Source organism: Neltuma alba, unplaced genomic scaffold (genome assembly GCF_004799145.2).
Source record: "Neltuma alba isolate B1F8T4 unplaced genomic scaffold, ASM479914v2 tig00010128_pilon, whole genome shotgun sequence".
Taxonomy (NCBI): domain Eukaryota; kingdom Viridiplantae; phylum Streptophyta; class Magnoliopsida; order Fabales; family Fabaceae; genus Neltuma; species Neltuma alba.
This window is the reverse complement of record NW_021635079.1, coordinates 126,548-270,726: the sequence shown is the minus strand read 5'-3', so window position 1 is coordinate 270,726 and position 144,179 is coordinate 126,548. Positions and strand designations below refer to the sequence as shown.

Sequence of the window (144,179 nt, the reverse complement as noted above, 5' to 3'; positions counted from 1 at the left end):
CAAATGGGACTTGATCTTTTGAAAATGCTCTCCTGTATGAGATCATATTATACATCAAATTATAAGTTAGGAAAATTTATTTGGAAAAATTGATTAAAAAAATGAGTGATAAAGTGGATTTAAATATTATATTTAAGATCCAATCTAATCTCCTAACTAGCTCTTATATTAGGGACCCAAAGTAGTATAATTTAATGTTATATAAAAGTATCTTAGAGATATCATGTAACATTTGTTATAACTAACTAATTTAATTATCTCATTTTCTTGATCTTTCCAAATTAATTAAATACCTCTTATATTAAAAATAAGAGAAAGTATTAAAAAAAAATTGCATGCCTTGTTGAAAACAAGCACCTTATATATAAGTTTTTCACTTTCTTAATTGCTTTGTTCAACAAGGCAATTAGGAAAGTGAAAAACATTGGATGGTTATTTGTAATATGTGCTGTTCTTTTCATTTGTATATATCTTACTTTTTTCCCCCGCAGAATTACTACGCTATATAGTAGGGAGAATAATATTTAATGCCAATTAGATCTCTAAGAAAGTTTTCTGACGAAAAATAAATTGTAAACATCAATTTAGATAATTATAAATAGGAATATCAATTGTAAACAAGTTAAGACTTTTGAATTTACTGTTTTTCACATAATTAAATTTGTCGTGGGCCTAATTATTTTTTAATTATTTCTTTTGTGGCCTTACTACTGCCTATATGGTAAGTAGGCAGATCATGGAGACACAAACATATATAGATACCCCCTCCCGTTAATTATAGGACAAATTTAACGACTCGGTTTTTAATTAAACGGCGGTAGTTTGATATATGTTTATATTTGTAGAAAATTATGTGAATTTTCTTTCTTTCTTTTTCCTTTATTGCCAACGTGTGAATTTTCAATTTTATCCTTCACTGAAATTAATGAACAAAGGAAAGTGCTGTTCAAAAATTAAAAGCATGCATGCCAATTTTTTGTTGCAATCAAATAGAAATAAGCCCCCCCCCCTAAAATGAAGGATTTCATCTTTATCGTCCTAAGTATAGGACTAAGTAGGGCTTTAAAATTTTGTGCTAAATAATATAAAAGTACCATCTATTAAGAGAATATGACTAAAATGAAAAAGAAATTTATGTGTAGAGAGGGTAGGAGAGAGGGAGACAGAGGGAGAAAGAGAGAAGAACACAGGGGAAAGAGAGAGGAAGAGAGAAACAGAGGGAAGCTTAATTTTAATTCTATTATTCTCAGAAAGCTTATTAAAATAACCCCTCCTATACCCTTTTAATAGAACATAATCCCTACAGATTTGGTGTCTGCTCCCTCCTATTGTGTCTTAAAATTTTCTGACTTCCTAAAATTTTTTTATGGTATTTTTATCATTAGATTCTACATAAAATGAGTGACACTTTCATATTTTTTTAGCAAAAAAAAGTATAGTTTTGAATTTTTTTAGATTCTTTTAAAGAAAAATACTCTAAATTAAAAAGAAACTGCACAATTTGAGTTTTTTCCTTCTAAAAAATCATTAAAAAAAATCAAAACTGCACCATTTTTTTCATAAGAAATCAAAATTTCAGTTATCTTATATAGAACCTAATAAAAAATAACAAGAAAAAGCATTTGGAAAGTTGGGAAAAATTAAGAGGCAGTAGGAGGAAGCAGACGAACCCAAATACACTTCCTACACCCAATTCTAACTAACTACATACCCAACAAATGCTTTAACTGAGTCACTCTCATTTCATTTACTACGTCCAGTACTAATTATAAAACCTTATTTATAGTCTACAAACAACGTTTTATAATTAGAACCGGAGGTAGTATTACGCAACAGAAACTTTAGTTATTGAAGCAGTGAGGACACCTATTAGAAAGAGTGGTGATCCCTCCCCTCCCCTCCTGTAAAATATATGCAATTTATTAACGATTGTGAACACTTGGGAGAACACCGTTTTATTCTACTTCAGATTGCACAAATGAGTTCACACTATCTCCAGAGATTGACTTGATTTTGAGACGTCAAAGTATCGTCTTATACCTGAGATTACCCGACGAAGATATTGCACGATCCTTGGGAACCACATGATTGCGGCTTTCACTATAAAGAAACCCCATATGGCTAATGCGATTTTGCCCAACATTAATGGAGATAAGATCATAAGAAGCAGCACAACGACCAGAAATCCGAACAGTGGACCAAAGGTTTTAATGACAGTGGGAACGTAAGACTCTTCACCTGGAAGGGCATATTCTGCAATGAAACTCAGAGCACAGAGGCAAAGGTTCACAAAAATGGCTGCCATAATGGTTGCATGCTCATCCAATGGAGATTTCCGTTTGGATTGGTATTCAACTTGAACGTAACCACCGAACGTACTAATCAGAAACATAATGACAGCGTGGAGTTTCTTCCTGCAGGAACTGCAATATTTGGAAGAACATAAAATTCGATTATACATATATAGCTGACATTCTAGAAAGTTTTGATTATAGCATACATAGCTTGTAATAATTTTGAACATTCGAATCCAAAAAACTAAACCATAAAAGTTGCAAGGGACAAGGGAGGGTTGGACCAAAAAAAAAAAAGTACTGAAGGAGAATAGTTTTAGGTTTTGGCAGGTCCGTTGGATTCGTATGGTCTAGTATGAATCTCTCAAGTATAGTAGAATCTTAAAGCAAGTGAGAAATGTCATCTAACCTTCCCTTTGAGCTTTGATGAGTTTCGAACATGTCACGAGGAACTGGTGAACTAGAACATATGATAAGAAAATTAAAGTTGTTTTGTGGATGGTAGGCACGGTGGAGCCTAAAGTAGGGTCCAACACCACGAGGAAGAGAGAGTTGCTCAACGTCAGTTTCCATGAAAGGGCAAAAGGAGACCTGTGTGTATCAAAGCTCGCATGGGGTTGTAGGAAAGACGGTATCTGGGAAGTTTTTGCATGAAAGGATCCAACTCTATTTATAGTAGGGCCGTCATTATCGTGCTTGGTTGCCATATGATCATGTGAGCCACAAATTAAAATCCAAAACGAACCCCTCAACACGTCGGTTGATCAGGTTTTGATGATATAATAATATAATTTCTTCTTCCACAAGGCTACATCCATATCCGTGAGATCAATGGAACGATGGAGAGGAATGAAACTTTATGGAAACTTCTTGGGCGCTTTTTCCCCAATTTTTTTTTCTTTTGCTTATCGTTAGATATGGATGTTGATATGTAATTTTTTGTTTATTATTTTGTATTAATCATGGTAAAAGTAGGCAAACTTTTGAGTCACTTGGCAGAATATATATGTAATATATAGTCATCATCAGATTAATTTCTTGATGCTTCTCTCTCTCTCTCTGTCCCATTATTTGGGTTGAATTCATTATATAATTATTATTGATGCTACAAATTCGTATAACCCTGATCAGCTTTTCACTTCTACCCATTACAGTTCCAACCATGGACAAGCAGTCTCTTTCACACCATGGACGTATCTACTTGTATAGTTGTAGGGAAATCTGGCTGCTTAGACACAATATATGTATGTGCCTTTATCTATTTGTACATAAAAAGTTACATATTTAGAGTTAGGTTTGATAACACTACTGGTCTCTTTTTCTTCCTATGAATATCTTTAAAAATGGGATGTGAAATTTTATGCAATTATTTGGCATCTAATATTTGAAGCGATCAAATATATTTTCAAATTTGCATGTTAATAAGCCTATGCTGCACTAAAGAGTTGTAATTAAAAGAGATCTATGACAACGTTAATAAGTGAAAAAGAGATCTATGACAAGTGGTAATAAGTGCATGCGCGTGGATAAAGAGATCTTTGACAACGTTGGAAATAAAACTACCCTCACATTGTTTTGACTAAAACCAACGTATTTTAGACGAAAATATGTAATCATCATCCTGTTACTGTTTTACATGTGAATTTCTTATTTTGTGAAAATCGTGTTTATTTTCCACACCGTTTTTTAAACTTTTTCTATAAATTATTGCCTAGAGACAAGAAACCTGACCCTCGCCTTATCACGCTTCCCCCAAAATACCGTCACTGTGCTTAGAAGGGTGGTTGATATTGTGTGTTGTTTTGATTGGCTATCTTATATATGAACATTATTTTTTTTCCAAATTTACATATTTAGTTATTTACTATTGAATAATTCTTAATACAAGCTACTAATTAATTTCCTTAATCTTCTTATGTAATACTACCTCCAGTTCTAAATATAAAACTAGTTGATTAATTTGAGTCAATTAAGAAAATAAGTTAAGTTAATTATTTGTAACAAATAGATGTTGTCTTTCCAAAAATATCCTTGTTAATCAAGTTTATTGGTTAGAGTTACTATTATTAAAAGGATTATCTTGAAAAAAATAGATAAATATAAGAAACAAAATAGATTGGCTTCTTATATTTAGGAGTAAAATAAAAGTCAAACGAGGTCTTATATGAAGGACCGTAGGAAGTAGTAGTTTTGGTCAGATAAAATAAGATAAATTATTTGTCAACAATAATTATGCATTCAAACTTCTTCATCGATTAGGCCACGGCATTGGATCTATATCCCTTTAGCTTTTTGGCGTCTCTCCTTAGCACGCCTCTCACTCCACCAAACGGGAATTGGATCTAATAGGAGTTAGTTTGTAGCAACGTGATGAATTAAAATTTAAACTTTTGTCAGGAAAAGTATTCTCATTTAGGACGCAATAGTATTTCAAATAAAATTATCTCCAATAAAAAAAAATACATTTGTCTCTTTCAAAAAAAAAAATCTTCGTCCTTCATTATTGCTTTTTGAACACTTCTTTGTGGCATCATCTTTTTAGAACAACTTTTTTTCAGATGAGAGTTCTTTTGGCTTCCCCATTTTTTTTTTTAAAATAATCAATCATCCCATACACACATCATAAACTCAACTCATTGGATTCTCAAGATATGATGGTAGTTTTAAAGAACAAAAAACGGTGGTATGCAAAAACATTCTCCAAAAATAATATTTATAGATTGTATTGCCATTAAAACTTTCTAAATGTGTGGCAATAAAATTAAAATGGATAAGACTCGCTAATAATGTCCTTAATATAGGGTATTAGATTTGGTCTCAAATGTAAAATCTCAATCTATTTTGTCTCAAATTTACAATTCATCCTCTAAGGTATCCCTATTGATTAATCAAGGGGGTCTCTATCTAAGAGTAGTTATGATTAAAAGGATACTTTAGAAAAATCAACTCATATGTGTTTCTAACAACTAACTTCTTTAATATATCCAAATTAGTTAAGTAGCTTTCATATCAAAGACTAGAGGTAATACTCCTCCGGTTATTAATATAAGACCCATTTAACTAATTTGATTATATTAAGGAAGTTAGATAAGTTAGTTCATTATAAGAAATGAGACATGTTTTTCCTAAAATACCATAATCATCTTTCTTAATACTCCCTCTTCCTCTTCTATTTAATTATGGTTGAGGGAGTATCCATAGGGGTAATTTAGAGAAAATTGGTAAATATGAGAAATGGGTCTTATATTTAAGACAAAACTAACTCAATAATTGGGTCCTATATCAAGGACCGGAGGAGTACCTTTTTTTATACTAGAGTAAAAAAATTATATACCTGAATTCAACAAAAAAGATTAAAAAGAAAATTAAAGTTAATTAATTTCTCATTATATATATATGAACTTCTGATCTTCATCATGGCTGTGTTGGTAATACAGTAGATTAACGCATTATTTACTGCTCTTAATTAACATACATGTTTAGAGGTAAGCAGTTGATTAAATTTAATGTTAGCCAAAACTTGACAGAAGTAGAAAATTATATATAGTAATGAACTCAATAGAATTAAAGAGAATTAGATAATAATTAAACAGATAGTGAAGGACAAAGCCAACATGCAAAACTGCACATTACAAAAAAAAGAATGCATACACATGTAAAACGAGTCTCTTTAATGTGTGTGTGTGTGTGTGTGTGTGTGAAGCTGAAGGGATAAAGATTGATCTACAAACATTCTTCGATCCTATAAAACACACGACATTAATTAATTAGAAAGCAATAGAGAGGAGAGAAGCATACTGAGACTGCAGGCTCATCCTCTTTCTCTTCCATTGCACACTTCAGTCGTTATTTCAGATTTGTACGGGTGAGCCATGATGCTATCAAATATTAAGATGATGCACACAAGTGTACAGATCATAAAAATAGATAGTTATAAATCAAGATCGATCCTACAAAAGGCTCAGTTAATAGTGATTAGGTAATAAAAAAATTTTTTTTGTTCAAGTTCAGAAAATCAAATTTTAATGAAATTGAATGAAAAGAAATTAAAACAAAACAAATCAAAACTTTTTTTTGTCAAATTAAAGCAAATACTAAAAAGACCAACCTAGAGTCACCATTCACTTGCTAGCTTTGTGAACCTTATTACATTGAATTAACTAGCTTTAATGTTAATTTTGTTAATCTAGAGTTCAATTAGCTATAAGTGCTTCTACCTGTCAGTTCACTTTTAACCTTTTTTTAAATTAATTATGTAATCTCTCACAAAATTACTCAAGAGGCTAAACAATTTAGTCTCAGTCATCAACAATTATAGGAGATAATTAGGTATATTTCTATCCTAATAACAAATTAGATTATCAATCCAATCCCATGTTACTCAATCTAAGAGCTTAATTAAAATTCCTTTTGTTAAGAAAAACTTTAATTCTCAAATTCATCACACTTAACGGTGGCCAGTCATCAAATGCACAAATAAAACAAGATTAAGTAACCATCCTCAATTCAGTAAAAACTAAGCTCAACAAACTAACAAGTTCATAGCTACTCTAGGTTGTAAAACAAAAATTAGCTACGCATAATTGTAATTACTGTCGTCGCAGCAGCGAATCAGATCAGATTCAACATGATAAATGGAAAGGAGGAATAATAAATCAATGGGAAGCAAACTGAGATTGAACGGTACTGCAGAGTTTCCTCCTCCTCCCAGTCGAATCTTAGTCTTCTTCTCCAGCACAATGATGTCCTCCCTTAGTCTTCCCTTAGTCCCCCCCTGGTTCAGTCGCGTCACTCCCCTTCCTGAAATCAAGCACCGTCGACCCCTCTCAATCAGTGAAGAAGATGACGATGAACAGTTAATTACAGCCTCCTTCTTTCGAACCAGAACCAGCTGCTGTCAGATGGAGAAGACGATCCACCAGCTCTCCCTTGCTTGTCTCCGTCAAGCTCCAGCAGAAGAACGGCGCACTCTCCTCTGTCCCCAACCAGTTCGGCGGCCTTCCTCCCTACCCAGCAGATGGTAATCGAAGGAGATCCTCTTCTGTTTACGCTGAGGTCTCAGATGGTTCAAAAATTGCTGCTCCAAGACGTTGTCGTCCCCGGCTCCACTGTCCAACACGTGTTCCTCATGCCTTCCCCTTTTTCCAAAACTCAATCTCTCTAATTTCCCAGTGAATTCGTGGCTTCAGCTTCAAATTTGGACTCCTCAAAGCGGTGCGCACCTGACTAAGGGAGTTGAAGAAAACATAATGAAAATAAAATAAAAGAAACCTGAAAAGGAAAAAGAAAGAATAATTAAAAAAAATAAACTCAAAACAAAATAAAAGAGGTGATAAGAGAAGATAACAGAATCTTAACTCCTAAAAATTATTTCAAATTACTTTAATTTCTTTTAAAACTAAGATACTAACAAGAACAATCTCCCAAATAACGCTCACAACTAATTTCTTTTCAAAACTCTTTAAAATGCCCCAGAATTCTAATGATAACTCTTTAAAAATCACTCAAACTATTCTTTCAAGATATTCAAAATAATCACTTATCAAGCTATTTCCATGGACATCCGGAGTGTGACTTGTTCTTGAGAATATCTGACAAGGACGCTGCACGCTGTTGCAGATTTGGGACCCTATATGTGTGTGTGTTGTGGAAAACAAACAGCAAAATATTAAATTTTGAACTTAGGTCAAAACACTCCCTTAATATAAACATTTTATTCCTTCTAAATACAACTTTCTGTCATACTAATTTGTGGATATTAATAAAATTAGTTAAGTTAGTCATTAGTGTGTTCGTTTTTCCAAACTATCTTTTTAATCATATGTATTAGAACTACCTCATAATAAAAACCCTTAATAGGTTTAATTAATGGGGATACTTTGAAGAGAAAATTATATATTTGGGGGAATAGGTGAATTGATATCTTGTATTTAGAACAAAAACAAACCCCATCTCTAGCTCTTACATTCAAGATTATAGGTAGTACTACCTCCAGTCCTTAATATAAGACTTTGTTTAATTTTTATTTTGGTCTTAAATACAAAACCTCAATCCATTTGTCTCTCATATTTATCCATTTCTTTCAAAGTAATCCTTGCAGTAGTTACACATGTTAAATATTCAATCCAATGGTGGTTCTAGTTAATACATATGATTAGCAAGGGTATTCTAAGGAAGACAACACTTAATTATTACAAATAACTAACTCAACAAACTTCCTTAATCTACTTATATTAGTCAACTAACTCTTATATTAAGGACCAAATGTAGTATATTATAAGGAGAATTGCTATGAAGTCTTAATCACAATAAAGCGACATGCAGTAATAAGTTCCAATGTAGAAAATAATAGCTACTCACTTGATTGAGACATTTTATAATTATTTTCAACAAGCTTAGTAGATATACTATCTCCGGTTCTTAATATAGGAACTATTTAACTAATTTGGATATTTTAAGGAAGTTAGCTAAGTTAGTTGTTTGTCACATATATGAGTTGATTTTCCTAAAAGCATCATTTTAATGATAACAACTCAAATTAATCTACTCAAATTAGTTAACTAACTCTTATATTAAAGACCGGAAGTAGTATATCATTATCAAGGGTATCCTTTTTAGAAATAAATCATTAATTACTCCTACAATTGATCATCAAAACGATTTACACTGTAAATCAAAAATAGAACCTAGGGAATGCATTTAATGTAGTCAAAATTAAAAAGTGAAATTTACATGCGATAGCATGTTGGTTCACTGCTGCTTGTTTAATCTCTGAGTATGACTTGATGAAAGCTCTAATTACAAACAGACCCAATATGATGGACGCAATGATGGCCAACCAAAACTCCAAGATTGAAAGCAGCAACACAATGGCAAGGGCTCCAATCAGTAGAACAAACCATTGAAGGAAGGAAAGGCAAGTCCTACATGGCTCCTCAATTGAATGCCACTTATTAGACTTGAACCGTTACCAACCCTTGGTTTGAAACAAATCATAATCTTGCATTAAAATTTTCTCACATCTCTTATTTATCGATGCATTCAATATTTGCATATTAGTTTTTTGTTTTACTCTGAGGTTATGCATATGCATGTGATAACACACTGAATGACTGAATAATACCCAGTGACTTTATTCATATTGGGCCAAAAAGCCAATGACATGGTACACTAAAACAAAAGGTCCTGACTTATATTTATACATGTCAAAGTCCATAACTGAATCTATACTAAGGGATACAAAGGACACTTTTACCCTTTAACACTCCCCCTCAAGTTTGGGGGCATAAATGTTCATGATCCCAAACTTGTTCAAAATCCCATCATGATCCTGCTTTCCTAGGCCCTTTGTTGGATATCTGCTTGTTGTTCCTCACTTTGAACATGCTTGAGAGATATGATTCCTTGTTGCAGCTTTTCTCTAACAAAGTGACAATCAATCTCTATATGTTTGGTTCTCTCATGGAAAACTAGGTTGTTAGCTATGTATATAGCAGATTGACTATCACATAAGACTTGTACTGGTTTCAAATTACTAACTCCAAGATCTTCTAACAGCCTTGTAATCCATACAAATTCTGAGACAACACTTCTTAATGCTCTATATTCTGACTCTGCCAAAGATTTAGAGACTGTATTCTGCTTCTTGGATTTCCAGCATATTAGGGATCCTACAAATTTAACCACGTAACCTATCACTGATCTTCTTGTATCCGGGCAGGTTCCCCAATCTGAATCAACATAACACTCCAAATGTGGTTTACCTACTGCTGTAAGTTTGACGCCAAGGCCTGGACAGCTCTTAAGATATCTGACCATCCTTATTGCTGCAGTGAAATGTGACCTTCTTGGAGAATTCATGAATTGTCCCAATGCCTGCACAACAAAGCTAATGTCAGGTCTAGTTACAATAAGGTAAGATAACCTACCGATTAGCTGCTTGTATCTTTTCGGATCTGTCAGCAAAGGATCATCTTTCTTATGCTTGGGTTTCCTACTCAGTCTCACATTTTGCTCTATGGGTATGCTGAGAGGTTTTGCTATAGTCAAACCCATGCCAGTTAAAATGTCCAGTGTATATTTTCTTTGATTTAGGATTATCCCTTGTTTGGATCGTGCTACTTATAGCCCCAAAAAATATTTGAGCTGGCCAAGATCCTTAATCTTAAATTTGTTATGTAGAAAATTCTTGACCTCATTAATCTTTTCTACTTGGTTTCCTGTAATCACACGATCATCCACATACACTAAAATCAAAGTAACTTTAGAATCAGATTTTCTTATAAAAAGAGAATAATCATACATGCTCTGTTTAAATCCAGCTTCTAACAAAGCTTTGGTAAGCTTAGCATTCCATTGCCTAGATGCTTGCTTGAGGCCATACAAAGACTTGGTTAATTTGTAGACTTTATTATCTCTAAATTCTCTAAATCCTTGAGGAATCCTCATGTAAACCTCTTCCTTGAAGTCACCTTGAAAGAAGGCATTATAGACATCGATTTGAAATAAGTTCCAGCCATCCATAATAGCAATATTAAGAATAATTCACACTGTAACCATTTACACTACTGGTGAAAAAGTTTTGAAATAGTATATGGCTTCCCTTTGGCTATACCCTTTGGCAACTAGTCTTGCCTTAAACTTGTCAATAATAGCATCTGTACTTAATTTTGTAGACCCATTTACATCCAATGGGTCTCTTACCCTTTAGTAGGTCTACAATTTTCTAGGTACCATTTTCTTCTAATGCTTTTTATTTCTGTTTTCATAGCCTTGACCCATTGGGGGTCTTGGGCTGCCTCTTCATAATAATATGGCTTAACAGTACAGTCAAGACTAGATAATATATGTTTATAACTTTATGATATTTGGGAATAAGATAAAAAAGATTGCATTGGATATTTTACCTCTCTTTTACCTATTGTAAGTGCTTCATGAACATCAACTGTGCATGCATATCCCACCAATGATTTAAAGGAGACATTAGAAGTACCCACGTAATCCTTCATCCATGTAGGAGGTCTTCTGTCATGAATTGGTCTTTTAACATTCTGAGGGCTTTATGTGCCTGCCTTGTCTCTAGTTGTTTCTGTCTCTAGGTGATTATTATCACTGTTGCCATGTCTAAGTGCTACTGGAGGTGTTGCCTGTAATCTGTAAACCTCAGAGTCTTATTAGAAGGGATCAATCATTTTAGGATGACTATCTCCCCCTTGATTGAACCTGAGACATCTTTAAAAGGGAAACGAGTTTCTTCAAAAATAACATGTCTAGTGATGAGAATGTTATGAGTTTGAAGATTATATAAGATGTATCCTTTCTTATTACTAGGATAACCTATGAAGACACAGGGATATGATCTACTCTGGAATTTATCTTGAGGTTGAAGATTGGTAGCAAAAGCTAAACACCCAAAGACTTTTAAATAAGAAAAATCAGGTTGATGACTATAGATCATTTCATATAGGGTTTTATGATTTAAGACAGTAGAAGGTGTTCTATTTATTAAGAATGTAGTAGTTTTGATAGCCTCCCCCCAAAATTTTAATGGAAGATTGGATTGGAAAATTAAGCTTCTTGGGACTTCTAAAAGGTGTCGATGTTTACATTCTACAACTCCATTTTACTGTGGGGTATAAGGGCAGGAAGTTTCATGTAAAATCCCTTTACTAGGTAGATAAGTTTTTAAGGTAGTATTAACAAAATCAAGACCATTATCAGTATGTAATTTCTTGACAGTAAGGGAAAACTGAGTATGTACATAAGCAAAGAAATTCTTCAAATGGTGAGAAACCTCAGTTTTATTAATCATAAGAAAAATCCTGGTACATCATGAAAAATCATCTACAAGAGTCAAAAAATAACGATGTCCTTTATAACTAGGGACCCTGTATGGTCCCCATACATCTACATATAGCAATTCAAAACAACAATTGGTCCTAGAGCTACTAGAAGGAAAAGGCAACCGAGTTTGCTTAGCATGGGAACGTACAACACATTTCTCAATATTAAAAACAAAAACTTCCTTTTGAATCAAATCCAAATACCGCAATTTATCCATGGGGGCATGTCCTAATCTACTATGCCATATAGATTGTAAGTGTTTAGCGGAAGCATTCATGATAGAATCTAACTTGTTAATTCACTAAATGATATACAACCCACCATGAAGGTTACTAATCTTCTTTATCGTTCCATGTATGATGTCCTATAAGGTGCAATGGTCAGAGTAGAAAGAAGCCACAAATTGCTTACTAGTGGTTAGTTTGGATACAAAAACTAGATTACAGCAGCAACCAACAACATAATAGATATCTTTTAAAATGACATTATCAAGTATTTGAATTGTACCTATGTAAGTAATTAACATTGTATCCCCATTTGGAACCTTAATTAATCTAAGCAGTCCAGAATATTTTTCTTTGTGTCAAACATGCTCAAATTATTCACCATATGACATGTAGCACCAGAGTCAAGAATCCAATGAGACTCACATAATGACTTAGGAATAGCGTTAACAGTACCTGAGATGGTCTCTTCCACATAGTCAGTGGCACTCACAGCTATATCCTCTTGCTCCTTCTTGAGAAGCTTTAGGATTTAGTCATATTGCTCCTAAGTAATGGGTGTCTGAGCTAAGGAAGGCATAGAGGAAGAAGAAGCATTGGTGAGATAGTTGGGCAAAGAAGCTTGGGATTGCCTTCCTTTGAAGTTTGGAGGAAATCCTACTAGGTGGTAGTAATTCTCTCTTTTATGACCCTTTCGATGAAAATGTGAACACTCATCCTGTGATCACCCTCTTCTTTTCCCCTTCCTTGTCTCCCCCCTCTAGTGGTCATAGTTGCTCCATCAAGAGGGGGTGAGGAGTATGGAAAGACATATGCTGCTGGGTTTTATCCTAACAAATCATCAGATACGCCTGATTAACAGTGTTTAAAGGAGATTGTAGCAAGATTTGAGTGCTGGCTTGAAGATAGTTATCATTCAAGCCAGTAAGAAAATTGAAGTAGGCGTTATATGGCATTCACAGGTTGGAAGAGGCATAAGTGCATCAAATTTGTCCCAAAGGTCTCTTAGCTTAGTAAAATATTCCGATACACACATTGTACCTTGAACAAGAGAAGTGATTGCCTTATGCAGAGCAAAAATTCGTAGACCATCTGCCTTGTGAAATCTCTCTTTTAGGTCGTTCCAAACATCTCTTGCGCTATTGGAGAAGACGATTCTGGTGGCTATCTATTTATCCACTGAGTTGACTAACCAAGATAAGATGATAGCATTACAACGATCCCATAGTTCTTGAAGCTTAGGATCTTCATCTTCACGAGTATACGTAACATCAATAAACCCAAGTTTATTCTTGGCAAACAAGGCGAGACGCATGGCCCAAACTTCATAGTTCTCCTGTCCTTGAAGCACCTGAGAAACTAGATTGATAGAGTGGGTATTAGATGGATGTAAGAACAGAGGGTTTGTGAAATCTATTGGGGACTTCAAATCTGCAGACGCTTGATTGACCTTTCCCATGGCAAAACTAATAAGGGGGGAAAATGACGGAGAGAACAGACTTGGAAGATTTAATCGCCGTTCTATCTAAAGAAACTGATTACTGGCTCTAAACCAAAGAATCGCAAGACAGAAATGCGAGGGCCTTTGAGATTTGGGATTCTTTCAAGAAGCATGAATCGGGGAGGCAATGTTGACTTAACGATGTTGTCTAGTTCACCTGCAATACCCGCAACAGAGACTGGATTATCAAGAATCAGGCTCTTGATTTAGCGGCCCAATGAAGCTACGCTCTGGATACCATGATAACACACTGAATGACTGAATAATACTCAGTAACTTTATTCATATTGGGCCAATAAGCCAATGACATGGTACACTGAAACAAAAGGTCCCGACTTATATTTATACATGTCAGAGTCCATAACTGAATCTATACTAAGGGATACAAAGGACATTTTTACGCTTTAACAGCCTGTTAAGTATCTCCTCCTCCAAAAGTGTAGCTATGCAGTTATGAATGTTTATGCTCTTACGTGATTTGCAACACCTTAAATTTCTTTGCTGCACTTTAAATTTGCAATAATTAACTGCATCGGACCTGAATTTAGTGTAGTTTTTATGAAGTTATTGTATTACAATTGATTGTTGACAAATAAAATATTTGTTTGACTTTTAGTTTTAATACTACTTCTGGTCCTTAATATAAGAGCTAATCGACTAATTTGAATAGATTAAGAAAAATAGTTAAGTTAGTTATTTGTAATAAATAGATGTTGTTTTTTCCTAAAATATATCAGCTAATCAAATATATTGGTTGTGACTACCATTATTATAAGAACTATCTTATAAAAAAAGAATAAATATGAGAGACAAAGTAGATTGAGATCTTATATTTAGAACCAAAATAAAAGTCAAATGAGCTCTTATATAAAGGATCCAAAATAGTATGTATCATTGGTACACTGCCGGCTCAACAAGTATAGGGAAGCTGAAGAAGTATTTGACAGCCTTCTGAACAATGAAAAGCCGCCTTTGAAACCAGATCAGAAAATATTTCATATGATGATTTACATAGATAAAAAGGCTGGAAATCATGAAAAAGTTCATAGGACGTTTGCTTTGATAGCTGAGCGAGGAATTGAGCGATCTACAATTACTTGTAACAGCTTGATGTCGTTTGAAACAAATTACAAAGAAGTTTCAAAAATATATGACCAGGTAAAATCTAGTATTGATCAGATAATTACAAGTTAAGCGGAAGCCTATAATATTAATTACTATTAGCGTTTTTTGTGGAAGTGTTAAACTCGATTTTTGATTGTTTTATAAATATAGTAGCTCCTAAGGGTACCAATCTACATTCTCTTAGCTCTGGCCCCTGCACTTCTGTAATGCATTAGAACATTCATTCAATAGAAGATTGTTTCCCTCTGCCTTTGCCTTACTGTCGTATGTATGCTAATATATGATAAAACACAAAATAGGATATAATTAAATATTTTGACAACATTGCCATTTACTTGGAAATGTTGCACTACTCTAGTCCATAATATAAGAGCTTGTTTAACTTTTAATTTGATCCTAAATATAAGACCCTAATACATTTTGTTTGTCATATTTATTTATGTTTTTCCCAAGATACTCCTTGTAGTAGTTGTCCGTATTAAAATACTCTTGTTAATATATCTGATTAGTGAAGGTATTTTAGAAAACAACATATATTTATTTCAAATAACTAACTTAACTAGTTTTTTAATCTACTCAAATTAGTTAACTAGATCTTATATTATAGACCGGAGGTAGTATATTATAATTAGTCCTTTTTTTGCCCCAAAAAAAAAAACCTAGATGCTAACCCAATTCATAGACATGCATATACTCCTAAAAGAATGTAATCAGGATCTGTCCACTTGCATCAAACTTTTTTTTATTAAGATAGCCCTTGAACCTAAAATTTTAAATTGCTCATCTAGAAAAGAAGTATATGATAATTCAATATACACAGACATGCCAAGAGAAGAATCGTGCAAGTAACCAAGAGGGAATGCTCAAGAAGATAATACTTTCATGCCAACCACAAGGATAAACAACGGCTTGATAGTAACATTGTCTCATAGTAAGGATAAGCTTCATATTTTACAGCTGAAAATAATAACAATAAAGTTTCCATGAGATTAACTTTCTTTTTTTATACAAAAGTCAGGTTAACTTTCATTGCTTTATAGATTAAAAATCCGGTTCTTTGATTTATATATTTTTTCCGTAAGGTAATTTTGCTTTATAGAAAGTAAGTCAATTTGTGTGAATGTGAATGCATTGTTTAGAACTGTAAAAGAATCCGTAGCAGCGGAGACATGACATGCTTAGCTTAGTACACCCTTTTGTTGAGCTCTTTTATTCGTCCCTCTTGGATAACATTCAAGGCTCCAACATTTTTCTTAAGCTCTAAGTTAGTGGTTGCTCAGGCTCACAATTGCTAAAATCTGGGCAATAAAATTCCAATTGGAAACTTTTTTAAATTATATTTTACTTCTTCCCTCAACTTTTTAAATTTATTTTTTATTTTGTTATCAATTAATCAAATCAAATTAAATTAATTATAATCAGTTCTATTGTAGTTGTTCCAGCCATTGAAAATCAAAGGCAAAAGTTCACTATTAACTCTTTAATTTTAGATGAGGTTTCAATCTTGTTGCTTAGTTTTATACAATTTTTTTTTTGTCTTTCTAACCCCAACATCATTATAGTTCGAATGGTAGTTTCTCTTGTCAATAATAATTATTTTAAGATGGATGCAGCTTTTAATATAACACTATGTTGCCATCTATAAGTCATTTGTACCCCAAATTCACAAATCAAGAAATGCATCAAATTAATAAATTTTTTTCATTTTTGTTCTCATTAAAGAAAAGGTATTAAAAAAAAATACTCCTCTGGTCCTAAATGTAAGACTTATTTTATAGTATAAATTACAATACAAATTGGGTCTTATATTTAGAACTGGATGAGTATGTTTTATATTTTCTCTTACCTGTTCAAGTCAATAAGGATAAAATTGAAAAAAAAAAAACCTCATTAATTACTCTATAAATGACTTATAAGTGAGAACAAAGAGATAAAGTGATCCTATTTATCTAATAGGTGATGGTGATTAAAATTTTAAACTTTTAGGGTCTGTTTGGTAGGAGGGAAATGTAAAGAAGGAGAAGGGAAAATTTTTTTAATGATCTTGTTTTAAAAAATTGAGGAAGTGGAGTTAAAATTTTTTAATTAATTTTTCTTACTCTTTTATGTTACTTCTTTAGCAAAATTTTATAACCCCACTTCTCCAATTTTTTAAAACAAGCTCATTAAAATTTTTCCTCCCTCCCTTTCTCTCCATTTCCCTCCCACCAAGCACATCCTTGACGCCTTAATACAAATTTGCACCAAAAAAATTCGGACAGCCAACCTTGCGAAACTCTGGAAAGTAAATTTTCACCCTATCCCCTTTTTTCTTTTCATAATTTCTGCCCTCATATCTTGGAGAAAAAAAAGGGAAAAATCCATCTTCATATGATTTTTCTTCGTTGATTTTGGCTCGTAATTGTTGGTTGTGGGCATCTAATATCATAATGTCTACTTGGAGACAAACTGCCCATAAAATTTTTAAAATGATGCAAAAAATGTTATATAAGACCGTCAATTTAAGCAGGCATTTGTCAACTTTTAGAGTACAAGTGGATGGATTTGAAGCCCATTATTAAAAAATAACAGATCTTTACTCAAATAAACGGCTATGACATTTTTGTGCTCTTTTGAAATTTTTATGATCAGTTTTGGGCAAGTAAATTTATATCTATCCTTTAAAAAAAATGTTATTTTACTCATATGCTGCTGTTAGTTTTGTAGCCAGTATAGAAAGTACTGAAAAAACAAAACAATATAATGATCATGGAAAGAAAATTTAGATCCTGAATTTTCCGCGGTCCGAAAAACAACCTAGTTTTTTTCCTTTTTTTTTTTTTTCCTCCTTACTTTTTGTAATTGATAAGAGAAACTATATAAGAATTCTCACCACGTGGATGAGAATGAAACTCAAGGTGTGACAACCAGTCTTCTTTATTGGTTGAATAAACTTGGTGTAGTCATTTCCATGAAAGGATATGCCGGAGAGTTACTATAATAAAAACATAAAATTTTTGTATGTTTTCTTTTGTTTTCCCCCTTAAAATTTACTATATTGTACATTATTTCATTTCGTACATATATTCCTGTTCAAAAACTTGACCCCCATATTTTTTCTGTCTTTTTGTGTAAAATGGCCCCCATATTTTCAGTGCTGAGTTCTTAACAACTCTCAGGAACCTGTAGCAGCGTAGACTAAAGACTTTGTTCGTCAAGGTCGTCGCTGGAGCTCCTTAAATCTGAACCAAAGCTCAAAGCTCTTCAATAATCCATTTCCTGCCCCTTCCATTACTCTCTCATTTGGTCCTTTTGGCCAAATTTGATGGAAGAATCTCAGCATTTACCAGTTCGATCGCTTTAGGACATATATGCCCAAATTTGAAGGTATGATTATGCTTCACAATTTCCTACTTCCCTTCTCTGCTTCTCTTTTCAGTGTTTCTATCACTTGCTCTTGCCGTTAAGGTTTAACGAATCTTGCTTTCTTATTCTTAGGTTCATTCAGCACCGCAAAATATTTTTACACGTTGTTTGTCTAGCACTTTGAAATAGTATTTTGCCTTGATGCTTGACATACTAAAAATATTTTATGGTGCTAGATGCTCCTAAAAAATTATTTTAGGGTGCTGTATATACTAAAAAATAATTGCTGTTGGAATCACTTAAAAAAAAACTTTATGATGCTAGATGTACCATAAAATACTTTAAGGTATTAGATACACTCGAAAAAATATTTTGAGGTGTTAGATGCACATTTACACCCTTTTTTATGCTTTCAATTGGGTTTTGATCTATTTTCCTAGTCAAGAAGGCTTACTTATTTAGCTTTATATATTTGATATGTTTATATTTAATAGTGTTAATTATATTAATAACAAGAGTTTATTATAGAATAAACATTGGGTTGGCTTTAAATCCTAAATATAATACCTCTATCTTTATTTTTTTGTATTTATTATTTTTTCAAACTAATTTATCTAATTTATAAACTAATATATTATACCTCAATCCTTACTATATGAGCTACTTAACTAATTTGAATAGATTATGAAAGTTAAATACAATAGTTGATCATAACAAATGGGACTTGATCTTTCGAAAATGCTCTCCTGTATAAGATCATATTATACATCAAATTATAGGTTAGGTAAATTAATTTGGGGAAAAAAAAAAGAACAATAAACTGGTTTAAATCTTATATTTAGGATCCAATCTAACTCCCTAACTAGCTCTTATATTAGGGACCAATAGTAGTATAATTTAATGTTATATAAAAGTATCTTAAAGATATCATGTAACATTTGTTATAACTAACTACTTAATTATCTCATTTTCTTCATCTATTCAAATTAGTTAAATAGCTTTTCTATTAAAAATAATAGAAAGTATATAAAAAAAAAGTTGCATGCCTTATTGAAAACAAGCACCTTATATATAAGTTTTTCACTTTCCTAATTGGTTTGTTGACATTGGATGGTTATTTGTAATATATGCCATTCTTTTCATTTGTATTTTCCCGTAGAATCACTACATATACTATATAGTAGGGAGAATAATATTTAATGCCAATTAGATCTCTAAGAAAGTTTTCTGACGAAAAATAAATTGTAAACATCAATTTAGATAATTATAAATAGGAATATCAATTGTAAAGAAGTTAGGACTTCTGAATTTACTGTTTTTCACATAATTAAATTTGTCGTGGGCCTAATTATTTTTTAATTATTTCCTTAGTGACCTAACTACTGCCTATATGGTAAGTAGGCAGATCATGGAGACACTAACGCACATAGATGCTCCCTCCCGTTATTTATAGGACAAATTTAACTACTCGGTTTTTAATTAAAGGGCGGTAGTTTGATATATGTTTATATTTGTGGAAAATTATGTCAATTTTGTTTCATTCTTTTTTCTTTATTGCCAACGTGTGAATTTTCAATTTTATCCTTCACTGAAATTAATGAACAAAGGAAAGTGCTGTTCAAAAATTAAAAGCATGCATTCCAATTATTTGTTACAATCAAATGGGAATAAGTTTTTTTTTCTTTTTTTCTTTTGCTTAAAATGAAGGATTTCATCTTTATCGTCCTAAGTATAAGACAAAGTATGGTTTTAAAAATTTATGCTAAATAATATAAAAATACCATCTATAAAGAGAATATGACTAAAATGAAAAAGAAATTAATATGACTAAAATGAAAAAGAAATTTATGTGGAGAAAGGGTAGGAAAGAGGGAGACAGAGGGAGAAAGAGAGAAGAACGCAGGGGACAGAGAGAGGAAGAGAGAAACAGAGGGAATCTCAATTTTAATTCCGTTATTCTCAAAAAGCTTATTACAATAACCCCTCGTATACCCTTTTATAGAACATAATCCCTACAGATTTGGTGTCTGCTGCCTGCTCTAATGTCTTAAATTTTTCTAGCTTCCTAAAATTTTTTATGGTTTTTTTTTATCATTAGATTCTACACAAAATGAGTGACACTTTCATATCTTTTTAGCAAAATATGGTATAGTTTTGAATTGTTTTAGATATTTTTAAAGAAAAATACTCTAATTAAAAATGAAACTGCACAATTTGAGTTTTGTCCTTCTAAAAATCATAAAAAAATTCAAAACTGCACCATTTTTTTCCATAAGAAATCAAAATTTCACTTATCTTATGTAGAATCTAATAAAAAATAACAAGAAAAATCATTTGGAAAGTTGGGAAAAATTAAGAGGCAGTAGGAGGAAGCACACGCACCCAAATACGCTTCCTACACCCAATTCACTAACTAACTATATACCCAATAACTGCTTTAACTGAGTTACTCTCATTTCATTTACTACCTTCAGTATTAATTATAAGACTTTGTAGTCTACAAACAAAGTCTTATAATTAGAACTGGAGGTAGTATTATGCAACTGAAACTTTATTTATTGAAGCAGTGAAGACACATATTAGAAAGAGTGGTGATCCCTCCCCTCCCCTCCTGTAAAATATATGCAATTTATTAACGATCGTGAACACTTGGGAGAACACCGTTTTATTCTACTTCAGATTGCACAAATGAGTTCACACTATCTCCAGAGATTGACTTGATTTTGAGACGTCAAAGTATCGTCTTATACCTGAGATTACCCGAGGAAGATATTGCACGATCCTTGAGAACCACATGATTGCGGCTTTCACTATAAAGAAACCCCATATGGCTAATGCGATTTTGCCCAACAATGGAGATAAGATCATAAGAAGCAGCACAGCGACCAGAAATCCGAACAGTGGACCAAAGGTTTTAATGACGGTGGGAACGCAAGACTCTTCACCTGGAAGGGCATATTCTGCAATGAAACTCAGAGCATAGAGGCAAAGGTTCACAAAAATGGCTGCCATAATGGTTGCATGCTCATCCAATGGAGATTTCCGTTTGGATTGGTATTCAACTTGAACGTAACCACTGAACGTACTAATCAGAAACATAATGACAGCGTGGAGTTTCTTCCTGTAGGAACTGCAACAATGCAAGAACATCAAATCGGATTTTATATATATATATATATATATAGCTTCGCATTCTAGAAAGTTTTGATTAAATCATACATAACTTGTAATAATTTTGAACGTACGAATCCAAAAAACTAAACCATAAAAGTTGCAAGGGACAAGGGAGGGGTTGGACGAGGATGCTCGCAGATCAGAACCAGCTTTCCACAGCACCAGATAATATAGGCATCATTGTGTTTCGCTTCTCACTAGCTAAGAGCACAAAAAAAGGTATTAAAGGATAATTGTTTTAGGTTTAGGGCAAGTTCGTTGGATTCGTATAGTCTAGTATGAATCGGTCTAATATAGTAGAATCTTAAAGCAAGTGAGAAATGTTATCTAACCTTCCCTTTGAGCTTTGATGAGTCTCGAACACGTCATGAGGGACTGGTGAACTAGAACATATGATGATAAAGTTGTTCTGTGGGTGGTAGGCACGGCGGGGTCTAAAGTAGGGTCCACCACCACCAGGATGAGAAAGTTGCTCAGCGTGAGCTTCCATGAAAGGGCGATAGGAGATCTATGTGTATCAAACCCTGCATGGGGTTGCAGGGAAAGACGATATGTGGGAAGTTTTTGCATGAAGGGATCCAACTTTATTTATAGTAGAGCCGTCATTATCATGCTTGGGTGCCCTATGGTCAAGTGAGCAAAAAAATTCAAAATGAACCTCTCAACACGCCGATCAATCAGGTTTTGATGATATAATAATATAATTTCTTCTTATAGAAGGCTACATCCATATCCGTGAGATCAATGCAACGATGGAGTTGAAACTTGATGGAAACTACTTGAGCGCTTTTTCCCCAAATTTTCTTTTGCATATCATGTAGACATGGATGTTGATATGTAAGTTTTTTTCCATTATTTTTTATTAATCACCGTAAAAGTGGGCAAACTTTTGAGTCACTTGACAGATATATATGTAATATATAGTCATCTTCAGATTAATTTCTTGATGCTTCTCTCTCTCTGTGTCCCATTATTTGGGTTGAAGTCACTATATAATTATTATCGATGCTACAAATTCTTAGAACCCTGATTAGCTTTTCCCTTCCAGCCGTAACAGTTCCCACCATGGACAAGCAGTCTCTTTCACAGCCATGGACGTATCCACTTGTATAGTTGTACGGAAATTTTGGTTGCTTAAACACAATATATGTATATGCCAATATCTGTTTGTACATAAAAAGTTACATATTTAGAGTTAGGTTTGACGATACTAATGGTCTCTCTTTCTTCCTATGAACATCTTCAAAAATGGGATGTGAAATTTTATGCAATTATTTGGCATCTAATATTTGGAGCGATCAAATATAGCTTCAGGTTTGCATGTTAATAAAACCTCTGCTGCACTAAAGAGTTTTAACTAAAAAGATAGAAATGGTAATAAGTGCATGTACGGGGATACACGATGGAATAACAGAGATCTATGACAACGTTGGAACTAAAACTACTCTCATATTGTTTTGACTAGAACCAACGTATTTTAAACGAAAATATGTAATCATTATCCTGTTATATGTGAATTTCTTATATTGTGAATATCGTATTCATTTTCCACACTGTTTTTTGAACTTTTTCTATAAATTATTGCTTAGATGACAAGAAACCTGACCCTAGCCTTATCACCTATCACGTCTCACCCAAAATATCATCACTGTGCTTAGAAGGGTGCTTGATGTTGTGTGTTGTTTTGATTGGCTATCTTGTATATGAACATTTTTTTTTGTTGCCAAATTTATATATTTAGTTGTTTACTATTGAATAATTCTTAATACAAGCTACTAATTAATTTCCTTAATCTTCTTATATAATACTCCTCCGGTCCTAATTATAAGACCCAATTGACTTATTTGAGGAGATTAAGGAAGTAAGTTAAGTTGGTTATTTATAATAAATAAGTGTTGTCATTCCTAAAATATCCTTGCTAATTAAGTATATTGGCTAAAACTATAATTATTAGAAGGATTATCTTGGAAAAAAATGCATAAATATAAGAGACAAGATGGATTGGGGTCTTATAATTAGGACCAAATAAAAAGTCAAATGGGGTCTTATAATAAGGACCGGAGGAGTAGTAGTTTTGTCGGATAAAATAAAATAAAGTATTTGTCAACAATAATTATACATTCAAGGACGTTCGGCTGTGTGTCTCAAGGATGGTTGTCAATGTACGAGAGCATGTAGCTAAAGCTGAGATTATTTGCAAAAGTGGAAAAGACTTCAAAGATGTCAAAGGTAGGGAAAAAGATGGCAAGATCTATAGTTCTAAAGTGGTGATTTCGCAAAAATATTTTGCAAGAGTTGTTTATGAGCAAGAAACAAGGGATATGCGATTTTGGCTAATAATGGAGAAAGGAACTTTCTGATTTGCCTCACTCCTTTTCTTGGATGATCGACAGATATGAATCAAGATCACCATCCATTGTTGTGGCCATGGAGGTTAATGAAGGACCTAAGAGTTTTATGGTTCTCTATTCTTACAATTTGCATATATCAAGAGTTGGTGGAACTCAAGATTGATGGAGAATGAGGTAAATCTAAACAGGAAGTGAGGTCTGGATCCTTCTTACTCATCTTTTCTAACCCTGCATACAATAATTATTGTTTCATTAATAAGTACAGTACACAGTTCATCAACATCTATTGCATGCAACTCCATTTGTTAAATGACCTCCACATGTCTAAATACATTGACTATTATTGAAAATTTCTTTACTTGTTATAAGATGACACATGGTATTGTTCCAGTTAGGTTGTAAATGCAATTATTCATCATGTAAATTGCCTAGAATAAATTGTCAGTGCACTAAAGATGAAGTTGCCACAATCAACCTGTTAATGCACTACTTCTTCTGGCAAATTGCCTAACTTTAGTTGTTACACCACTGAATATCAATTAACCACTTTCAACTTGTAGATGCACTAGTTTTTCTGGCAAATTGCCTAACTTCAACTGTTATACCACTAACCACAAACAATCACAGACAAAAAGTTCTTCTCTCAAGTCCAAACCTTGTCCCAAACATAACGTTCCCCTTCACAATTTCGTTCAACCACCACTCATCAAAAAAATTCAAATGCAGACAAACGCACAACCCACCGTTATCAAATGCAAAAAACAGAGCACACACCACAATAATAGACCTAGAAAATCAATATTTTTTCCTCAATCTACTAGCAAAATAATAGATGATTCAATCGCATTCACAAAGCTTCATTCGCCTGTCTCACTTACAAATAAACCCAATCACACAAAAACAAAATTCAAGATACATAAGGAGGCTTACCTTCACTGAACTTCAATCTTTTATTTGCCTGAAGTCTCTTCTACTTTTTGTTCATCCTATCTCGATCGCCTTCCAATCAATATTTGCTTCTCCTTCTTCTTCTTGTTGTTCTACGAACTATCATGCACCAAAGAGCCGACTTTCCAAGTTTCCTCCTTTATCCACGGCAATGGCCATACTAGAACCATGGCCAGGGTGATGACAACAGTCTCCTTTAGTGGTTGAATTTGTTTGACAGTTTTCAGAGACACAGAACTGCAACTGTGACGAGAAGGAAGAGGGAAAGTGACTAATATGAGAGAGGAAAAGGTCGGATCGTGTTTTCATATTTTTTTAATCATCTCATTTCCAAATTTTAGGCAACAATTTTGCCGAGCATTTCAGTAAAATGACTTCAGCAATCAATTTCAGTTTGCTCCCTGGGTCCTTTAGTGAAATTTCAGAATCTTTAACTGAAATTTCAGAATTTTTTAGGAACTGTATGAAATTAATTCCCATCTGCAGTCCTAAATTGAAATTTTCCTTTTTTTGTTTCCTATCCTGATATCTTGGAGGAAAAAAGGGGAAAATCCATCTTCATATGATTTTTCTTCGTTGATTTTGGCTCGTAATTGTTGGCCGTGGGCGTCGGAATATATTTTAGGGACTATGATGAAGTGTTAAACATACTGTTCAGGCGCAAAAAAAAAAAAAAAAAGGTTAAACATGCTGGCATATTATTATTGTCAGCCTCACGCCTCCTAAACGGTGCCGTTTCTATGGCGAGATTTGCAGGACCCGTTCGTAGAGGTAGGAGGAACAACTTGTGATACGAGTGGGCGGCCGGTTTCATAGCTCCAGGATAGAGCTTCTTACTTGGACCCACTCAAGAAAAATCTCGCTCGGATTAAAAAAGTATACTACCTGCAAAATCAGAATGAGATAGCTCAGCTGTTCAGCTAGCTCAGTTTCATATCTTCTTGGTATTGCTCAGGCGGAAAGGAGAACGTGTAGTATACTTTTTTAAGCCAACGCTTAGTATGTGTAGCGTGGTTTCCAAATCGCACTGGGGGAAACTTCCTTTACTACCTACCAACAAAAGGTGAAATTCTAGTCCGTGCCTTCAATTCTTCATTCTTTTACACATAAACTTCTCCCCCCCCCCCCCGGGGTTTTGTTGAAATTTTCGATTTTTTTCCTCTGTCTGACTAGGAAAGTTCCACAATAATGTTTGTGTTGGTTTATCAACGGGTTTCGCATAAACACCTTTTGCGTTCATAAGAATGCATATCTTTGTTTATTGTATGTTGTAATTAAATTGTTCTCTATCTCATGCATATCTTCATAAGAATACCTTTTGGGTTCTATACTTCTATTATATCATACGCTAACCGTTGTACTGTACATATATTTTGCAGTAAATCAGACAATGGAATTGCCCGGGTTAAAATAAGTGGGAGAACGCTAGTAGTCTCTATGGGTATGTTAGCACCAAGAAAGTTCTTGCAGAAAAGAAAGAAAATGGAATTTTTCAAGGATGCGGCTGAGGAAGCAGATAAGAAGAACTGGTGGAGATTGATGAAAGAAATTGATGAGACTGGTTCTGCTGTTTCAGTGCTGAGGAGTGAAAGGACAAAAAGCCAGAATATTCCTAGGGACCTTGTCGTTGGTACTTTAATTAGATATAAGCAGTTGAAGAGATGGAACCATGTCTGCGAGGTAAGCGAGGGACATTTTGTCACTTGAATTTAAGAAAGCAATTACGTTCCGGTTAAGAATTTGATTACGTCTTTTATTTGTGATATGGCACTATTCTGCTTTCTGTCATCTGAATGCAGAGGCATTATGGTTTTGCGGTGGAGCACAAGTAGTAACTTGTTATATAATTTAGTTCTGATTGCTGAACTTAATGTGATTATATTCTGGCTTTATTACCATTTTTTATCAATATTTGCAGTGCATTCTGATTGGCTGGTACATGCATGTTTCTATTTGCTTTAGATTCTTGAATGGCTCCTAACTCAAACTTGGTGGGACTTTGGAGAGATGGATTTCCTAATGCTTATAACGGCTTATGGAAAGCTAGGGGACTTCAATGGTGCCGAGAGAATCTTGTGTTTGATGAATAAAAAGGGTTTTGCGCCAAATGTGATATCTCAAACTGCTCTTATGGAAGCATATGGCAGAGGAGGCCAGTACAATAATGCTGAAGCAATATTTCGTCGGATGCAGCATTCAGGCCCTGAACCTTCTGCTTTGTCTTATCAGATAATACTCAAAACATTTGTTGAGGTAAATATGCGTACGTATTCCCCCTGTAATAAATTTAAGTGGAAGCAAAGTGTCAAGATTGCTTGCTTTTATAACTTTTACCTTTTCCCTTGATAACGGATATGGAATATGACCTCATTCTTTTTCAAGGAATGTTTTGGCATATTTTCTTAAGCCATAAGGATGCGAGAGTGGAATTATAAGTCCTACATGGTACATGCCTTCTCACTTGAATGCATATTAGACTTGAGCTGTCACCATTGGTACTGTTTGACAACAACCTTGAGTTGAAACAAATTATAATCTTGTATTGAAATTTTCTTGCATCTCCTCTTATTTATTAATGTATTCAAGATCCACATATTGTTCTGTTTTTCGCTCTGAGGTTATGCATAGGCATGCCAAGTATCTCTTCCTCCAAAAGTGTAGTTGTACATTTATGATTGTTTATGCCACTACTTGATTTCCAACACGTTAAATTTCTTTGCTGAACTTTAGATTTGCAATAATTAACTGCATTAGACCCGGATTTAGCATAGTTTTTCTGAAGTTACTGTATTAGAATTGAGTGTTGAGAAATAAAATATTTGTTTGACTTTTAGTTTTAATGTGTATTATTGGTGCACTTCCAGGGAAGCAAGTATAGGGAAGCTGAAGAAGTATTTGATAGCCTTTTGAACAATGAAAACCCACCTTTGAAACCTGATCAGAAAATGTTTCATATGATGATTTACATGTATAAAAAGGCTGGAAATCATGAAAAAGCTCGTAGGACATTTGCTTTGATGGCTGAGCAAGGAATTGAACGATCTACAATTACTTATAACAGCTTGATGTCATTTGAAACAAATTACAAGGAAGTTTCAAAAATATATGACCAGGTAAATTCAGTATTGATCAGCTTTACCTTTCAATTGTTAGTGATAGGTCTAGGGTTCTTTTACTTTGTTTGGGGTTATTTCAACAGAAAAACTTAAGTTAAGCGGAAGCCTATTCTGGAAGTATTAAACTCTATTTTGGTTCTTTTATAAATATACTAGCTCCTAAGTATACTACCCTATATTCTCTAAGCTCAAGTTGCATATTTGTCTTTGCCTCATGCCATAAGTAGAAGCCTCTCCACATCTGTAATGCATTAGAACATTCATTCAAGAGAAGAATGTTTCCCTCTGCTTTTGCCTTGTGATCATTCGATGTGGTACCAGAGCACTAGGACCCATTTGGTATATGATATAACCGCTGGCATTAGGAGGACTTATAGGAGGAGAATGAGAAAACCAAGGGAAGAAGTTGAACCACTGGTCAAATCAACTACCTCAGAGCTCCAAAAATTGAGGACCAATTGAGGACCAACTCTGAGTGGCAGCTAGCCACTAGCCGTATGGGTCTTAAACCCTTTAGGGTGGGTAGGTTTTCTTTTGGGGGGAAGCCTTTATTTTGTAAGGGGACGGACAGAAGGGGTTTGGGGAAGGAAAAAGAGTGTTGAGGGAGAGACCTGGCCTCTCGAATGCCAAGGGAAGCTGTTGTATTTAAGTTTGCCTTGTTAGTCCCGGTATAATCTTTTGTTGCTGGTTGTGATTTATCTTGTAATCAGGGGAATAGGGCTTTGAGCTAGAATCAGGAGAAACTTATTGTATCTTGATTCAGTGTTGGAACTTTAATATCAAAGCCTCAGGATTTCTCTCATTTATGACTGATCTGCTCCATTATTGTCATTTTGTTTTGGCTCTGTTAAATATTAAAGCCGGGTCACAACATTTGGTATCAAAGCGTTCGATTCTGGGGCCACGTTAGTTGAAACAGTAATGGGGGAGGAAATACAATACACGAATCCGGAAGTACAGGAGTTAAGGGAGACGGTTGGGGGCTTGTCCAGAGATATGAATATATTAAAGGGGGCTGTTAACCGGATACAAGAGGCGATTGAACAGTTGGTCAGACCGAGAGATGGTGCCAAATCAACTAGCCAGAGGAGAGGGGGAAACCATGAGGAAACCAATGAGCACCGTGGGGACGTTGACAGAGAGACGGGGAAATATAGAAAACTGGAACTACCTATTTTCAACGGAGAGGACCCTCTGGGATGGTTCTTCAAAGTTGAATGGTACTTCAGAGTCAATGCTATACCAGAGGCCGAAAGGTTGGAGGCGGCGGTTGTCTGCTTGGAAGGAAAAGCTTTAAATTGGTACCAATGGGTGGAGTCTCGAACCACCATTCGGGGCTGGCAAGAATTCAAGAGAGAAGCTTTACGGCGATTCCATCCCTCGCAGCTTGGGGATAGTTATGAGATGCTATATGCAGCGAAATAGAATCGTTCGGTCTTGGAATTTGTGGAGGAATTTGAGCGCCTCGCCGCTCCCTTGCCCGACATACCAGAGGAGAGTTTGATAGGAACCTTTCGAGTAGCCTTGAGACCAGAAATACGAGCAGAGCTTCGATTGACCAGTGCCAGCTCCCTACGAGAAGTCATGGAGATGGCAATCCGAGTAGAAGAACGGAACCAGGTGCTCGACGCTGCCAAGGAGACACGAGCCACCCGTTTTCAAAGATACCCTAGTGGGCCAAAGATGGATTCAGTTCAGACCCAATACACCCGGATTACCAACTTACCCGAAACGCAGAAAGCTTCGTCGTTCTCCTCTCCACGGCCAGAAACAGCATTTGCGAAAAGAGACGAAGCGAAGGGAGTAGACTCGAAAGGGAGCAGCACCTCGATAGCTTCCAGTTCTTCGGTCCGAAGGGGAGTAATGGGTCGACGCCTCTCCGACGCGGAGCTCACTCGCCGACGAGAGCTGGGGCTCTGCTTCAAATGTGTCGAGAAGTTCGGCCCCAACCACGTCTGCAAGAACAAAAACTTGCAGGTGATGATTCTGGATTTGGAGGCCGAGAAGAGTGAGGACGGGAAAGTAGAAACTGACCAGGAGGAAGAGGCCATTGAGATGGAAGAGGGAGGGAACATGACGATGGAATTATCACTCAATTCCATCTCCGGCTTTGGCAGCAATCACACAATGAAGGTCTGGGGATGGCTAGCGGAAGAAGAGGTCATTATTTTGATAGATAGTGGAGCCACCCATAACTTTGTGTTCGAAGAATTAGTGAACAAGAAGGGGATTGAAGTTGATGAAATAGCTGAGTACACGGTAGCAGTAGGGGATAGTCACCAGCTGAGGAGAAGGCAGCGCTGCCTGAAAGTCAATCTTAAGGTACAGGGTATAGAGATTAATCAAACCTTTTATCCGTTTCCGTTAAGTGGAGTGGATATGGTACTGGGAGTTGAGTGGCTGAGGTCACTGGGGGATGTGAATGTCAATTGGAGTCGCCTAACCATGAAGATCAGGAAGTCGGGAAACAGGGTGTGTCTGCAGGGGGACCCATCACTGACAAAGAGCCAAGTGACCCTCAAATCCTTAATACGATTAATGAAGAAGAAGGAGGAGGTGTATCTAATAGAGTATAATGGACTGATGAATGAAGAGACAGAAACAAGGGAGATAGCACCTGAAATACAAGCTCTAATGGAACAGTTTCCCACGGTGTGTCAAGCTACGGAGGGCTTACCTCCCCCCGTTCAAAAGACCATGCAATTGTAATCAGATCAGGACAGCAGCCCCCAAACATTCGCCCTTATCGATACCCCCATTTACAAAAAAATGAGATGGAAAAAATGGTGAAGGACATGTTGCAGGCAGGGATTATACAGCCTAGTAATAGCCCCTATTCTAGCCCCGTTTTGCTGGTTAAGAAAAAAGATGGGAGTTGGCGGTTTTGTGTTGATTATAGAGCCTTAAACAAAATCACAGTGCCTGACAAATTCCCTATTCCAGCCATTGATGAGTTGCTGGACGAACTCAGGGAACCAACATCTTTTCAAAGCTGGATCTTAAATCCGGATATCACCAGATTCGAATTAAAAGGGGTGATGAGCACAAAACAGCTTTTAGAACACATGAGGGCCATTATGAATTCAAAGTAATGCCATTTGGGCTGACCAATGCCCCTTCCACCTTCCAATCATTGATGAACGAAGTGTTCCGAGAGTACTTACGTAAGTTTGTCCTAGTGTTTTTTGATGACATTCTTATTTATAGTACAGATTTTTCTACTCATTTGAAACATTTAGAGGCTGTACTAACCTGTTTGAAAAGAAACCAGCTAGTTATCAATTTAAAAAAATGCAGTTTCATGCAGTGCAAGATTGAGTACCTTGGCCACATCATCTCCTCGGAAGGGGTGCAAGCTGATCCCTCCAAAATTGAGAGCATGGTTAACTGGCCTAAGCCCAAGAATGTGAAGTCCTTAAGAGGATTCCTAGGGCTCACTGGTTATTACCGGCGATTTGTTAAAAATTATGGTAAAATAGCTAGTCCTCTTACTGACTTGTTGAGAAAGGATGCTTTTAAATGGACTCAGGAAGCTGAGACAGCATTTGAAGAGCTCAAAACAGCCATGACAACACTTCCAGTACTAGCAATGCCCGACTTCTCAATACCCTTCGAACTGGAAACTGATGCTTCGGGGACTGGTGTGGGAGCAGTGCTGGTGCAGAGGGGAAAACCAGTAGCCTATTACAGCCAGACATTGTCAAACCGGGCTCAGCAATGCTCAGTGTAAAAAAGAGAGCTCATGGCTATAGTGATGGCGGTCAAGAAATGGCGTCACTACCTCTGGGGACATAAGTTTGTGATCAGGACGGATCAGAAAGCTCTAAAATACCTGCTGGAACAGCGAATTGTGGAAGAGAACCAGCAGAAGTGGGTCTCCAAGTTAATGGGGTTTAAGTTTGAAATAGTCTACAAACTGGGCAAAGAAAACCGGGCTGCTGATGCCTTGTCAAGGCAGGGTGAATCTGCAGAGATGTTGGGGTTTTCCATGTGGCAATATGATGAAATCGAAGACTGGGAAAAGGAGGTGCAATCTGACCCAAAATTAGCATCAATTGTACAGCGACTAATCACTAATCCAGAAGAAGTTGAAGGTTGCAGCATTGAAAAGGGCTGTTTGCATTACAAAGGGAGGCTGGTATTACCAAAATAATCCACCAAAATTCCTTTGTTACTGAAAGAGTATCATGATTCTCCAGTGGGGGGCCATTCCGGCTACCTTAGAACTTACAAGAGGTTATCCAGCGTTGTGTATTGGAAAGGTATGAAGAAAGACATTCAGCTTTATGTAGCTCAATGTGATGTGTGCCAGAAAAATAAATATCAAGCTCTTTCTCCTGCCGGTTTGTTGCAGCCTTTGCCAATCCCACAAGGAATTTGGGAAGATATTAGCATGGATTTCATTACCAGGCTCCCTAAGTCTAAGAGGTATGATGTTATCTTGGTTGTGGTGGATCGACTTTCCAAATATGCCCATTTTCTACCCTTTTCACACCCCTTTACAGCAAAAGATGTTGCTGAGAAATTTGTGAATGAAATTATAAAATTGCATGGTTTCCCTAAATCCATTATATCGGATAGAGATAGGATTTTTGTGAGTCAATTCTGGAAGGAATTGTTTAAGCAGGCTGGAACTCGGTTGTGCCTTAGTTCATCTTACCACCCCGAAACCGATGGCCAAACCGAGGTGTTGAATAGGGGGCTGGAAACTTACTTACGCTGTTTTACCAGTGAGAAACCTAACCATTGGGTCCAGTGGCTCCCCTGAGCTGAATATTGGTACAACACATCACATCATACTGCAGCAAACATGACCCCTTTTAAAGCTGTTTATGGAAGAGACCCTCCCACATTCCTGAAATTGGTTGATGAACCTTCTGCACTGGAAGCTATAAATGAGCAGATTCAGCAGAGGAACCAAGTCATTGCCGCCCTGAAAGAGAATCTCAGCAGAGCACAGAACAAAATGAAAGGACAAGCTGATAGGCATCGAAGAGAAGTGCATTTTGAAGTAGGAGAACAAGTCTATGTCAAACTTAGACCTTATCGACTTCGCACCTTGGCAAGAAGACTCAATGAGAAACTAAGTCCTCGCTTCTATGGCCCTTTTAAAGTCCTAGAAAAAGTGGGGACAGTAGCATATAAACTTGAACTGCCTCCCACAGCTCGGATTCACCCGGTTCTCCATGTTTCAAATCTGAAAAAGTCAGTCCACTCAGCTATTGTGACACCTAATTTCCCTCCAATATTGTCCGAGGATTTAGAATTGCAAGTACAACCCCAAGACATTCAAAAGGTTCGGAAACTCATCAATGGGGAATTGGAAGTTCTGGTTCACTGGAAAGGTCTGCCGGAATTTGAAAATTCATAGGAAAACGCCACCACTATCAGTAGACAGTTCCCAGACTTTCCCCTTGAGGACAAGGTGAAACTTGTAGGGGTGGGAAATGATATAATCGCTGGCATTAGGAGGACTTATAGGAGGAGAATGAGAAAACCAAGGGAAGAAGTTGAACCACTGGTCAAATCAACTACCTCAGAGCTCCAGAAATTGAGGACCAACTCTGAGTGGCAGCTAGCCACTAGCCGTATGGGTCTTAAACCCTTTAGGGTGGGTAGGTTTTCTTTTGGGGGGAAGCCTTTATTTTGTAAGGGGACGGACAGAAGGGGTTTGGGGAAGGAAAAAGAGTGTTGAGGGAGAGACCTGGCCTCTCGAATGCCAAGGGAAGCTGTTGTATTTAAGTTTGCCTTGTTAGTCCCGGTATAATCTTTTGTTGCTGGTTGTGATTTATCTTGTAATCAGGGGAATAGGGCTTTGAGCTAGAATCAGGAGAAACTTATTGTATCTTGATTCAGTGTTGGAACTTTAATATCAAAGCCTCAGGATTTCTCTCATTTATGACTGATCTGCTCCATTATTGTCATTTTGTTTTGGCTCTGTTAAATATTAAAGCCGGGTCACAACAGTATATCATATAGAATAAAGTTTGACTGTATAAGATGTTCATACTACGCCGTGTAACTTGTGTTTAGTGCAGCATTATATAAGATGATAGGGTTGCATGTCTGCTAATATATGATAAAAATCAGAATAGGGTATAATTAACTATCTTGACAACATTGCCATTTGCTTGGAAATGTTGTATATTTTAATTAGTTCTTTCTTTTAAACCCCCCCCCCCCAAAAAAAAAAAAAAGATGCTAATCCAATATATAGACATGCATATACTCCTAAAAGAATATAACTGGGATCTGTGCACTTGCATCAAACTTTTATTAAAGTTCCCATTGAACCTAAAAATTTAAATTGCTCTTTTAGAAAAGAATTATATGATAATTCAATATAATCAGACATGCCCAAAGGAGAATCATACAAGTAACCCATTATTTTTTTTTTAAAAAAAAAAAGGAATCGTAAGTAACCAAGAGGGAAATTGGTACTATGCTCAAGAAGATAATACTTTCATGCCAATCACAAGGGTAAACGACGACTTGATAGAAATATTGAGAGCGCTGGCCTTTTGAATGCTAGGGACGGGGTGAGACCTGTGTGTGAGGTTTCATTTTGTTTCCTGCTCCTCATCTTTCTGTTTCAGAGTGGTAGGCAGCTAAGCTGTGAGGCCTTGGTTAAACTTTGTCAATCTCCCACTGAAGTTGTTGGTTTAATCAGAATTTTGTCCTTTAAGCTTGCTATTTCACAGCTGAAAATAATTTAACAGTAAAGTTTCCATCAGCTTCTTGATAACCTGCAACTCTTTTTAAGTGAAGGCTTCATTGTTAGCTATTTTGGCATCGCTTTGGAATCATGGATACCCACAGGAGGCTTGTCTGATTCCTACATGTTGATGACTGCCCACTTTATGTCATTTAAAAACAAACCTTTGAGGTGTTTCTGAAGGACTGGATTTCAATTACGATGTTTTTCCTTGTGTTCTGCCTTTAATATCTTGTTTATAATTAATTCATCAGATTTTGAAGTGAATGCCTAATTTTAGATGCAAAGAGCTGGTCTCCAGCCTGATGTTGTGAGCTATGCCTTACTTATCAATGCCTACGGGAAGGCTAGAAGGGAGGACGAAGCACTAGCTGTCTTTGAGGAAATGCTTGATGCTGGCGTCAGGTATGCAAGCCAAACTATTTTATTGCAAGACCTCAATGTTCCGGAAGCTGCACATTAAGCATATACTAGCATATACATTCAACGTCTCAAATCTCAAGTGTAAACCATACGGAATCTTACTAAAAGTTACTCAGTTGAATTTTAATTTTTAGGTTTTTATATAAAATTTAATCTCATAGTGATGATATAAAATCAATTGTCCCTTAAATTTAAAGCTAACCTTCTAAGCAGCTTATTGGTGCACATGTTATGTTCTATCATTTGTTAGTTCTTTCTATTTGATTTGAACATTTAAATTACATAATTAGAATATTTGTAATCTTCTCTCTTGGAGGGGATAAGTCAAAGAGTCAATGATAAAGATAGTCTTGTTGACTGTTCTAATAATAGTATCGTCCTTGTAATAAGGATTTGAGTCTCGTGTTATTATTCTAATAATCATGTAACCAAGTTCTTAATCTTTGTTAGGCATTTTACAAAGCAATTACCTATGAATGCAGCACAGTTTGCATGGTGCCATTATGAGTGACGTATTCAAAACATTTTTAAGCCAATATGAATAAAGTATTCAAATTGATCTACCCTTATCACCAAGAATCAATCAATGCAAAATATCAAGTCAGTAATTTGCAATGTTCATGAGCTATAAGTAATGTAGCTCATCTCAAATTCTGTGCAATGGATGGGTTAACGTCTTGTTTTCTCATTTCTACCATATCACACCAACTACGATGATATCTTGCATGCCTATTCAGTTAATATACCTTTAGTGACAAACTTTTTCTTTTATGTGCAGAGATTGTGACCAACTTTTCAAATGATTTCTGCATATATGTTATGACGACAAAATTCTCCTGTTATTTTCTGGTTTAGTTGCTAAACTCTCTAGCTCTCAGTAAAACAATTTTAACGTTAAATATCCTATCCTTTTTCACAGACCCACCCAAAAGGCTTATAATATTTTGCTTGATGCATTTTCAATATCGGGAATGGTAGAGCAAGCTCGGACTGTGTTCAAGAGCATGAGAAGGGATAGGTAAATTGTGTCTCTAATGTTGAAATCTTTAAGGGAAAATTGCAAAAAAAGACCTTGGAATTGCAAAAACGCAGATAGGGACCCTTGACAACTTCACTTTGGGTTTTGACAACTTCAGGGCATATTATTCTTGTCAAAACCCAAAGTGAAGTTGTCAAGGGTCCCTATCTGCGTTTTTACAATTCCAAGGTCTTTTTTTGCAATTTCCCCAATCTTTAATGCCCTTTTTATATTATAAATTCGTGTTTCTATATTTTAAACAAGTGAGATAGAAAGATAGTTTTGTTTAATTAAAAGCATAAATCCTCTAAAGTTATCTTTCCTAGAAATTTTTTGTCAGTAGAGAAGGAAAGCTAATGTGAGTTTCATACTCAAAGGCGTCCATTGTATTCGAGAAATTTTTCCTTGGGAGATGTCTGGTCAAAATTAATTTCTGCTTTGATCATAATGACAGGCTGATATTCATTGACAAATAACATCCTCTTATAAGCTGTCACCTGGTGCCAGCATATTTTTCTGGTGCAAATGGCTTGTTTTTCCAGAGCCATATGCTCTGGTTTCTGGTGCAAGTAGCATGGTGTTTTTCCAATTGTTACACTGAACAAGAAAAATGCATAGCCATTAGATTCCATTCTTGTTTTTGTTGAGAATGACATAGATCATGCTTCTCTTATGCCATCATTGTATGTTTTTTTCTCCTTTCCAATGCAGATATTCACCTGATCTTTGCTCATACACTACTATGTTGTCGGCTTATGTGAATGCATCGGATATGGAGGGAGCTGAGAAGTTTTTCAGGAGATTAAAACATGATGGTTTTAAGCCTAATGTTGTCACTTATGGAACCCTAATTAAAGGGTATGCTAAGATGAATGATCTTGGCAAGGTAGTGGAGAAATACGAGGAAATGCTTGGATGCGGTATCAAGGCCAATGAAACTATCTTAACTACAATCATGGATGCGTATGGAAGAAATGGGGACTTCGGTAGTGCTGTTCTCTGGTTTAAGGAAATGGAATCTAATGGAATTCATCCTGATCAAAAAGCAAACAATATTCTACTATCTCTGGCAAAAACAGAAGAAGAAAGACATGAAGCTGGTGAGCTTGTAGGACATTCCAAAGAAGGTAGCAGTTTAAACACAGTTAATGGCTTCGTTCCAGTTGTTGATAGTGATGATGAAGATGATGGTGATGATAATGAAGACGACGAGGAACAGGAAGAAGGTAATTATGAATATTTTGATACCCAGCTAGCCATGGCTTATGAGAAACAATCCAGATGATTGTTGATGATCAGCACATCTTAATTTTTCCCCTTTGTATTTGTGAACTGATCTCGTGTTAAAATCATATATAGAAGCAATTGGAAGCCATTAGTTTAGATAAAATGGATAAGCAATTGTCATTGAAGGCATAATTGGGACCCTATCTAATTAACTATCAATGATCAACTATCGATCAACTATCAACTATCAATCATATTCTTGAAAACTTGTAATACCTGATTCATTTCAAAACGGGTCGGATATAACATTATGAGATTTGAGTAGATTCAATTAATTATATTTGAATAATATTTTGATTGGGATTTGGATATATTAAATTAAATAGGGAGCATAATTATTAAATGAGACTTCAATTGGAAACTCAAATGAAGAAATTGATAATTAATTTTGAATTTGAATAATATCTTAATTGGAATTTGAATATATTGAATTAAAATAAAAGTACCATTATCAAATAGTATGTCAATTGGTGGTTTAAATAGAGAAATAATTAATTAATTTTGAATTTTCACATGTTTATTTTAAATTCCACTACTCTAATTCAAATCCCATTTGAATGAATAAAAAAAAATCATATTCCTATAAGAAATGATTTTGAGCTATCTTAGATGATGTCATTTATTAGAATTTGAAATCTAATTGAATATTTTAGTTTGTGTATCGCACGAGAGAGAAACTTTTAGTTTGGTATCTATTTGATAGGAATTTATGAGTAGGTATTCATGCATTACAAAGGATTTTTTTTTGGGGGGGGCATCTGACCTCATATTTTGAACTTCCAAGGAAAAATTAATGCTTTATTCCTGATAGGTACGCTTATTTTCAACTCACTTTTTACACTTTGGTTTCCTATTGCTAACATGAGGCAAATACTTAGGGGGAAGTTTGGATTCTTTCGGATGAATTTAGGGGGAGTTTGGAAGTACTTAGAAAAGTATATTTATGTAAGTTCAAGTTGAAATAAAATTTTTCTCACTACTTATTTCAAACTCTATAAAATAACTTCTAAATAGCTAATCCAAACACTTTAATATGTTTAGTATGAGAGAAATGGAGGAGGGGGGTAAACTTTTAATGGACTAGCTTTAAAAAATTGAGAAAATAGAGTTAATTTTTAATTAATTTTTCTAAATCTTTCATTTTACACATTTTCTTTAATAAAATTTTATAATCATTTTTTATTTTTTAAATTGAGCATACTCCTCTAGTCCTTAATATAAGACCTATTTAACTAATTTGATTAGACTAAAAAGGTTAGGTAAGTTAGTTGATTATAAGAAATATGATATTTTTTTAAAATATCATAATCATCTTTCCTAATATCCTTTCTCCCTTTTCTATTTGATTATAATTGAGAGAGTATCCATAGGAATAATTTAGAAAGACTTGATAAATATGAAAAATAGGCCTTATATTTAAAACTAAAATTAACTCAACAATTAGGTCAATCGGAGGAGTATTAAAATTTTCTCTCTCATCTTTTTTTCCCTCTATTTTTCTTATACTAGACATAAAATTAATGCCAGTTTTAAAAGTTGAACCAATTATTAAATGGAATGAGATATTAATTTAAGGGCTAATAACCGGATTGGGTTGGATTACAGCTCACTCAATCACCCCCGCTCTCCCAGTGAAGCCCGCCATCAGCCATGAAATGAGGTGGTGGGAGTCCTCTCCGAGTACAAGGAAATGTCGCCAATCAAATGAGGCTGAGCTGTACATCAACTAATTACAAATCTGGGCCCAAAACATTTTTAAAATTGTTCCCCCCCCCCTCTTTTTTGGTCTCTTTTTGGGGTCCAAATCAGAATCAGTCCAATAGGTATTTGACTGATTCTGACTTAGTTTGGGGGTATATATCAATTAGACCAGCGACCTGTTCCCGGTCCAACCAGTTGATTTTATTTTTAAAATACTATCTCTATCTCTTACTATAAGAACTAATTTGATTTTTATTTTGATTCTAAATATAATACTTCAATCTACTTTGTCTCTCATATTTATTTATTTTTTTAAAGTAGTCTTTGTAGTAATTGCACATGTTAAATATTTCATCGAATGTTAAAGCTAATACACATGATTAGGCAGGGTAAGAAAACGCAATACTTATTTATTACAAATAACTAACTTAACAAATTTTTTTAATCTACTTAAATTAGTCAGCTAGCTCTTATATTAAGTATTGAAGTAGTATTGCATAAGGTTTTTTTCTTAGTTGTAATCCATGATCGTTTCAAAATTTTTGGCTTCATGATTTAAGGTATTTGTGTTTTGATTTTCCTTTTCAACCTGAAATGTGCTCATCCATTTGTTATATTCTAGTAAGACCATCTTAAGTGCTACTCTCTTTTGTGCTTAAAATTAACATTGGAGCGATACCAGGCAAAAAGTTTATTCTGAATTACAAGCAGTGTATTAAAAGCCGGACCGGTCTGGCCGTCGACCGTTCATTTGAGCGGCTTGGTCTTTATATTTGGACCGTTTGAGAGTTTGAGCCGTTTTGAGCCGTCTTAAACCTGCATTTGAGCCGGAACCCGGAATGGAGCCAGAAACCGGAGCGGTTTCTGAAGAACCGAACGGTTTTTAAGGTTGCCGTTCCATTCTATCTTTTTCTGCGTTTTCCCTCACCAGTCGAAACAATAATGGCGAAGAAAAAAGAAAGGACACAGATAATAAAGAAGATGGAAAAAACGAACTATTAAAACCCACCTATCGATTAGTTTTCCCCCCCTTCTTTCATGGTATTTTGAAGGTTGCGATGAGAGAGATAGAAGTTGCAAACTTCAAACTTGACTTGAGAGTCGTCTGCGATGGAGGGAAGAAAGACAAAAGATGCAAGGAGACATGACTGAAGCCATTGACTACGCGTGAACAAATGACTCTTTTATCTAACACTTAAATGTGAAGGCTAGGTCTTTTCAACTTTTTTAAATTTTTATTTTTTTATCAGCATATATTTTATTGATATAATGTAAAGCATTTCACCGTTGTTTTTTTTTCTCGGCCAAAATTTGTGGTTTTTCACCTTTTTGTTGGCCGTGTACGCATATTTATTCATTATTTTATTATTATTATTTAAAATTTTAGATTATATAGATATTTACACTTCTAAAATAAATATATCATATTTTTTCTAGTATTAATGCACGATTGAACTTGGAGGATGAGATTAAAGAGCTAAATGAGAGAGAAGGCTTTGCTTCTTCTTTTTTTTCACCACTCATTTTTAATTTATTTAACATTTTAATCTTATATATTATATATAATATTATTTTTATTTAATTATTATGTCACCGGTTCGACCACCGGTTTAACCGATCTGACCGTATGAATCGTGACACGTTAGCTTTTCCGGTTCTATGTCCGGTCCGGCTTTTAAAACATTGATTACAAGTGATAATTTGAATTAATAGCAGAGAATTGATTTTATATTATACAAAATACATATGATCCAGATTTTGATGATGAGTACTGAAATTACCTGGCTAAGTAATACTTTGGGGATCTAGCGGGACCTTATGCTGCCAGACTGTTTGTTGATAGCTAAGTAACACTATTTTAACCTTAGTTAATACGATTTTAACTTTAGTAATGACAAGTTTTTATCTATTCATTAGTTGCCTTTTTTTCATTTATGGTGACGAAAGTTTAGGCCAGGAAATTAACTCTAAATTACTGCCTCCGGTTTCTTAATATAAGGCTTTGTTTGACTTTTATTTTGATTCTAAATATAAGATCTCAATCTACTTTATCTCTCATATTTATACATTTTCTTCTAAAGTAATCATTCTAACAATGATAACTCGAGCCAATACACTTGATTAACAAGAATATTTTAAAAAAGACAATACCTATTTATTACAAATAATTAACTTAACTTATTTCTTTAATCTTATTAAATTAGTCAACTAGCTCTTATAATTATGATCGAAAGTAATATATGATTTACCTAGTTGCAAATACGTCATTCCAAGCGCTGAGACATTCTAAGAAATTGAACTCTCTCGTTTGGGTCAAGTTGTAAATACGTCATTCCAAGAGCTGAGGCATTCTAAGAAATTGAACTGTCTTTTTTGGGTGAGCGTGCCCGATGATTTGATTGCGGAACTCATAATGCTATGGATTATTTGTTGCGTCTTCAGACCAACTTCTTCATGTAATTATGAGTTAAAAGGAACTCATAAGGTTAATTAATTCTCAACCTATTTGGGATCAGTTAACTACTTAAGTATTCTGATAATATGCGGACATTTATTCTTAAATGTGTATTTATTAGTATATTTCCTTACACATCGTGGATCGATACCATCGCATATTCCGCCACCAAATTATATTTTATTGTTTCTTTGGTCAACCGCCCGCTTCCATCATATATGGCCTGTTTCTTTCTCCTTCATAACCAAGAAAGGAATAGAAAAAACTTGAAGGACAGCTGCTACAATGAGCCTGTTTCATCTCCCTGCGTGGATTTGAAAATGGCTCCTAGCCACCAGGTTTGCTTCCCAAAAATTTATCTACACTTCCCCCTATCCATTTTTCACCCATTAGTTTCTCATAAAGTGATATTTTCTGTAGCTTTAAGTGGGGGGAAGATTGGGTTGGCAATTTGATTTTGGATTGTTTTCCTGAAGGGAAGAAAAGGAGTTGTTCGGTGCATTGTTTGAGAGGTAATTCCATCTTTCTGACATTCGAAATTTCGGTTTCCGTATTCGGGTCTGAATATTTGAACTGTTCTATTGGGACCAGTTGCGAAGCAAACTGGTAGTGCGTTGTCGTTAAATTTTCTGGTTCTAATGGAGCAAAGCATGCATATTCTTGTGATCATGTACTTGTTGGCTGATTTTGTTAGGTTTTAAAATGGCTGCAATATTTAAACAGCAACATGAATACCAAATTTTCATAGAAGCAGTGAAACAGGGCAGCTGGGAATCCAAATGGAGGGGTCAAGATGAAATTTGCCATGTTATTAGACCTCATATAGAGGTTCTTACTCACAAAAGTTGGCCAATTGACCATCCAAAGTTTAGCTTAGAATCTGAACATCAGAAAAGTTGTTGCCGCTGTCATTTTCACTTCAAGCTGATGGACTTGTGCTCAAACTCTTCACTTCTGCTAGTGTGATTTAGCCCTAAAATTTTTATGGCATAAAGATGTATGGAGCCTTAAAATAAGCCAAAATTGGGTCCCATTTTAATCTTTATAGCTAATGTTATGAATTTCGGAAGTTGAATTTATCAGAACTTTTACAACAGACATAGCTTAATAGCCAACTTTGATGATTTTTTTTTTGGGTACCAATGTAAAATTTGGCGAATTTTATAGTTCATTAGGTTAGGTAATACTCAGGATTTTCAGAGTATGCTCAAAATTGGCGATATGATCGATGCTGTTGGTGATGGGATTTGGTCCTGTTAGTGCCTTCATGTATGAGAATGCTGTTCAGAAATTAGGACGTCTATGAAGTTTTGGTTCTGAAATGACATTGAACTGATTTTATGAAAATTTGTTCATAGTATACCTTCATGCAGGAGTTCAGCTTATTCCTATTGCACTTGAGATGTTTCTCTTTGGATGTTTTTGCACTATGGCTGCCTTTTTCCCCTTTGGAGGAGGTGGTTTATATGACATCTCATATTTGGATTTTTTTTTGGGGGGGGGGGGGTTAGTGTTCACAGTTTCTCACATGCTTTGAATAAATTATGGTTGTTTGTAATTCTTACAAGTGCTATACGGTTATTGTCAAAGATAAAGCACTGGGAGATAGAAGGTTCTCTTTTTTCAGTCAATCTAAGCCTAACAACAAAGAGGGTCTAATTTGAAAATGATTTAGCAAACTAAATTTTTTCGTCAGCGGTTACCTATAAGACGCTTTATTACATGTTAATCAAAGAGATAGAAGCCACACCAGCATGTTCATTTCCAAAATGAAGGTGAGATGATATTTCTTTTATTATTTTCATGTCTTGTCGTTTAAATAATTTTATGGCTATGTTAGATAAAAGAATTTTCTTAATCGATTTAGCAATAATAAATAGAATTAATTGGTCTGCAGGATTACAGTAGAATTATTTTTTTTTACCTTGCTTACCTTTTCTGGGTTGGACGTTAAAGTAAATATATTCAATAATGCAGTGCTTTAGTTAATTGCAGAAGAGAAATAACAATGATGCCCTAGCCTCTGGTGTGGTGCAACTTATCCCTCGTCACTCATCATCCTCTTTTAAGTCTGAAGTCACCTTTCCTCATAGGTGGAACCTTCCAATTATGATATAGCAAAGTTAAGGGGAAATTGTTATAGCAAGATAAAAAGAATGAAAATGGGAATTGTGGAGGAAGCACACAACGTGAAGATTGTGGGATCAGGCATGCGTTTCATAGTTTTGGCTCATGGTTTTGGCACTGACCAATCAGTGTGGAAACACCTTGTACCTCACCTTCTTGAGGATTTTCGAGTTGTTCTCTATGATAACATGGGAGCCGGCACCACTAACCCGGACTACTTCGATTTCGAACGTTACTCAACTCTAGAAGGCTATGCACATGATTTACTTGCCATTTTGAAGGAGCTACAAATCAATTCCTGCATCTTTGTTGGTCACTCTGTTTCTGCCATGATTGGTGTTATTGCTTCTGTTTATCGCCCTGATGTCTTCTCTAAGATCGTCATGCTCTCTGCATCCCCTAGGTACTCGATCTAACCATACTATCTTATCTTGCTTATTGATGCTATAAAGGGTGTTTGTTTCAGCTTTTCATAAGCTCTTTTATATAAACTGAGACAAAACTTATCTTACATACTTCTCTGATCTTATTTATAAGCCACTTCCTACATGTTTCACACAGATCAAAGAAAATCTTAAACTTTATTAACTCTCATTTAAAATCTAACAAGTTTTCAACTTTATTTCTATTCAATGTACATTGTACCTCATGTAAACAAAGTCAATACAATAATAAATAAAGGGTAAAATTGCACACCTATACAAAAAATTTCTCTTGATGCCCTATAAATAGGAACAAAAAAATTGTCTTCTCTCTCTTCGATAAATAAAACCAAAAGAGCACTTTGTCTGTAAACAGTAAAATCACTTCCATAAAACTAAGCCAAACACCCTCTAACTCAACATTTGAGTGAAGTCACTAATTAAGAGTTGTGAATTTTCTGTCTAAGCAAGGTATTTGAATGATGCGGATTACTATGGAGGATTTGAGCAGGAGGATTTGGACCAATTATTCAATGCAATGAAGTCCAATTACAAAGCATGGTGCTTGGGGTGGGCCCCCCTATGTGTGGGTGGAGACATGGAATCTGTGGCAGTGCAAGAGTTTAGCCGAACCTTGTTCAATATGAGGCCAGACATAGCACTAAGCGTGTTGCATACAATTTATCAATGTGACATGAGGCAAATTCTGAGGTTTGTCACAGTACCTTGCCATATTGTACAGAGTATGAAGGATATGGCAGTTCCGGTGGTGGTTTCAGAGTATCTTCATCAACACCTCGGCGGTCAGTCCATTGTGGAGGTTATGTCATCAGACGGCCATTTGCCGCAGCTGAGCTCACCTGACATTGTTGTTCCGGTGCTTCTCAAACACATTCAGCATGATATTGCAGCTGGATTGTAACTGATGATTTTGGTGTAGTAAGATCATCATATTGCAGCTTCAGGAAAATCTCTCTCTTATTGATAGGAATCAGGGAGCATATGCCTTGATTTTTTCAATAGTAGCGTCTTTTAATGAATTAATCATTATGCCATGAGGTGTTTAATGGTTGAGGACTTTCTTTGTTTTGTCAAGCAATGGAATATTTTTATTTTTTAAAATTGTTATTGGGCCTTTAATCTCTGTGTTGTGCCACTGGGAAATTTTCTTGATCAGTTTTTAGCTTTGCTTATTCCTTCTTAATGCCCTCTGCCATTCTTGCATCTGTTTCCTGTCATGTCAATAATGTACTACTTTCTTTACTAGATAACTAATTTAGGAGCATTATAAAAATTAGTTAAATTAGTTATTTATGATAAATATGTATTGACTTTTCTAAATTAACCTATTTAATCATGTGCATTAAAAATAAGGATGTTGAAATGGATGTGTGGTCATACAAGAAAGATAAAATTCAAAATGAAAATATCAGAACAAGGGTCAGTGTGGCACCTATCCAAGAGAAAATAGTTGAACATCGCTTAAGATGGTTTGGACATGTGCAGAAAAGGCTATTGGAAGTCCTGATGAGAAGAGTAGATGAGACAGTATGGAGTCCTATAAAAAGGGGCAGAGAAAGACCGAAAAGAACACTCAATGAGGTTATTGAACAAGACCTCCTAATCAATAGCATATCTAAGGATTGAGTTGTTGACAGAGTACAATGGTATCATGATTCATGTAGCCGACCCCATTTAATGGGATAAGGCTTGTTGTTTGTTTGTTTGAATCATGTGCATTAAAACTACATCTTGGTGAGAATCCTTTACAATCAATATGGATATTTTTTGGGGGAGATTATAAATTTGGAAGACAAAGTAAATTAAGATTTTATATTTAGATTAAATCCAACTCTTAACTAGTTTTTATATTAAGAATAAGAGGTAACAATAAAAGATGATATCATATTTTCTACTAGATTTTATGAATTTATACGTGACCAAAAATGTCATATTTAGAAATGATAATCAAGTCTGAAATAATAAGGACTGAGGAAAAATTGGAAAGATCTAGAGGAAGAACGGTAATAGCTGTTTGCTGTAGATAAATTTAGAGAATAATCAAACTCGTGACATTATGCTTTGTGGTATTGAAGAACCATGTATGGTTCCTAGGGTGTTCGTGTTTGATGCAATCTTCCTAATGAAAAAAAAAAGATATGTACCCTTGTAGTGGAATTTTTTAAGCCACTCTCTTGCTTGATTGAAATATCAAAATGCCACAGGAAAGGAGATTTTGTTTTGCCAACCATCAGCCGAATTGAATCCAGGAAATAGTGAGGCTCACATTGTAATAGGCTTGGCACTCATATTCCACTGCCAACACTATGGGCTTTGGGTGCATGTGGAAAACAAAGAATTAAAGATGATGCGCATTCTCTTTTCCGCACAAATAATTTTGCATACTAAAGAACGCTGACTGCAATTAAGGAGATACTAGAGTTGAGAAAACAAGTGGGCTCTTGATGGGCTTAGGTCTAAATCAAGCAGGCCCAACAGTCCACCTTTCATGAGGCTGCCCTATTTGTGAAACCTGCCCATAAACCTGCTCGTTTAGGGTTGTCCTGTAGGCTTTGAGGCCGTTTAATCAAAGTTCATTATTTTTTGGTCCTTTTTGAAGAAATAAAAATAATATAATAAAATTCTTAATTTTAAGAAAACGAAATATTATCAAATTTAAGTCACAAATTAGCAATATCAACATCAAGACACAATGCTAAGAAAATTAGCTACCATTCTTTTAAAATAATTCTAAATCGAATGTTTATTATTCTTTCATCATTGCAAGGCATATATTTCTTTCCAATTATCAAGCTTTAAACATTAAAAAACTAAAATTTTTAATTCAAATAATAAATAATGGCAAGCTCAAGTGTCAAATTAATGTTTAAATGTCTAAAACTAAACCAAATCAAATTGTTGGTTCAAATTGAAATCCTTCAAAAATATAGTTATTTTGCATAAATTAGTCTTTAAAAACATAAATTTTATTTATTTTGCCAAAAACTCCTTCAAGTGGGGAAAAAAAGTTTATTTTTTTGCCAACATTTATTCAGCGATTAATGTACCTTCCAACCACGGAGAAGCAAACGTGGGAACTCTAGTCTAGGGTGCGCCCGCGTGGGGCAGTGGTTAGGACTCAGCAGTCGTCATAAAAAAGGAAGTGGGCCAACAAACGCAGGATTGATTTCAAGGATGAAGATCAACGTGGATAGAGCTTGGAGCGGGTACTCGGATCAGATAGCATATGGCGGAATCCTTTGTAACCATGTGGGACCAACAGAGAGCGGTTTCATGATAAATTTGGGTGTTGGGGGCAATAATACTACCGTGAGATCTTAATATAAGATTTAGTTAATTAATTTAGAAAGATTAAAAAATTTAATTAAATTAGTTATTTATTATAAATAGGTATTGTCTTTTTTAAAATATTCTCACTAATCATGTATATTAGCTACAATTATTATTTAATAAAACATTTAAAATATGAAACTACTACAATGGCTACTTAAAAAATAAATAAATATTAAAAAAATTAGAATCTTATATTTATAATCAAATTAAAAATTAAATAAACTTTTATAATAAGAAAAGGAGATAGTATCCTTTAGGCGCTAAAAGCTGGCCTGGGACAAAAGGTTACGAAAGGTTGAAGTGGAGAAGCTATGGCCGTTAAATGGATACACATGGATTTTCTAGTGAGTAATGAGAATGCCCCGCAGAGGAAATATGGGGCATGACAAACAGAGATTGGTGGGTCTCAATTCTGCTCCGTTCTAGGGATACAAACGAGGCAGATGACATTTTGGTGAAGAAAGCGTTGAGTTGCCATGCGAGACTGTCTTGCTTTTCATCCCGACCGGTGTTCATTTGTGAACCCCTTAAGCGTCATACTGATCTCCTTTTGGCTAATGGTTCGAGCCTGTTGTGTCGGTATAAGACGCAAGTTAGCTTTTCTTTATTTCCAAAAAAAAAAAAAAAGAGCTCGTCTATTAATTTTTTTCCTCCAAGGGAATTTTTTTTACTATTTACAGATAAAGTACAAATTAAAAAAAATGATAAAGATCTTTTAAGTTTATACGAAGTTCATTTTTAGTTTTTTTATGTTTAGAAAGGGTATTTGTAGTCCTATAAACTTAGTGGAACTAACGAAAAATGTTGAGTTTGCAAATTTAAAATGCTGACTCAACAATTTAATGCTGACATATTAATATGAAATTTAAAATGTCTAAATTGGAAAAACAATTAAAAACCTAATGAATTTTCAAGGTTATGTCAATATTCAAAACCTCCATCATTCTAAATTTACAAAGAATAAAAGAGAAATATCTCAGCAGCCCCTGTCTCCATTGTTCTGTGACTTAAATGACTCCAATTGCTCTAAAACTTTGATAACTCTCCTCTACAAATAGAAGTCTGGTACGTCACTTTTCTTTTATTTCATACGACAAGTATGGTCTGTTCTTTGATTTCATCCATGTCAATGGGATTTGCTCTTGTTCTGGCGACAATGGGGGATCCCTTCTTGTTTGCCTTTGGCCTCTTTTCAATTTACGTTTTGGTATCTTTTCTCCTAAATTTTTTTATTAATTACCCACTAAGTACAAAGATTATCAACTGAAGGTGATATTAGAACATACTAATAGAAGTCTTCTCCACTAAAGAAAAGTTCTATTTGGTATGTCCAAATTTCCTATATGACATATAGCAATACTGCCCATCTATGCGTGTATAATATGTGTATATAGTCTGTCGATAAGGTGTTTGCAAAAATATAGTGTGGTGGCGGCTACTGATTTAGGAATTATGTGGTGGCTTTAGATTGTTCTGTTCTTATTTATTTGTTTAAAGAAGTTAGTTATGCTTAGGCGCATATGTAATTAGTGCCTATATATTCAAATATCAATTTAGGATGGTTAAATGTTTGTTACAGTGTTTGATAAAATGTATATTACTGTTGCACAATCTAACTTCAAGAAGACCTTGTAAGAATCCTTCAAATGCACCGTGCCCACAACTTCTATTTACAAAGAATGAGTAGGAAAAATAATGTAAACATATATACACCAAGAATTTGGAAGTATCTGACTCAATATTGCCACTGACAAGTTCAATAAACCCTTGTACTATTTTAGCAATATTTTGAGTCTCAAAATCTATCATCACACCCTCTTATACTACCAACAAGTTCAATAAACCCTTATATTACTTTTAAAGTTAAAAGTTGATAGGTTCCCAACAACATAGTATAATTATTAACTTCACTTGTTTTATGAAAATTAAAAAATATTTCTTATCTATTTCGTTTTTTACTTTCAAAAATACATGTTCAACTCTTGGAAAGTTTTTCCCACAATATGCCTTCATTGTATCAGTGATAGTAGCCAAATGAGCAGCAAGTAAAATATGAAGGGACAAAACCATAAAGCAACAAAATATCGTGTCAGACAAGAATCTCCTACTCATCAATGAGCGAGAATTTGTCAGCATTTTCAGAAACCAAAGACTAACAATACATTAATGTACTATGAAACTTAGTTCACCAAACTAAAATCATCCATCAATTCATCTTGAGTGGACTACGGCAAAAAAGATTAACCAATCCAATACCTGAGAAATTCCCAAAAGAAAAACCTGCGAGAGAAGTTATTTACCTTAAGAATCCAGTTTTGGTTGCTTTGACAAGACAAATGTTTTGAATAGGAGAAGTTGAAGCCCAAACACTGGAATTATAGTGGTGGATTTCGTAGCCATCATTGACATTAATAGCATCATAGAAGGGGCACTTGATGAGCTAGCTTACGTGTTGGCGGAATTTTCGTAGAGCTTGAAACTAATTCTAGGATATCTTGCGACACTGTATGCTGCTTTTACCTTAAGCTTAGAAACATCAAATAGATGAATCGGGGTGTTTGGATAGAAACAAAATCATGGTTTCAGAAGTACTTTTACAGGTTACGAAGTAAATATGTGGAGGAGATTACTTCGTGAAAAAATGCTTTTGAAACCGCGGTTTGAAGTTGCAACTTTCCATGGTTGCGAAGAAGCAACGAATGGTGACCATTGATTTAAGAGAGCAGCTAATTTTGAGCTATCTGAGCCATTGCAACAAATGCCTTCTCACAACTTTGTGCGACGCCGAGGGTCAGCAGTGTCACTGATGGCTGCCGAGTCTTCCATCTCAGGGTCAGAATTCATAGAGAAAGCATCAAACCCATGATTGCTTTCAGATCTTGTGACTCGTTGAAGTAGCCGAAGCCATTGCCTCCTTTATCGATGGTGCAGGTTCAAATCTTGCGGCTCACGAGGTAATCAATGCTACAGCCTCAAGACCGAAGGTGAAGGACAAATGGAAGGATGAGGTGAGGAGAAGGAGAGAGAGGGTAGAGATATGTAGAGAGTGAAAGAGAAATAGACACATAGCATTTCTTAATTTGTCTTTGGTTGATTTTATTTTTAACATATAAAAACAATTATATTAAAAAAATTTAAATTTAAGCATGTCAAAATTGAATTATTGAGTCAGCATTTTAAATTTGCTAATTCAACATTTTTCTGTTTGTGGAATTAACAGTGTTAAATTTATAGGACTAAAGATACCTTTTTCAAACTTAAAGGGCTAAAAGTGAATTTTGTGCAAATTTAAAGGATTAGAAGTATATTTTAACTTTTAAAAAATTAAATTTGGAGATACCCGTCATAGGGAAAATTTAAAAATTAAACGGTGCGTTAATGCTAGAGGTAGAGATGGGCAAGTGCGAATTGTGGAAGGGGGGGTGCGCTGAATCGTTCGGGACCTCTCTTCTTCTCTTTCTATCTTTTTTTTTTTAACCATTAGATGATTTTAATTTTTTACAAACTATTTATAACAAAATTTTTAAAAATATTTAGCGTATTTACAAATCATTAGAATTAATTTTAATAGTTTGTAATTTGTTATTTATTTTTATAATTTAATATTTAAATAATAGTTTTAAAAAGACTTAAATCTTAACCATTGAAATATTAATCTAAGGGTTAGAAAAAGGAAAAAGTAGAGAAGAGAAAATGAGAGGTTTCGAACCGGTAACTGAATAGTGGGATGACAGCACAACAACAACCTCACACTAATTTACTAATTAGATCTTATAGTAAGTATTATACTCCCTCCGTTCCTTATTATAAGAGACGAATAACCGATTTACGTTGATCAAAAAATAGTTAAAATTAGTTAAGAACAATCACTGTGTAAAAAGTATAATTTTTTTTCCAAAACTGCCCTCATTAATAAGGAGAGAGAGCATGAGAGAGAAACATTAAATTATTAAAAGAAAGAGAAGTGGGAGGCAGAGAGAGTGTGAGTTGGAGACAATAAATATGGGTAAAATAGGAAATCAACACAAAAAAGTAGAGACAACTTTTAAGTGTCTCTTATATATAGGAACATGCTATAAGCATCAAATGTCTCTTATAATAAGGAACGAAGGGAGTATTAAGTATCAAAGATAATAACATGCAACTTATTAAACGACTATTGGCCTTGAGAGCGGGCTTTCTTGTTGGAATTTGAGCTAGATCTTATATTGTAAGTGGGAGGTAATATATTGAAGGTGGGAGATAAAAATACTTCCTCCCATCCATAATATAACAAGTTAATTTAAAAAGTTTTTAGTTCAAAATACAAAAAATTGACATAATAATTAATAATAATTTTTCACTTTTAATCCTTGCCGCAAAGAAAAGAGAGTTTTGATTGCAGGAGAAATAAAAGAGAATTTTTAATTACATTTTTAATAAAAAAATAAAATAGGTAACTTTTTTTTTTTGGCCATAGGTAACTTTTATCTATTTGAAACAAATTTAATGACTTACTTAACTTAACTAGCATTTATTATTAACTAACTGCATGCAAACTTAAAGGCCTCCGCTTTACAGCGCTGGCTTTCCTTTACGAGAACATTACAATTGGATCCCACCTAAGATAATTAAATACAAAATAATCTCTTGAAATCATGTAATTATTTCAAAGTCTTAAGAGACCTTATTGTAATAAATTTTATTTCTTTAATTACCAAATTATTCTTTTTTTTTTTTACGTTTGCATTGACAACTGAAAGAGTAATAGTTGGCAACTTACGGTATAAGGATTGACAACTGACACGGCAGATATTGACAACTGATACATTACATTTTGCCATGTGTTGAGAAATTGTCTTGTTAATATCTGCAGCAATAGTTGTCAATCCTTACACTTTAAGTTATCAACAGCTGCTCTTTCAGTTGTCAATGCATGTTTTTTTTTAAAAGGGCAATTTGATAATTAAACAAATAAAATTTATTGCAAAAAAATCCCCTAGGATTTCAAAATAATTTTATTATTTTAAAATATTTTTTTGTATCTAATTCTATTAGGTGGGATCTAATTGTAATTTTTCTTTTCTTTATTCAAACTTAACAATGCTCACGAGGAGCTGGCTTCACTTTGCTGCCATGTCCAGCCCACGGCCCTCGTGCACCCAAAATGCTGCAGTTTTTTGGTGCAAAAAGAAGGGATCTATCTTTTTTTTTTTTTTGGGTATTTTGAAGTATTTTTTTTATATGTCACGCAATATTTTAAAATAATTGTTGACACAATTAGCAAGCTAGAATATTTATTTTAGGAGCGCTTTGCATTTTAAAGTATTTTTTGTTATAATTAGTATCCTAAAATATTTTTTCAGTAATACCTAATATCTTCAAATATATTTCTTAGCAACAAGCACTAAATCTAGGACGTTAAGTGCTTACTTCAAAAATGCTTTTAAGGTAAAAACAACTATCATGTTGAATGTTACTAGAAAAATATTTGATGATGTTGAGTATATCAAACATTATTTTAGGATATTAGATACTTCTGAAAAAATATTCCAGTATGCTGAATACACTACTGAGTGTACTAAAAATTATCTTAAGATATTGGATACTACTTAAAAAAATATTTTAAGATGTTAAGTGTAAGAAAATGGGCCAGTCCACCCTTGGTGGATTGGACCCAAGCCCAATTATCATTTGGGGTCCTGATGAGAATAGCAAAAATTATGGGTATCTAACTGTAATTTTTGCCCTTCCATATATTTTTGCCCTTCCATATATTTTTGCCTAAGAGCGGGAATGTTTGGACGAGGAGGCAGTTTTCTTTTTTAAAAAGGGACATGTAGTTACAAAACCGGCGCACGATCAGTTGGAACAAAAGACTACGGTTTTTCTCCTCCTCTCCATACTACTCATTTCGGTACTCCATTCCTCACCTTTTCCCTCCTGGTGCATTTGCTGTGTCTCCCAGATCCGACTCCGTGACCGTGATCGGACCTCTGCGTGGCAACCTGACTTCACTGCAGACCCCAGGTATGCCCGAAATGCTACAGTGGTATCAGAGCCTAGTTCATATATTTTTTTTCTCTTTCTTTCCACTGCCCGAGTTCACGTTGTTTCATCCTGCATCTTCGTTTTTTTTAAGTTCTTGTGTGCCTCACGGTTTGGCATTACACACCACCTTAAATGATTTGCTCTCAGATATTAAGCAAATCCTCTCTTTATACTCAGTTTAGATAATTTAGTCTTGTTTTTTTTCTGAGTCACTCATTGCTTCTATGGCTTCGGTTATCATAAATTTGTGTCTCCAACTATTGTATGTTACTATTCTGTGTGGGAGATGACCGAAAACAATCAAAAACATCCGAAAAATGATAAAAACGTAGGTTTGGAAGCATGAAACTCATAATTTAAGAGACCCGTTTTCGCACTGTAAAACTTTTTCGTTTCTGGGTGTCTGAAAAATGAAGTTTTTAGGCTTCAAAAATTATCCCATTGCGTAGAGCTCGGAAAAACAAAGAAAATGACACCAAGAACGCGAAGAACAGACGTTGGACGGAGGAGATATGGGGGAGAGAAAATTCGGGTTCGACGGACCCGACCCGCGAACGAATCCGGGTCGGTCGGACCCGGCTGGAGGTTGAAGACAACCTCCAGCTCCCAAACGACGTCGTTTTGACGTCGCAAAAAAAAAAAAAGCAGGGCGGCTGAGTCGGTTGGGCTGGCTTGGTCCGGATCCGGATAGGACCGAACCAAGCCCAACCCGTAAAGTTTAAAAAAAAAAATAATAATAATAATAAAATAATAAAAAATAATAATTTAAAAAAAAACTTTTTTTTTGCCAGAATTGCCACGTGGCGCGTTTCGCCACGTGGCACACCTCTTCGACACTTGGACACCACCACCTGACAGGTGGTGGCGCGTGAAGGTCGCCGGCACGGCGCATGTCCTCGACGGCCGGCTTTGTGGTGGCGCGTGACGTACATGCGCCAACAGCGAGAGTGGGTGAAGTTTTTTTTTTTAATTTTTTTCGCTAATTCTTCCTTCTAGGGGCACGTGCAAGCGCGTGAATAGTCCAATTGGGGTGTGGTTTGTCTCTAAAAATCCCTAAAATTAGGATCTTCATTTTAATATATAATTTGATAGTTTTAGAGGCAATTTTGGATCCATTTATGAGTATTTTAGTGCATTTTCTGGTGTTTTTATGTGGATAAAAATTCCAGAATATTCAAAATAATTTATATATTATTTTGTTCTAGATGAAAATGGAGCAAGAGGCTTCTAGTAGCACTGAAAATACCGATCATGGTTTATTGGAATATTCATTCTTAGGTGATGGAATTCCAGAATATGAACCTGAGGATGAGGATCCTGAGGAGGACCCTGAAGAGGTTCCTCAAGAAGACCCAGAGGAGTTAGTGGATTCAGGACCTGAGTCGGAAACTATGTTCCCCACTGAACCCCTCCCTATCGCACCTCAATTAGTCAATAAAGATTCACGGGATCTCCCTAATGAAATTGAAGTTGAGGAAGGAGAAGAGGTGAACCAACCTTTGACCCCCGCGTTAGCTATGAGTATAACTGAGACAGATGCAGCAAAATTGACAAATATAAAAGGAATCAATGGCATGCTCGCAAATTACATCCATTACATGACCGATAAGAAGAATACCGAATTCTACCTTAGAGTCATAATGGAGTACATAAGAGCAATAAGAGTTAGAGGCGGACCTAAAGGCAAACCCATAAGAAAGTCTTACTGGATTTGGGCCGTAGAGCTAGTGTCCTCCTTTATGAACAAAACGCGAAAACTTAGAAGCCTAAGAAAAGCAATGCTTGATTACCTTTATGTTCATATCAAATGATGTAATATTTGTATTTGTCTTAAGTTTGTGGTTTCATACATTGTAAACAGACTAAGTATGTTATTTCATTTAATGAAATTACTTGAATCATTGTTGTATGATTATTTGTGAATATCAAGTGTATGCTTTTTTTAAGTGGGAGCTTTTAGAAGATAAGACTTTTAAAGGTTACATTTTTGAAGTGCTTATATAGTATTCTTGATAGAATATAATGATAATTACTAGTATCTGTGTGATGGGAGGTACAAACGTATTCTCCTGATCATAGATCTTGTAATTTCGTTATTTACTGATCGAGGATAATATAGGCACATTTCATTGTATACTTCATTGTGCTATATAACTGAAATGTTCTTTGGTTCCGTTCTCTTTAAAGAGAACATAGATTAATGTGGGATAGATTTGTCACAGAACTAAGAATGGCAACCAAGAACATAATTGCTGAATTGAACAAAGGGGAAAAGCTTAACGGGGACAACTGAGACATCTGGCACCGAAAGGTCCAGTATATCCTAGAAGAACAGGATGCAATAGAGCCTCTCACCACTGCTGCTATGGTTGAACCTGAAGCTGGCAACACGGTCCAGCACAGGAGGGACCATGAGGCATATCTAACCTGGAAAAAGAAGAATAGCATAGCAAGAATCACGCTTTTGAGCTTCATGGCTGATGACCTGATGTGTGAATTTGAGTCGCATAAAACTGCACAAGCCATGTGGATAGCATTGAAGGATAAGTTTGGTGGAGTCTCTACGACCAAGCTTAGAAGGTTAACGATTAAGTTCGATACCTATAAGCTCAAGCCAAACAATCCTATGAAGCAACATTTGAGAGAGATGGCCAATATGATCCGGGAACTGAAGGAAGCTGGACATAACCTGTCTGATGAGCAGCAAGTGTAGGCTGTCATCAGGTCACTCCCTGCAAGTTGGGAGCACATGAAAGTCAACCTAACCCACAATGAAAATATCATCACTTTTAATGATGTAGCTAAGCATCTGGAGCTAGAAGATAAACGTCTAGAGGCTTACAAGAGCTCTGGACAAACCTATTTAACTGAGGATGCTGGTACTTCCCAATCTAAGCCCAATTTTAAAAAGGGCAAGAAGCCCCAAAAGAAAGGGAAGAAAGGCGGTCCTCAATTTAAAAAGGGCAAGAAACAATTCAAGAAGAAGGGAAAGAAAGGCAGGAAGAAGAAGCTGGACCTAAAGAAGGTCAAGTGCTTCGCCAGCCAACAGATGGGCCATTTCGCACGTGACTGTTCCAAACAGGCTGAAAGCGAAAAGGTATTAGTGAATTATGTGAATTCACATGTTTCATATGTTTCTAGTACTGTTTTTCTAACAGAACCTGTTTCTTCTTCTTGGATTATAGACTCAGGCTCCACAGACCACGTAAGCAGGGATCGGGGATCCTTCGTGGAATACCGTCGGTTGTCGTATCAAAGCAAGTGGCTTTACATTGGGAACAATGCGAGAATCGAGGTTCGAGGCATTGGCACCTGCAAACTTGCTTTGTGTGGTGGAAAGACCTTGATACTCCATGACGTGCTTCATGCTCCCGACATTCGACGGAATTTAATTTCTGTTATTTGCTTAGTAGACTTTGGGTTTAATGTTAATTTTCATAGCAAAGTTGCAGATATTTTCTTCAACTCAGAACTTTATGGTTCAGCATTCAGATTCCAGAAATTTTTTGTTATGGATCTTGCTTTTGGTTTTAACGCTCATGATTGTTTTGCTATTTCTTCAAGCAATCCTAATATGAATATCTGGCATGCTAGACTAGGACATATTAATCAAAATAGAATGATTAAACTGGCAAAAGAAGGAATGTTGGGCGCAATCCCTAACATGGAAATGTCCTTATGTGAAAATTGTCTGGCTGGTAAGGCAACTAGAAAACCTTTCGGTAAGGGAACAAGAGCTGAAAATCCATTGCAATTAATCCATTCAGATATCTGTGGTCCGATGAGTGTGAGGGCGAGACACGGAGCTTGGTATTTTATTACTTTTATTGACGATTTTTCACGATATGGTCATGTCTATCTGATCTCGCATAAGTCTGAAGCTCTTGAGTGCTTTAGACGATACATAAATGAGGTAGAGAATCAAATAGATAGTAAAATTAAAGCATTACGTACTGATCGAGGTCGTGAATATTTGTCTGATCAATTCAAACAGCTCTGTGAGGAAAAAGGGATAATTAGACAACTGACTATCCCTGGCACTCCACAACAGAATGGAGTGGCTGAGAGGAGGAATAGAACTCTTCTAGACATGGTTAGGTCTATGATGGCTCAAGCAAACCTACCAATTTCATATTAGGGTGATGCTTTGTTAACGGCAACCTTCATACTTAACCGTGTGCCCTCAAAATCAGTCGCTTCCACACCCTATGAATTATGGACCAAACGCAAACCGGATCTAAGTGTCCTAAGACCCTGGGGGTCAACGGCATATGTTCATGATGATTCCCACAAGCATGGGAAATTGGGTCCTCGAGGAAAGAAGTGTATCTTTATAAGGTACTCTGAACAATCTAAAGGATACGTTTTCATAGGTGAAAACGAAGATGGAACAGTGACTGAAATGGAATCAAGAGATGTCACATTCATTGAGACTGAATTTCCTAATAGAGGAGATGTTGACCGTACTGTATCTCTTTATGAGACACAGGAACAAGTCAGTGCAGAACAAATTGACAGACCAGAATCGTCTAGGTGTGTCAATCTGAGTGGGAGCCAAGAAAGGTCAACACCAAGACTGAACAAAGAAAGAAAGATAAGGAAATAGCTCCCGTCAGAAGGAGTAACAGGAAAAGTGTTCCCAAAAGACGCTTTCAAATAGAAGGCGAATCTCTCTTAGTTACTCCAGAAGGGGATGATGAGCCCTGTTCTGTACGAGAAGCCTTGTCAGGTCCTACAAAAGATGAATGGATGAAAGCTATGGAAGAAGAAATGGACTCAATGAAAAAGAACCAAGTTTGGGTGTTAGTTGATCTTCCAAAAGGGTGTAAAGCCATTGGGAACAAGTGGATTCTCAAAATTAAAAGAAAAGTGGATGGATCAATTGACAAATACAAGGCTCGATTAGTGGCAAAGGGGTACACACAACAGGAAGGAATTGATTATGAAGATATATTCTCACCTGTTGTGCGTTTCAATTCTATTAGACTTATTCTGGCAATAGTAAACAGTTTAGATTTAGAATTACATCAGATGGATGTAAAAACCGCATTTCTGAATGGTGATCTGGATGAAGAAATCTATATGGAACAACCATTAGGTTTCATTGAAAAAGGAAAAGAAAATAAAGTTTGTAAACTCAAAAGGTCCATTTATGGATTGAAACAGTCATCCAGACAGTGGTATTTGAGGTTTCACAAAGCAATAACCTCATATGACTTCCAAATGATAGAGGAAGACCACTGCGTCTACATTAAGCGGTTTGAGGGTAATTTTGTCATATTATCCTTATATGTAGACGATATACTATTAGCCGAAAATAGTCTAGATTCGGTGGTGGCTATTAAAGAATGGCTCTCATCGAATTTTGAGATGAAAGATATGGGTGAAGCAGAATACATACTTGGAGTTAAAATCCAAAGAAATCGTTCAAAACGAATCCTCTCTCTTTCACAAGAGAATTATATCAACAAGATTCTTGAGCGATTCAACATGAAAGACTGCAATCCCATGAGTACACCTGTTGCTACTGGAGTGGCTTTGAGTTCTGACATGTGTCCCAAAACCGAATCTGACAAAAAGAAGATGGAAAGAGTTCCATACAATGAAAAAAAAACCGGACCGGACCGGCCGGTTCAACCGGTGAACCGGTGAACCGGTCCAAAGTCCGGTCTGGTTTAACAAGAAAACCGGTCACCAAGTGAACCGGTAATAAACCGGTTAAACCGGTAGTAAACCGGTCAACCGCCCGGTTTGGGGGGTTGACCGGTTATATATTTTTCCCCTCAAACCGCCCAAAACGACGTCGCTTCATACTAAAAAAAAAAAAAATTTCGAGCCTACACTCACTCACCCGATCGGTCGAATGCCCGGTTCCCTTCCCCCATTCCCTCCTTCGTCCTGGCGCACATCGCACATCGCACATCGCAGATCCCTTCCCCCATTCCCATCGTCCATCATTTCGCTGAGTATCTGAGTTTGATTGAGCGTCCGGCCATTCTCCCTTGCAGCGCCGTCGACTTGTGGTGGAGGTGGAGGCGCGGTGGTCGACTTGTGGTGGAGGTGGAGGCGCGGTGGTCTAGGGTCCGAATGGCGCCACCGACCGCGACACCTTCAAGAAGCTCCTCCCTGTCGTCTCCTACGAGGACATCGAACCCGACATTACCCGCATCGCCAATGGCGACACCTCCCCAATCCTCTGTTCGAAACCCGTCTCTGAGTTCCTCACTAGGTCCCCCCCCCTCTCGAATCGTCACAATGAATTTAATTAATAATTCCCCTGTTTTTACAGTTTTAAAATCTGGCTCCTCAACGTTTCCGCCTGTGTTTTTGCTTGATTTTCCATAGCGATGAAGATATGTAGTTTATTAATATTTGCTTGGTACAATGAAATATTTAAACTACTTTTGTAATTTTTTATCTTTTTTCAACTAATTATTATTTATAAATTTTGTTCTATTTTAATGTTATAAATTAAATTATATTATTTTAATATGACCGGTCCGACCCCGGTCCGACCCCGGTCCGACCAGTGACCCTTGACCCACTGTCTCGACCGGTTTAGTCTCCGGTCCGGTTTTTTGTTCCTTGGTTCCATATGCCAGTGCTGTTGGTAGTCTGATGTACGCAATGATGTGTACAAGACCAGACATCTGTTATGCAGTAGGACTGGTGAGCAGATTCCAGTCTAACCCCGGTGAGAAGCATTGGAAAGCAGTGAAGAGGATCTTGAGATACTTAAAGGGCACTTCCAATTATGCACTGTGCTACGAAGGAGGTGACCTGCGTCTTGTTGGGTACTCCGATGTTGATGTAGGCGGAGATGAAGAAGAACGAAGGTCAACTTCAGGTTATACCTTCTTGCTCAACAATGGCGCCATATGTTGGAGTAGCAAGAAGCAAACGTGCATTGCCTTACATTCAATGGAAGCTGAGTTTGTGGCATGCACTCCAGCAGTGCAAGAGGCTTTATGGCTGAAGAGATTTATAGAACACCTTGGATTTGGAAATGAGAGTACCAATCCGGTGATGGTATACTGTGACAATACTGCAGCCATAGCCTATACTAAAGATCCTAAGTATCACAGCAAAACCAAGCACATTGACATCAAGTATAATTTTGTTAGAGATTACATAGCACAAAAGATTGTTATTGTACAATACATTTCAACCAAATGTATGGTAGCAGATCCTCTAACAAAGCCAATAGGTGAAAAAGTTTTTAAAGAACATGTACAAGCCCTTGGCATACGTAAAGTGTAATATGAATGCTTCATTAATGAAATTGTATTTCGTTATCACTTTATGTGTCTGTCCGAAAGTATACAATGTCTAGTATGTCGTACAGGTTAAAAAGGTTGGCTCTCTCACACGGGCAACCGCCTTTGACACTCAGGTGGAGTGAACAAAGATGAGACATTTGTGTTCACCAGTAAAGCAGCAATGAATGCTGATATGGTAGGGAAGAAACACAAACCTTATGTCGCCTTGACTAAAGTGTAGCAAGTCAAGATGAGATCCACATTAATAAAGCTGGATTGAAGTTTGGAATCCCACTTCCATAATACCTGTAGCCAGATAACAAACTCTTCAACGTCGACGTTATAACAAAGAGTAGAGTTGAAGAATTTGGGTTTAGATACTGAGTGTGTTTGGACCTAAGTCTGTACGGTGTTAATAATAAATCCAAATCGACATACGCTCTTATAATAAAAGAGTAACACCGTAGCATGTGTTTCATACCACATGTGCTGGGAGAACCGCAAAAGGGAAGCAAGTGAAAGATCCCTGCTTCATTGCTGTGTGAGTCCCAAGAAGGAATTATCCTCCTATTGGTGTCCTTTGACTTTGACAATATCATGAAGATATGTTTCAGTGACTGCTACTTTGGCATATGTCCTATGGTCATGATTGATGCGATCTAAGGTAGTATGCTAAGAAAGCGACTGATTCATTTCAAAGTGATATTTGGGCGAAAGGAAGATTGACTGTGATATACACACCTATGCTAGTGTCTGTGACATGTCCCTTATGACATTTTGTGGTCGTAAGTGTGGATACTAGACATAAGAGAAAGGTAATCTGAGTCAACTTTTGACTCGAGAAGGATTAGATTTACTGTGAAGAAGTGTATATAAGTAAATCTGGGACACCTGAGGCATAATTTTAAAATTCAAGCTACACAAAGGAGAGGGTGACTTGTGTTGATCCTTTAAAAGGGATTTCTAGTACAGGGACCCAAGCGAAGACGTCATGCCCACGCGGTCACGGCAAAGCACTAAGTATGAAATTGAGGGAAGGTGAAGAGACTAGACCCGTGACATCTAATCCACCAAGTGTGAGTGGGAGATGTAAGAAAATGGGCCAGTCCACCCTTGGTGGATTGGACCCAAGCCTAATTATCATTTGGGGTCCTGATGAGAATAGCAAAAATTGTGGGTATCTAACTATAATTTTTGCCCTTCCATATATTTTTGCCTAAGAGCGGGAACGGTTGGACGAGGAGGCAGTTTTCTTTTTTAAAAAGGGACATGTAGTTACAAAACTGGCGCACGATCAGTTGGAACAAAAGACTACGGTTTTTCTCCTCCTCTCCATACTACTCATTTCGGTACTCCATTCCTCACCTTTTCTCTCCTGGTGCATTTGCTGTGTCTCCCAGATCCGACTCCATGACCGTGATCGGATCTCTGTGTGGCAACCTGACTTCACTGCAGACCCCAGGTATGCCCGAAATGCTACATTAAGAATACCAAAAATTATTGTAGCATACTACTAAAAAATATTTTAGGATGCTAAGTGTTTTAAAAATTTATTTACCATACGAGGTGCTCTTGAAAGAAATGCTCTATCTTACTGAGTGCGTCAAAATTCATTTTAAGATGATAGGTGCTGCATGAAAAAAAAAATTCAAAAAAAAAAGGCAATGAGAAGTTGAGGACCCCACTTTTTACACCCAAAACGGCAACGTTGTGGGTAAAGGAACTATGGAAGGCAGCGAGGTGTTGTCCACCCGCATGCCGCGACAAAGAACAAAATGACCGTCCCATATGAATTTTCCTACTCCCCACTTCTCCAGTTCTCCGTACACTCACTCACCCCTGCTGCTCACTTCCTTCGCTATATACAGACGACCACATGGCCCTCGTAAGTCAGCGCATCATTTGTGAGTTTTCTTTCTTCTGTCTTTGGGACCCTTGATCTTGCCACCATCGTCGATCCCCGACGCCGGCCAACATGCCTCTAGCTCCACCTAGTTTTAGCTCTCCACAAAGGTTTTACCACACCTATTTAACTTTACATCTATTATTCCCATTATTTTGGTTTAATCAGCACTACCCAATCATTGTATTCCGTTCTTCTTATTAATTTCAACTAAACAAATTTCATCTCCGATTTCCACTATTTGCGTGGTTTCTTCCTATTATTGTTATTGCTACTTTATTATGCTAATTTAGTTTATTTATTACTTATTTTTTGCGGCTGCAGTTTCAACCGGGGACAAGAGGAATCTTTTGCAGTGTTACATGCTGTCATAATTTCTCTGATTACTACCGTAGGTGGTTATTTGCAATTTCAATTTCAATCTGAGAATTTGTCCCTGTTTGATAAGCATGGAAACATCATGAGAGCCGTTTTTGTGATGCTATTCTTGTATGTTATGTGTTTGATGGCGGAATTAAAACTTCAAAATCAATCTAATTACCTTGCTATCGTGAAGCAATTTACTCCTCTGTTTGGACTTCTTGTTGTCGTTCTACTTCTCTTCATCTTGACGCTCTTCCTGGGTTTGGCTGCATCCATCATATGGGCTTTCTTGGCGGTTGGGCCAACAATCAGATTGTTTCAAGAAATTATTCAATGCCTTGGTGGCATGATTCTACAGATACATACACGTCAGACAGCAACAAGTAACTTTGACATGGGAGAAAGTGACTCTATTGGGATTCAGGAGAATGGGTTACCTGTCTGAAGCTTCTTTTGGCCATAACAAAAACCTATCTGTATGGAGGTTTTCCCCCCGGTTAAAATTGGCACGTTTGAATTATATTGGTTATCGAATCAATCAGTAACAGTAATAGGAAAATTGTCTGGTTTTTTCTTTTCCATATGTCTAGACTTTGTAAGTGGATGGCATAAATACCTAAAGTATAATATATCGTCTAGTGTTTAAGATAGTGGCAACATGCCTCTTGCTTTGTCAAGTTTCACAGCTTTGGAGGGATCAAATCTGCTATCAGTCTGTGTTTTAGTAAACCTGCGCTATGCTACAGAGTTAAGAAGATGGAAATCGGGAGATAAGTAAAGTTTAAGTTTCTTACGACCACGCAATCCATTAAAAGTGAAAAAAAAAAAAAAGGAAAAAAGAAGCAAAGCTGTTACAAGTCTCTTTACCGAATTTGTTGCCATTTCCTTATACAAATTACATTAGAGCTGAACATTCAACTGGCATAATGGATCCCTTTTCCCAGCTTGAGCGTGGCACAACATTCTTGATCTATTGTGCTCATTTCTAATTATAATCAGGTCAAACTAAATCTAGAATTTTTCATTTTGAAAGCTCACTGTCATGCATTACTTCTTCAGTGAGGGGTTGTTCGTTTCACCCAGTCTTGGGACTGTCTGTAGGCCGTCCTATGAGTATGATTGTCATTATAGCTTGAGGAAGGACCTTAATTTCCAATTCATCTAGTATGCACTCATTATATGGGCTCTGTTTATGGTGAAATCTGTCATCATGTTGTTTCAAGGAAACTTTCAATGACATTCTTGTAGCCTTGACCAAAGGAGCCGCAGGAAGTAACTTGGAAGTGGAAGAAAACACTCTCTTCGGAATCAAGAAAATTGACTTCCCAGTCTAAATTTGGGCTGGACACTAAATAAATCAGTAATATGAAATGAAAGAGTTTACTGTATCTGATGTTGTGCTGATGTGCTACTCCCGGTCTTCTTTCCATAGGAATCAGGCTAATTTTATTGCTTAATGGACAAAAATCCTGTGTTTTTCATTTAATATATATTCTTTAAGGTTTCCAAGATGGGGTGCGGTGGTGTCTGAATTCTACTTGATTCAATATTTGGTCTGAACAGTCAATAAACTTTCTGTAGGGAGTTTTTCTTTGTCAACTTTTAGCTTTCAGGTTCCCTCTTGCTCTTCCATTTCTAGTGAGAGCTATCTGAGGGCTTCTTGCCACTGTTTTGCAAGCTCTGCTACGATGATAATTATTAAGAAAGATATATATATTTGAGACTCCATTAATTCATATTGAGGAGAAATTCCATATCTGGATATGATAAAGTCTAAAATAATAATGAAAAGATGGGGGTAGGGGGAAGAGCAAGAAGGAAGAAAACAATAACTGCAACCAAATAGAGTGAATGATCAAACTTTATGCTGCATTATGTATAAGAACCTGTAAGATTCCCAAGGGTATTTATGCTCTGATAGAATCTGTCTTTGTAATTGAAATTTTTGAAGACATTCTCTTTGCTCTGTCTCCATTGACTTGGTAATTAAATTTGCACATACTTTTAGCACAATTGATATTTTTTCCCCCGTAGTTTTGAGGATCTATTTGTTTCATAGTTGAATTGCAAGCATTCTTCAAACATCTTGCATGTATATTGTGTAATGCTCTGTTTGTAATATCTTACAGGTAATGCGCTGAGAGGACGAAATACAACTTAACAGAAACATGCAGCTTCAGCTTCGGTAAACTCACTAACTCTTGCTAAGCAGAATGTTCAGATTGGAAAAAAGTCAAGGAGAAGACAGAAAATTATGTGCAAATGATAAGGGCGCAAAACTCTTAGAAAAAAAAGAAAACAACTCTAATAGGGAAGATAGAGCAAGGATTTCACTCTAGAATTCTTGCTTGCCAGATACATAAGGAGAGTCTCTAAAAGGAATAAAACTCAATTTGTTTCTCGATGCCTTAACTTCTCACATGACCAGCCTATTTATAAAGCTGGAATACATTTGAAAGAAGTACATAAAATGTTGATAATCCCTAAGATCATAGAAACTGACCCCAACAATGACAGACTAGATGTTGGGATCCTTGTAACAACCTCGTGAATCCGTATTTGACCATTAGTAACTCTCAACCATAATTGAATTTGAAACAACAGTAAAAAAACAAGAAATTAAATAAATAAAAATGCTGATTAACTTGTATGTCTCTTATTTCTCCTAAAATAAGTCAGGAAGGGTTTTCCTTGTAACAAACTAGATAATAATATTAAACAGAAAATATGTAAAATAACTTGAAATAATATCTATTCCTAAAATTTCTTTATCTCCCGAGTATTCTATCACCAAATAACACATTTGTACTATGAAAGTGGATGGAATAAATACCTAAAACATATACTATCGTCTACAATTTAGGATACCGTCAGCACAAACCTTGCTTTGTCATGTTACAAAAATTTGGAGGCAACAGATCTGGTACTAGCTTGCATTTTTGTCAACCTGTGCTGCATTGCACAGTTAAGCACATGGGAAGGTCATGGGTAAGTAGATTTAAGTTTCTTCAACCTATATTAAAATTGAAAAAACCAAAGTTGTTCCAAGTCTTCTTACTATATTTGGAGCCATTTCTTTTCCAAACTACACTATCTTAGAACACTCAACTGACATAGTAGATCCTTTTTATCTAGCTTGAGTGTGGTACGCCGTCATTTTCTTAATCTTCTCATTTCTAATTATTGTCAGTGTTAAAAATTGAATCCAGATCGTTTCTGTTATGAAACTTCATTTGTTATGTGTTGCTTGGTCTGTGAAGGGTGCTCATTTCACCTGGTGTTGGGACTGTTGGGACAGAAATTGTATGTAGGTCAAATTATCAGTAAACTTGTCTTTTGCGAGATGAAAAGTACACTTGTCTTTGAAGCCTAAGCTAATGAGTGATAACCATCAATTTCAATCCATCTATTTGGCCCACATAACTGTGACGCTAATTTAAGTTTGGGGTAGGTGGTCTGCATAATCTTATTACGATTGTTGAGAATTATTTCATTTGTCATATGGTCTTGTTATCTGGTTGTTGCAAGAAAATTTTCTCTGGCTTTGTCTTACAGCCTGTACCAAAGGACCTATTAGAAGTAACTTGGGCATTGAAAATAACAGTCTCTAGAGAATGAGGAAATTAGCTTCCCTGTCTGAAGTTGGTTGGATGCTAAATAAATCATTACTGCCCGTAAAAGTAAGTTTACTGCTTTTTGATATATTACTCCCCGTCCTTTTTCCTAAAAGATAGCAGTTACCCCTTTCCTGTCATTTACATATTTCCTTTAAGGATTCCAAGAACGTGATGCAGTAGAGTACACATTCTGTGAGATTCTTTATTTGGCTTAAGCAGTTAAGAGCATGCTGATGGAAATTTTCTTTATCAGTTTTTACCTTTGCTTATTCCTTCTATGCCCTCTCTCATGAGACCTATCTGAGGACTTCTTGCCTCTGTTTCCATAGTTCTGCCCTGTCAATAATATAATAAAAGATGATATTATATTTTCTACTAGATCTTATTTATGATTTCATACCTGATGAATCTGAAATAATAACACAAGGATTGGCGGAAAATTGGGAAGATCTCAAGGAAGAATAACAATAACTGCAGGTAAATTTAGAGAATACTCACACTCTCGATTTTGTGCTGTCATATTGAAGAACCATGTGTGGGGAAAAAATGAGATATCGACACTTGTAATTGAAAATTTTAAATTTTTAATCCATTCCCTCTTTCTTAGTTTATATTGTCTCTTGGTAATTAAATTTGCATGTATTCGTAGTACAACTTACATGTATATTGTATAATGTTCAGTCTGTCATGTCTTACAGGTAAATTTATGAAGAGGATGGAATGAAACTGGAAAGGAAAAGTGCAGCTTGCCGATGGTAGAACTGTTAATTCTTTTTAACCTCAACGTTCAGATGAGAAGAGTTATGGATGAGAGCAGCAGAAAGTTACCATTATCAGTTACATACACTTTGGCCCAATTGTTTCCTTTTTTTTTTTTTTAAATTAAGAAGAATTCTGAAACCATTTTTTATTCTTTAATTGTCGAGAACAAAGTCTTGGCTTGGTTGCAACAAATAAGTAAATCTTATTTGCGTGCAGGAATCCTGATTTTGATTTGAAGTGGCAAAGAATGCTTTCATGCTTGCTCATTGTACAATGTTCTTATATCTGGTTCGTTTGTCACTAGAATTGTTGTGGTGGAACTAGTGGCTCTAATTTATGGGCTATTTGTTTTGCTTTTTTCCTATCAGCATGCTGAATACCAAGAGAAATTTGCCCTTAACAAAGTTATTCTGGCCTTAGAAGCTTATTCATAGTAAAATTTTCAAAAACTCTTGTCAGTTGTTGTCCAAGATGAGTACATCCAGAACACATCAACAAAGAAAAACAAAGTGACAACGTGACATGGAACGCAAGAGATGGAAATTGAATCAAGTGCTATTCTGGTAAGAAACTTCTCAGTTGAAACTGTTTAAGCGTGGGCTTTTCCTTTTCCTTTCTGCTATTTTAAGTAAAGTACATAGTTCTATTGTTGTATGTGTGTTATTGACAACTTTTATTCCTACTTTCATGATGCTGATAGTCTTTCTGATCAAATCTGCTGTCATTATATAGCCAAGTTTGAATGCTGATACCCTTGTGCTAGGTCTTAATTACTATTATCCAGTTTGGAAGCTCAGTAGGAGAAGACACTAGCATGACTGTTGTGCTATATCAAGATAGAGAAGACACATTATTATTTTTAATAAAAAGACAAAACTCACAATCAAAATAGGAGCGAAAGGTTCTGCTTGTGTTGTTGTGGTTCTGATTTTCCCACAGCTTCCTCCTGCAATAAGTAGTAAAGCAGGGGAAAATGCATGTGATGTCTCTGAATAATGTCTCCATGTGCCATTCTTTGGGGAAGTTCAAGCCTATGCACCATGCTGGCTTTTCTTCTTTGAAGAGATCTGCATTTGCAGTTTCTTCCTCTGAGATTTTGTGTTTACAATGTCCCATGCTCGCTTTTATTCTGCAGCTTTCATGGACACAAAACTTACGCCATGTACATTATATGGTTTTGTTGTTTCCATGGTAACTGTCTTGTGTACATTTCCTAATTTTGTTGCGCTAACACAATATTTGTCTTCTATATTACCTCCGGTCCTTAATATAAGTGCTGATTTGATTTTTAATTTGGTTTTAAATATAAAATATCAATTCATTTTGTCTTTCATATTTATCCATTTTTTCAAAGTAGTGTTTGTAATGATTGCACATATTAAATGTTTTATCAAATGGTAGTTCTAGTTAATATACATGATTAACAAGAATATGTTGGGAAAGACACAACTTGTTTATTATAAACAACTAACTTAACAAATTTTCTTAATTTACTCAAAGCTAGCTTTTATATAAAGGACGAAGGCAGTACATTATTTAGTTTTGTTATACCAACAGTATTTGTCTAATGTATTTATCTGGTTTTACTGTTCTCTTAGTATTTGCCTCTTTCATTTCATTTTGTTATGTCAATAGTATGTTTGATTTGGTCTTGTTATGCCAACAGCATTTGTCTCCTATATATTATCTGATTTTTATTATGCTCATAATATTTATTTATTTTTGTTTTAAGTTACTTTTTTGTGTATCCACATTATTTTCCTTTTTTATTTGATTTGTTATATCCATACTATGTACATGTCGATTGTTTGTTTCTTATCCTCATTTTGTCATGCCCTTGCTATATGCATCTTTATCATCTTGTACTGAAAAGGGAATCTGATTTATGCAGAACCTGGTCTACATTTATATTATGTTTATATAAGTGGTTTCCAGCAGTTTGTTTACTGACTCCAAAAAAGAGAAAGTAGAAATGATTCCAAAAGTTGTAGAGGAATTCTCTATCTCACATAAGCTTCTTCATGTACGCATTCATATTTGCAATTTTAGAGAGTTTTGGGTTAACTTTTTAAAAGTGATTTTTGCATACGAAATATGTACAGGAGAAGAGTTTTGTTTCAATTTTTGTGATAGTATTTTTTTAAATGCTTTTTGGAGTTGTTAAACACTCTCTTAAACCATATCTGATACTTTGTTTTGGATATCACTTGTCATAAATACTACAACCTCCTGTCCTAAATTGGAGGTTGTACATTTTTCATCTATCTCTGTGTAAATGTCTATGAGAATAAGGTGTTTGTCAGATCCAATTAAGACAAGCTGAATAGCTGTGGTAAAGGGCGAAAGGAACAAGAAATGTTTTCAATACTGCATACTACAAATATATGAATTAGACACCAATTGTCCCAGGCTTTGAAAAGCTTCCATGGCTGTTACATAATGAATACTAAAGTTACCGCCCAGCAAATTGCAACAAACACTTACATGACCCTCATTTTGTAGCCACACATGAGAAAGGAGAGCATATAGGAAAAGGGGCTTACCAAGGGAAAATCACATCTAACAAAGTTGGTAATCTTGCCTTAATGATGCAGCTTAACTTGTAAATATGAAAACTTTATGCATAAATATTAAATTTCTTAAGAATTATTAGTATTAAATGACATTGAGAATCTATTTGTATTTATTTTTCTTACATGAAATTTAATGGAAAATTTTTTCATGATTCAAAGTTAGATCAACTTTGGTAAAAACTTAATGAAATACTTGAGGAGATAAGGTTTGATCAAAGCCAAAAGAAAGAGAAATCTGCATCTTCAATCATGCACCTTTAGGCTCCGCGTGCATCAGTTCACTACAGAGAGCCACCAGCAACACTCAACGGCACAGGATACTAGGTTTCCCTCTGATGTGCTTTTTTCCTTCTGTTCCAGTGGTATTTCTTATTGCAAAGTAAAATTTAAGTCGTTAAATAATGAATTAACAGCATTTAGACTTCCGAAAAGTTTTCTGAAAAATGTTATAAATATCTAATTACAAACAAGGACAAGAATCTAATTGCAAAGTAAAATTTACATTTAAAATTTGAATGCCTTATTAACAATTAAAACTTATAAATTTGCAACTGTCTAGACCAATATTTATAATTTACTACATCCGTTTTTTAATATAAGAGTTAATTGACTAATTTGAATAAATTCAGAAAACTAGTTAAGTTAATTATTTGTGATAAATAAGTGTTATCTTTCTTAAAATATCTTTACTAATCAAGTGTACTGGCTAGAACTACCATCATTATAAGGACTATCTTAAAAAATAATGATAAATATGAGAGATAAAGTGAATGGGGTTATTATATTTAGGACCAAAACAAAAGTCAAACCAATTTTTATATTAAAAACCGGAAGAAGTAGTATTTGTCAAAAATTTTGTCAAGAGCTTAACTGTCATTAATTTATTCATCCTGAGATCGGAACCAGTTTCCTTACTAAGCACTATGGTAAGCACCAACTGCTCATCAATCAACACGCACCGTTTCAATTAATAGCGGCAGGTAGGGGTTCCATTCACTCAACTGCTTCATTGCTGCTGATAACTCAAACGAAGTCGCTTTATATGCATCAGGATTATCAGCAAAGGCACGGGTTTTTCTTTTTTGGGGGGGGGTTTCAGACAAAAATGGCTATCCTTAATAGATTTCTTTTTTTTTCAGCCTGATATTCTTAATCAAAATTAATGGATATAAAAGTAAAACACAATGTGCATTGAAATCCAACCGGCATTCGCATATAAGTCAAATGGAAATCAGCAACGTACCAGTGCCAATGAGCAAGGCAAAAAAACAGTTTCACCACCAGCAAGTAGCTCACGTATAGCTGCACTCTTTGCACCTACAACTCTCAAAGCAAAGCTCGAAATCATTATATTAAGCCTCAGAAAGAAACATCCAATAAATCTAATTTATAACTAAAGGAAAACTTGTTCTTCTTAGGAAAACATAGCTTTGATTGCTCTTCTTCAAGAAGCCAACAGCATCATCAAGGTACTGCAAGTCTTCTGGCAAAAATTAGACAACATCGTCAAATATTGAGCTCGAAATCCCTTATAATCCTAAATGCCACATCAGAGTTACAAGTTTCAGATTTGACAAAAAACTGGAAAATTAATGCGCTGTCCAGTGACAGCCACCGCCAATGTGGCTCGCAGGTGATGAGGCCAATGGAAAATCCGCTCAGCCAAGAAGAGGAATTGAGTCATATGTAGCCTTTTCACTACGAAAAAGAAATTTCAGAATTGGATAGTTACGATTCTTCTGCAATCGATGGCCAACATTTCTCTCTTAATTATGAAAACGGAGCGTTTCGGTGATGAGGACGTGGTGCTCATCAACCAGTTAGCAGGGAAACTGGTTCCTCTTTAGATCTTACTGTCATTCCTTTTTTTTTCTCTTTTTTTTTGGCTAAAGTACAGGTATTCTCCTATTTGAGGCAATCCTATTTGAGGCACTGTTGAGAACTAAATGTGAGTACCTCTTCTCAACGGAAATTCAAACCTTGGTTCAACACGTTGTGAGAGATTAGCTCCTTCCGTTAGATCTAACTCCTGTTAATACCTTATTAGCATTCTATTTAATGTATATGTTGGTTTCTCTTCATCTTCAAAAGGCATTTTTTGGTTTTGTTTTTTGAATAAATCATCCTCAAAATGTTAGGCTGATTCATTTCATTTCCACCCATTCTTCCTCTTGGTCTCAACCCATCTCATTTAAAACTGGATCGGTATCACTAGAGTTTGCTATAAAAAATGTTGGCACGATGGTTGAGGTAAGTCAGCGAGGACAATAAAACTTGGACGGTGCTTATTATTCCCGAATAAACTGGTGATGCCGCAATTTGGACTCATGTATTTTGTTCCGACTATTTTTTAATACAAGAGTTATTTAATTAATTTGAGTAAATAAAAAAATTAAATAGATTTATTAAATAAATATCACATAAGATTAAATTATACTCCTCAAATTTTATTTATAGGGTAGAGAGAGTCACTTTATAAAATTTTAGTTTAAATGTATCATTCCGTCCTTCATTTATTATAATATAGATAATTATTATTTTTAAATACATAGATATTAAATAGGAATAAAATTAAAAAGTTGTTAATTTGTTACATTTTAATAAAGAGTTAATACATTTTAAAATTTTTTTTAGCCTATATAAAATATATTGAAAGTTTATTATAAATAGAACTAGAAGAATATGTCAGGTTAGAAGTTAGGTATATTAATTTAAAAAGATATGATAAATATAAGAGATAAAACATATTGAGATATGATAATTACAACAGAATTCAATCCCCGACAAATTCTTATATCAAGAATAGGAAGGGTGACTTGTTCATGCACCAGAACTATATCTAGAAAATACATATGGGAGACCAAGAATTTTCATTGGCTGCTTGGGAGGATTATTTATGCAGGCCGAAACACATGAGTGGTTATGGTTACATGCTATATAAATAATGCGCAACAATTATGCGAAAGTATTCTCTATTGAAAACAATTCAGTATTAGCAAATTTAAAAGAAAAGCGCACAATACGTAAAAGCCCAGCTCCGAAGAAAATAGTGAACCTAAATTCTCATGGGATGCCGCTCAGATTCTCCCTGCGTGCACTTCAATAAGTTCATCAAATAATAAAAACAGTAGCATATGTGTGTGTGTCTCTCTCTCTCTATATATATATGGATGTGGATTATAAAGAATTAAATAAGTGTTGGCCCCAAAAAAAAAATGATGCTCAATCTCTTTCCCACAAATATAATTTCGGACACTAAAGAAATTTGAGTATAATTTTTAGAAAATATTACGGACGTATTTCAGCAAAAACAATCTATTGAGTTTTTTTTTCTTTGGTTTGTCCATATCTTCTCAAATTTCCACTTGGTGTATTGAAATCACATAGTAGACTTCAATAATTGTACACGGAGGATTCACCAAGGAGGCAGAAGAAGAAATCCATTTTTCAAATTTTATGTTACATTTACTTCTAAGTAAGTATAAGAGTTAGATGAGCGGTTTATTTTCTGAATTTATGATTTTTTTTGAAGTGTTCCTATTGGTTGTACACAATGAAGGAGTTTTCATCAAAGAGTAATTACAATGAACCATGATTAACAAAGGTATTCCAAGAAAATCAACATATATTTGTTATAAATAACTAATATAATTATTTTTCTTACATTCACAAATTAGTTATCTATTTTTTATATTAAGGATCCTGGTGAGTGAAAAAAATAATTACTTCTTCTTGAGCCTGCAATATTAATAAATTAAAAGAATTAAATTAATTAATTTCTCATGACTAATTAATTTAATTTAGGAAAAACCACAAAAAAAAATCTAAAATTTCAAAGTCTTAGAAATGACTAAATGATGTTATTTGTTATTAAAACACAGCAGTCGATTTGAAAATTTGAAATTTAATGATATATTTTTTAAATTCTCCTTTTAATCATATGATGGCCGTGAACTTGGGTGGGCGACGTCAACGGATTCATATTTAAAGTCCAACAGATCCCAATGCGTATGAGTCAGGTGAGTTCGAGCACGTCTTCCCCCCCGCCCCCTTCCATATACCGTTCGTCCGCCAGTGTTCGTCTCTCCAATGCCAATTTATTTTTTCTGGTGCAAAAGAAAAAAAAATTTATCTAAGTTGGGTTCAAAAACTCATTAGGATCAGGACATTAGGACATGCTTTGAAATTTAAAGAATGCTGACAAAAATACTTATAGATTTTTTTTTTGGTAAAAAAAAATACTTATAGATTGACTACTAACAAAATCTTTGCTATTAATAGAGAGATTCATAATCTTATCAGTTAAACTAATAATTATTGGCATTGCCAATCTATCTACTTCAACTGAGGACTAATGTTTTGCGTGTGGACTCTCAACTCTGAAACTTTTTGGGTACACTTTCCAACTGAATCTGCATTTTTTGTTCACGACATCTATTACTAGCAAGGAATACTCATTCCCAAACACAGTATTTTTGTTTTTGTTTTTTTGGGGTAATATAATATTTTTCGTTTTTTTTTCATTAGTTTTCACCATTTTATTTATTTTCGTACAGCTTTAATAACATAAAATTATAAAATAACCACTACTTTTTTATACAGCTAAATTGAATTTAACGTTTGAAAGTATTTTTCAGTAACACTTAAGATCCTAAACTAATTTTTGATGCATCGAATTTTTATAAAGTATTTTTTTAGTAACATTCCAGTAGCATTTAATATCCTAAACTAATTTTTAATGCATCAAATACTTTGAAATATTTTTTCACTACTACTTGCTCTTTGGAATTTTTTTTTAGTAGCATTTAATATCCCAAATGTAGAGTACTTATTATTAGTGTGAAAAATTGTATACAACACCCTAAATTTAAATACTGAGTGGTTCTATCAAATATTTCAAAATGTTAGATATGCTTAAAATTAGTTTAGGATGCTATTGAAAACATATTCAAGGGTCCATTCGGTCCAAGAAAAATTTGGGCATGGAAATGAAAAAATTTCCCATTTCCCGTTGGCAGCACTAGTTTGGTTCACAGAATAGGTTGGAATGAAATGGAAAGCGCGAGGTGATTTTTATTTAAATAGCTGAAAATTGGATCCCACCCAAAGTGGTGGGAACAAATTTTTAGTCACTCACACCAAAGCACATTTCACTACCCCTAAAACATTGATTAACTGGAGTTTGCAAAATCTAAAGACTGTCTTTTTGTTAGTGATTATCTATGATGTAAATTTTTTCTTTCTAAAAATAAGTAGCTTATGTAGCTTCTTTCTTTTTCTTTTTTCTTTTTTTTTAATTTTTCAGGTCTCTTCTTTCACTCAAAATCTACATCTTACTTAGTAGAATCTTGTTTTTTTATACATTGTTTATGATTCTTGCAAATTGTATGCCAATGGATTTTCATTACGACGTCACTCTGAATCCATATCCTGCTATGCTTGAGCCTCTGGGCCTCGTATATTCATCCTTTTCCTGTAGCTTTAATTTTTATATACAGTTTCTTTTTTATATTCATTTTCTCGAATTCTGTTATTTATTTCTCTTCCTTGTAATAGTTCTCATTACTTTTATTTCCTTACTTTTAAGCAATTTTTAGTCATCATGTTCCAGTCCCATAACAATGGCTAACACGTTTAGGAAAGCAATGACATCTACAGTGCTTCAAAGATAACGAGCTATTAAATTGTCATCAAAAGTTCACTAGACATAACTTTAAAAATAAAAATATTTTTTTGAATGGGTAGGGTTGCATTAAAAACTAAGTTCATTAAGCTTTTCAGTGATGTGTTATTTACTTATTTATATTTAAATTAAGAAAGATATGCTCTTCCCTTATCATATTATATCTTACAATTTAAAAACAAAATGCATGGGATCACCTTAAAATATATTGTATAAATTGTCTCCAACAAAAAAGCTCAATTGATTAAAAATATAAACAAAAAATTGAAAAAAATTGTTTATATTTCTTTTTCATATCTGAATTGAGTTTTTTTAATATATTTTATTTATACTTTGTTATTTTATTTTTATTTAATATTTTAATCATCCAATATGTATAGTGATTTTTATATTTACATTAATTATTCATATTTATCTATTTAAATAATAATTTATTGAATTTTTTTACTAATGTTATTATTGTCTAAGTTTTAAAAAAATTTTATTTATATCATTTTGTCTTTTTTTCAAAAAAGTATTTTTTATTTAATAATATTATACCATTTTATTAAGGATAATATGGTAAAATAACTCAGTTTCCCTATCTCTTTTCGCTCAACTAACCATAAATTTTGTATTGAACCCATTTTAAATTTTAGTATAAACCAAACACTCGGCCAAAAAATTTTCATTGTCTTCCTTTCTATTATTTTTTATTTATTTTTATTCCAATCGATTCTTCGGGCTTGTGATTCTTTGAACTTTACAAGCCCCAAGGTTCCTAAATACATCCAATAAACAAACAGTGATTATACAATAATTTTATATTAATGTATTTGTGCAAAAGTAAATAAAAAAGAAAAAATTAATAAAAAACGCAAAAACACAATTACATGCCCCGAGCGATGTCTTTGAGGATTAAGCATTTCTTGCTCATATAGGGTGTGTTTAGATTGGTGGTAACAAAAATGATATTTATTTTATCTGATTTTTGCAAATATAATTAGTACAACGTGATTTATATTTGGATTGATTTTTATTAAAAAGATAGTTCGGCAAGTTGAAACTTGTTTAAATGATTAATATAAAACCGAATCTAGATATACATGAATTTTACTAAATAATACATATTTATATTATATATTTATAATGTGATAATTCCTGGATCATAATTAAGATTAAAACTATAAAAATAAAAAATTTTATTATTGGAAAAATTTTGAAAATATATTCTAGTTAATTAAATACGTTTAATATAAAAATATATTGAAAATCATATTTAAATGTAAAATGACTGAAAAAACAAGGGTATCATTAACTTATCCTTTAGTACTATTCCCCTACAAGTTGCATTGTAGAAACTGGTTCCATTAAAAAATTGTCAAATATTGATGTGGCTTGGTTTTAGCCGTCCTCATTTCTCAAGCTCTCTGGGAGACATATAACGCATTGATTAATCATATGGCTTTGTGCCAATTTTACCATAAAATTTTCCCCAAGACTCTCCTCAACTTTTTCGTCACCTAATGGGGGAAGACGATGATTTTATTAGAAGAATGGAGTGGAGGTTCATGAAGGCACTACAAAAATCTGGACTTTCAGCGACCACTTTCAGCGGCGACAAAGGGAGTCGCCGCTGAAAATATGACTTTCAGCGGCGACAATTATTGTCGCCGCTGAAAGTCGGCCTTTCTGCGGCGACAAGTATGTCGCCGCCAAAAGTATGAGTTATGGCGGCGACATATTATTGTCGCCGCTGTAACTTCAACTTTCAGCGGCGACAAATTTTGTCGCCGCCGAAAGTGTGCACTACGGCGGCGACAATTCAAGTCGCCGCTGAAAGTGTACACTTTCAGCGGCGACTCCCTTCGTCGCCGCTGAAAGAGGATTCAGCGGCGACTAACTGTCGCCGCTGAATCCTCTTTCAGCGGCGACATAAATTGTCGCCGCTGAATGTCTCTTTCAGCGGCGACATAAGGTCGCCGCTGAATCTTGTTTCAGCGGCGACAGAAAGAGTCGCCGCTGAATATATCTTTCAGCGGCGACCTTTTGTCGCCGCTAAATCTTATTTCAGCGGCGACACCAAGTGTCGCCGCTGAAGCTCACTTTCAGCGGCGACATTTGTCGCCGCTGAAAGTTTTTTCACATTTTTTTAATGTTTTTTTTTGTAAAAATTTTATATTATAATCTTTTATATGCGTAATTAAGTAACTTTGATAATTAATGTTTTTTTATGTATTTTTGTGTTAGAGAGAGACTAAAAGAAAGATAATATGGTGTTTGAGAGAGAAAGGAAGAGGAAGAAAGTTTGGAGTGTGTGTTTAACACACATATCCCATATCCAAATGTTTGAGAGATGAAATAGAAAAACATTATGCATGGGAGAGAAATGAGATCGAGGCATGCGTGAAAAAGTATGCAAGTTTGATGAGATAAGTAATGAAATATAGAGTGAGAGGTAGATGTAATTGGAAGAGAGATAGTCTGTATGTGTGAGAGAGAGAAGGATATTATAATTGAAAGAGATAACATAATTAAACATATGTGAGAGATTATTATAATTAAATTAGTGTGAGTATACTTAATTGACATAATAATATTTGATGATGAACATATGTATGAGAGGATTGAGAAATAAAATCATTAAAGGAGATAATATAATTAATTAAAAATGTGTGAGAGATATAGATAATAAAATCATGTATATAGTTAATTAAATATTATTACTATTTATATTTTTTAATTTAAAATGTGATTAATTAAATTTTGTAAAACATATAGAGTTGCATATTATATATATTTTCTATTGCTCAATGGTTTCAATTAAATTCATTAGCCTGGCTGACCACGCTTGTTCATTTTAGTGTAGAGGTCCTGCGTTCGAATCTGGAAAATGTCCAATTTTTACACATTAATTTTGGCTCAAAAAGGTTAAAAAAAAATTTAATGTTACCTGGTTCGAACAGGGGATCTGATAATTATAATAGTTAACACTCCCCTACCACTGAACCCACGTGTGTTATTGGCAAGGCTGGCGCATTGTTTTTGTATGTAAAGTTTCTTATTTTGAAACCCAAAACAATTCTAATCTTCTGAAAGTTAACTTTTCCCTCACTCTCACCAGATCAGACCAGCGCCGCGCACTTCTGAAAGTTCATCCCCAAATCCCCACTCTCACCAGATCAGACCAGCGCCGCGCACTTCTGAAAGTTCATCCCCAAATCCCCTCTCCCTCCAAACCTAGCGCTAGCGGCAGACGGCGAAGAGGGACCTCACCGATTAGCGAAGACGGCGAAGAGGGACCTCAGACCTGCTTCTCCCCCATCCCCTTTCGTGATTTGCGCAGCGCCGGCGACCCCATTCCGTAGCAGTTGCAACCAAGCTTGCCTCCTAGTCCTTCAATTTGTGCTTGCTGCCGCAGCTATTTGCTCGCCAGTTGCCGGATCGCCGCTACTCTCCAGCTTCGTCACCGTTAGTACAGATCCAGGTAAGGTCGAGCCTCTCACCGATTAGTACAACCCAGTTCGTGTTTATTATCTTGTTTGGTATAAGTTCATGGTTGTGTATAGCTGATGTAGCTGATACTTCTGTAGTTTCGTCTTTGAATATGCTGTCATGGTTGTTTCAAAACCCGTTCTTATTTATTGAATTTGTATGTGAATACTTGAGCAACACGATTTGTAACTCTGATCATAATAAATTCAAATAAAATAAGGTTGGAGTATTTGATTTTGGACGTTCTCGTCAAAGATGAGAAAATTCTTGGTGAAACTTGGTCTGTAAACATCAGTGTATTATCTATTGAGCCATCATGATGACAAGTTAGCATGTATTACAGGCTGATTCTGCCAAAAAACATATTGAATAGATAAGCCTACGTCCCTCTTATTAAGTAATTTGAGTGGGGGACTGGATTTTGTATGTTATTAGCAACTCAATAAATATGAGTTGATTTTTTTAAAATTTTGTTTTTATTTCTGACTATCTGTGAATGGAAATCTCTTGATGTGTTATTAATAGGGATATTTAAAAGAATGAATTATACATTCAGGATTAAATTTAATCTCTAACTAGTTTTTATATTAAGTATTAAAAATATTATTTAACAGATTTTTTTTTCCGAGATGAATTATATTCACATCATATTATTTAACAAATTAATGTTCATGACACCTATCATTTTGCATTCCAATGAATTATTGAAAGTTTCATAACAGCCATGTCAGAAACCGATAGCATGTTAGAAATTGGTAAGGACTTGTACTTTCCCTTTTGCATTCCAATGGAATTACAGTGCATCTTGAGAAGTTATAACTCAACCAACACAATGCTTGAGACTAAACGACTCTGAATTCTAACGTAATATTTTGAGGCTAGGCCATAACTGTTGGCTTTGTATGAATTTTTTTTTTTCCCACGGAATTATAGGTAGCTAGCCAGGAACTAATTCCTTTATTTTGTAAGATCCATTCCTTTGCGCCTTTTGTATATAGATGAAGGTTTCGTGTGTGATTCATCATCATTGAGCATCTAGCACAAAAACAAGTCAAAACAAGCGTTAGGCTTATTTAATTCGTTTATTAAGTTTCTGTTTAGAAGTTGTTGGTTGGATTACATGGTCCCACCTTCCAAGTTGTATAATTATGCTTGGAACTTCATGAAAATTGACAGGCATTCTGATAATCATGTTATTAAGTAACTGAAATTTCTCCCCCCATTTTACTCCTGTTTCTGTTCAGTAGGTTTGGGATTTCAATGCCCTGACATAACTCTACGACAATACAAAGGACAGGGGGCTGCGTAAAAGAATTAAAAAAACAGTGAAAGCAGTAAGCTCGTTGCAAGGGAGGCGCCTAAGTAGCTGTTTAATATTTATTGATAATGTTTCTAAATTTCTTTATTATATTTGAACTGGTGTTAATTTGGGTATTGTTTATTTATGGGATCTGGATATCAAAGACTGATTTCTTTCCGGAAGTGATAGGGTTAGGAGACAGAGAATTGTTGTCTTATAGTTCATTGTAGCGGCAATCTGTTGTACTGAACAGAAGTTTATCAATTGGTCCATCGAGAGTGGTCAATCGTTACTCTATGTTTATAGGTAATGGATTTCGTTTTCATGCAAAAGATCGGGCAATAGGAAAAAGAACTCAAAATGATGGAGTCATGGCCAAGGGTGATGACACTGATGCTAATAAAGAATATTATGGTGTGTTAGAGCATATTTATGAGTTATCTTACATAGAGAATAAAAAATTATACTTGTTTAAGTGTCACTGGTGGGATGTCGCTAACTATGGCGAAGGATATAAGGTGGATAAGTATGGGTTCACAAGTATCAACACTCAATGTTCATTACAAACTAATGAACCATTTATTTTAGCATCTCAAGCAGAGCAAGTTTTTTATGTGGATGATATAGTTGACCCGGGTTGGATTGTTGTTGTCAAAACGAATCCACATGACTTGTTCAATATGCCGATTGAGAATGTTAATGTTGGTAGTGATGTTAATATTGCAATGGTTGATGAAGAGCCTTATCAACAATTGGTGGTTGATTTAAATGCAAGTCTTATACAGCATGATATCTTTATTGACTTGTGTGGAGATGATGTACAACCCCAAACTTTCATTCAAGTAGGAGAACCATCACAAAGAAGTAATATGGAGATTGGATTTATTGATGATAGTGAATCTAATTCACTAGTTCATGACGATAGTGATGAAGAAGATGTGCTTGATGGTAATGATAGTGATACTGAAGAAGAAAGTGACATTGAAGGTGAAATAGAAGATGATGATACAAGTGATAGTACCACAGAGGACTCAACAGAATGAAACTACAATCCTCATAAATGGTAGTTTTTATTAATATATTCTTAACAAGTTAGATTTTGTAATTTTTTTAATATATACTATCTTCATAAAGAGTAGTTTTATTAACATAAAAACAATCTAAATTTTGTACATTATTGCAGGATATGTCAGGGCTAAAGAGAGGACGGGGTGGGAGAAGCTCTTCCTTCACACGACATGGCAGCACAAGTAGTGGAGGTATTAGCTCTACCCCTGCAATTGGACATACCATTTCACCTCGACCACTCCAAGTACAATTTGAGGAATTGCCTGCCGACTCTCCCCTACTCAAAACAGTAGTGCAGGTAAATTTTCTTTACTTTTATATAATACAAGTAACTAATTAGCATCACATACTTTTGACTATATTATTTGTTCACTTGAATGATAGGCTCTTCTAATATAATTAAGAAAGGTAGAGGAGTTTATAAGTCGCTCAATGTGGACTTAATGACTAAATTTGGAGGAAAGATTCAGCTTACTTTCACAGATGACATGACAAGAGCAGTAGGGCAAGGAGCAAGAGAGCTAGCTAATTATTGTGGTTATGTTATTAGAACCACAATATCTTTGAAGGATTGTGCTGAATGGAGGAATGTTTACACAAATTATATTGATGTTATGATTTTAAAAGTGAAGGTACAATTTATGTTTAGTAAATGTATATCCTACTTTATTTATGCTTTCAAAACAAGTACTTATGCTGATATTGATTTTTATTTTAGGAAAAATTTCAACCTGCTGTTACAACAGATGAAGAGAAGTTTCAAAAGATGATAGTGACCACATTGCAAAATGCTTTCAGAAATTGGAAGACCAACTTGCATACCCACTATAAGAAATTTGACACTGATGAAGAAAGGTTGGCAAATCCACCTCAAACTGTAAGTTTTGAAGATTGGGAGTGGTTATTGACATATTTTCAGTCAGATCCATTTAAGGTATCTTACTAAATACTAACTATTTAAATGAATAATATAATTATATCATTCAACATACTTAGTAGTTACTCAAATTTGATGTAGAACAAAAGTGCTAGAAACACACAAAACCGAGCAAAACAAGTAACAAAGCATACATGTGGTCCCCGATCATTTGCGGAGGTTGAGTTCTCTGTAGTAAGTTGCCTCTTCACTACACTTTATTTTTTATCCATTTTTTTATTTTTCAAGATTTGTTATTTTTGTATATTATGCTTTATAGAGAGACCCCACCACTGGACAGCCTGCCCCCCCAGATCAGGTTTGGGAGATAACACATACTAGGAAGACTGCAGATGGCCAGTTACAGTGGGTGGATTCGCGATCTGAAGAGATTCATGTATGTATAAATATCTGTCCTTTATATTTAATTAAATAATTATATTTTTTTCATTCATGTAATTTGTAATTTGTAACTATAGGATCGCATGCATGAGCTCGTTCAGCAGCAATCCTTAGAGAGTGATGCTCGAATGACCTCTGATGAGATATTGACAGCTGTTCTTGGTGAGAGGTCAGGATATGTTAGAGGAAAAGGTTATGGAGCAGAGCCTCGGAGGAAGAGACTTCACACTCAATCTAGTGATTCACTTGAGAATGTACGCACCCAATTGTATGAAGAGTTTGAAAGAAGATTTCAAGAGGAGCGAGAAAAGATGGAAGCAAATCTTGCTGCAGAGCGAGAGAGGATGGAAGCAGAACGTGCAGCAGAGCGAGAAAAGATAGAAGCAGAACGTGCTGCAGAGCGAGCAAAGATGGAAGCAGAGCGTACGCAACTTGAACAAAGGATGGAGCAGTTGATGGAACAGAGAATACAAGCTCAGTTCACTGCTTTCATGCAAAAGATGCAGTTAAATGCTCCTGCAGATACCCCTACTTCTAGCGTCCCTAATATTGATCCCTCTACGTAATTTTTCTTCTGTATTATGTAATGTATCTTTTAATTGAATAATTTTTTTTTTCAGTTAGAGACATAAAGAACACTTTCATGGTTATAAATCTTATTATTTAATATACCATATTTGTGTGTTAATTACTTTATTTTTATTAAACCTTTTAATAATATTTATCAGCAATATAAATAAAAGTTTTTGCAGAATTAATATATTATAAAAATAATTAAAATCACAATCAGCGGCGACATTTGTCGCCGCCGAAGCTTGATTCGGCGGCGACCACAATGTCGCCGCCGAATCAAGCTTCGGCGGCGACCAAAATGTCGCCGCCGAATCAAGCTTCGGCGGCGACCAAAATGTCGCGCGCCGAATCAAGCTTCTGCGGCGACCAAAATGTCGCCGCCGAATCAAGCTTCGGCGGCGACCACAATGTCGCCGCCGAAGCAAGCTTCCGCGGCGACCAAAATGTCGCCGCCGAATCAAGCTTCGGCGGCGACCACAATGTCGCCGCCGAATCAAGCTTCGGCGGCGACCACAATGTCGCCGCCGAAGCAAGCTTCCGCGGCGACATTAGTCGCCGCTGATTCTCATGTTTCAGTGGCGACAGTTCTGAGTGGCAAACTCATCAGCTTTCAGCGGCGACAGAATGTCGCCGCTGAAAGGTGTTTCAGCAGCGCGACAGAATGTCGCCGCTGAATGTCCAGTTTCAGCGGCGACTTTGTGTCGCCGCTGAATGTCCAGTTTCAGCGGCGACTTTTTTTGTCGCCGCTGATAAGTTTCAGCCACAGTCGCTACGGCAACGACTTGGTGGCGACAAAATGTCGCCGCTGAAGCTTTTCAGCGGCGACTTTTGGACTTTCAGCGGCGACATTTGTCGCCGCTGAAAGTCGAATTTTTTGTAGTGAGGTCAAGATCGTGAGGTTCTGCTCTCTAGTCTTGGCTGACTGGTTAAGCGAGAGAGAGAGAGAGAGAGAGAGAGAGAGAGAGAGAGAGAGAGAGATTTTCCTAAACCAAATGATAAGTTTCATGCTTCATCCCCCATATAAAGTTGCTATTTGTTTCTATTTCTTCCCAAAAATTTCTCTTTTCATTTATGTCTCTTGTTTTCATTGGTTTTCCTCTCCCATCATTAATTTATCCTTTATACTATTTCCCTACAAGTCTCATTGTAGTATGGCTCCACACAGGCTTCAGACTCATTTCCCTGTTCACAAGCAATAACCGGCTCCATTAAATTTTTTTTAAATATTGATGTGGCTTGGTTTTAGCTATCCTTATTTCTTGGGCTTTGTTGAAACCACGTATTGCATTAACTAATCACATAGCTTTGTGCCTACTTTGCCATAAAATCTCCATTACGTCTCTCCTCAACTTTTTTGTCACCCAAGGCACTCTACTGTAATATTACAAATTCAAATTTTAAATTACTTATTTATTACTCTTTTTTTTTATGTATGAAAAAAAAAATCGACTTCTCCAGTTTTCCCAATACCTCTCATGCTGATCCCTTCTTCTTTTCCCCTTCCCCAAGACTGGCATAATTCCCATTTGTCTGAATCATCCGCGTGTCAGATTCAAAATTCAAAATCTCTCTCTCAAGCATTAGAGGGTGATATAAATCCTCATTTCTCAGCTTTCCCATTAATCATTGGTGATAAGCGAAGAAGATGGAGTCAAGTTCGTGAGGCTTCTGTTGTGGTTTGGGTGATATGTGATGCTGGAGGTGAACGGTGGAGGTCATCAATGGTGGCTACGGTGAAGGAGATGAGTGAAAGGGATGGAGATGGTGATGAAGAACAGTGGAAGACAATGAGGTTCACGGAAGAATGGAGTCAGGGTCGCGAGGTTTTGTTCTCTAATTCTGGCCATTGGTCAAGCGAAGAGGAGAGAGAGATTTCTCTAAACCAAACAGTGGTTTCATGTTTTATCCCCCATGTAAAGTTGCTGTTTGTTTAACTTATCAATGGCCACTCGAATTTGATGATTTCTGTTCGTGAGTTTCTCTTGGATATTTCACTGTTAGTCAATTTTGAATATGCGGCCAACTTTGAACGGTTATGTCAGAGAGATGAGCTTGGTTACGATCAGGTAAATTCTCAGGCTTCTCCTACCTTCTAGGGTGATTTGCGATGCCCTTATATGAGCTGTCTTTAATCATAATCAATTTTTGTCCCTTGGTTACCATCTGTTACTTTATATATTGGCTTCTAGGCAGCAAAACAACTCGAATTCTTTAAAGGAAGGAGTAAATCAGGGTCAAATAGCCTTGGCAGGTGCTTTGGCAATTGCTCAGCATCATGATGCAATTAGTGGTACCGAAAGACAACATGTTGCTACCGATTATGCAAAGCGAATCTCAGAGGGCTATTTGGATTTTTTTTTTTGGCTTAACTTTTGACATCATAAATAATTTGAAATTTTAATTTGCATGCAGAGAAGTCGGTTTCATGTGCTCTTAATTTTTTGGTAAACTAAGGACATGTTTGCATGGAGAGAATCGAGTGACTGACTTGTAGGAGGCAATACAATATACTCAGTAGAATTTCTTTTCCGTTTGCCTTTTGTTATTATCCACTAAATTATCTATGGCGGCTTTGTCGGCACTGGCAGCGTCCTCTTCTTAATATAAGCTACTGTCCTCCCTCAGAAGTTAACTTGTCTGACGGGAAATCCTTGGTACGTTTGTGATTGTATCGTATTTTAGTAATAGCCAACAATTTAATTAAAAAAAAAATCCCTATGAGCTTTGATGACATATGACTTCGTCTATGTATATGTAGCTGTATTTATTTCTTTCAAGATAATATTCACCAAAGCTGTTCTTCCAAGATAACATTCACCAAAGCTGTTTACTCTCAAGGTTCCCCTAGCCTGTGAAAGAGTGCAAACCTCTACTTTCCTGTACGAATTGCTGTTATGCTCATGCATGCAAGGCCTTTCTGTTACGAAGTTCTATAATGGACTCAAGGTTCTGGTTGTCACCGAAGATGGAGAAGTTTGAGGTAATTTGATTGGTTCTGTTTGAAGAGCAATTCTATAGGATATTGTGAGGAAGAATGAAATGGTATGGGTTTGGCATTGTTCTTATACTACCTCCTGTTCCCGGTATAAAACATATTTTGATATTCAATTTGGTCCTAAATATAAAATTTCAATCCACTTTATCTTTCATATTTATTTATTTTTATCCAAAATAGTTCTAGTAGTAATTGCATATATTACATGTTTTATTAAATGACAGTTCTAACTAATATACTTGATTAGTAGGATATTTTAAGGAAGACAACATTTATTTGTTACAAATAATTAATTTAACTAATTTTTTTAATCTACTCAAATTATCTAACTACCTTTTATATTTAGTATCAGGGGTAATATATATTGTGACTCTTTACATATTTCCTGGGTATGGATTCTCCCAACAACCTGTAACCTGTAGGAAGGAGCCAAAACAAGAAGTTCGCCTTTGTTTGTCTCCATATATATATATATGATTTTTGAATGTAATGTTACCTGTAAGATTATTTAATGGACTGTGGATACAGGGGCTAGCAATTCAAAAGCTTTTTTATTAGAGGCAGATGTTTCCAATTAGTCATTAATTTAATTAAATTCCTTCCTTCAAGTTCATTATTACAGTCATCGGATGAGTGTCTTGGATTGATAATATTGTATTATTATATCATATTATGCAGATAGTTTCAATTTATTTTAATACAAGTTGAAAACAACAAATATGAGATGGCCCAATGACAGCAAGATTTTCGGTTCATCCTTCATGTGAAATAGTTCATGTCATTCTATTTTTAATTTAAAAATCACAGTGTTTTTTTATAGTTTTCTTTATAATTTTGAAGAATTTTTATCATTTTCAATGTGAGCTTTATGTTTATGTTTCATTTAAATTACATTCAGAAGGTATTTTTAATCTTAACATGCATTAAAATTTCTATAAATAGTTTTTGTAATTGTTAAAACTAGATTACATAAATTTACAACTTGGAGAAGGTGTCGCGCAACGCAGGGGGAAGCACCTTGGTATTAGATAAATAAAAGAAGTAATGTATCATTAAAAAAATTATAAATAATAAATATAAATATAAATATATGCAAATATATATTTATAAAAAATATTGTTAAAAAGCATAGGAAAAAGTTATTCTACCTTTATTTTCATTATCGCCCCAGCGATGTGCTGTTCAATGAAATAAGAATTCTAATACTGACCGAAGCTATGCGAAATGAATTGAAGTATATAGAGGGGAGAAAAAGGAGTGTTCACTCAGGAAAAAGAGGCAGAGAGTGGGCATGAGAATCAAAGATTTACAGCTTTAGACTCTGTTTGGGATGATGTTGACACAAAAAGCATAGTAGACTCATTTATTTATTTATTGTTTTTGGCTAAGTATATTTTTTTTATTGGAAGCAATCATGTTTGGAGTACTATCACATATTAAATATAGGTATATCTTTTAAGAAAAATCTGAATCTTAGTTTATCAGGTTATAAAAAATCAGACCCTCTACGCATGAGTGGGACTAACCCTTTCATTATACTCGTTTATTTTCATCCCATATTGTTTGGGATTTTGTTTAGTGGACCTAAAATTACTTTTATTTAATAGTTAAATAAGTATTAATGCATTAAATGTTCAAACAAATTTAAAAGAGATTTTATAAAAAGGAACATATTTAATTAAAAAATTGAATCTTATAATAAGGGATGGAAGGAGTACTCATTCATTTTCTTCTGATATTGCTTGGGATTTTGTTTAGTGGGCCTAAAGCAAACTTTTATTTAGGGGGTGTTTGGGCATCATAAAAAGTGTTTCTTAGAAATATTTTTCTGTAAATCGAGATAAACTCCTCCATATATTTACTTCGTATATTGTAAAAACACTTTTAAAACCATAATTTTGATTCTATCTAAACACCCCTTGATACAGTTTTTCCTTGCTTTCACGGACAGGTGGGTTGCAGTAAGTGGGTCTCAGGAACCTTTTTCAATGGTTTCTGTGCTCTTTAGTCTTTTTTGCCCTCATGTCCCGACGTTATTTAATGCAGTTTTTCTTTCTTTCATGGACAGGTGGGTTGCAGTGAGTGGCACTCAGGACCCTTTTTCAATGGTCTCTGTGCTTTTTAGTCTTTTTTGCCCTCATGTCCCGACGTTAGACGTCGGAGCGCAACTGCGCATGAGCGGGGGGCCAGTGACCAACCATATATTTAGTGTGTTACTGTGTTTGTATGATTTATTAATCTTATATGCCTTAAGATTTGTTGCTTTCTGGCTTTGTGCCCTTTGCACTATACGACAATTCCAAAATGGACAACTGCTCTTTCTGTTAATGTTCGATTCCTCCCAGGCTAGTCAATCATTTGAATCCCACCCTATATATATATATATATATATATATATATATATATGGCCCCCGCTGTCTTCTCCCCACCATCAGATCATCTTCAAGATCTCTCTTTCTTTCCTTTCTTCTTGTTGTTTTTGGCCCCCCTTTCTATCTTCCCATTCTCGTCAACCCCCGGCGCCAACATGCCTCTAACTCCATCTACTTTTAGCTCTACCCAAAGGTTTTACCACACCTAATGAACTTCATATCTACTTTTAGTTTCGTGATATCATTGTTGTTGCTGCTTCATTACGCTAATTCAGTTGATTTCTTAACTTACTTTTTGCGGCTGCAGTTCAAACCGGGGACAAGGGGAATCTTCTGCAATGTTAAATGCTGTCATAATTACTACCGCAGGTGGTTATGTGCAATTTCAATTTAAATCTAAGAATTTGTCCCCCTTTGATGAGCACGGAAACATCATGAGAGCCGTTTTTATGATGCTATTCTTGCATGTTATGGGTTTGATGGCGGAATTTAAACTCCAAAATCGATCTAATTACCTTGCCACCATGAAACAATTTACTCCTCTGTTTGGACTTCTTGTTGTCATTCTACTTCTCTTCATCTTGTCGCTCTTCCTAGGTTTAGCTGCATCCATCATGTGGGCTTTCTTGCTGGTCGGACCAATAATCAGATTGTTTCAAGAAATTATTCAGTGCCTTCATGGCATCATTCTACATATTCATACACGTCAGACAGCAACAAGTAACTTTGACATGGAACAAAGTGGGTCTATTGGGATTCAAGAGAATGGCCTACCTGTCTGAAGCTTCTTTTGGCCATAACCAAAACCTATCTGTGTGAAGTTTTTACCATCGGGATAAATTTGGCATGTCTGAACTATATTGGGTAGTGAGTCAATCAGTAATAGTAATACGAAATTTTCTGATTTTTTCTTTTCCATATTTGTATAGTTTATAAGTGGATGGCATAAATAAGTATAATGTATCGTCTAGAGTTTTAAGTAGTGGCAGCATGCATCTTCCTTTATCAAGTTTCAGAAATGTCGAGGGATCAAATCTGCTATAAGTCTCGTTTTAGTATATCTGTGCTATGCTGCGGAGTTAAGGAGATGGAAATCGGGAGATAATTAAAGTTTTAAGTTTCTTCAACCTTGCAATCCGTTAAAAATGAAAAAAAGGCAAAGCTGTTGCAAGTCTCCTCACCAAATTTGGTGCCATTTCCTTATACAAATTACGTCAGAGCACAACATTCGACTGACATAATGGATCCCCTTTCCCAGCCTGAGTGTGGCACAACGTTCTTGATCCATTATGCTCATTTCTAATTATAATCAGGTCAAACTAAACCTAGAATTTTGCATTTTGAAAGCTCACTGTTATGCGTTCCTTCTTCAGTGAGGGGTTGTTCCTTTCACCTAGTGTTGGGACTGTCTGTAGGCCGGCCTATGAGTATGGTCGTCGTTATAGCTCAAGCAAGGACCTTAATTTCCAATCCATTTATTAGGCCTTCCTAGTTTTAATTAGATGGTCTATAATACATAATCTTACTGCCACTGTTGGGGATTATTGCACTTATCATATGGGCTCAGTTTATGGTGAAAGCAGTCATCAGGTTGTTCCAAGAAATTTTTCAATGACACTGTCTTCTAACCTTGGCCAAAGGATCCACGTGAAGTAACTTGGGAATGGAAGAAAATACTCTCTTCAGAATCAAGAAAATGACTTGCGTGTCTGAATTTAGGCTGGATGCTAAACAAATCAGTAATACATGAAATGAAACAGTTTACTGTATCTGATGTTGTGCTGATGTGCTACTCATGTCTTCTTTCCACAGAAATTACGCTAATTGTGGTTGCTTAATGAGGAAAAATCCTGTTTTTTTCATTTGTGTGTGTGTGTATGTGTTTAGCGCTGTAAGGATTCTAAGAACGGAGTGTGGTGGAGTCTGAATGCCGTATGATTCATTATTTGGTCGAAACAGTTAATAAAGATGCTGTAGGAAAGTTTCTGTCAGGTTTTAGCGTTCCTGTTCCCTTGTCTTCTGCCATTTCTAGTGAGAGCTATCTGAGGGCTTCTTGCCACTGTTCTGAAAACTCTGCCATGATGATAATTTTATCATGAAGGATTTATTTATTTAAGACTTCATAATTCATATTGAGGAGAAATTCCATATCTAGAAATGATAAAGCTGAAGTAATAATGAAAGCATGGGAGAAATGGGAAGAGCAAGAAGGAAGAAAAGAATAGCTGAAACCAAATTTAATGAGTGATCACACTTTATGCTGCATTATGTTTATGAACCCGTAAGAATCTTGAGTGTATTTATGCTTAATAGAGTCTGTTTCAAGCGAGAAAAGATGTTTACTTTTGCAATTGAAATTGTCGAAGACATTTTTTATGCTCTGTCTCCATTAACTCAGATAATGAAATTTGCATTTATTTTTAAGACAATTGAATTTTGTTTCCATGTTTTGAGGATTGTTTTGTTACATTATATAATGTTCTGCTTGTAATATCTTACAGGTAATTTGGTCAGAGGATGAAATGCAATTGAACAGGGACATGCAGCCTCAGCTGTGGTAAACTATCTAATTCTTGATAAGCAGACTGTTTAAATTGGAAAAACTTAAGGAGAAGAAAACACAAAATTATGTCCCAATAACACATTCGGAAGTGGATGGAATAAATACACACATCTTGCTTTGTCACGTTATAGAAATTTGCGGGGATCAAATCGGGTGCTAGCTTGCATTTTTGTCAACCTACTCTGTATTAGAGAGTTAAGAAGATGGAAATCATGAGATAAGTGGGTTTGAGTTTCTTCAACCTTGCAGTCCATTAAAAATGAAAAAATCAAATTCATTCCAATTCTTCTCACTATATTTGGAGCCATTTCTTTTCCATATTACACTATATCAGAACATTAAGCTGACATAGAAAATGTTTTCAATCTTTTCATTTATTCTGTGAAGGGGTACTCATTTCACCTGCTGTTGGGACTGTTGGGACAAAAATTCTATGTAGGCCAGTTTATCAGTAAAATTGTCTTTGAAACCTAATCTCATGACTATAAATTCCAATCCGTTTATTAGGCCCCTGTATATAAGGGCAATTTAAGTTTGGGTTTGATGGTCAGCAAAATCTTATTACCATTGTTGGGAATTATTTCAGTCACCATATGGGCTCTGTTTATGGGAAGGCTGTTATCTGGTTGCTGCAAGAAAATTTTCTCTGGCTTTGTCTTGTAACCTTTAGAGCAAAGGACCTGTGATAAGAAACTTGGGCATCGAAGAAAACAGTCTCTTGGGGAACAAGCAAATTGGCTTCACTATCTGAAGTTGGTTGGATGCTAAATAGATTAAAATTATGTGTTTTTATGAAGTAGCTTGTAAATTTTGCTATATGAAAAAGAAAGTTTACTTCATCTTCTTTTTGATATGCTACTTCCCATCTTTTTTTTGCCAAAGAAATTAGGTTATTTGACATTTCTCTATTGATGAAACCTTTTCCTTTCATTTACATATTTTCTTGGGAGAACTTGTAAATTTTACTATATGAAAAAGAAAGTTTACTTCATCTTCTTTTGAATATGGTACTTCCCATCTTTTTTTTTCCCAAAGAAATTAGGTTATTTGACATTTCTCTATTGATCAAACCCTTTCCTTTCATTTACATATTTTCTAGGGAGAATTACCATGAGGTCCCAAGAAAAGAATTTGATTATCAAAAAGTCTCAATGACAACTCAACAGCATGAATTAGTTGTCATTTCTTACATTAGAACTTGTCATTGCATGTTTCTCAGTTGTCAATGGACTTTAGGGTAATTAAATCCCTTCCTTAGAACCTAAATGCAATTCCCCCCATTTTCTTTAAGGATTCCAAGGAAGGGATGCAGCAGATAACAAATTTTGTGAGATTCTTTATTTAGCTTGAACAGTTAAGAACGTGGTGATGGAAAATTTTCTCTATCAGTTTTTATGTTTGCTTGTTCCTTCTTCTATGCCCTTTCTCTCGAGATAACATGATTTATATTTTTCCTAACAGCCTAGATACATGCAAAAGGATTATTTAAACTTATAAATAAATTCTGCTGTCAAAGGAAACTATTTATTATTAGTGCAAACAGTAGGTCTCTCAGGCAATTACATTGTAGAATTCATAAACATACATAACTTGAGAAAACAGAGATTGAAACAAATAAGAACCAAAAGGTTTGTATATGGATAAACAAATAAACACGCCTATATATGGGATTAGTTGAGAGATTTGTATGCTAAGTACGTCCAGGCAGAGGGCAAACGTGATGCACAGAAATTCATAATTCAAAATCTAATGTGAAAAAAAAAAAGAGAGAAAAGGATGTGAACTGGGTTGTTATCAGTTATGACTCAAAATCAGAAAAGACAGCCGACCCAATTTGCATAACAATAACAACAACAAAATTATAAAGAAAACCAAATTGTTCTGCCTTCATTATTAAAGAGGCATAAAAAAAAATTGAAAGAAGAGATTAAATGGTCGAAATTTGATACCTGAAAACATATTATAAAAGATACTATTATATGACTAAAGAAGTAAACAACAATAATAAAATCTTTTTCAACTAGCATCCAAAGAATATAGATACAACAGTAATTAAGAAAAGACAAAATGAAGAAACCTACCACTTGGGAGTAATAACAAGAAAACTTGAGGAAGCTTCTATAAAGCCTCTCTTCAATCACTGTAAACAGAAATGAATGACTTAGGCATATCTTTGCCTCTCTTCATCGACCTTCTTGATGGCAATTAGTTCAGTCCGGAAAGATTGACAACTAACAATTAGATTTACTAGCTGCAAGCTCTTCTGTATGAGAAAAAATCATTTTAATATATGCCAAATAATAGGGAAAAGAGAATTGCTAAGTGACACAATACCTCGGCCTTTTCTTTGCCCTTCTTATTAGTTAGGACACTTGGACCACCCTATTCTGATGCAATAGTTATTAGCTTCCCATTATTTTGATTCAAAATTAGAACAAAAGTGAATGATAAAAAAGTAGATAACAAAAAAGATACAAGCAAAAATGATTAACTTCTCTTTATGAAACAAAGGATCTAAACATGTAAACTAATACATAAATATCTAACTTAAGCATTATTGATGATGCCTCTATTGTTAAAACACTCAATTAAACTAGGTCTTAATTAATTTGTAGTTTAGAATCAACTTATATTTAGCCCGAGAGCAAAGAAAATTAAAAAGGCCATATTTAAGATGACAATATCTAGTTGGTGATGTGATGTGTCGATGTAAGGACAAGAGGCACAGGAGTTTGAACCATAAAGAGGCCATATTTAAGATGACAATATCTAGCTGGTAATGTGATGTGTCGATGTAGGGACACGTGGCATAGGTGAGGTGGTAGGCAACCAACTGTGACATGGCAGTAGCCGAAAGTGGTTCTATTTTTCTCTGATAATACTTTTAACAGTGGCTCACTTTTGTCATTACTAAAAATCAATTTTTTTCATAGTGACGTAACGCAATTTAGACCAAGGAATAAAAAATCATACCGAACCAGCCAATTTAAGCCAGAAACGAGCCAACTAGCCAGTTGTTAGGTCCGGTTTTCTATTTTAACTGAGAAGATCGAAATCAACCCAGTGCAAATCAAACTAATCCAGTGTGAATCGAAAGGAACCCGGGTAACCCGCTGGGTTGAATGAGTTGACCAGTTCACTTTTTTGAAAAAGAAAACAAAGGTGTATCAGAAAAGGAAGAAGAAAAGAGAGGGAAAAGGGAGGAAAAATAATAATAAAATTTAAAGAGATACCCAAAAGTAGAAGAAGCAATGAGTAGCGAGATGAGGAAGTAGAGATTCAAGCTGCAAAAGAGAAGAAGAGAGGAGGAGAAGAAGAAGGCATTCGCAGATTCAACCGGACAAAAGTGGTGTTGCTCAAGTTGCAAAAGCCGCACTGCTAGCGTGTTGAACCGTTGCAGAGGCAAGGTTTGCTTGGATTAGATAAAAAGTCAATAATAAAAGAGGGATAATAAAAGAGGAGAAGAAAAGGCCCTTATTTTTAATGCAATATTTGATATTAAAATATAATACAAAAGGAAAAAAAGAAGGGCAGTAAACAAGATGTGCTGCATTCAATGTACCAGCTTTTTTTTCTTTGCATTTGTGGTAACTGACAACTTGTTGTAGTGGCTTTGGCATTTTCTTCTCCTATTTTTTCATTTTCCAGAACTTGCCGGTACCATATGTTATGCAAATGATGAAATATTTAAAATGCACAGCATATAACTCTCATTTTTAATATTGTATTCAAATTAAATTTTTAAGTAATATAGTTCATAAAAATTATTTCTTAATTATTATTTATTAAATTGTATTATTTTAATATAAACAATTGAGTCTGGTCTGACTCTGGTCTGATTTTTTGTTCTTTGGTGTAAACCGATATATTATTCCTAAAGTTGATAATAGGAAGCCTATTAGCTGTACGTTGATATAACTGAATGTTCCTAGATTCTGTTAGCCAGATTATTTATTACACGTGAGTGCATCTTACTCTGACAGCTGCACATATTCATTTGTCTATAAATAGTGAAATAGGTGAGGGGCCCATATCATCTTGACTGGTTCATTCCCGTTCAGTTCATTCTCTCTCTCTCTCTCTCAAATTCTAACTTGATATCAGATTAATAATGCCCAATATGCAGGTTTCTGCAGCGAAAGTTTCTGTTCATTATGCCTCCACTTCAGCTATACGACAATTGTTTGGAGCATATGTTATTAGATGCAAGGCCAATTCGGCTGGATTAGAAATCATGTTAGTCTTCATTTGTTCATTTTTCAATGCAATGTTCATGCAACACTAAACTGGATATTCTGGATTAATATCTCCTCGGATTCTGATTCTCCAGCATTTGTCACTGTCAAAAAGCTTCTTCTTGTCTCTAAGCAATTTGATTCCTCCCTTTCAGAAATTTTGTGGCATGATATCTTTCACATGACGGAAAATTCGGAAAATGTCCCCGTATGTTTCATTTAGGACTTGACATAGGAATTTTTTTCCTTTTTTTTTTTTGGTGAAAAGAATTTTTTTCCTTTATTTATGTAGTCGACGTTTTTGTCCTATTACTTACTCTCTACTCTAACTCATCTTTTTATTATAAATCATTTTGTTTTTTATAACAGAAACAAGATACATTTGGAGGGCCTAAAAAATACCACTAGCAAAGTTTGTATTTTTATCCAAAATGAAATTTATAAATAATCAAATGCTACTGTTTTACCTGACAAAATTCTGTTCTTCAAACACCATATACCAATTAACTAATAAGCCCTACTAAATCAAACAAAACAAATTCCATAAGAATCAAATAAAAACTAAAAGAGATTGATATATTAGATCAATATTATAAGCGACTATGATTTATTAAAAGATAAGTTCACCTACTGATTCCATAAGGAATATGAGTTCTATTTTTTTTTGTTTTCATTTTTTTGGACAAAAATATTGAGTTTTGATTTAACGGGGCTTAGTTTATATGGTGTTTCAATAAAAGAAAGAATTTTATTATGCAAAACAGAATTAATCTCTTATAATCAGTATGGAATGTAATAGCATTATTACTTGTAAATAACTTTTGTTTTGGCGTGGTATTTTGTGGGCCCTACAAGCGTATTACCAACTGCATCATCCCGTCAAAGCCGGTGTTCCGCCTCTTTGCTTTTCTTTGATTTCCAGTTTTTTGGATGAAAAGATGTGCTATTACCGACAGTATTCACAAGGCATGTCCCCGGCAAAAAGAGCATAGCTCGATACATATGTATACATATATATGTATGTATGTATGTATACATAAAAGATTGTGTGTTTGTATAACAGTTTAGGTGTATTAATATTTTGAAATATTTTTTCAGATACATCCTCTATCTCAAAATATTTTATAGTGCATATAATACTTTGAAGTATGTTTTTAAGTGTGTTTATTACCCTAAATTATATTTTGTTGTATCTAGAATTCTGAAATATTTTCTATGTACATCCAACACGCTAACTTACTAAATATAAAATTAAAGTAAAAAATATTTAAGAGTGTTAGATCATCTAAAAAACAGATTTCAAGATACTAAATACATATTTTTTATAATTAACCAACTTACCTAACTACCTTAATCTAATCAAATTAGTTAAATAAGTCTTATATTGAGGATCAAAAGAGTATTAGATATTATTAAAAAAAATATTTTAAGATGTTGTCAAGTGTGGTTGGTTGACGAAAGTGTTTCACTAACAAGGCAATGGAACAAGTAGAAGTTGACTTAGTTAGTAAGGAATCCATTCATAACATATAAAGTCTTGAGTTTGAATTCTATTGCTGATCTTGTTGGTGGACGATCTGTAAATATCTCTATATATAAGAGATCTTTAAGCCTTAAGGTATGTCCTGACTCTGATGAGTCTCAGGACCCAATTCACCTAATATTTTTTTAGTTTAAAAAAAAACGAGGGGATGGGCTTGAATGTGCGTCTGAATGAAGAGCTCGTCATGTAAAGCGATTCTCCTTTTCCTTTCAAAATTCCTTCTCTATTCCCATGTCCAAAATGAATAGGCGTTATGCTTAAAAAATATTATGAAAATATAAATAAATTTTGACGGTTAAAAAACTAAGATGCACATCTATAGTACAAAAAATTTAGGAAAAATTATAAAAAAAAAGAGTAAAATAAAAAAAAATTGCAAATAAAAAACTATTACAATATTAGTATGTATTTTGATAACACTATAATGGATTTTGACAATAATTTTTATAAATGGATCCTGTATGTAATTTTTTAATTTTCAATATCTTTTGTAAGATTTTCCCAAAAATTTAGCTTATAAAATATTTTAAAAGAATTTTATAGAATATTATAAATTCTAATTCTTAATATAAAAACTACTTAACGTGTTTAAATAAATTAAAAATTAATTAATTAAATTATTTATTAAAAAACATATGCGCCTAACACAAGATCCCGCTGAAGGATTGTCAGAGGGCGAATTCTTGAAACTACCGCGCAGATTCGTATATTTGCTTTGCTTATCCTTCGGGCTGTTAACGCGATTGACGTACGAAGTCATCCGCCAGTGGGTCAATTCCCAACTTTACGACCTTGGGCAAAACCAACCCCCCCCCCCCCCAAAAAAAAAAGGAACCTATATATAGCCATACACGGCTCTTCCCAAGTCAGCCAGGTCCACCACATCTTTGTGGGTTGTGCTTTCCGATTTTGCATCCCTTATCCCTCTCTTCCCTCGATCTCCCCATCATTGCCGCCGCCCAACATGCCTCTGGCTCTGCTTTTAGCTCTCCACAAAGGTTTCACCACACCTCATTAGCTTCACATCCAGTTTTCCCATTATTTTGGTTTAATCAGAGCATTGTCTAATCATTCTCTTACGCGCTTCCCCATTTTTCACTTCCTTGTGAATTTCAACTAAACAAATTTCATTTCTGGTTTCTACTGTTTGCTTAGTTTCTTGCTATTATTGTTATCACTGCTTCATGATGCTAATGCAGTTTTTTTTTTTTTGCTTTTTTCTTTTTCACTTATTTTTTGCGGCCACAGTTCAAACCGAGGACAAGAGGAATCTTTTGCACTGTTGCATGCTGTCATCATTTCTCTGATTACTGCAATTGGTGGTTATGTGCAGTTTCAATTTCAATCTAAGAATTTGTCCCTCTTTGATGAGCATGGAAGCATCATGAGAGCCGTTTTTGTGTTACTATTTGTGTATGTTATGGGTTTAATGGCAGAATTTAAACTTCAAAATGAATCCAATTACCTTGCTATCATGAAACAATTTACTCCTCTTTTTGGACTTCTTGTCGTCGTACTACTCTCTCCATCTTATCGCTCTTCTGGGTTTGGCTGCATCCATCGTATGGGCTTTATTGGTAGTGGGCCTGACAATCAGATTGTTTCAAGAAATTATTCGATAGCTTGGTGGCACCATTCTGCATATTCGTCCAAATCAGAGGGCAACAAGTAACTTTGACGTGGAAGAAAGTGACCCTACAGGGATTCAAGAGAATGACTTGGCCGTCTGAAGCTTCTTTTGGCAGCCTATCTATATGAAGTTTTATTTTTCTTGGATAAAACTTGCAATTAATGGAGAAAAATCATGTTCTATCACACGCGTGCACACACACGTGTGTGTATATATATATATATTCATATTCTGTATCCGAGAATGGGTGTAGTCCAATATAAACTCTGTATGATTCATTATTTGGTCAAAACAGTAAATAAACATGCTGTAGGAAATTTTTCTTTGCCGGCTTTTGTCATATCCCATGAGAGCCATATGAGGGTTTCACTACAAAAAAAGAACATCAAATTAGCAATAAAATTTAGTGACGGAATTTTCACCGCTCATCAAAATTAGTGACAGATTAGTGATGAAATTTAGTTAGTAACGAATTAGTAATGAATTAGCGACGGAAATTACCATCACTAATTAGTGACAGATATCCGTCACAAATTAGTGACAAAAAATTTGGTCACAATTTCCATCACTAATCCATTGTTAAATTTTTTACTTCGTAAATTTAAAATACCACATGGCAACCGTTGATTATCGCCATTTGTCATGTTGGTGACCACCACCTCACATCCTCCTCTCTCTCCTATGCCATCTGAAACATCCTTCCTTAATCCTCTTTTAGTACGTGTTTAGAAGTGTAATAGTTTAAGCGAATCACGAAACAAATCCTTAGATTGAATACTTGTAATTTGTTTCTCGAGTCACTATTCACTGGTTAATTCCAAATTTTCGGTCTAAGTTTGAAAAATCATAACTAATTCTAGGAAAAAAATTGGATTGAGGTGGCTCAAATTTCTATTTGAAGCTCGAGGAAAAAATAATCATTGGCTCAATTCCTTGCCCAATTTGTACAGTTTAATACTTAAAGTTTACTATTCTTTTAGTCAATTTGCCAATTTTCAGAATTCTGAGCTAACTTTGATCAATTGTATCTTCTAGTATACACATCTTAAAAATCTAGATTTGTATTAATTAGTCACCAAATTTCATAAACAAACTCATTTATTTGCTAAAGATTTGCTCCATCTCAAGTTAACCACTTACTTAGAAGTATCTTATCCCCTTAACTTGCAATAATAATTCATAATAAATTTCATATATAAATAATACCAATATATCATTGCATAAAATATTCTTATACATTAATAACATTCATGATACATGCCAATTGCATAATTTACCATTACAAAACATTCCTAGCATGTTCAAAATACAAGCATTTTTCAAGAGGCAAGAATCAATACATTAACCACATCTCATAATTCAACTTCTTTTATGGCATCTTCACATTTCCCTTTCTCCTTGACAATTCCAACCCATAAAATGTTGTCATTTAAATATGATAGAGGTGAAATTCGGGAGAAACTCAGTAGCAAAAAACTACAATTAATATGCTAACAATGCATGGTATAGTATGCTATATGTTATGCAAAATTTTCATGCCATTCTCATGAATGTCATGCCATGGAAAGAGAACACATAACCAAGTCAAATACTCATTCAATCTTGCATTTAGCCAAGACATACAATGCAGGTAACTCATCCCATAAAATCATATCTTGTCCAACCACATCATGGTACACAAACACATAACAAACAATGGCAAGTTAATATAAAATTGTAAGTTGTTGCTACCTCTACTCCAAGCTTCTCTCTTGATCCCTTCCTCTCAACTTAGAGTCTCCTTGATCATTGCACATTCCCTATCAATCACACCATAGGGGCATTCCACATTACAACTTAAACAATCACATGAACTCAACTTACTTTCTTGATTATAACATAATCCCTTAACTTTTGAGCTTTAATTTCAATCTTTCTAAAATTAATTCCACATGCTATTTCCCCATAATTTAACATGTAGAACTTATTTCTAAGCTCAAAACAATGAAATCCAACTCCTTCCCCCAAGAACACACAAAGGCTGAGAGGTATATGTTTATGGCTCAAAATTTTTATTTTCATGTCTAATGCTTCCAAATTTATTTTCTTATCTTTACCCCACACAATTTTTCATTTTTAAACTCATTGGAAGCATCAAAATCATCAAAATCAAACCCTAACATATCTAATTGTACAAGGATGAAACATACTAAGTAAAAAGGGAAGTTGGATTTCTTGAAAATTCATCGCAGAACCACTTGAGTCAAGCTTGTTTCAACCTCTTAATCATTAATCTAACATCAATTTTATCTTCCCTTACACTTAACAATTTTGTGTAGCGTGTCCCCTTGGAGTTTTAAGCTTCCAAAATCCAACAAAACCCATAGCCAAGCTTAGCAATAACAAGTGTAGTGAAAACTACGTCAAAAATCATAAACATATTTTTTTTCTGAGTTTGATCTTACATGGGATTACTTGAAGTTCCTCTTCTCCTTCTTCTCTTGTGAAGCTCGGCCTCTCCCCTCTATTTTATCATTTGGCTGAAACATTGCATAAAATGAGAGGGAGGGTATTTATAATAAGATTAAATCTTCGTCATTGATCTTGTATATGTGAGGCTTAATCTTGGCCATCAATTTGATCTTTCCTTATGATCTTGCCATGTGTCCCTTATCCCTTATCTTTCATCTTGACCAAACCATGTGTCTAACTTCTAGATTGCTTACATCATCAAGCCACTTGTCTCTCATGTAATCGTACATGTAATACCTTCTTTTCCCATCTAACCGTACACATAATCTCTTACATGTCCCTTTATTATTTTGGCATTAAAATAGGGAAGAAATTAATAGAAAATTTATGCAAAATGCAGCCACTAGATATTTCTCCATCTATCTTGTCATTCTACACCATATCGAGTGTTTTTTCAGGTCCTGGCTTACTCGATACCAATGGGACATGTTCTGACACACTTTTCTCATCTCAAATAAGTCCACGTGTGGTGCCATCTTAGAGGACCATAGAAGAAAATAGTTAGCTTTACTGATAGGTTACTTAGCTTCACTAAGTCACACAGTAGATATTTCGCTGTATCGGGTTGACAGAAGACTGTCTAAAACATACTTGTACCGCATTTTGATTTTTTTGCTATCCATAAATAGCTCTCGGTGACTGAGCATACTGACTCAAAGGTGTCATAATTATGTCATAAATGCACTTGGTGATTCAGAATGCTGACTCAGTGCCGTAACCATTACCTTTAGATATTTTCTTTGATTTTGTCTCCTATTTAGGGTGACAATTTATTTGAATGAAGCATTTTATTCAATCTAGAGATCCAAAAATTAATCCATTTATACCATAAAATTTCCTAAATTCTGGAGAAAATTTGTGAAATTTCTCGAACTATAACTCAACATGTAAGTATTTATTTTTGAATTTCCCGAAAAATACCCTTAAACGGCATAACTTGTTTTTAAATATTCTTAAAGCCATTTTGTTGGCCTTCTGGGGATGAGACTAATTTTATAATTTTCTGTAGCTTCTTAGCTCCTGAATCCCTATTTTTACTTACTTTTCCAAGGTATTTCTATGGCTCAAATAATTAAATCTATTTGTACATCTCAAAATAAGTCATAATTTTTAAAATTCATTTAAAGTCAGTCCAAGGGTATTTTTGTCATTTTTGACCTCAAACAAGCATCAGAATCTCATTTCTCATTTTATGGGAATTTTGCAGAATTTTTCTGGAATTTTTGGGCTTATTTTTCAGTATTGCCCTTTTCGACCTGAAACCTTTTGACTTCACAATTTAGTGCCTGCTAGGACTTAACCTCGAGAATCATTCCTCTATAGTCTCTAACACAACTTTTGGCCCTCATTTATCCCCATTTCTCATTCCTGGGCCTTAAAACTTTTCTGAAATCTCTAACTTTATTTACATTTTAGTCTCAAAAATTTTCTCAATTTGTGATTTAGTCTTTGAAAATTTTATTGCTTTTCTTTCACATTTCTAGGACTCGTGCTGACTAGGGTCTAGTTATTTGTATTTTTTAGGCTAATTCTGGTACTTTTAGACTTAAAATTTGGGATGTTACACGGTCACATCATCTTCTCATCCACATCATCACCACTTATCCATCATTACGAGCCGCTGCCGCCTTACTGCCTCCTCTCTCTCCCATATTGCTGTGTCATCCTTTCATCCATGTCTTTTTCACGTATCCATCATTATGAGCCGCCATGTCATCAACGAACACCATCTTACCTCCCCTCTCCTATGTGGCCTCGTCATCCCATCGTTCACGTCATCGCTATGTGTCCATCATTATGAGCCATCACATTATCGCCTTGTCCACATGATCACCCTCCTGCACGCGTGCTGAAACCTTTGCTAATTGAGCTAAGAAACACATGTGAAACTTTTATGCAAAAATAAATATATATAATATTTTTTATAACAAATACAAGTATATATAATAAGTATTATATATAATGTAATATATTATTATTTATTTGAATTTAATTTTTGTATTTCAGTAAAAAAATTTCTAATAATTTATATTTTTATTCAAATATTTAACAAAATAATAAGTATATTATATATTTTTATTTTTTATCTTGTTTTATAATATTTTTTATTTTTATATAATATATTATTTAAAAATTATGATATATTATACTTTTATTTTAATAATAAGTATTAAAAATAATTATTATATATTTATATTATATTTTTTGTGACGGATTAGTGATGGAACCGCGATGAAATTCAATGATCGAAAAACTCTGTCACAAAATGTTTTGTGGTGGGAGTTAGTAATTGAAACAACATTATTAAATAAACCGATAAATTTAACTCTTTCATAGTAGCTTCAAAAAATAACTTTTTATAACCAAACTATGCTAATAACAAATACAAATTATATCACAATCATATAAATTGGCTAATTATATAATAATGTTATTCGTTATAGAAAAGAATAGTATCCAATCATACATTATATCACAGATAAAAGAATTTTTCTTAACTCATTCAAATGCAAACCATGTAAAAAAGAATCAATCTCATATAATATGATTATAAAATAACTTATTAATAGCTCATAAATCAAAATAGTGAGAATTAAGTCTTAATTCATATTTTATAATAAATTCATAATAAATAAATTACATGCGATCCTAGGCCTTTTACCAACTACCAGCATGCATATCACAACAAAACAAATAAAAGGACACAAAAACATGATAATACGTGAGCCAATTAAACACAAATTGTCCTATGATGGCAATATACAAGAAACAATATCACTCATAGATCGAGGAGGTGCTGCAAGTCATTATTGTAACTTTACTCCTCCTAAGCCTTCCCTAACATCCCTCCTTTAAAGCTTTTACCTGGAAAATGTTAATCAATAGGATGAGACAACGTCTCAGTAACTAAATCCCTACCTATGACACACACTAGCATGAGCTAGCGAGGTGTCAGTTGGGATACACATAATTAATAATAGTTAATGCACATTGATTTAACAGTTAAACTCATACAATGACCATATAAGTCAAATCTTTCTACTAGTCTTATGCAACTGATAATTTTATAAGAGAGAATATACTTTTATTTATTCAAAAGATATAAATATCAATGAAGATTTCATGTTATACGTAAACCATGAACCCAAATTTACCCTTATATCTTCCTTATTTCTGTTGACTGGACCCGTGGGCTAAATTCTCTCTATTTGAATCGCTACTCTCACAAGTTTATCACATGAGTGATATGGACTGGCCCAAGACTACAGAGCATTTGGTGGACCGTGGGTCTCCTTTAAAGAACTAGTGGGGTGTCGTAGTCCCTTGAAGAACTAGTGGGACAATAATAGTAGCCAACAATGGAGCTCTGTATAGAAGCCAATACCACGTGACATGTATGTATCTGCATACTCCAATTGTCTCCTCACCTTACCCAAACTAGATGCACATGGTTTGTAATAACACAATTATATGCATAATCAACCAAATTTCTGAATAATACCTCATAGTCATAATCATTAATTTTTAACAATACCAATGATTTCAATTGTTTTCAAAATAGCATTCTACAAGATAGTTCACACAAAACATAATATACGTGTACAAATATTAGTTATAAAACCACTACTAACATCATACCAAAATATGCAACAGATAGAAATTTAGTTATCTCGTCTCCTAACTAACAGTCAAATACAACTAAGGCCCAAACTTGAAAACGCCACAATGGGATTTATATATACAAACGAAATTAAAATATTATCACTATAGTGTTAGAATAAGCTACTCACAAAGTGCTAGCCTTTAACTCCTCCTCTAAGAGCTTCAACTCTTACTTAGAATTCTAGCTCAAAAGGCTTTCTTTTAAGGTTTGGAGTGAGAACATATATATATATGATGATTTATATTTAATTCCTAGATTTTCTTAACTTAAATATCCCATAATTATTAGATTATTCATTAGAATAATCAAATTCACAACGTAGATTGGAAAAAAACCCCAATTTATAACTTATGTTCTATCTTTGAAGGATTTAGATAAATAGATTTAATGAGTTAGGTTATTCTCACTACAAAAATTAAATAATTGATCTAACCTTTGAATTTAATTTCCTATCTATCATGACTTTATTTTCTAAATAATGGCTCAATCTAACAATGAACGAATTTAAAAACACTAATTTACTATTCATAACTCTATCTACCAAATCGAAAAAAAAAAGAGTTGAAAACATACCTAATAACTTATAACTCAGACATTGGATTGACGATCCAACTATTAAAATAGATGAGTATGAAGTCCAAAACTAGCTGACCAAATTGCAACTCGATCCAACAGTTCACAAACTTGTAAACAACACTTTGCCAAGACTATCTCAGTTTTATTTGAAAATTATTTAACATACTCTTAACTATCCTCTACTATCACCTATATATAGCCCCCAAGAGCTCCATCTACTCATTATTTGGTCGATGTGGAACTTCTCAATATTGATATTTTGTCTATTTTTCCATCATTTAGCTAATGTGAGACTTCTTAATATTGTTATTTTATTTATTTATTTATATATATGTGTCTATACATATACACAAATACATATGATTTTAATTATTATAGTTGCTTACATATATATAACCTCTATCTTATCTATCTTAATAAAAATTTACTTACATCTTAGAGATATGAAAATTAGGATGTCACAATAATGGATTAGTGATGAAAATTAGTGATAGATATCACTAATTTTCATCACTAATCCTTTACAACAGAATTAGTGACAAATTTGTGATGAAATTTAGTGAAGAAATAAAATTTTGCCACAAATGTGTGGCTAATTTAATGACAGAATTTATCTATCACTAATTTAATGATGAAAATTTTTCATCACTAAATTTTGTCGCTAATTTTAACAGCGGAATTTATGATGGATTAGCAATAGAATAACAATTCCATCACTAATTTTCTGTTTTTTTTGTATTGCTTCTTGCCACTGTTTTGAAAGCTCTGCCATGATGATAATTTTGTTACGAAAGATATATTTATTTGAGCCTTCACAACTCCATATTAAGGAGAAATTCCATATCTAGAAATGATAAAACCTGAAATAACAATGAAGGGATGGGGGAATAAGAAGATCAAGAAGGAAGGAAACAATAATAAATGCAACCAAATTTAGTAAATAATCAAACTTTATGCTCCCCTATTTTTAAGAACCAGTAAGATTCTTAGTTTTATTTATGCTTGATAGAAATTTGCCACGAGTGAAAAAAATATGTTTACTTTTGTAATTGAAGTTTTTGAAGACATTCTCATTGTTCGGTCTCCATTAACTTCAATTAAATTTGCACCTTTTTTTAACGCAACTGAATATTGCTTCATAGGTGTGAGGATTATTTTGTTTCACCAGTATCATAATGTTTTGTTTGTAATATCTTTCACCAATATCATAATGTTTTGTTTGTAATATCTTACAGGTAATTTGCTCAGTGGATGAAAATGCAATTGAACAGAAACATAGAGCCTTAGCTGTGGTAAAATCTGTAGTCTCTAAATCATGTTAAGCAGAATGTATGAATTGGAAGGAGAAAACAGCAAATTATGTCCAAATAACACATTTGTACGTACGTGGATGGAATAATTACCTAAAATATATACTACCTCCAGTTCTAAGTATAAGAGTTAACTAGAGATCCAATTTGGTCATAAATATAAAACTCCAGTCCACTTTGTCTCCTATAGTTGTTTATTTTTTTCAAAATAGTTCCTATAGTGATTACACATGTTAAAAGATTTTCATTCTAATACACATGACTAACAGGAATAATTTAAAAAAGACAACGAATATTTATTATAAATAATATTCTTAACTAATTTTTTTAATATTCATAAATTAGTTATTTAACTCCTATATTACGGGCCGAAGGTAGTACAATCTTCCAATAGTTACTTGGAGCACATATCTTGCTTTGTCATGTTATAGAAATTTGGAGGGGTCAAGTCTCGCGGTAGCTTGCATTTTTGTCACCTTTTTAGTATTGCAGAGTTAAGAAGATGGAAATCATGAGATTATGTAATATTACCTCCGGTCCTCAATAAAAAATTAGTTAACTAATTTGAGTAGATTAAAAAAGTTTGTTAAGTTAGTTATTTATAATAAATTGGTGTTATTTTTTTTAGAATACCCTTACTAATCATGTATATTAGTTAAAACTATCACTTGATGGAACCTTTAGTATGTGCAATTATTATAAGGATTACTTTGAAAAAAAATAGATAAATATGAGAGAAAAATATATTGGAATCTTATATTTAAGATTAAATTAACTATTAAACTAGTTTTTATATTAAGAATGTATGGTTTAGCTGCACATATGGAAATTATACGCTTAGTACACTGGAACATGCAAATATCAGATAATAAAAGAATTGCAGAAAGAAGCTGAAAGAAGAAAGAAGAAAGAAGAAAGGTAGCAGAGGAAGAACCCAGGGAAGACAGAAACCAAAGCAGCGTAGCGCCCTCTGCTTACATAACTTGTGTCCTTTCGGCAAAAATAATTTACTGATTGTTTTGCTCGTCATATCTTCTCAAATTAATTATTTTCTTAATTTTATTTATAAGTCAAATTTCAATATTTTAAAATCGTTGGGACCTATGGTTAATTAACATTTTTTTTTATTTAGGATCTATTTGTAATTCTGCCAAACAAAAATTTTGAAGGTTTAGTCATGTAGGAAGAAAAATAGAAGGCTGTTATAAAATTATTTTTTGTAAATTCCAGAATTATATATATGCTACTATTTTTTCCATTAATTTTTTTTACCAGCATTTTTTTCCATTAACTGCGGAACTTGTTAAAGTGTCCGCAGGAATCTGAGTGGGGCGCCTGTTACAAGTTCCCCCTTGTTTTGGGGGGCTGGCCTTTTATTTTATGTGTATTGTGTTTTTTTTTTCATTTAAATCTTTTTGACAAAAATGAAAATATCTAGGTGTAATGTGTTCATTCATCTATTCAGTTTTATTAGATTTTTTTAAAGGGTCTTCTATGCATTTTTATATATTTATTTACAAATACTTATATTAATGTATGTTAGAATTTTATTTTTTGAATTTATATATATTATTTATTAAATACATCTAATTGTATGTCATATATGATAACTAAATCTTATATATGCATAATATATAATTAATATATAATTTTTTTTCAGTATTTAAAAATATCTTTGAACAATGTATGAACGCCGTTCTGTTGTTATAATTATAATTTTAATATTAATTTTTTTTCAAGTTTTAATTTGTCCAGAAGACTTTTTTGATTGATCAATGTACAAGGAACAAAAAACTGGACCAGGCATTAAACTGGTCAAGACAGTGGATCAAGAGTTACTGGTCGAACCGAGGTCGAACCAGGGTTGGACCAGTCATATTAAAATAATATAATTTAATTCATAATATTAAAATGAAACAAAATTTATAAATAATAATCACTAAAAAAAAAGATGAGAAGCTACAAAAGTTGGTTTAATGTTTAATAGTACCAAGCAAATATTAATGAAATGTATACCTTCACTATGGAAAATCAAAATCATCACTAAAATCATTGGCATGGACTGAGATGTCAACAGCTGGACGAGGAAAAGCAGGAGCAACAACATCATCTTGTAAAGGTGGTGGGTTAGCAATGTCCATATCTTCATCACCTATGTAAAACAATTATCAATATTAACAATCATACAAAAAATTATATATTTGTATAGAAATAAAGTCTTAATTATATATATAAAATTATAAACCTTCAGTAGCCTTCTCAAGAGTTGTTGAATTAGCAATGCCCTCATTGTTAAGGATACTTTCGAATGAAGCCACATCTCTATCATCAAATTTCAGAGTGGGATCTTCTTCAGCCACCCAAAAATCCACCATATCAATGTTTTCATAGTCAATCGGATCATAACTTTTACTCTTCTTCAATGTAATCCTTTAATGACAAATAAAATTTCAAATAAATATAAATCAATTAAAATACAAAACTAAAGGTATTCACAATTTTCAAGATTACCTATGCTTCAGTCGCAGATTCTAATTGGTGAAAACCAAATCATTCAGCCTTTTATGTTCCAATCTGTTTTTTCTTTTCATATGAATTCTTTTAAATAAGCTCCAATTCCTCTCACAACCAAAAGAAACAGAAGTTTGACTAAGAATATGTATTGCAACACGCTGCAATTCTGGAACTGAACAACCATAATATGTCCACCATTCATTTGCATAATAAAATACATTTAGTATCCAATATTATATAAAATTAGTGAATAACCATGAATAATTGAATATAGTACTTACAAGGGTCTAGTTTTTGTGCAACTTTTTGACATGAGGGTCTACTAAAAGATTCCTTCCCTTTGCGATAAGTAGTCGCTTGTTTCATTACTAGGAAGCCATCAATATCCTCATCTCAGTAAGACTCCACAACATCAATCAAAGCCATCATCAATTTTGACTTGCTAGGACAGTATGGACCATATGCAATTGCAGGATTCAACAAATATGATGCCGCATGAAGATTGGTCTTCAGATATCTATTCCATCGAGTTTGAATGATTGTTGTGTAATGCTTATACAGTTCCTTATTCTTCTTAAACATCTCCTTAATTGTCATTTTTGCCCTTCGCATTCCTTCATAAATATAAGGTAATGAAGGTTTCTCATCTGAGTCCACAATTCTCAATAATTTGATGAGAGGAGATACAATCTTCACAACTTGATAACAATCATTCCAAAACCAATTATCTAAAATGATTGCACTAAAATTTTTTCCTACTTCAATCTTCAATAATCTATGGTCCACAAAGTGCTTATCAACCACTAGAGCCTGCAAGTCATTTTTGTACATATATATGCTATGCAATGTAATAAATGTCGTAGCAAATCTTGTGGCACCAGGACGCATAATTTCTTTCCAACTCGGTCTTTTCCTCAGCCATGATAAGAAAACCATATGATTATATGCAAAGATAGTCACCTTTGATGCCTTTGATGCGAGGTTTGACACATGAGACATGTTGGAAAAGTCTTTCAATATAAGATTCAAGCAATGAGCAGCACAAGGTGACCAATAAATACTTTTATACTTTTCCTTAATCAACCTGCCACATGCTACATAGTTGGCTGCATTGTCAGTTACTATGTGAACAATATTCTTAGGATCAATCCACTCAATAACTTCACAGAATATCATAAACAAAGTTTTAGCATCTTTGACTAGATATGATGCATCAACAGACTTCACAAATACCATACCGTGAGTAGAATACACTAAGAAATTTATCAAAGTACATTGCCTGACATCAATCCATCCATCAGCCATGAGTGTGCAGCCGTTGTTTTTCCATTTAGCTCGATGGCCATCAATAAGTAACTGACATTCTTTTCTCCAATCACTCAGCAAATTGGTTTTGAAATCATAAGCACTAGGGGCTTTAAACCGAGGGCCAATTGAAGCAATACCATCTACAGCTTTTTGAAATAACGGGTAATCAAATGCTTTAAATGGAATACAATTCACAATTGCCCATTCAGCAATCAACATTTTCACATTGTGTTTTGCTTCTTTTGTTGCTAATGCACTTTTAATACTTGGTTGGGAATCAGGAGCTGTGTGAGGAGCAAAATAATTGTCCATACTCTCCGTAGCTTTTCTTTTTTTGCACTACTCATGATAATTGGAGAATCAACGTGAGTTTCTTCAATTTCTTCTTCTATATTTTCAATAGCTTTTTTCTTTGAATGCTCTTTCAAAGATTCTGTCATTCTATGACGTACATCATGCGAAACTTTTTTACAAGAAGATATTTGACCAGTGATACCAGCAAGGTATTGCTTCATTCTATTTATCCCACCATCTCTATAACTATTACCACAAAAAAGGCATGTGTATACATTTTGTATCCCTTCTTTTTTATAAGCAACATGTGCCCATGCAGGATCAGTCTTTGCACGTAATGAAGAAGTGGGTGCAGAAGGAGTGGAAGTTTCAGTATTGGGAGTCGAAGATTCAGTATTAGGAGTGACATTATCATTTCCAGAACTTTGATTATTTGAAATATCCATCACTGCTACCTCTTGGAAAGGAAACAAAATCCATGCAAAACCAATTTAATCCAGTATCAATTTATCTACCATATACCGATATGTCAACCAATGCTTCAAGTTACAAACATGAATTTATCTACCTCGTACATATGCATCTATACATAATTATATGTCCTAAATCTTCAAATGAAAAAATATCGTATTGATTATTAATCAATCCTTTTTTTCCTGACCAGAACATCACCAATTAATACTTCAGACATATGAAACATACTTTATCTATCCAGAATCAATTTAATCCAATCTCCAAAGGAAACAAAATCAATTTAAGTTTATCAGTTTAAGCTGTTCATACTTTGTATATCATCCAGAATCAATTTAATCCCATAATCTATATTATTTCAGCAAATTCATCTACTTTCCTCTCCTACTTCAAGTATTCATCAAAAATCAAAATACAATTTTCATCTCCTCCCTGCCCAAATCTTTCGACAACCGAAGAGAAAGAAGCAACAAAATAAAGACATCTCTTTAATCCTAAAAACACAATCTAGCTGAAAGGGAAAAGTTTTAAGCTTACCCACAACTTAATGCACCAAAGGGACAATGCTGAGTGGCCGAGTGGGATTTGAGGGAGACCTGTGACTTTGGATTTAGCTTCTACGAACTGCCAAACTGCGAATGCTGAAGGCCAAGTAGGACGTGGTCACGTTGAGGGAGACTTGCGAGCTCAAACCGCCAAACTAGTGATGCGATAGCGACTTTGCGAGGAGGAGAGCTGTGATTTTTGGTTTCAAATCTGCCGCAAACTGCGAGGACGTTGAGGGAGATCAAACTAGCTATGACTGCAATTTTGGAGCTCTGCCGAGACCTCTGCCGAAGACTATAGTGCCGTCAGTGACTCTAGGGAGCAGGGATTGATTTTGGTTTAAGGGAGGGAGTCGCGTGAGCTGCCGCTAGGTTCAGTCTTCAAGGGAGGGAAAATGGCCGAATGGGAGACGATCACGAGCGGAAAGGAAAGGAAGAACCAAAGAAGAGAAATTTTTTTTTAATAAATAAAATGACAGCATTTTGGAGGTGCTGACAGGCAAAAAAAAAAAAAGGCCAACCAACCAACCGGGAAATACCCGGTTCATTCCGGTTATAACCAGTTGGACCGGTTTTTTCCCGGTTCGATGGTTTCCCGGTCAAGCAGCTCTTCCGGATCAGATTGGAGACTGGTTCATTGGTTTTCCAATGATCCGGTCTGATTTTTTTTTTTTTTCCTTGCTTAAAATCCGATGAATGATGATGTCCTTCCGTCTAACTACAGGACAAACTTACAAACTATAACTTGGACGCTTTCCAAATCCAAAGCTTCAACATTAAAAGCTCCGTTGGTATAAATGGCACTGACTTGCAGTCAGCCCCCTGCCCCCACCATCTTCAAATCTGTCTGTTTTTACCCCCCAAAAAAAAAAAAATCTTTCTTTCTTTTTCTTCTTCCTTCGTCGCACCCATCTCTCTCTTCCCGGTTCCGATAATGGTCGACCACCAACAAGCTGGAGGGGCGCCGCCCAACATGCCTCTAACTCCATCTAATTCTAACTCTTCACAAAGGTTCTACTACACATAATTAACTTCATATCAATTATTCCCATTGTTTTTGTTTAATCAGCATTTAGTAATCATTATCTTACCATCTTCCTTGTTTTTCACTTCCTTATGAATTTCAACTAAACAAATTTCATTTCTGGTTTCTACTATTTGCTTGGTTTCTTCCTATTGTTGTTATTGATGCTATAATTCAGTTTATTTATTACTTTTTTTTGTTTTTGGCTGCTGCAGTTCAAACCGAACGCAAAAGGAATATTTTGCACTGTTACACGTTGTCATAATCTCTCTGATTACTACGGTAGGTGGTTATGTGCAATTTCAATTTCAATCTAAGAATTTGTCCCTCTTTGATGAGCATGGAAGCATCATGAGAGCCGTTTTTGTGATATTATGCTTCTATGTTATGGGTTTGATGGCATAATTTAAACTTCAAAATCGATCAAATTACCTTGCTATCATGAAACAATTTACTCCTTTGTTTGGACTTCTTGTTGTCATTCTACTTCTCTTCATCTTATCGCTCTTCCTGGGTTTGGCTTCATCCCTCATATGGTCTTTCTGGGTGGTTGGCCCAACAATCAAATTGTTTCAAGAAATTATTCAATGGCTTAGTGGCATCATTCCACATAGTCATACCAATCAGACAGCAACAAGTAACTTCGACATGGAAGGAAGTGACTCAGTTGGGATTTGGGAGAATGGCTTGCCTGTCTGAAGCTTCTTTTGGCTAAAATCAAAACCTGTCTCTATAAAACTTGCAAGTCTGAATTACATTGGCTAGTGAGGAGTCAATCGGTAATAGTAATAGGAAAAGTTTCTGATCTTTTCTTTTCCACGTCTCTATACTTTTTAAGTGGATGGAATAAATACGTAGAGTATAATATATCGTCCACGGTTTATGATAATGGCAGCATGCATCTTGCTTTGTAAAGTGTCAGAAATGTGGAGGTATCAAATCTGCCATCAGTGTGTGTTTTATTAAACCTGTGCTTTGCTAAAGAGTTGAGAAAATGGCAATCGGAAGATAAGTAAAGTTTAAGTTTATTCAACCTCGCAATCCATTAAAAATGTAAAAAAAACAATAAAAGCAAAACTGTTACAAGTCTCCTTACCAAATTTGGTGCCATTTCCTTATACAAATTTCATTAGAGCAGAACATTCAACCGACATAGTGGATCCCCTTTTACAGGTTGAGCGTGGCAGAACTTTCTTGATCTGTTGTGCTCATTTCCGATTATAGTCAGGTCAAACTAAATCCAGCATTTTTCATTTTGAAAGCTCACTGTTATGCTTACTTCTTCAGTGAGGGGTTGCTCCTTTCACCTGGTGTTGGGACTGTCCGTAGGCCAGAATATGAGCATGTTTGTCATTATAGCTTGAGCAAGGACCTTAATTTCCAATCCATCTATTAGGCCTTCCTAATGGTCAGTCTATGCTTAGTTTTAATTATATGGTCTACAATACATAATCTTACTCCCATTTTTGGGGATGATTGCACTCATCGTATGGGCTCTGTTTATGGCGAAAGCTCTCATCATGTTGTTACAAGAAATTTATCAATGACATTGTCCTTTAACCTTGACCATAGGATCCATGGGAAGAAACTTGGGAATGGAAGAAAACACTATCTTCGAAATCAAGGAAATGACTTCCCTGTCTGAATTTGGGCTGTGTATCTGATGTTGTGCTGATGTGCTACTCCCGGTCTTCTCTCCATAGAAATTATGCTATTTGTGGTTGCTTAATGCAGGAAAAATCCTTTTTTTCCATTTAATATATATATATATATTCTTTAAGGATTCGAAGATGGTGTATGTTAGAGTCTGAATTCTGATTGATTCATTATTTAATCGAGACTTCATAACTTCATATTGAGAAAAAATTCCATATCTAGGAATGATAAAGTCAAAATAATAATGAAAGGATGGGAGAAATGGGAAGAGCAAGAAGGAAGAAAATAATAGCTCAAACCAAATTTAATGACTGATCAAACTTTGTGCTGCATTATGTTTATGAACCCGTAAGAATCTTAGGGCTATTTATGCTTGATAGAGTCTTATTCAAGGGAAAAAAGATGTTTACTTTTGTAATTGAAATTTTTCAGGACATTCACTATGCTCTGTCTTCATTAACTTGGTAATAAAATTTGGATTTATTTTTAATACAATTGAATTTTGTTTCCATATTTTGAGGATTGTTTTGTTTCATAATTGAATTGCAAATATTCTTCATACAAATTGCATGTATATTGTATGATGTTCTGCTTGTAACATCTTACAGGTAATTTGCTGGGAGGATGAAATGGAATTTAACAGAAACATGCAGCCTTAGCTGTGGTAAACTCTAACTCTTGTTAAGCAGGATGTTTAAATTGGAAAAACTTAAGGAGGAGAAAACAGAAAATTATGTCCAAATAACACATTTGTACTATGTACGTGGATGGAATAAATACCTAAAGTCTATACTATCATGTGGTATTTAAGATAATTGAAGCACACATCTTGCTTTGTCATGTTATAGAAATTTGGAGGGATCAAATCTGGTGCTAGCTTGCATTTTTGTCAGCCTATTCTGTATTACAGAGTTACGAAGATGGAAATTATGAGATAAGTAGATTTAAGTTTATTCAACCTTGCAATCCATTAAAAATGAAAAAACAAAGTCGTTCCAGGTCTTCTTAATATATTTGGAGCCATTTCTTTTCCAAATTACACTATATCAGAACATTCAACTGACATGGTAGTTCTTTTTTATCTTTAGCTTGAGTGTGGCGCACCGTTTTTTATTTAATATTTTTACTTCTAATTATAGTCAGTATTATAAGCTAAATCTAGATTTTTTTCCTGAAACTTATTGTTATATGTTGCTTATTCTGTGAAGAGGTACTCATTTCACCTGGTGTTGGGACACAAATTGTATGTAGGCCAGTTTATCAGTAAACTAGTCTTTAAAGCCTAAGCTAATGACCATAAATCCCACTCCGTCTATTTTGCCCACGTAACTACAAGGCTAATTTATGTTTGGGTTAGACGGTCTGCATAATCTTATTGCAATCGTTGGGAATTATTTCATTCATCATATGGGCTGTGTTTATGGGAAGGCTGTTATCAGGTTGTTGCAAGAACATTTTCTCTGGCTTTGTCTTGTAAGCTTTGGAACAAAGGACCTGTGAGAAGGAACTTGGGCATCGAAGAAAACAGTCTCTAGGGAATGAGGAAATTGGCTTCTCTCTCTGAAGTTGGTTGGATGCTAAATAAATTATTACTTTATGAAAAATAAAGTTTACTTCATCTTCTTTTTGATATGTTGCTCCCCATCTTTTTTGCCAAAGAAATTAGGTTATTTGACATTGCTTCATTGATGAAACCTTGTCCCTTCATTTACATATTTTCTTTAAGGATTCCTAGGACTGGATGTGGTAGAGTGCAAATTTTGTGATGTTCTCTATTGGGCTTGAACAGTTCAGAACGTTTTGATTGAAATTTTTCTTTATCAGTTTTTACCCTGTCTTTTGAGATCTCTCTGAGGACTGCTTTCCTCTGTTTCCTGAGTTCTGCCAGGTCAATAATATAATAAAGGATGATATTATATTGTCTACTAGATTTATGATTTCATATCTGATGAAAGATGTCATGTTTGGAAATGATAACGAGTCTGAAATAATAACATAAGGAGTGGTTGAAAAAAAAAAAAGGAAGATCTGGAGAAAGAACGACACTAACTGCAGGTAAATTTAGAGAATGAGCGAACTCACAACTCTATGCTTTGTTGTATTGAAGAACCATTTATCGTTCCCTGGGTGTTTATGTTCGACAGAATCTTCCTAGCGAAAAAAAGAAGAAGAAGAAGATATCTACACTTGTAATTGAAATATTTTAAGCCATTCCCTCTTTCTTAATTTATACTATCTCTTTACTTTGTAATTTGCGCGTATTCTTAATACAACTTACATGTATGTTGGATAATGTTCTGTTTGTCATGTCTTACAGGTAATTCATGGAGAGGATGAAATGAAAATGGACAGGAAAAGTGCAGCTCACCCATGGTAAAATTGCTCATTCTTGTTAACCTAAATGTTTAGATGAAATAAACTTGTGAATGAGAACGACAGAAAGTTATGACAAGAGAGTACACTTTGCCACATTGTTATATTTCGTATTTTTATTAAGGAAAAACCGGAAACCATTTTTACTATTCTTTAATTGTCAAGAACAGGGTACCGATCTGGTGGCAACAAAGAATTAATCTTATGTGCAATGTTCTTATGTTGGGTTCATTTGTCACTAGCAGTTATCGTGTTGGAACTAGTTTTGATCATATGGCTCTAATTTATGGGCTATTCGTTTTAATTTTTTCCCATGAGCATGCTGAATACCAAGAGAAATTTGTCCTGAACAAAGTTATTTAGGCCTTAGCAGCTTATTCAAAATTATAGTAAAATTTTCACTCTCTTCCTGCCAGTTACTGTCCAAGAGATACATGCAAAACATTCAATCAACGAAGAAACACAAAGTGAAAGCATGCAAATTAGATAACGTGCTATTCTGCTGGGGGGGGGGGGGACTTCTCAGTTAGAACTGTTTAACATGTCAAGAGTTTTCCTTTTCCTTTTTGCTATACTTTAGTAAGGCATATAGGCTAATTGTTCTATGTGTGTTATTGGCAACTTTTATTCCTACTTTCATTATGCAGAGTCTCTCTGATCAAGCTCAGTCTGAATTTTGATACCCTTCTCCTTTATGACATGGCCTAATTACCATTATCCAGTTTGGAATCTCAACTGGAGCATATACGACACTGGTATGAGTGTTGTGGAATGTCAAGATCAAAAAAGATTCATTACTTTTTTAATGAAAAGACAAAAAAACACAATCAAAATAGGAGTAAAAGGTTTTGCTTGTGTTCTTGTATCTGGTTCCGATGTTGTCTCTGAACAATGTCTCCATGTGCCTTTCTTTGGGCAAGTCCAAGCTGAAGCTCCATGCTGGCTTTTCTTATTTGAAGTGAATTTGGAGAGCATGGTAGGCTGGTCTCACCCTATCTGCATTTGCTGTTTCTTCCTCCGTGATTTTCTTCCCGAGAATTTATGTTTACAATCTCCCAAGCTTACCCTCTTTCTAGTCTTGGACTCAAATCACACCATGCAGTTATCCAAATGTTGGAGGAGATCACACGAAGACATCAGTTGCTTGGGACACAAGAAAATCCCACTCGCCTCAGCCCTGGAGGTCCAGGTGCTCACCACCACTAATTTCCCTCTAATTATTTGGAAAAATGCAACAGAAAGAAGCAAGCTAAAACTCACGGGTTTTACTTCTTATTCAGATGGCAGAAGATATTCAATTCTTTTAGCATGAAGATAAGAAAGATTTTTTGTTGATGATTTTCATGCAAGATCTTCGGGATCAAGACGCAACAATTTTAAGAATACCTCTTCAGTCGTACTTGTTACTTCCTTTTTTTTTTTTTTAATATTCTCCAATCAACTAATCAATGTCTTGCGGTTAATGGATTTCATTTGCGATAATTTAAAACAAAATAAGTATAATTATAAGCTATCATATAATGTTGAAAAAAAGGTTTTTAATGCGTTTAATCTCATTAAACACAAATAAGAGTTTCTGTTTGTTTTAACATTTCATTCTATCAATAAATAACAGTTCTATATATATTTTTTTAATTAAAAAGTTTAGATAAGTTGGGTTTGATGAAATTAGCACATGCCACTAGGTTTTAAAAAATACTTTTAAAAGTACCATAAGCAATCGTGATGGAAGGCAACAGATCAGCAAGTGAGAAAGAATAAATTATTTGAAAAAAAAAGTTTGTTTTTAAAATGTGTTTGAAATAATAAGTATTTCACCCATTTTTAATTTGGACAATTCCTCAAAAAGACATTTAACTAACATAAATCTTTATTTAGGTGGCTAAATTTGCCAAACCCCTAATCAGGTGATTTTAAAATTTTATGAAATGATTTTAATGCCCCTTTCATTAAAAACTAAAAAAAAAATTCTAAATTAGTATATGTCAATTTTATAATTAACACATTTCAATTTTAAGTTAACAATTTTTTATCCTTATAATACACTTACAGGAAGTTTTTAATAAAATTTTATTACCTTATAACTTTAAAAATTAGGAAAATTCAATTACATAGTTAACAAATTTCAGTTCTAAATTAACAGTTTTATGTCTTTATAACATACTTATAATAAATCTTTAAATAAAACTTGATCACAGTATAATCTTCTCACTATAAGTTACTGTCCTACTTGGAAGTTAACTTGTCTGACAGGAAATCGTTGGAACGTTTGTGATTGTATCGTATTTTAGTAAAAGCCAACAGCTTTTCTTTTTTTTTTTTTGGTTTTAAAATCCCTATGAGCTTTGATGACGTATGACTTCTTCTATGTCTATGTAGGTGTATTCTTTCAAGATAATATTCACCAGAGCTGTCTACTCTCAAGATGCCCCTAGCCCCTAAAGAGTGCAGACCTCTACTTTCCAGTAGGAATTGTAGTTATCTTCATATGCATGGTCTTGTACAGTGTAGCCCACAAGCTTCTGTTATGACTTATGAAGTACTATAATGGACTCAAGGTTCTGGTTGTCACTGAAGATGAAGAAGCTCAAGGTCTTTTAACTGGTTCTGTTTGGAGAGCACTTCCATGGGATATTGTGGGGAAGAGTGAAATGGTATAGGTTTGGCATTGTTCTTATACTACATATGGTCCACAATATAAGATTAACAGGGTGTTTGGATGGAAACCAAACCATGGTTTCAAAAGTACTTTTACGGTTTACGAAGTAAATATATGGAGAAGTTTGTCTCGTTTTGCGAAAAAGTGCTTCTGAGAAGCACTTTTCAATATTGCCAAACACCCCCTAAATTTGGTTTTAAATATAAGACCTCAATCCAATTTCTCTATCATATTTATCTTTTTTTCCCCCTCAAGATAGTTTTTATAGTAATTGTACATATTAAATATTTTATCAAATGGTAGTTATGGCTAATACACATAATTAGCAAATATATTTTAAAAAAGATAAAACATATTTATTATAAATAACTAAATTAATTTTTTTAAATTTATTCAAATTAGTCAACTACTTTTTATATTAAATACTAGAAGTAGTATATATTGTGACTCTATATATTTCCCGGGTATAGATTCTCCCAACAACCTGCTACCTCTAGGAAGGTGCCAAAACAAATGAAGTCATTCTTTTTTTTTATCTTTCATACTTAACCATATATAATTTTACCTGTAAGATTATTTAGAGGACTGTGGATACAGAAGCTAGCAATTCAAAAGCTTTTTGATTGAAGGCAGATGTCTTCCCTTAGTCATTCATTTAATTATATCCCTTCCTTCAAGTTCATTATTACAGTCATTAGGTGAGTGTTTTGGATTGATAATATTGGATCATTATATTATATTATGTAGATAGTTTCAATTTATTTTAATACAGGTTGAAAGCAACAAATATGAGATGGCCCAATGACAGCAAGTTTTTTGGTTCATCCGCTTAATGTGGAATAGTTCATGTCATTCTATTTTTAATTTAAAAATCACATTTTTTTATAGTTTTCTTTATAATTTTGAAATTTTTTTATCGTTTTCAATGTGGGCTTTATGTTTATGTTTCATTTAAATTACATTCAGAAAGCATTTTTAATCTTAAACACGCATTAAAATTTTTATAAATTGTTTTTGTAATTGTTAAAAATAGATTACATAAAATTTACAACTTGGTTGGAGGAGGTCCCGTGCATCGCGGGGGAAGCACCTTCGCATTATATAAATAAAAGAAGTAAGGTATTATTAAAAAATTATAAATACTAAAAAAAATATTTAATAAATAAAAATATAAATATAGACAAATATATAATTATAGAAAATATAAAAAATAAAAAATATTGTTAAAAAACATAGGAAAAAGTTATTCTACCTTTATTTTCATTATCGCCCCAGTGATGTGCTGTTCAATGAAATAAGAGTTCTAATGCTGACTGAAGGTATGCGAAATGAATTGGTGAAGTATAGAGGGAAGAGAAAGGAATGTTCACTCAAGAAAAAGAGGCAGAGAAGTGGGCATCAAAAGCAAAGATTTGCAAAGTAGATTTATTTAATTCATGAACATAACAAATCATAAGTCTAGGAGCGATTGTTTATAAGTGGAATTAGAAAATTTACGACATGATTACGTCTATTAACAACATAAATATGTCTATTTGCAAATTGATTTATTTTATTCATAAAGTTGAACAGAACTATTCACAAGCCTGAGAAAGATGGTTCACAATTAGAATTAGGACATTTACAACACAGATACGTTTGTTAACAATATAAATACGCCCATTTACAAGTAGATTTATTTTATTCATAAAGTTAAACAGAACAATTCACAAATATGATACCAACGGTTTGCAAATGAAATTAGAACATTTGTAACACAGATATGCCCATTGACAATATAAATATGCCCATTTGTGAGTAGATTTATTTCATTCATAAAGTTGAACAAAACAATTCACAGCTCTGGATGTAACGGTTCAAAAGTAGAATTAAGATGTTTACAATATGGATACGCCCATAAACAACATAAATATATCTATTTGCAAGTAGATTAATTTGTTTTGTATTTACATAGTTGCCAACCAATTTCAGTGCAGTATTTCATATATCATTTTGCTTTCTAAGATCTTCACAGATTCGCCTCCCACATCGAAGATGCAAAATAATTGCTTTCCACTGTTGCTAGCCATATATAATATATTGCTACACATTATTCAAGTATTAATTTCAATCAATTTTCAATAATTAAATACAGTATACATTTACAATAGGAATTTGTGAATTCACAATAAAAGTACAAGTTTTCATAATACCAAATCACCATTTTTTTGGAGAAGTGGAATTTGCAAATTTATAATACAATTCATGATAGAAACTAAAAGGCTTACTCTCAACACTCAACGGTGTGAATCTAAAATTAATCCACTGTATAATTTTATCTCAAATCTGAGTAGTAAAAAAATTTCTTGCTAATTTAGAACTTCACGACAGCCTAAACCAAACCCATAAAATTTATAATAGAAGAAACGGAGAAGGATTTTGTAGTATTATATGCAGAAATTTTTTAATGGAAAGTTAGTGAAAGAGATCACGTACAGAGAGAGAGAGAGAGAGAGAGAGAGAGAGTGAGAAAGCCTATGACAACAGCGAAGGCTTTTGTTACCAAAACAACATCGGTGGCAAAGGCACTCCATACTAGAATAGTAGTGACGGCGAAGGCTTTCCTTACCGGAACAATGATGATGGCGAATGATCTCTCTCAACGCAACAACGGATTTTTCAAACAGTGACAGAGAGAAAAGCTTGAGTTATCGATTGTTTTTAGGGAGAGGGGGAAGAGTTTCAGGGTCACAGTTTTGAAGGATAAAAATATCTTTTTCTTTCTTAAATTAATTTTCATTTGCTCCTTTGGTCATGCAGTGATATTTCAGAATGTTTTGGAGCTGTCTGAGATAAATTGTCTACTTTAGTCCTTAATTAAAATTTTCCCTGTCTATTATCTCATAACGAACATCATCCCATCATAGCCAGTGTTCGGCCTCTTGCTTCTCTTTGATTTTCTTTGTTTTTTTTTTAACGAAAAGATGTATTATTACAGGCAGTATTTAGAAAGTATGTCCGCGGTAAAAAGAGCATAACTCGTTCATCATATACTCTTTTCGTCCTAAATATAAGATTCATATTGTAGTGTAATTACACTACAAGATGGGTCTTATATTTAGGACCGAAAGAGTATATATATATATAAAGGATTGTGTGTGTATACAGTGGTTAAGTTGCATTAGCATTTTGAAGTATTTTTTCAAGTATAATCTCTATCTTAAAATATTTTGTGGTGCATAAAATCTTTTTTTAAGTGATTCATTATCCTAAACTATATTTTAGTGCATCTAATACTCTGAAATTTTTTTATATACATCTAACATCCTAACTTACTAAGTATTTCTCTAGTTATTAATATAAGACCTAATTGTTAAGTTAATTTTGGTTTTGAATATAAGACATATTTCTTATATTTCAATTTTTTCTAAATTACCCTTATGAATACTCCCTCAACCATAATCAAGTAAGTGAAGAAAAAAAGATATTAAGAAAGATGGTTATAATGTTTTAGAAAAAACGTCATATTTCTTATAATTAATTAACTTATTTAATTTTTTTAATCTAATCAAATTAGTTAAATAAGTTTTATATTAAGAATCAGAAGAATATAAATTAAACTAAAAAATATTTAAAAATATTGGATCCATCAAAAATTTTTTTTAAGCTGCTGTGAGTCAATAGCTCACACTGTGGATACGGGGTTGATGAGGCAATGGGCTTGAGTCAGTCGACGCCAATGCGTCCGATTGAAGAGTTTCGACTACACTTTTTAACATAAAAATACGTAAGGAATTTAGACGGTACAAAATTTAACATGCACATCTATAGTACAAAAATTTTGACTTATAAAATATTTTAAAAGGATTTTACAAAATATTACAAATTCTGATTCTTAAGATAGAAGCCACTTAACTAATTTAAGTAAATTAAAAATTTTAATTAAATTAATTATTTGTAAAAAATACCCCGCTGATTCTATTTGTAAGGCACAAAGTGAAGCAATTTTGGTCCCATTTATAACGTAGTGAGAGAAATTTTTTATATGAATCAATAATTTTATTCTTCATTTATTATTATGCTAACTTTATGTATATTAAATAGGAATAAAATTAAAAAGTTATTAAATTTTAAATAAGAATTAATAAAATTTAAAATTTTTTCTAATCTATATGAAATGAAACATGTTAAAAAAGGATTTATAAATAGGAGAAGAAGAGTACGAATTGATTCTCTTACCAGGGCTTCCAACACAAGATTCTGAAGGTACGGCCTCTGAAGGATTGTCGTAGGCCGAAATTCTTGAAACTACCGCGCAGATTCTTGATGATTTGCTTATCCTTCTGGCACCCCTTATAGCACGATTCACAAACGAAGTCGTCCCCTGTGGTCAAGTCCTGCCTTTACGACCTTATATATGGCCCTTCCCAAGTCGGACTGGTCCATCAGATCTTCGTGCTTTGTCTTTTCCCATTTAATTTGCATCTCTTCTCGCTCTTCCCTCCGTCTTCCCGTCATTGTCGCCTCCAAGCATGCCTGTAGCTCGTGCTTTTAGCTCTCCACAAAGGTCTTATCACACCTCATTAGCTTCACATCCAGTTTTCCCATTACTTTGGTTTAATCAGCACTGCCTAATTACTCTCTTACGAGCTTCCCTATTTTCCAATTCCTTGTGAATTTCAACTAAACAAATTTCATTTCTGGTTTCTACTATTTGCTTAGTTTCTTGCTATTATTGTTATTACTACTTCATGATGCTAATGCAGTTTGTTTTTTTTTAACTTATTTTTTACGGCTGCAGTTCAAACCGGGGACAAGAGGAATCTTTTGCACTGTTGCATGCTGTCATCATTTCTCTGATTACTGTAGTTGGTGGTTACGTGCAGTTTCAATTTCAATCTAAGAATTTGTCCCTTTTTGATGAGCATGGAAGCATCATGAGAGCCGTTTTCGTGTTACTACTTTTGTATGTTATGGGTTTAATGGCGGAATTTAAACTTCAAAATGAATCTAATTACCTTGCTATCATGAAACAATTTACTCCTCTTTTTGGACTTCTTGTCGTAGTACTACTTCTCTACATCTTATCGCTCTTTCTGGGTTTGGCTGCGTCCATTGTATGGGCTTTATTGGTGGTGGGGCCAACAATCAGATTGATTCAAGAAATTAGTCAATGCCTTCGTGGCATCTTTCTAAATCAGACAGCAACAAATAACTTCGATGCGGAAGAAAGCGACTCTACTGGGATTCAAGAGAATGACATGCCTGTCTGAAGCTTCTTTTGGCCAAAACCAAAGCCTATTTGTATGAAGAAGTTTTATTTTTCTTGGACAAGACTCGCACGTTTGAATTAAATTGGCTAGTGTGAAGAAAACACGTCTGAATTTGGGCTGGATACTAAATCAATCAGTAATAAATGAAAGAGTCTACTGTATCTTACATTGTGCTGGTGTGCTACTCCTTGTCTTCTTTCATAGAATTTAGGCTAACTATAAGTGCTTAATGGAGAAAAATCCTGTTCTTTCACGTATGCATGCATATTGTGTAAGGATTCCAAGAGTGGGTGTGGTAGAGTCTGAATTCAGTATGATTCATTGTTTGGTCGGAACAGTAAATAAACATGCTGCAGGAAATTTTTCTTTGCCAGCTTTTGGCTTTCTTGTCCCCCGTTCGTTTGCCATATCACATAAGAGCTATCTGAGGGCTTCTTGCCACTGTTTGAAAAGCTCTGCCGTGATGATAATTTTGTTATTAAAGATATATTTATTTGAGCCTTCACAACTCCAAATTAAGGAGAAAATTCCATATCTAGAAATGATAAAGCCTGAAATAATAATGAAGGGCTGGGGAAATGAGAAGATCAAGAACGAAGGAAACAATAACTGCAACCAAATTTAGTGAATAATCAAACTTTATTCTTCACTATGTTTAAGAAACTGTAAGATTCTTAGGTTTATTTATGCTTGATAGATATTTGCCACGAGTGAAAAAAAATATGTCTACTTTTGTAATTGAAATATTTGAAGACATTCTCTTTGTTGGGTCTCCATTAACTTGGTAATTAAATTTGCACCTTTTTGGGTTTTAGCACAATTGAATCTTGCTTCATAGTTGTGAGGATTTTTTATTTGTTTCACCATCAAAATTGCAAGTATTCTTCATACAACTTGCACGTATATCGTATAATGTTTGTTTGTAATATCTTACAGGTAATTTGCTCAGTGGACGAAATGCAATTGAAGAGAAAAACGCAGCCTTAGCTGCCGTTAACTCTCTAGTCTCTAATTCATGCTAAGCATAATGTATGAATTGAAAGGAGAAAATGGAATAATTACCTGAATTATATATTACCTCCGGTCCCAAATATAAGAGGCAGTTAGGTATTCAATTTGATCCTAAATATAAGAATCCATCCATTTTGGCTCCTTTATTTATTCAACTTTTTCCAAAATAGTCATTATGTTGATTACACATGTTAAAGTTTTTTATTCTAATACACATGATTAACACAGATATTTTAAAAAAAATACTTATTTATTACAAATAATTAACTTAATTAATTTTTTTAATATTTATAAATTAGTTATCTATAACTTTGTCATGTTATAGAAATTTAGAGGGATCAAATCTGTTGTTAGCTTGCATTTTTGTCAACCTTTTTGGTATTACAAAGTTAAGAAGATAAGAAGATGGAAATACTACCTCCGGTCCTTAATATAAATATAAAAGCTAGTTAACTAATTTGAGTAGATTAAAAAATTAGTTAAATTAGTCATTTATAATAAATAGATGTTATCTTTTCTAAAATATCTTTATTAATCAAGTGTATTAGTTATAATTATCATTATTACAAGGACTACCTTAAAAAAAAGTAGATAAATATGAGAGATATAATGGATTAAAGTTTTATACTTAATACCAAAATAAAAGTTAAACGAGTTCTTGTATTAAGAAACGGAGGTAAGTATACATCGTGAGTCACATATATAGAAATTATACCCTTAGTACACTGGAATATGCAAATATCAAATAATAACAGAATTGCAGGAAGAAGCTGAAAGAAGAAAGCAGAAAACAAAGGTAGCAGGGGGAGAATCTTGAGGGGAGACAGAAACCATCGCAGCACCCTCTGCTCATATAACTTGTGTCCTTTTGGCAAAAATAATTTACTGATTTTTTTGTTCGTCGTATCTTCTCAAATTAATTGTTTTCTTAATTTGATTTATAAGTCAAGTTTCAATATTTAGAGATGATTGGGACCTATAGTTAATTAATATTTCCTCTGTCCTAAATATAAGACCCACTTTGTAATCGTTGTTCTTATATTTAGGACCGAAAAAGTATTTTTTTTATTTAGGATCTATTTTTAATTCTCCCAAACAAAAATTGTAAGGTCTAGTTATGATTGGTAAGGAAGAAAAATAGCAGGTTCTTATAAAATTATTTTTTGTAACTTCCAAAATTATATCTACGCTACTATCTGTTTTTATTAATTGCTGCACTTTTTTAAAGTGTCCGCAGGGTGAATCTGAGTAGCAAGCCTATTATAAAATATAAGTTCCACTATTTTCTTGGGAGCGGGCCTTTTATTTTATATGTATTGTGTTTTTTTTTCCTTTTTTAATTTCTTTAACAAAAGAGACAATATCTAGGTGTTGCTTTTTTATGTATTCATTTACAAATACTTGGTTAATGTATTTTAGAATTTTATTATTTTTAATTCATATGTATATATTTTATTTATTGAATTCATTTAATTGTATGTCATATATAATAAATAAATCTTATATATGTATAATATATAATTAATATATAAGTTTTTTCGGTATTCAAAGTTTTTTTTAATAATATATGAATTTTTATAATTATAATTATAATCATAATTTTTTTGGGTTTTAATCTGTCCGGTTAACTTTTTTGACTAATCCAGTTACTTAAAATCCGATGAATCGGGATTCGGCACGTCCTGCCGCCCAACTACAGGACAAACTTGTAAATATATGGGCACCTTCCGAATCCACAAGATGATATGGCATGAAACTATGAATATATAATTCCAGGATTAATTCATCACTTCTACTCGTTGATGAGAAACTCCGTTGGCATACATGGCCCAAGTCAGCCCTCCACTCCCGCCATCTCCAAATCTGTCTTCTTTTTTTACCCCCAAAAAAAAAAAATCTGTCTTTCTTTCCTTATCTTCCTTGTTGGCACGCTCCTCTTTCTTCCCAGTTCCCATGATCGACCACCAACAAGTTGGAGGGGCGCCGCCCAGCATACCCCTGGCTCCATCTAATTTCAACTCTTCACAAAGGTTCTACTACACATAATTAACTTCATATCAGTTATTTCCATTGTTTTTGTTTGATCAGCACTATTTGCTTGGTTTCTTCCTACTATTGTGATTACTACTTTCAGTTTATTTAGTTTCTTCCTACTCTTGTGATTGCTACTTTCAGTTTATTTATTTATTTATTTTTTTCCGCGGCTGCAGTTCAAACCGGAGACAAGAGGAATATTTTGCACTGTTACATGCTGTCATAATCTCTCTGATTACTGGGGTAGGTGGTTTTGTGCCATTTCAATTTCAATCTAAGAATTTGTCGCTCTTTACTGAGCATGTAAACATCATGAGAGCCGTCTTTGTGATGCTATGCTTCTATGTTATTTGTTTGATGGCAGAATTTAAACTTCAAAATCGATCTAATTACCTTGCTATCGGGAAATAATTTACTCCTCTCCTCTATCTGGACTTCTTGTTGTCGTTCTACTTCTCTTCATCTTATCGCTCTTCCTGGTTTTGGCTTCATCCCTCATATGGGCTTTCTGGGCGGTTGGCCTAACAATCAAATTATTTCAAGAAATCATTCAATGGCTTCGTGGCATTATTCTACATATTCGTACCAATCAAACGGCAACAAGTAACTTTGACATGGAATGAAGTGACTCTATTGGGATTCAAGAGAATGGCTTCTCTGTCTGAAGCTTCTTTTGGCTCAAATCAAAACCTGTCTGCATGAAGGTTTCTTTTTTTCCTTCGGATAAAACTTGCAATTCTGAATTGCATTGGCTAGTGAGTCAATCGGTAATAGTAATAGGACAAGTTTCGGATCTTTTCTTTTCCACATGTCTCTGTACTTTGTAAGTGGATAGAATAAATACCTAGAGTATAATATATCACCTAGGGTTTATGATCATGGCAGCATGCATCTTGCTTTGTAAAGTTTCAGAAATGCGGAGGGGTCAAATCTGCTATCGGTCTGTTTTAGTAAACCTGTGCTTTGCTACAGAGTTGGGAAGTTGGAAATCGGGAGATAAGTAAAAGTTTCTTCAACCTTGCAATCCATTAAAAAAAAAAAAAGAAATAAAAGCAAAGCTGTTACAAGTCTCCTTACCAAAATTGGTGCAATTTCCTTGTACAAATTACACTAGAGCAGAACATTCAACCGACATAATGGATTACTTCTTCAGGGAGGCGTTGCTTCTTTCACCCAGTGTTGGGACTGTCCGTAGGCCAGAATATGAGCATGGTTGTCATTATCAATTAAGCAAGGACCTTAATTTCCAGCCCATCTATTAGACCTTCCTAATGGTCAGTCTATGTTTAGTTTTAATTAGGTGGTCTACAATACATAATCTTACTATCATTGTTGGGGATTATTGCACTCATCATATGGGCTCTGTTGATGGTGAAAGCTATCATCATGTTTTTTCAAGAAACTTTTCAATGACAATGTCTTGTAGCCTTGACCAAAGGATCCACGGAAAGTAACTTGGGAATGGAAGAAAGTACTCTCTTCGGAATCAAGAAAGTGACTTCCCTGTCCGAATTTGGGCTGGATACTAGATAAATCAGTAATACATGAAATGAAACAGTTTACTGTATCTGATGTTGTGCTGCTGTGCTGCTCGCGGTCTTCTTTCCATAGAAATTAAGCTAATTGTGGTTGCTTAATGCGAAAAATCTTGTCTTTTCATTTATGTGTGCGTATGTGTGTGTTTATTTTCAGTAAGGATTCTAGCAATGGGGTGTGGTGGAGTCTGAATTCTGTATGATTCATTATTTGGTCGAAACGGTTAATAGAGATGCTGTAGGAAAATTTTCTGTCAGATTTTAGCTTTCCTGTTCCCTTGTCTTTTGCCATTTTCCATTACAGCTATCTGAGGGCTTCTTGCCACTGTTTTGAAAGCCCTGCCGTGATGATAATTTTGTGATGAAAGATATATTTATTTGAGACTTCATAAGTTCATATTGAGAAAAAATTTCATATCTAGAGATGATAAAGTTGAAATAATAATGAAAGGATGGGAGAAGTGGGAAGAGCAAGAAGGAAGAAAACAATAGCTAAAACCAAATTTAATGAATGATCAATATTTATGATGCATTAAGTTTATGAACCCGTAAGAATCTTAGGGATAGTTGTGCTTGATAGAGTCTTATTCAAGTGTAAAAAAGATGTTCACTTTTGTATTTGAAAGTTTTGAAGACATTCTCTATGTTCTGTCTCCATTACCTTGGTAATTAACTTGGCATTTATTTTTGAAACGATTGAATTTTTTTTCCATATTTTTAGGATTGTTTTGTTTCATAATTGAGTTGCAGGTATTCTTCATACAAATTGCATGTACTGCTTGTAATATCTTACAGGTAATTTACTCAGAGGATGAAATGGAATTGAACAGAAACATGCAGCCTCAGCTGTGGTAAACTCTACCTAAGCAGAATATTTAAATTGGAATAACTTAAGGAGGTCCAAGTAACACATTTGTACTATGTAAGTGAATGGAATAAATGCTTAAAGTATGTATTATCATGTGGTATTTAAGATAATTGAAGCACACATCTTGCTTTCTCATGTTATAGAAATTTGGAGGGATCAAATCTGGTGCTGGCTTGCATTTTTGTCAACCTGCTCTGTATTACAGAGTTAAGAAGATGGAAATCATGAGATGAGTAGGTTTAAGTTTCTTCAACCTTACAATCCTTTAAAAATGAAAAAACAAAGTCATTCCAAGTCTTCTTAATATATCTGGAGCCATTTCTTTTCCAAATTACGCTATATCAGAATATTCAACCGGCATAGTAGTTCCTTTTTATCTTTAGCTTGTTAGTATTTTCATTTCTAATTATAGTCAGTGTTAGAAACTAAATCTAGATTTTTTTGCTGAACCTTATTTTCATGTTTTACTTATTCTGTGAAGCGGTACTCATTTCACCTGGTGTTGGGACAGTTGGGACACAAATTGTATGTAGGTCAGTTTATCAGTAAACTTGTCTTTAAAGCCAGTGTTAGTGACCATAATTTCCAGTCCGTTTATTTGGCCCACATAACTACAAGGCCAATTTAAGTTTGGGTTTGATGTTCTGCATAATCTTATTACCGTTGTTTGGGAATTATTTCATTCACCATGTGGGCTGTGTTCATGGGAAGGCTGTTCTCTGGTTGTTGCAAGAAAATGTTCTCTGCTTTGGTCTTTTAGGAACTTGGACATCGAAGAAAACAGTCTCTAGGGAATGAGGCAATTGGCTTCCCTGTCTGAAGTTGGTTGGATGCTAGATAAGTTATTACTATATGAAAAGGAAAGTTTACCTCATCTTACTTTGCTCCGTTAATAAAATCCTTTCCTTTCATTTACATACTTCCAGGAAGGGATGTAGTGGAGTAAAAATTGTGAGATCTTTATTTGGCTTCAACAGTTAAGAGCGTGCTGATGGAGATTTTTCTTTATCAGTTTTTACCTTTGCTTGTTCCTTCTTCTATGCCCTCTCTCATGAAATCTATCCGAGGACTTCCTTCCTCTGTTTCCTGAGTTCTGCCATGTCAATAAAAGATTATATTATGTTTTCTATTAGATCTTATGATTTCATATCTGATGAAATATGTCATATCTAGAAATGATAACGAATCTGAAATAATAGCATGAGGAGTGGGACAAAATTTGGAAGATCTATAGGATTGGCAACAATGACAGTAGATTAATTTAGAGAATAGTCACACCCATTACTTTATGCCTTGTTATATTGAAGAACCATGTATGGTTCCTTGGGTGTTTGTGTTTGATAGAACCCTCCCAGTGAAAAAATAAATAATAATAATTAAAAAAAGGATATCTACACTTGTAATTGAAATTTTTTAATCCCTATTTCTTAATTTATACTATCTCTTAGCTTGGTAATTAAATTTGTATGTATTCTTAATTCAACTTACACGTATGTTGTATAATGTTCTGCTTGTCATGTCTTACAGCTAATTCATGGAGAGGATGAAATGAAACTGGACAGGAAAAGTGCAGCTCACCTATGGTAAAATTTCTAATTCTCGTTAACCTCAATGTTTAGATGAAAAAAACTTATGGATGAGAGGAACAGAAAGTTATGACAAGAGAATACATTTTGCCACATTGTTTCATTTTTTTTTTTGTTTTTAATTAAGAAAAATCCTAAGACCATTTTTTTCATTCTTTAATTGTCAATAACACGGTACAGGTCTGGTTGCAACAAATAAGTAATCTTATGTGTGCAGGAATCATGATTTTGATTTGAATTAAAGTGGCAATGAATGCTTTCATGCTTGCTCATTGTGCAATGTTCTTATGTCAGGTTCATTTGTCATGAGCAATCTTCGTGGTGGAACTAGTTTTGATCAGATGGTTCTAATTTATGGGCTATTCGTTTTACTTTATCCTATGAGCATGCTGAATACTAAAAGAAATTTTCTCTTAAGTGGGTTATTTAGAGCCCGTTTGGTTCCATTGCATACAAGTTATAAATGCAATGTAAGGCAGTGCAATCTATAATGCATGCAATTTTAATTGCCATGTTTTTGTTTGGTATGATATTAAAAGGATGAGAGACGACATTAATTTTTTAATTAATTTAAATATAAATAATTGTGAAAAGACAAAAATGTCATTAAAGGAAATTTCCTCCCTCCGCCTCCTCCATCCTGTTGCCGTGAATTAGAGTTGCAGCGACGACACAAATCACAAAATTAGACAAAAATCAAAATTCACAAAAATGAAATCAATAAATTGATGTCTTAATGGCGTGAAACCAATTACTGTTGTTCAAGTCTTAATTATCAAAATCGATAAGCAGCATTGGATGGAACCTGAGATCTAGAACTTGAATACATGAACTCGTTCTGGGGGAGGAAAAAAAAAAAAAGAATCTCCGAATTGTTGAATGGATGAACCTAAATCATCAAGTAGCGACAAGCAGTTGATGAACCTAAATTTTTTTCACCCCCATCCCAGTCTTGGACCCAAATCACACCGTGCAGCGATCAAGTGTTTTATTTGATACAAGTTATCCGAGTGTTGAAGGAGATCACACGAAGACATCAGTTGCTTGGGACACAAGAAAGGCCCACGCCTCTCGGCTTTGGAGGTCCAGATGCTCACCCCCACTAATTTCCCTCTCTAATCATTTGGAAGAAGCTGAAAAGAAAGAAACAAGCTTAAGACTCACGGGTTTTACTTCTTAATTCTTATTGAAATGGCAGAAGATATTCAATTCTTTTAGCATGAGGATAAGAAGAAATTTTGTTGATGTGATTTTCATTTAAGGGCTTCGGGATCAAGATGCAACAGTGCTAAGAATACGTCTTCAGTCATGGTTTTTCTTCTTTTGTTTTGATATTCTCCAATGAACAAATCAATGTCTTGTAGTTAATGAATGTCATTTATGATAATTTAAAATCTATAATTATAAGCTATCATATAATGTGTTCAGTGCATTTAATCTCATTAAAATGGTGATCATGTAAGACTATTTTTTCCCCCTAATTTAAACTCTCAAATAATAGTGTCCGCTTTTTTCTTTTTTCTTTTTTTCATTTCAATCTACTAATCAATCACCGTTCTATATATTTTTAAAATTAAAAATGTTTAGGTGAGTTGAATTTTATGAGTTGGGGTATATTTCTAGGCCCAAAAGATACTTGTAAAGATACTTTTAAATTGCTTACTAACAAAATTCATACATTAATAATAAAATTTAAACTCATAATTTTATATGTTATGATTAATAAAAGATTACTGGACAAATTATTTATCAGGAGCTTTAACGAATACGCCCAAATAAGAAAAGTGAAAATTCACAGGGATGCAGAAGCTTAGAGATGCAAATTTGTCTTTGAAGGAAAGCTCCAATCAACAACAGGGGCTCTATTCCATCAAGTCTCTTGCAGCATTATGGAGTGAGGAACAACTAAAATCTCCACCGTCTCTTGTGCGGACTATGATGGGCATCATATTGCGGGGCAGCTTCTTTTCGTTTCAACCATACCAGATGGGTGCTACCAAAACTTTTTGGACTATAAACATCAATGTTCTCAACATTGTAATTTGATATTTATGAGGAGGACTAGTTTCTCTCCAGAACTCCTCCTTGTTTTCAGGTCTTAGCCTGTCTTCCGATGGGGGAAAAACATTGTACTCCCTCCATTTTGTATTATAAGAAACAACCATCAAAACAGCTATAAATTTGTAAAATACATACATAATTTTTTAATTATATGCTTGTTTGTGAAGAGATTATATAAGAGATAATGAGTAAAAATTTATATTACACAATTTAAAATTTTAAAAAAAAAAGATGATTTATTTTTTATATTTAAGAACACTATTATGAGAGAAATCGTTTCTTATAAAAAACGATAGATAGGGCTAATAGTTGGCTTTTAACCTACCCTAATGATGACTAATGGTGATAGTTGTAGGGTTTACTGTTCAGATTCGAATTTAATTATGAGTTAGTTTGTCAGATTCGCTCCCTATTTTCAAGGACAGTTTGGCTACTTTGTATCAAGTTGTTCCTCATTGAGATGAATAAAAGGTCTAGCTCAGTGTATCAATTTGTTACCGTACATGGACTGTTGTGGTATTTTAGGTCAATGACTCTATTAAATATCATTTGTGAGGTCAAAAAAAAATATCATGTCTTCCAGGGACTGTTGTTTCTCAGTTGTACTATTAATGGGGTTTAGCTGTGTCTAATTCCCATTAGTTTCTGAATTTGGGAATGTGCTATTGGGAAGGGGCTGTTGCTGAAATTTCCGGTCTGGGTGTTTAGTTAAAATAGTAAGTACAATTATTTTTTTCCATATACAGTGGGAAGTATAGCTATTTGGTCAGGTTTGTGAATTCTTTAAACCAATAATTTTGTGATAATCTGGGAGTCAAACTAGAGATATCTGAAATAAGTTAAATTTTGAAACTGATGGGGGCATTGAACTGGGAACCGTTTGTATGGAACAGAGTGCTAACATTGTTAACTTTAGTCCACTTGCCTTAAATCATGACATTATAAATTGCACTGTAGGCTTTGAATATTTTTCTTATTTTTCCTACATTTATTTTCTATTCATATGCAATGTTAAATTATAAGCAAATTAACACTATCCTGCACATGTTATTTCTTTTCTGCAATCTTCATGGGTGTTTCCTTTCAAACACTGATGGTTGTACGTTTTAGGTAATAAAACTTGTAATTTATTGCTTTTTCTATAGACTTTACCTCTCTCCCTCTCTCTTTAGGAACTATTTATTGGACTTTGAACTATGTTAATTAGCTATGCAGTATAACCAGACACGTTCCCTAGTTGCAACTTGCTAAAAGTGTTTTTATCATCATTTTCTGCATATTGTTAGTTTTAGTTTTATTGTTTCTTATGTATTTCACTTCCTGTTATCTACATCAAAATAATTTGTTTCCTATAGACTACCACTTCTCTATCTTTTGTAATCTTAGATGGGAAAATAATCACCACATTGACTTCTCAAAAATATTCCAGTAATAACTATATATATGACTGATTCTGGGCAAGTATTGTTTAATAGAAAATCTGTCATTTTGAGTGTCTTATTTCTATTTTCATGGCTAGTTACTTTAGTTAAGGACCTTCCTTTTCCCTCCTCCATTTCTCCTCCTTTTTTTTATAGATTTAGTGGTAACCATTGTAAGCCTCAGCTGAATTTTCTTTTCAATCATTTTCTTTATTTTTCCTGAGGTGTTGATTCAATTATAGGATCGTAAGTGCTAGGGTGCCAAATTGGATTTGCAGTACTATGACATGAATTTATGTAATTGCTGGGTCTTGATGTCAATGGTATTTTCATTAGTATCTTATTACAAACACTGATATTATTTTGGGTGATACTATTTGTTTTGCTTTAACTTATCTCCTAATAATTGATGTTACATAATGATGACTTCTATTCAAACTACATGCTTATACAGTCATTGCAACAATAACTCCTTAGAAAACCCAGGGGGAATGAAACATTTTTAGCACATCAAGCTTGGTGGATTCAGGGGGTGTATGGTACTAAGAGCTCCTGATCTCCCAGTCCCAGACAACTGCATAAAGAGAAATTTTATTATTTTATGAACAAAGCCTTGCTTTTGTGCTTGATAATGTTGTGGAAGATAGCAGAAAAAAGGTAAGAGTATTACTAGCGGGAGATGTTGTGGAAGATTGCAGGAAAAAATAAAAAGGGATGTAGTTACGATGTAGCTAAATCCCTTTAGATGGGAAAAAGCTAGAGCTTGAGAGTAATGTTGTTCTTGCATATGACATATTACCTCTGGTCCTAATTATAAGACCTTATTTATAGTCTGCAAATGAGGTCTTATAAGTAGAACCAGAGGTAGTATCAAACCACTATAATTTACTTTTGAGAGCTCAATTTAACTTGGAAATTTAGTCAATAAGAACTTTTTGACTTTTCTTGGCATGAATGTGAGGGTTTTGGAGTTTATGAAGCTCTGAAAGGAACTTAAGTCCCATTGAAAATAGGGGATAAGTATTACAATTGAGATTGAAAAAATATGTTAAAAGAGTGTTTAATATAAGTAATTGCTTAATGTTTGGGATTGGGCAAATTTATGTACGTGGGATTAGGGAATACTAAGGAGGAAGATAGTATTCTCCAATTCTACCTACATGAAATTGTCTAATCTTATGTAACAAGAAATTACTGATACTAAACACTCTTTAATGATTTTTCCCAATTCCAATCTCACTTCTTACGGCTCATTTTTAATGTTTTATAACAAACGGGACTTTAATGTAATGAGATCTATTGTGAGGGTGCCAATGCTGGATCCTAAATACAAGCTAATTGTTTTGGCGTCAAAGAGAATATACATGTTAATCATCTTGTGATGTCATCTGCTGTTTTATTTTCATTTGTTATTGAAGCTTTCTTCTACTGTTGTGAGACCATTGATTGATTGGTTATATGGGTGACAGGATGGAAGAACTCCTATTAGGTTGTTAATACTCGTTATTGAGGTTGTCAATTGCATTAGCAGAGAAAACTGTGAATTAGAAACTTGAAGGGTAGTGATGTTATTTTACAATTACAGTATAATACACTAAGGTCTCTTGGAACCTGCTATTAATTTTGACATTTTGTGAGACCTTAGATGAATAAATTTTACTCTTTAGGACCTGTGCGTAATTTTCCCTTTCTTCTACTGTTGTGAGGCCACTGCTTGATTGATTTGCCATATGGGTGGCAGGATGGAAGACCTTCATATCAAGTGATGTAATAATAGTTCAAAAATAACACTTATATCTCTTTCGTTTGGTCTGTTCAATATTAATGCAATGCTTTGAGAAAGCCACGCGGTTGAATGCCTTAAGAACATAGGAGAATTTTTCAAATTGGAAAATGAAGATTTAACATTCCGGGGCATTAGCTTGGCTTCTAGATTGATTAGAAATGCACTATCCTCTCCTCTCTGTTTTTTTTAAGCATATCAATTTGTAATTATTTATATATATATATTAACTATTCCATGTCATCGAAGAAATTCAATAACGGAAATGAGACGTAACACACATACAAAAAAAATTTCAAGACTTGCCCACTTTTAACATTTGCAAAATATATATTAAAAATATATTTAGGGCTGGTAATACGGGTCAACATGCGGGTTGCGGGTTGACCCAGAAACACATCTATAAAACCTCCGTATCAGAATCTACAAAGAAACGATCAAATTGATCAAGACGTACAACGAAGATCGTATGAATATGATTTTGCACTTCTCGACAAATATAATCTATTTCATTGTTTTAAGTGGTTATTCTATTCTAGGTAATCAAGAACTTATTATTCTTAACTCTTGGGTTCAAGAATTCCTATATAATTTAAGCGACACAATAAAAGCTTTTTCTATTCTTTTATTAACTGATTTATGTATAGGATTCCATTCGACTCATGGTTGGGAACTAATGATTGGTTCTGTTTATAAAGATTTTGGATTTGCTCATAATGATCAAATTATATCCGGTCTTGTTTCCACTTTTCCAGTCATTCTAGATACAATTTTAAAATATTGGATTTTTCGTTATTTAAATCATATATCTCCGTCACTTGTAGTGATTTATCATTCAATGAATGACTGAAAAAAGGATCCACTGATCCAATTATAAAGTTTGTTATTTTGTACAAAAGCTAACAATTGAAAAATTGACTTATTCTTTTCTTTTTCTTTCTACTCATCCAGGGGATTCCTCCTATATTCCAGTAAAATTCTTTCAGTACATAGCAGAATCATAGATAAGGAACTGTACCAGTGACCCGCGAGTTGACACGTGGCGGGCTAAGAGTTACTCGGTGCTGGTTCAGAAGGCCCATTTATTGGCAGGTTGGCTGAAACCCACCAACCCACAGAATGCTTTTTTTTTTCTTCTACTTTTTTAAAAACAATAGAAATGATATAAAATATTACAAACTTCCAAATAAAAATTACAACACAATAAAATACAAATAATATATGATTGTTCAATTTTCTAATATAATAATACACAAGTTCAAATTTTTTTTCCAATGAAACCAACGAGCAACACTGAATAACCCTCGTTACCTAATTATTTCTAATAGTAATGAAGTTTGAAGTGAAAGTCTGCCTTACTTTTGCCTTTATCATTTATTTTTTCTATAAAAAAAATAGGTGGGCTAGTCCGCGGGTTGGCTTGAGCTTGTGGCTGTGCGGGTTATATTTTTTGAAGTAGTAGTAGGTTAGCTTTTGGCCAAACATAATCTGCCATTTTTGGCGGATTGGTGGGTTGAACCCGTAAGTACAACCTATATTACTGGCTCTAGATATATTAACTTAAAGACTCATTTACAATTACATCATTTCATTTTTTTTTGGCCAACAAGATTTATCTTTACCTTTTTTTGACCAGCAAGATTTATCTCTACCTTTTACTATCGATAGAAAGTAATTTTAATAATGCTTTTTAGTTTTTGCCTCTATTACCCCCCAACATGCGAAAGTTCTAAACTAGTTATATCAAAAATAGGATTGCCGCTCAGACTCTCCCCGCGGACAACTTTGACAAGTTAAGCAAAAAAAAATAATAGGACGCGTGTGCGTGGGGCTGGGGCGGAACTCAGGAAGCATTAATTTTCTTAAAATTTTAAAATAAATAGGTGCCAATATATTCTAAACAAAAAATTATATTGTTATCCATGTCCTCCCAGTTGACAAACTGATAGGCAGGAATTAACAAGTTAATGAAAAATTATTAACAAGTTAGGAGGGTGTTAGTTGACAATTAAATTTATGAGATAATATAACTTTTATATAAGATCAAATTATAACAAAAGAGTATTATATAACAATTTTTAAGTTAAAATCATGTGTAACGAAAACATACAAGTTGATATTAGATGAAATGATAGGTTTATATCATAATTTTGTTACAGATAGACATTAACAAGCTTACGAGCATAGCTTAACAAATCAATGGAAACCTATTGACAAGCTAGGGAACATCAGTTGACAACTAAATTTATAGAATAGTATAACCTCCATGTAAGATCAAATTTGAGAAAATTCTTATATAACATTAACAAGTTATAACAAGTCCATATATTGTCAATAAGTTCTTATTGACTTGTTAATCTGTATCCATGAGCTCGTTAATTGGGAACAAGGACAAAGATTTAGTTGTCAACTGATGCCCTTGAATTGTCAATATGTTCCCACTAACTTATTAATCTATTCCCATGAGTTTGTTAATGGCAGTCTACAACAAAATTTTAACATAAGCCTATTATTTCATCTAATGGTTTACACATGACTTTAGCTGAAAGATTGTTATATAATACTCCCATGTTATAATTTAATCTTATATGGAGATTATATGATCCCATAGATTCAATTGTCAAGTAGTACTCTCTAACTTGTTAGCGCCTGTTTGGATCACTGTTAGAGAGGGAGAACATGCATTGGAATTGATGAAATTGAGGTTTGTGGCTCAATTAGAGATTTTAGGATGTTTGGATGGGCTTTTTGCCTTACCAACTTTTGAAACAAAAGTTGGTTGTGCTAGACGCTCAAAATTTGAGCTTCTTGAGTTACCAAGTGTTAGATTTTGGACTTGGATCCGCTCTTGATGGGCTAGATATTTGACCGGGTATAAAGAGAATATACCAGTCAAATATCCAAACGATATTGTGATATGTTGGACTTGGTCAAACACCCTGAATCATATCCAATCAGTTACGATATAAATCTGATTAGTTTATAATAAATTAATTAATTTATATTGTATAGATGAAATATATATTAAGTATATATATTTATTTAGAATTAATTGTTATTGATTCTGGATTTGAATTCAAATATCATGATATGAGATAAGGATATATTTATATATCCTATCTCAGATTTTATTTGACGAGCTCAGTGGATATTTTTAACTACCCAAAATACTCCTGACAAAAGCTATAAATAGAGGCTTCCCCCTATCAATTCAAATCACTCCAATAGTTGAGCTTTCCTACTCTCTCTCTCTCTCTTATTTCTTTCTTGCAAAAAGGTGCTCTACTGTGCACTTAAAAGTTTAGACTTTTATAGTCTAGCTTAAGCGTGAGCTAAGAAGATCCGACCCGGTACGTTTCTGATCCATTCTCTATTTATTCTAACACCAACACAAAGAAAGAAAGTAAATAAGGATAAAAAAAAAGATAAGGGTATTTAAGTGGGTCTCATCTTCATCTAATAATTTGAATTTTTTTAGTAATAATGTAATTAGTTTTCATTTATTGTTTTTCTTAAATTTATCAAGTTATATACATATGATATACTATCTTAAGTCTTTAATATAAGACCCAGTAGACTAATTTAAAGAGATTAAGAAAGCTAAATAAATTACTTAGTTATATTATATGTTACATGATCTCTTTAAAATATTTATGCACATCACTAGATTACAAATCAATTTATAAGTCAGACAAATTAATTTGAAGAAAAATGATACTTTTTTTAGTCATTTTATATGTAAATTTACTTTTTCATTGCTTATTCAAATAAATTTCAATTTAGCAAACTAACTTTTATTAAAAAAATCAATCTAAACATAAATCACATTATACTAACTGACTTTTATCTTAATTGACTTTTGTACAAGTTAGATGGAATAAAAGTCAGTTTTGTCACTGCTAATCCCAATACACCCTTAATAGTTTCTCATTAACTTGTTAATCCATACCTGTGAGCTTGTTAATTAGGAAACAGGGGCAACAATATAATTTTTTATTTAAAATATATTACTCTTAGCTCGCATAAAACTCCCATTCGTTTTGAGATTTCAAGTAATTTTAAATTAATAACATCAAAACGGTGTGGTTTTAGGTAAAATAATGCATAGTGCGGACAAAACTTTCTGTTCATACAAGCGGACTTGAAAACTTAAAACTACTATCTCCTATTTTTAATATAAGATCTCATTTAATTCTTATTTTTATTCTAAATATAAGATTCTAATCCATTTTGTATCTCTTATTTATTTATTTTTTTCAAGATGGTCCTCTTAATAAAGATAGTTCTATCCAATAAACTTGATTAGTAAGGATATTTTAAGAAAAATAATACCTATTTATTATAAATAGCTAATTTAATTTATTTTTTAATCTACTTATATTAATTAATTAGTTTTTATATTTATGATTGAAAATAATACCAAAAAAACAGGTAAGTACAAAAATCCATTTGGACTCTCGCTTTTCCGGGAAGGTCACAAAACTCAAACATCAAAACGATGTTTGAGTTTTGTGAACTCAAACCATACTGTTTTTTATGTTTGAGTTTTGTGACCTTCATACTGTTTTTGATGTTTGAGTTTTGTGAACTCAAACCATACTGTTTTTGATGTTTGAGTTTTGTGACCTTCATACTGTTTTTGATGTTTGAGTTTTGTGAACTCAAACCATAATGTTTGAGTTTTGTGACCTTACTGTTTTTGATGTTTGAGTTTTGTGACCTCAAACCATACTGTTTTTGATGTTTGAGTTTTGTGACCTTACTGTTTTTGATGTTTGAGTTTTGTGACCTTCCTTGCTTTTCCAAATAGCGCTGTATGGTTTTGTGGGTCTCTCGCCTACGCGCTTCCCTCTATATATATACATGTTCAGCGTATCTGTCTTTCCCATGTGGGTTTTCTTTCCTGCTCTTGCAACTCTTCTCTCTTCCTACCAACCATCTTCAGCATATCTGTCTTTCCTACTCTCTTCTTTATTTTTTTGCCCTCTACTCTGTCTTGCAATGATGGCTGACCACCAACAAATTGGAGGGGCCTCGCACAACATGCTCCTACCTCCATCTACTGTTAGCTCTCCCCAAAGGTTTAACCACACCTCATTAACATTATATCTATTGTTCCCATTATTTTGGTCTAATCAGCACTACCTAATCGTTATCTTACGCTGTTCCTTGTGAATTTCAGCAAAACAAATTTCATTTCTTGTTTCCACTATTTTCTTAGTTTCTTTCTATTATTCTTATCACTAATTTATATTGCTGATTCACTTTATTGATTACTTATTTTTTGCCGCTGCAGTTCAAACCGGGGACAAGAGGAATCTTTTGCACCGTTGCATGCCGTCATACTCTCTCTGATTACAACCGTAGGTGGTTACGTGCAGTTTGAATTTCAATCTAAGAATTTGTCCCTCTTTGATGAGCATGGAAAAATCATGAGAGCCGTTTTTATCATGCTATTCTTATATGTTATGGGTTTGATGGCAGAATTAAAACTTCAAAATCGATCTAATTACCCTCCTCTCATGAAACAATTTACTGCTCTGTTTGGGCTTCTTGTAGTCGTTCTACTTCTCTTTATCTTATCGCCCTTTCTGGGTTTGGCTACATCCCTCATATGGGTTTTATTGGCGGTGGGGCCGACAGTGAGATTATTTGGAAAAATTATTCAACGGCTTCGTAGCATTCCACATATTTGTACCAATCAGACAGCAACAAGTAACTTTGACATGGAAGAAAGTGTGTCTACTGGGAATCAAGAGATAGCTTAACTGTCTGAAGCTTCTTTTGGCCAAAAGCAAAACCTGTGTATGAATTTTTTATTTTTCTTAGATAAAAGTTGCATGTTTGAATTAAATGGGCTAGTGAGACGGCCAGCAATGGTACTAGGAAAAGTTGTGATTTTTTCTTTTCCACGTCTCCACACTTGTAAGTGGATGGCATAAATTCCTCAAGAATATTGTATCGTCCAGAGTGTAGGATAATGGCAATATGCGTCTCGCTTTGTCAAGTTTCAGAAGCATGGATGTATCAACTCTACTACCAGTTTGTGTTTTAGTAAACCTATTTTGCTAGACCTAAGAGCAATAAAAAAAAACGTGGAAAATCGGGAGATGATTAGATTTGTTTTCTTCAACCTTTCAATCCATTAAAAATTACAATAAACAAAAAAAGAAGCAACGCTGTCAAAGGTCTTCTTACCTATTTTTTTTTCATTGTTTTACCTAATTTTCAATTAACTCCTTATAATTTTTTAATTATTGCGTCTTTTCTCAGTTATAGACATTAATTCATATGCTTCCAATCTGTTAATTATGGTTCATGTTATGATAATTACTTAGCATTTAAGTTAACAGCAAAATACAAAATAAAAATAAGATTTTAAAAAAGATAAAATAAAAAAAAAATTACCGTCCTCATAATTCTTTCCTTGCATCTATACATATAATATGTAATACGATTGATTTTGATTTATTTATATTCATATGGCTTGTGGCAAAATTAATTCATAGTCAATTCTCTTGCAAAATAATAGATTTGAGTATAAAGATCAATACCTATAATTGATAAAAGGGGAAAGTAGCTTGTCGTTGTCAGGAGTTTAGGTGTGAAACTTGGTCTTACTTGATTCCTCCATTCTATAAGTGGTCACCGATGGGGGCCACTTATATTTTATCTGTTTCGCAACTTGAGTCACCATCCCCAATGTGCCCCATCGGTGACCAAACTCTCGAGTCTCGACTCCTGCTCTCCTCTGCCCTCTCCGCGTTGCTACCCCACCACCATCTTCTGTAAATCCTAGACCTGTACGATGCGCACACAAGTACAACAAATATACTACTTCCGGTTTTAATTATAAGACCCAGTTGACTAATTTAAGGATATTAAGAAAATAAGTTAAGTTAGTTATTTGTAATAAATATGTATTGTCTTTCCTAAAATATCTTTATTAATCAACTATATTAGTTAGGACTACAATTATTAGAAGGAATATAAGAGATAAAGTGGATTGGGATTTTATATTTAGGACCAAAATAAAAGT

General features: G+C 34.3%; 2 protein-coding genes and 2 long non-coding RNA genes across 7 annotated transcripts; all 4 read left to right on the top strand.

Moving 5' to 3' along the window:
- Positions 1-25,634: 25,634 nt before the first annotated feature.
- Positions 25,635-37,510, top strand: LOC114754320 (pentatricopeptide repeat-containing protein At3g59040). Its single transcript, XM_028943097.1, has 7 exons — positions 25,635-25,868; positions 26,185-26,485; positions 26,768-27,058; positions 27,670-27,918; positions 34,917-35,041; positions 35,979-36,077; positions 36,789-37,510. Exons 1-7 carry the CDS (start codon positions 25,807-25,809, stop codon positions 37,360-37,362), a joined length of 1,701 nt encoding a protein of 566 aa, XP_028798930.1. The 5' UTR covers positions 25,635-25,806; the 3' UTR covers positions 37,363-37,510.
- A 6,080-nt stretch (positions 37,511-43,590) lies between these two features.
- LOC114754330 (probable esterase D14L) lies at positions 43,591-45,058 on the top strand. The gene is made up of 2 exons (XM_028943104.1): positions 43,591-44,050; positions 44,541-45,058. The coding sequence occupies exons 1-2, from the start codon at positions 43,677-43,679 to the stop codon at positions 44,989-44,991; spliced, it is 825 nt and encodes a 274-aa protein (XP_028798937.1). The 5' UTR covers positions 43,591-43,676; the 3' UTR covers positions 44,992-45,058.
- Positions 45,059-62,619: 17,561 nt separating this feature from the next.
- On the top strand, positions 62,620-131,342 carry LOC114754331 (uncharacterized). 4 transcript variants are annotated; one of them, XR_003741156.1, is made up of 7 exons: positions 62,620-62,725; positions 62,940-63,006; positions 65,108-65,163; positions 66,534-66,658; positions 67,294-67,645; positions 67,817-67,920; positions 69,249-69,619. It is a non-coding gene; the product is annotated as an uncharacterized LOC114754331 (long non-coding RNA). The 4 variants fall into 4 exon arrangements; XR_003741154.1 differs by lacking the exon at positions 69,249-69,619 and having other exon boundaries at positions 67,817-68,246; XR_003741155.1 differs by lacking the exon at positions 69,249-69,619 and having other exon boundaries at positions 62,940-63,010; positions 67,817-68,246.
- LOC114754332 (uncharacterized) lies at positions 79,784-80,402 on the top strand. The gene is made up of 2 exons (XR_003741158.1): positions 79,784-79,842; positions 80,332-80,402. It is a non-coding gene; the product is annotated as an uncharacterized LOC114754332 (long non-coding RNA).
- Positions 131,343-144,179: the final 12,837 nt, after the last annotated feature.

Excerpts from the sequence above, each read along its gene's own strand:
- LOC114754320 (XM_028943097.1), top strand. The coding sequence starts at position 25,807 with ATGTGTAGCGTGGTTTCCAAATCGCACTGGGGGAAACTTCCTTTACTA. Across the intron at positions 26,486-26,767 it reads GATGGAACCATGTCTGCGAG|ATTCTTGAATGGCTCCTAAC; the intron begins GTAAGCGAGGGA and ends TATTTGCTTTAG. Across the intron at positions 36,078-36,788 it reads AAGAGCATGAGAAGGGATAG|ATATTCACCTGATCTTTGCT; the intron begins GTAAATTGTGTC and ends TTTCCAATGCAG.
- LOC114754330 (XM_028943104.1), top strand. The coding sequence starts at position 43,677 with ATGAAAATGGGAATTGTGGAGGAAGCACACAACGTGAAGATTGTGGGA. Across the intron at positions 44,051-44,540 it reads ATGCTCTCTGCATCCCCTAG|GTATTTGAATGATGCGGATT; the intron begins GTACTCGATCTA and ends TGTCTAAGCAAG.